General features: G+C 42.4%; 7 protein-coding genes across 8 annotated transcripts; 3 read left to right on the top strand and 4 right to left on the bottom strand.

Annotated features, from left to right (window-relative positions):
* Positions 1-6,097: 6,097 nt before the first annotated feature.
* LOC311056031 (peptidyl-prolyl cis-trans isomerase FKBP10-like) lies at positions 6,098-11,932 on the bottom strand. The gene is made up of 10 exons (XM_084072373.1): positions 11,596-11,932; positions 10,570-10,715; positions 9,875-10,064; positions 8,917-9,062; positions 8,635-8,821; positions 8,377-8,522; positions 8,001-8,190; positions 7,405-7,547; positions 6,945-7,108; positions 6,098-6,797 (listed from the first exon to the last, which is right to left on the bottom strand). The coding sequence occupies exons 1-10, from the start codon at positions 11,796-11,798 to the stop codon at positions 6,618-6,620; spliced, it is 1,695 nt and encodes a 564-aa protein (XP_083928499.1). The 5' UTR covers positions 11,799-11,932; the 3' UTR covers positions 6,098-6,617.
* Positions 11,933-14,049: 2,117 nt separating this feature from the next.
* p3h4 (prolyl 3-hydroxylase family member 4 (inactive)) lies at positions 14,050-19,137 on the top strand. The gene is made up of 7 exons (XM_084072378.1): positions 14,050-14,760; positions 15,740-15,889; positions 16,005-16,176; positions 16,287-16,415; positions 16,505-16,650; positions 17,726-17,809; positions 18,424-19,137. Exons 1-7 carry the CDS (start codon positions 14,272-14,274, stop codon positions 18,571-18,573), a joined length of 1,320 nt encoding a protein of 439 aa, XP_083928504.1. The 5' UTR covers positions 14,050-14,271; the 3' UTR covers positions 18,574-19,137.
* Positions 19,138-21,536: 2,399 nt separating this feature from the next.
* Positions 21,537-46,816, bottom strand: LOC311056028 (disintegrin and metalloproteinase domain-containing protein 11-like). 2 transcript variants are annotated; one of them, XM_084072369.1, is made up of 26 exons: positions 46,635-46,816; positions 46,027-46,226; positions 41,911-41,987; positions 41,290-41,356; positions 36,200-36,282; positions 35,906-35,969; positions 35,440-35,500; positions 35,077-35,261; positions 34,842-34,913; positions 34,490-34,656; positions 32,675-32,759; positions 32,453-32,543; positions 31,089-31,140; positions 30,174-30,273; positions 29,660-29,731; positions 27,977-28,069; positions 27,657-27,737; positions 27,518-27,568; positions 27,362-27,425; positions 27,142-27,247; positions 26,862-26,981; positions 26,075-26,243; positions 25,614-25,725; positions 24,173-24,263; positions 22,421-22,438; positions 21,537-21,678 (listed from the first exon to the last, which is right to left on the bottom strand). In XM_084072369.1, exons 1-26 carry the CDS (start codon positions 46,690-46,692, stop codon positions 21,663-21,665), a joined length of 2,355 nt encoding a protein of 784 aa, XP_083928495.1. In that variant the 5' UTR covers positions 46,693-46,816; the 3' UTR covers positions 21,537-21,662. The 2 variants fall into 2 exon arrangements, with proteins under 2 accessions (XP_083928495.1, XP_083928494.1); XM_084072368.1 differs by having other exon boundaries at positions 21,568-22,438.
* An 800-nt stretch (positions 46,817-47,616) lies between these two features.
* On the top strand, positions 47,617-58,358 carry LOC311054708 (P43 5S RNA-binding protein-like; the record flags this gene model as incomplete). The annotated part of the gene is made up of 8 exons (XM_084070712.1): positions 47,617-47,672; positions 55,710-55,806; positions 55,906-55,994; positions 56,436-56,509; positions 56,890-56,970; positions 57,213-57,442; positions 57,834-57,896; positions 58,039-58,358. The coding sequence occupies 8 exons, from the start codon at positions 47,617-47,619 to the stop codon at positions 58,303-58,305; spliced, it is 957 nt and encodes a 318-aa protein (XP_083926838.1). The 3' UTR covers positions 58,306-58,358.
* A 14,522-nt stretch (positions 58,359-72,880) lies between these two features.
* On the bottom strand, positions 72,881-98,252 carry LOC311056036 (SH3 and cysteine-rich domain-containing protein 2-like; the record flags this gene model as incomplete). The annotated part of the gene is made up of 11 exons (XM_084072380.1): positions 72,881-73,158; positions 73,834-73,971; positions 74,724-74,775; positions 77,921-78,009; positions 78,275-78,369; positions 78,590-78,650; positions 79,715-79,830; positions 82,112-82,196; positions 84,538-84,632; positions 86,065-86,413; positions 98,160-98,252. The coding sequence occupies 11 exons, from the start codon at positions 98,250-98,252 to the stop codon at positions 73,060-73,062; spliced, it is 1,272 nt and encodes a 423-aa protein (XP_083928506.1). The 3' UTR covers positions 72,881-73,059.
* Positions 98,253-103,391: 5,139 nt separating this feature from the next.
* On the bottom strand, positions 103,392-119,942 carry fbxl20 (F-box and leucine-rich repeat protein 20). Its single transcript, XM_084072379.1, has 15 exons — positions 119,572-119,942; positions 116,241-116,302; positions 115,242-115,296; positions 115,046-115,120; positions 114,594-114,688; positions 114,428-114,496; positions 114,234-114,329; positions 113,890-114,016; positions 113,327-113,401; positions 111,282-111,412; positions 110,602-110,662; positions 109,055-109,099; positions 108,915-108,971; positions 107,782-107,994; positions 103,392-107,593 (listed from the first exon to the last, which is right to left on the bottom strand). Exons 1-15 carry the CDS (start codon positions 119,611-119,613, stop codon positions 107,486-107,488), a joined length of 1,311 nt encoding a protein of 436 aa, XP_083928505.1. The 5' UTR covers positions 119,614-119,942; the 3' UTR covers positions 103,392-107,485.
* Positions 119,943-121,430: 1,488 nt separating this feature from the next.
* cdk12 (cyclin dependent kinase 12) lies at positions 121,431-140,516 on the top strand. The gene is made up of 14 exons (XM_084072367.1): positions 121,431-123,422; positions 124,728-125,423; positions 125,580-125,762; positions 125,863-126,002; positions 126,138-126,308; positions 128,696-128,885; positions 129,987-130,043; positions 131,251-131,352; positions 131,528-131,605; positions 134,568-134,684; positions 134,903-135,034; positions 135,597-135,820; positions 136,308-136,730; positions 138,721-140,516. Exons 1-14 carry the CDS (start codon positions 122,185-122,187, stop codon positions 139,137-139,139), a joined length of 4,170 nt encoding a protein of 1,389 aa, XP_083928493.1. The 5' UTR covers positions 121,431-122,184; the 3' UTR covers positions 139,140-140,516.
* The last annotated feature ends 3,663 nt before the right edge of the window (positions 140,517-144,179 follow it).

Genomic DNA, 144,179 nt, shown 5'->3' with positions numbered 1-144,179 from the left:
CTACAATGCTTATCATTTCATCAAGTTCCAGAAACAACTAAAGACGGTGGCTCTCAAAAGTTTCATATCAAATTTTCATACCCCAAATGAATATGCATTTGGCCAAGGTTTGGGCCTCTTCCTTACTTCCATCACATGTGTTACCAATGATACTAATGAAGGCACTGTTCTATTTAGTGTAGCACAGTGGTTCTCAAAGGACACCCATAACTCTGAGTGTACAAATGGAACCAAATGGACCTGTGATTTGTTTCCATCTGTACACTCAAAGAGTTACACACCCGTAAGGGTCCGTTTGGAACAGAGCCTTCATTAGCATCATTGGTAACACCTGTGAAGGGAAGTGAGGAAGAGGCCCAACTTATTTCCAATATGGCCGCTGATTCCAAAACTCCAGTTTGTGCCTCCTACCTTCAGCAAGGTGTTGGTGTTACGGTGAAATTGGTGACCTTCAGAAAACATGCGACCATCTCGTGGACTTCACAAAAACATCACCATGTCCAAATGTAAATAACAACAGTTTGTTTGTTTATGAACAGAGCAACTCCATTCATAAACTAACAGCGATTGACTTTGGATGTTTGACATGTGAAGTCCACAAGATGGACACATCTTTTGTCAGATCACTAATTTCTCCATAAGGGCACCGCACTTTTATTTTACCTCTGGGGCAGAATCTGCCAATGCTTTGTCAATGGAAATGCGTGGATTCCTGGTCTTGCAGATTTTTTCCAAGAATCCACGCATTTGCATTGACAAAGCATTGGCAGATTCTGCCCCAGAGGTAAAATAAAAGTGCAGTGGGAGCGCGCCCTAACACTGGTGGAGGCAGAATGTTTAGGGTTGGGATTCGGCTTGAAAATAAAACCACAGGCGTCTTGGTTCAGCTCTGAGCCGCTAGACCAGTGGCTCTCAAAGTGTGGTCTGATACCAGTCATCAGTTACCATGAGTATAAACCCTAGGGTTTATACTAGACCTGTCACAATTATTACATCATAGCCTAATTGCAATTATTTGAATTTGCAATTATGTTTTGCATAATCGTCATAGTCATGTTAAAAATGTTCAAATATTTTCAAACATTTTGTGGAAATAGCAGAACTACCAGCTCAAAACGTGTTGCGACACGTTTGGAGCTTGTAGATTGGCTATTTCCACTCTGCTAATCCCACTATGAATGTATTTTTTTGTAATTAAATAATGTATATTTTTTGTCATATCTGCCTTGTGCAACTTTTATTTACGAAGCCCTAAAAGCCAAAAATAAATTACATTTGTATTCATAATGTTCCAATGCTCAACGACTAACACAGTTAAATCTTTGATCGCAATCATTTATGTGACAATGAATCGTCAACTTCCATTTTGTAATGGTGACACAGCCCTGGTTTATTATGGCCAGCAGTGGTGGAAAAAATACTGATTTGTTTTTACTTAAGTAAAAGTATCACTACTGCCATGTAGAAATACTCTGTTACAAGTAAAAGTCCGGAATTCAAAATTCACTTGAGTAAAAGTACAAAGGTAGTGGTATCAAAATGTACTTAAAGTACCAAAAATAAAAAGTACTCATTATGTAGAATATCCCCTTTCACAAGTTTTCAAAATATATTGCATTGTGAGCTTGTAGATCGGCTATTTTCAAATGGCCGAAATGTATATAGGGCTGAAGTGGTTAATACATTTTTTTGTAATTATAATCAAAATCTACAAAGTAACTAGTAACTAAAGTTTTCAAATAAATGTAGTGAAGTAAAAAGTACAATATTTGGATCCGAGATGTAGTGGAGTAAAAGTTAAAGTATTGAAATTTGGAAATACTCAAGTAAAGTAGGCTACAAATCCCTTGAAATTGTACTTTATACAGTACTCAAGTAAATGCACCTAGTTACTTTCCACCACTGCTGGCCAGGTGTGATCCAGGTACGTACCGTGTGGGGTCTCCCGCCGCTCGGTTGAAGATAGCTGGTATTAATAGAGCCGCGTAGGTTGTATGGCACCACGTCCCGAGCACCGTACGCCTTGTATCTCCAACGGAGAACGTTCGTTGGCACCGTTATACGTTTCAGCTCTCAGGGCTCGTTGCTGTGTCGAAGTTCCATCTTCCTGCCCCTTGTCGTGAGTTACAGACACTCTATTACCAGCTATCTCCTGATGACTCCATCCATCCAGGACCTTCACTGAAGAACTCATACAGCGAGTCAAACGCTGAGTCATAGCTAGAAGCCATGACTCAGCGTTTTTAACTCACTGTATGAAGTAGATTTAGTCCACTCTGCAGAAGGTCACCACATGATTAACCTGCAAGACACAGATATACACCAACATTATATTTAAAATATTGCATAATAATAACAACAATAGAAAATCTAGTTTTTAAGTAGGCGATAGTGCAGGGGTGATACAACTTTGATGATGTAGAGGGCCACTATATTTCCACACTCACTCCAGAAGGACACATTGCATATTGTTGCTGTCGGGCAGAAACCTCTTATCTCCTTATTTTTACTTTTTTCATAAATTAAATTAAATTCAAGTAATTCTAGTATGTCACAATAGTAGCAAAAATAGCTGTATTTTTTTAAATTGGAATCCTGAAGTCATTGTTTAATTTAATTTCAAATGCATTTAGTTATACTTAAGTTAACTTTATGAACTTAAATACAAATACATTGGACATAGTCATTAAACTGATAATGTAGACTTAAGTAATTAAAGCGGGTCATGATTGCATGTGTGGAATTGTAAACAGCTGAAATCAATAATCTATCACTATTAACCTGCGGGCTGCAGGTCGCTCACAAAGCAACACGTTTTGAGATTGTAGATCTGATACTTTTGCCATTTTTGAATCCTGAAAATTAACAGTTTTTGGACATTCTGAGGTTTCCTCCCGATAGAGACCATATTATAGTTTCATCTTAGCATTAGATCAAGACTCAGATTTCTTCTTATCGATTTTGATATTGATATTTAGATTAGATTACTTATTCTCCTGCCTGAGTGTTATTTATCTTATGTTACAATTTAGCTCAGTTTAATCTCTATCCATAGGCTTTTACATATTTTGTTTTGTTCTAGATATTTTATGAAAAGTATGAAATGTGCAAAGTGCTGTACAAATAAAGTTTCATTATTATGGTCCTATCTACAGTGGTGGAAAAAAGTTAAGTAACTCAAGTAAAAGTATCAATACTGCAATGTATAAGTACCGTTACAAGTGAAAGTCCGGAATTCAAAATTTACTTGAGTAAAAGTAAAACATTATTGGTATCAAAATATACTTAAAGTACCAAAAGTAAAAGCACTAAAATGTTTGAAAATAGCAGATCTACAAGCTTGATGCAACGCGTTGCAGATCCAGCTATTTTCAAATAGCCTAGGTAAAAAATAGGGCTGAAGTGGTTAATGTATGTTTTATAATGTAATAATGTATATCTGAAAAGTAGCTAGTAACTACATTTTCAAATAATTGTAGTGGAGTAAAAGTGCAATATTTGCCTCTGAAATGTAGTGGAGTAGAAGTAAAAGTATTGGAATTTGGAAATACTCAATTAAAGTACAAATACCTCAAAATGTTACTTAAGTGAAATTACTTCGTTACTTTTCAGCACTGCCTATCTAATATGACATTCTTGAACTCCAAAAATTGTGTTTGTAGTTCCGTGTTAAAGTCTCAAACATCTCCATAAATGTATACATTCTAAATATAACTTGTTTATCCCAAAGCTACAGATGTTATCCCACCATACTTTATGTTAAGCAATATTCCGTATTATTCAATTAATAAATGTTTCAATCTGGTCTGTCTGAACATCACTGTATATATCATTCAATGGGTGTAAGTGGCGCTGTTGCAGTTGCAGCAGGTGAACGCCGGTATTACACCTCATGTAATCCAGGAAATACAACGAAGTTCATCCACAGGCGGGATTAAAACACTTCTTTATTAAACTATACTGAACATTAACTGAACACTAACACCCCGTATGTACGGATAACATCTGTAGCTTTAAGATAATCACTTTATATTTACAATGTATACATAAATGTAGACGCACGAGCCTTAAACACAACTACAAACTATTTGGGAAAGTGGCGCTGTGTCAGCAGGTGAACGCAGATTACATCCCATGTAAATAGAACGGTGTTCAGACACACACGGGATTAAAACGCGTCTTTATTCAACTTTACGTGATATTACGAAACACAACCGACCCATATGGACGAGTTACATCCGTGTCTTTGGGTTGAAACGCTTTATGTGTTGGATTCGATTAATGTATGGGGATTTACGAGCCGTTTAAAACTACCAACAAACATCAGACTCGATCATAAATAAAACCCCTGACCGTCTTGATCCAAAACTTAAATAGACTATAAACGGAACGCATATTAATGTATTTATGGCCGGGTTAGATCTACCAAACCCCCTCACGGTGAGTGTGCCAGGTTTAAACTTTAGGTGACAATTTAGTTTAGTGATCATTTGGAACAAATTGTGTTTGATGATAGCCTTGGATCAAGACTATATGAATTTAATCGATTTATACATTTGCATATTATATCCATGAAGCAAAAGTCAAGACTCGATAAAAAATGACTAGTTTGATGCATTTTCTCCCTCGGTTATAAAACACAATATTTCACATATTTGTCCATGTTTGGTGTCATACTAATTCACAGTCCAACAACACCTCGAATGCTTAAATAATAATGGTGTTAAATATTGGTGATATAAATCAAACATCAGTATACCTTTTACAGAGCAGCGTGACGGGTCGCACCCCAAACTTTTCAAATCAAGCAGGCGTGGTGCGCCTGCGTCCAATTTCAACCCGTCCAAAGCCCCGCCTACTGAATCCGGTATGGCAAATATACCTTTTGGCAAAACCACGGTCTGGGCATATGGTTCGGTCAGCAGAAGCATATATATACTCCCCACCATGTTCTGCTCGAAGGTCATGTTGGAGGACTGACACGGCAGACGGTGCAGAGTGACCAATCTCAAAGAGTGCATACAATCTACACTATTACAGCCTAAATAATTATAGTCTAATTTAGCAGGAGGGTGTTAATTTAAAGTTAAGCATCATTAAATGTATATGGTATATCCAGAACTATATCATGTATTATTGGTTAATAATAACAGTACGAGATTTTCAGGTGAAAGCTGTGACCTTTTGGAGATGAGGCTGAGAAAGCAAGGTTTGAGTTTGCATTTTGATTTAAATCAGTCACACCATGAGTATCCTGCCTTTTGTCCTTGAACAGGAGATCCCAGCTTTAGGTGTGAACTAAAAGCAAGTCACAGGGCCAAGTTCTTTGTGACCTAGAGGCTGATTTCAATACTATTGTCTTTATGCAAGGGTGATGGCAGAGGTGAAATGCATCTGTCTCTCTCTTCAAAAAAAACTGTGGTAAAGTCATGCAGACTCAGATTGAATTTATACTGTATTATTCTTATCTCTAGGTAAAAGCTTATTTGTTGTAAGTACACAAGTGTGAACAAATGTGGTGGTGGAAGAAATCAGTTAGTTGCATGTAAACTTTTCTTCTTGACTCTAAGGAAAATGTTGGTTTTAATCATCTCTTTTTGTTTAACTCATTCATACAAGGTTGAATACATACATGTGTGGGCTTATATTGAAGGTAATAAGATGATAAACAATGATTTCATAATATGAGCTTGTGTAAAAGTACAGTTTGATAGATGTGTTATGTGTTAAAACCAAGACAGATTGTAATCCATTATGACTGAGAAGGTCCACTTCAAGAAGTCTTTTGTTCCTGGAAACCAGTTTATGAGTGGTCGAGAAGGAGGACGGGGAGGAGGTCCTATGTGAAATGTCTGTCTGTATAAAGTACAATGTTTTGGTGATTCAGGTACACTCTGTGATTGGCAATGCAGGTGTCAACGTCTGTGGAAATAAAAGCATTTCTGTGGACAAACCCTCTTCTCTGAACTGGATCCTTGTTATATTCCTGCACTTAGGGAATAGTTATGGAATAGTGTTTTTCCTGTCTGATCAATGGACCAATATACGACATGTACTCATTAACTAAATGTCATTGTAACAGTAAATAAAGGATATCTTTTTATTATAAAACAATTGTTTATTATGTTATATGTTCCACAACACTTAACACCTTTTATAATAAAAAAAGTAAATCTGGTACTGCATAAAATAGCCTCTCTAAAATATACAACCAATGGACATCATTTTTTAATTTGGTGTATGGGCCTACGGTACAGTGTGAACTCCAAACACTAGCAGCCTTTTCAAATGAACTAGCAGTTTTCTGGAATGATGGGCCCAGCCCAAGTGCTTGACAAGCTAGTTCAGTGCAAGCAGTTGAGGAAAAGTAATTTCAGTACAGAGGAAAAATACCCTTTCTTTACTGACCATTACTTCTCTATTCACACTTTAAAATATCTGTCACCTAAAGAGAACCACAATCCACCTATACCCGTACCTTGTCCTGTCAGTTTTGGTTAAATTCAATTTCAGAAGAAATATTGCATAACCCTTGAATCAACTGCGAAACAATTACAAATGTGACAGTGATAATACAATCACTGGGGTCCTGTACTTCCATGTATAACATATCCCCTTCACAACTCCTCATGTTTGGGCTCCTCATCTGCTTTCAGTTTTAACTCGCTTAGTACAATCTTCCCATCTCTATTGCGATCCTGGTTATCGAACATATCCTTTATAATACTGTCTGCATCCATGCCTGGCCGCAGACGACCTTTCCCTTCTTCAATCTGGATCATGAGGAAGGCTGAAAACTGGAGAGATAGACATGTAAATGAACACTCTCAGCAACCAGACAAGTCAGGTTGTGGGTGTCAACTGTAGCGCTATAGTAAAGTGATTACCTATAACAAAAAAATGTAGATTTGGCTAGACTTAAGACTGATGGCTTGCTTACTTACCTCCACCAGAGGCACCTCTTTGTCACCATTAAGGTCCATGGCAGGGAACAAGGGATCTGGGCTTTCTCCCAGCCACACAAACATGTATCCCTCAGGCACACCCTTCTGTAAGTCCACCAATTCCAGCTCAAACAACAACACTGCACTGCTAGGCACACCTTTGGCTACAAAAGGGGAAAGAGAGAGAACTCATGAGAAAATAAGAAATGACACAGCTTGTGGCAAGCTAAAACCCCTGAAAAGTACTGTCATGACACTTGCATTTAACTAAACCTTACCAAAAACATATATATATTCAACTCAAGAGTTAAATCAAGGTGGCTTTTACATCTGAAGCTCACTAGTGGATTTTTCCCATGCACTAACAATCAAACATCTAATTGTAAACATAAACAAAAATAGAAAGTGGGGGTCCACCGTCCATATGGTGTACATTATGAGAGCAGACACTCATACTGACCTCCATCTTCACCGTGCCCCAAGTGGGGTGGAACGATCGTCCGCCTCCTCTCACCCACGCACATGCCGCGCAGACCTTCATCCAGACCCTGGATCACTTTGTTTGAGCCAAGTGTTGTGGTGGGAGCTGAATCATAGTGGTCCCTGGGAAGGAACCAGACAATAGTTGTTAAAAGTGACTCAATCTCTTTTACCATTCAGTCTTAATAGCCTACACTGCAATTAACATAATATTAGCACTGATATATAATACACACACACACACACACACACACACACACACACACACACACACACACAGTATCAGAAGCAAGGAAGTGGATACTGTATTGTCTCAAGCTTACAACCAGAACTTCATTAAACAGATGATCTGATCTGATCTGTTAATAAACTCCTGGTTGTAAACTGAAGACCGTGGACCTCATCATCAATTTTCGATTTCGATTTTCGAATTTCAAAATCACAGGTCATGCAGGTGTGTGTGCTACTGTTAGATATGTATTCCTACTGATGCCACTTAGACAAGGAGCTGACAATGACTGCATGTATGGACCAAGAGGATGCAGTGTAACAGTGTGAGGTGCAGAGGGCGCTCACGAGGAGTAGAGGAGGGTGCCATCCATCAAGGAGCAATTGTAACGGTACTGAATCAAATCATCAACATCACTAGTAATGTTGCATTCCTGTGGCTTGTGAAGGGTCTCAATCGTAATAGCATCTTTGGGGTTGTGGAAATCGATAACGTGGATGTCAAACACCAGCACTGCAGAGCCAGGAATGAGCTCTCCTATAACAAGGGATAAAAATAAAAAATAAATCAGTGGAGTCATTCCCATAAATGCTGATTAAGAATGTATTTTTTTTTCTTTCACAAGTCTGCATTGTCAGTCTTGTTTCACATATGTACCGTAACCCATGTACTGTATACGTTCAATTAATAAAGATCCAAAATATCTATGGTTCAGAGACTCACCAACGCCATGTTCTCCATAAGCCATGTGAGGGGGCACGGTGACCTTTCTCTTCTCTCCAATACATAGCCCCTGCAGGGCTTTGTCTATCCCTGAAATCACATATCCCTTGCCAATGTAGGTGTTGTAGGTACTGTTACGCTGGTAGCTGCCAAAGGAGAAGTGAGAAGACATTGTAATACATAGACCTCAAGCTGTGAAAATAATATGGAGCTATGCTTCTATATTACGCTTCAGAAACTGACGGTACTTTTCTCTACCTAGAGTCAAAGGCAGAGCCATCCTGGAAGGTGCCATTGTAGTGGTACCGGATGTAGTCTCCAACCACTGTCCTGCGGGTACAGTTCTTTGGCACCTCCTTCACCACCACTGTAAGCTTGTCTTTAGTATTGAAGAGGTCCACCATCAGCACTTCAAACACCAGCGTGGCTTGCGGAGGGATGTTACCTGTTGAGATAACAATCCTGCTTAGCAACACTTGACCACATCTATTTTATGTGTATAATAACTAGCATTGAATATCGGTTTGTAGCCTAGCCTACCAGATCCCTTCTCCCCATAGGCCAGGAATGGTGGAACAATGATGATCCGTCTCTCTCCCACACACATGCCGAGCAGACCCTCGTCCATGCCTTGGATGAGGTGGCCGTCTCCCACATAGGTATCGTAGGTTGAATTCCTAGAGTGACTAAATGAAGCAAAATAAACACACACAAATAGGTTAACTTTTTTTTTTAAGATGTCAAGATTATAATACTATGCTTCCTTTAAAGCTACAATCCAGGACTAATTTTAATGAATTAAATATGATCTTAACAAATCTGTATATTCTGTATGGAGTATTGTTAATACCATATAACTAGCAAATCTACAGTGGTCAGATAGAGAGGTAGATAGATCGATCAGTGACTTCGCTAGAAAGTGCAACCAGTGCAGTTGCACTAGGGCCCGTGGGGTGTGGGGCCTACCTTGGGGGGGGGGGGGATGTTCCACAGCCTGGGGGCCGCCACCGCAAAGGTATGGTCACCTCTGGTTTTTAAGTTGTTTTTTTGGTAGATCCAGTAGCCACTGGTCAGTTGACCTCAGAGCTCTAAGTGGGTTATGGCGCTGTAGAAGTTCAGCCATATAAAGGGGGATCAGCCCATTGAGAGACTTAAAAGCAAATAGCAGAAGCTTAAAATCAATTCTATATTTAAACGGGAGCCAATGGAGTGATGCCAAAACTGGTAAGATTTGATCATTTTTTTTGGTGTGAGGATTGGACAATGCCAGAGTATAAGGCATTACAATAATCAAGCTTTGATGAAATAAGGCATGGATCACTATTTTGAATTGTATAAATGGTAGATTTACCATGACAAGTAACCTTAGTTGATAGAAATGTAAGAGACGTACAGTGCATGTACAGAGAGAGACAGGACATACGGCGAGAGTAGTGGAGTTACATGTAGATAATGAATCTATGAATCACATGGTGTTGTAACTGAAAAGGTATCTCACCTGGTGTCAAAGACTGTTCCATTCAACAGAGTACCATTATAGTGGTAACGGATAAAGTCTGATGCAACAACAGTGCGTTTGCAGCTCTCTGATTTACTGAGGGTGCGGATCTGGACCTTGTCCTCTGCATTCCAGATGTCCAGCAGGAGAACATCAAACACCAGCACCGCATCAGGAGGGATAACGCCACCTATCAGACACAAATAAACACTCTGCTCACTAATCTGTGTTGTGACGCTTTTATCATATCCTATATTCAAATTGGCTTAAGGGAGGACCAGCCGGCCAGACCTCTGACATCAAGCTCCCCATGACTCAGCCATAATAAGCATATAAGAGTTCCAAAAGCAGCTACGCAAAATATGGAGTGTGTTGTCTAACCTCAATGTGTTGTCATGGCATCAGGTGCAAACAAATCAGTCAGCTCCATACATGGGCACAAAAGGGAGCATGCCCATATATGGGCATATACTGATGACATCAGGGATGTCTTAAAAGAGACAAGGACTGACAGATACAGATATCTCCATGTATGGGCAAATCAGTATGCCCATATATGGACATATACTGATGACATCAGGGATCTCCCTATATGGGCATAAAAGGGACATGGACTGCAGCCAGATCTGCGGTGTGACTTAGTCATATTGTAGATATTATTTCTTCAAGACTTATTATACATGTTGAGTCTCTACCTGTTCCTATGGTTCCATAGGCAAGGTGTGGCGGCACAGTGATCTTCCTGCGCTCATTAACACACATGCCCTGAAGCCCCCGGTCCATCCCTGTGATGAGTCTGCCCAACCCCACCTGGCTGATGAAGGCCGTACCACGGTCATGGCTGCAGGGGAACAGAGAGGTGATATTAGGGAGGTTGTAAAAGTAAACAAAAATGAACAACAACAATAAAAAAAGGTCTATAAAAGTAGTCATGTGTTCGATACTGTGTTCAAACACATGACAAATCATGCATTGGCAACTGTAACGCTTAGTAGTAGCATGGTTTAAGAAAGACGTTAGGGCAGGGGTCGTTTTCAGGCCAAGGACCCCCTAGCTGAGAGACAGATGAAGCAGGGACCCCCTCTATAGTGTATAAAATTGTGTTTCAGATTTAACTTTTTTTGTTTACTTGGTCTGCTCTTTTTCCCCTCTACACCAAACACCTCTTTGCCAAAAAATAGCAGATCTACAAGCTCACTGCGAGGCGTTGTGAGCTTGTAGATCTGCTATTTTTGGTGAAGTTCTCCTTAGGAAGGGATGATGGGGTTCAAGTGGTTAAGGTAAAAAGAAAAATCATATCACACAAAGATTTGGCGGACCCCCTGTAGTAACTCTGAGGACCTCCTAGGGGTCCCGGACCCCCTGTTGAAGACCCCTGTGTTAGGGCCATATCCAGGCCTACTCGCATCAGTGTGGTGATAAGGCCTTCATTGCATGATGTACACTGTACAGTACACCGTTACATGACACGTCTGCAACAGTCTACGGTAGCGTTCTAGCTCTGGTCCATAGCTTTAGAAGGAGAGAACAGAGAACTCCCTCTAACGCTATGGACCACAGCTAACCACAAACAAACTCAGCTGAGTTCATTCAAGGTTATCGCGGTGCTCATTTTGAGCAGGAATGCAAAAACAACCTACATTATTTTTAGCAGCAGTTTTCTCAAGATGGGGGGGGGGGAATCAGCCCAAATGCATTGATTCATCACGACATAAACGTACCTGGAATCAAACTTTTTCCCATCGGTGTGGAAAGTACCGTTAAAGTGATAGCGGACAAAATCCTCGTTTTGCACCTCTCTGGAACAAACTCTGGGGATACTGTAGCGATCGATAACGACATCCACGGACGCCGCGCCGGGGTCGCACTTCACATCAACTACGGCGGTGATGCAGAGCAAAATCAGACTCAATGCGAGCGCCATTGTTGGTGTAATCGTCGTGTTAAAACGGGTGAATGTTAAGCCGATGTAGTTGCAGAAATGACTCCTCCGCCAGTAGTTGTTGTAACTAGAGGAAGAAGTACTGGTCTGCGCCGTGGGACGTGTCTTTTCAAGCAGAGGGGGAGGAGTGCCCCCCCGGAGACCCCTCCTTTTAAACATGGCATTCTGTAAACGTGTAATGCCAGGTCCCATAACTCTAGTGGTGGTTCTCAAACTATGGGTCGGGACCCCACATTATTTCTTTTCATAAAAAAAGACCATTACTGCATCAAATGTAATCAACAAACTATAGCCTATGAGGCTATAAAAACTGGTCAAACATTGGCCAAATTGTCAAATAATATATGAAAGAGGCAAACATTTTGAAAATATTTTTTATATTTTGTGAAAATAGCAGATCTACAAGCTCACAACGCCTCGCAACGCCAGGCGTTTTTATCTGTGGAACCAAGTCAAACTAAATGTGATACCTCAACTACAAGTATACTTGTCAGGGTGGGGGGTCCCCAGTTTAAAAAAAAAGAGATCATTTTGGGGGTATCACGGCCTGAAAAGGTTGAGAACAACTCTATGGCCATGTGCCAGGTCCCAGGAGATTTCATCATGCCTGAATCAATCCTGATTTTGATTTGTTGATTCATTTACTGATTAATTGGAAGGACTTCTTAGGAACAATTGTAGATTTTCCCTGACCCGAGTTGGAGGAAATGATGTGGAATTGTTTCCGTGCACATCTGTCTGCCTCCCCCCCCAAAAAAACTCATATCGTGTAGCTTCAGGGTCCTAAAAAACCCAGCATCTTAAAACAGCGACCCCCTCAACAGTCAACAGTAAAACATGTTGAGGCGCCCTTTTAGTGTGATACGGATACCGGTATCAAAATGTAATGTTGTGACACAACAACATTGTTGTCTTCCTGAATTTCTCAGGGTTTATATCTTATCTTGTTGTATTGCCCCCTTGCAGTGGTGGGAAAAGTACTAAAACATTTTACTTAAGGTATACTTAATGTAGAAATACTCAAGTAAAAGTCCGGAATTCAAAATGTACTTGAGTAAAAGTACAAAAGTAATGGTAACAAAATGTATGTAAAGTACCCAAAAGTAAAAGTACTCATTACATTGCAGAATGTCCCATTTCACAAATGTATACAAATATTTTGAAAATAGCAGATCTACAAGCTCACAATGTGTACATGGCGGCGCAATGTGAGCGTGTGAGCTTGAAGTGGTTAATGTTTGTAATAATACTCAATCTACAAAGTAACTATTACTAAAGTTTTCGAATAGTGGAGTAAAAAGTACAATATGTGCCTCTGAGATGTAGTGGAGTAGAAGTAATTGGAGTAGAAGTAATAGTATAGTAATAGTAAAATACTCCAGTAAAGTAAAAGTACCTCAAAATTGTACTTGTAAGTACAGTACTTGAGTAAATGTACTTTTACTTTCCACCACTGGTATTGGCCCACTGGTGCGCATTGTTGCGCGCTTACACCAAGCGTCCGTCCGTGTCTCAGCATGCCAGTTTTGTTTGGAATGTAGAGCATGTGCTGCATAAGGACTGAAAATACCAAGGTCTGACCTTTATATCTTGTAGTATCTGCTATTTTCAAATAGCTGAAACAGAGCTCAAGAGGGTAATGTGTGTTTAGTAATAAAAATCTAAATGTACAAAGTAGGCTAACTACTAAAGTGTTCAAATAAAGGTAGTGGAGCAAAAGTACAATATTTTCCTCAGAGATGAATAGTGGAGTAGAAGTAATAAATTAGGCCTATTAAAAATTGGAAATACTCCAGTAAAGTAAAAGTACCTCAACATTGTACTTAAAAGTACTTGAGTAAATGTACTTAGTTACTTTCCACCACTGGTAACAAGTTGTATCATTGAGCCCAGCTCAACCAGGAATTCAAGGTGACTTCATGCATTCAATCCACGCCAGTTATAAATAAATCTATATTTCCAATCTAGTCTTAACTATAAAAAGAGCTCACACCATAATATGCACTATATGTTGGTTGTTTGTTTATTTGGATAGCATGTTGTTTAGACAGATGCTATGGTGTTTGCGGTATCCTGTTACTTTGTAGCAGTATTTGCATGACCATTTCCCTGTTGCTTTGTGATGCAAGGCCTACTCCGATCTTGCTCTGTATAAGAGCGTCTGCTAAAACTAATGCTTTAAATAATAAATAACCAGATCGGTTGGGCATTATGACCCAGGGAAAATCTAGGCCTGGTTGGAACTCGTTTCTTCCTGTAGATTCCCTGTTAAAGACAGGAGAATCCCAGGCTGTTCTATGGTCTGTCCCCACCTCCTGCTTCTGTACCGGCCCAGTGCTTTGGTTACTTTAGTAGCTCAGGGCTACGTGCAGTCAGACATGCCCATTCACTTCTAAAAGACGCCCGACGATTGAAATCCAACCTGTGTGGATATATACCTCCTCGCCGAGGAATCATGTTCCCGAGAAGTAGAGAGAGTTGTTGGCCTTTTAATTTTATCTCTGTGGCTTTTGTGATCATCCCAGTTCTGGTCGGAGCTCAGTATGAAAAGTACAGTTTTACAAGTTTCCCACCGAACGACATCATGCCGCTAGACTCTGCCTATGGACATGCTCTGGAGCAGTACGGGCTGCAGAACTGGGGGGAAACCATCAAGTACTTGGAGTTGAGTTTGCGACTCCATCGGCTGCTGAAGGACAGCGAGGCGTTCTGTAGCCACAACTGTAGCTCTGTGAGCAGAAGCAGGGACAATACTGTGGATAACGGCTCGTTCTTCAATGACACTAGCCTCCGCATCATGCGACACTTCTTGCTGCGGGCTTCTTGTCTTAAAAAATGCAAAGCAAACTTCCCCGTGTTTAAAATAACATACCCACGGAGGGATGTACTGGAAGCGTTCGAGAGCAGAACGCCATATCGGTACATACAATATGCACATTATCAGGTGAGGAGGACACTGACAGACACAATCTGGTGTCAGGGGTTGGGGACTGGTACCCACCCCTGTTAAGATATTCTTTACGCATGTCCCATTGGAGCCTGTGAGACTGTGCTGAATTGAAATAATTTACAGCCCAAGACAACCACCCACACAGCAGAGAGTTCTTGTAGGTAGCTAGATATAAATGCTATATTATTGTCTAAACTTTATATTCTAAAGAACGGCGGTTCGATATACTAATTTGTACATCTTAAGTCATTGCTGCACTATAGGCCTAAACTGTATAATAACTAAACAACACTAAGCAGATACAATATATAATACAGTATGTTCGTGGGCCAGATTTACTGGGATTGACTCATCGAGATGAAAGTAGGCTAGGCTATGTTTCACTAGTCTCCCTCCTGTCGATAAACCTGCAACTGTGAGCAGTTGAGAATGTGCCACGTCCCGCCACAGGCACCCCGTTAAACAATCCCCAGCTGGTACAATCACCTTATTCTTCTCAGCCAGACTCAGGAGGCACGCAGTGATGTAGGGCAGGCTACTGCCTGCTTTCTCATGAAAGGAAAAAAGAGCGACCAATAAAGTCAAAGTCCTGTTCTGTTAGATCACTTAACGTAAACATGTATTGTCATTTAGAACTGACTATCTATTGTAATATTAACTGCTATTTATTGGACATTTATGTTCATTCAATTACTATCAAAACACACATGGTCTGGTCGCTCAGCAGTGTTTTGCATTAGTGAATCATTGGTGGAGCTGAGGGGCATAATAAGGTCACATCATCCGGTAGTAGGGGCTAAGGGGTGCACTGTAGATTTGAAAAGCCATTTATTTGTGTCCCTGATTGATTCCCTGCATTTCAGTGACATCAAATAAAGCCAAGTATCTCGCTACAATCTCAGACTAAGACTAGAGGCTGTGTTGTCATTAGTAGTGGCAATGATGTAATCATTTATTTACATTTCTGCTTCAGCTTAACAACCTGGAAAAAGCTATTTCAGCAGCCCACACTTTCCTGCAGAAGAACCCAGATGATCCCTACTTAACCAAGAACATGAACTACTACAAGAGCCTGTTGGACCTGGAAGCATACCTCATTGACATTGAGGAACGCCCATATGAGGTTTGTGCTTTAATATTATTGTCCCCCAGAATACCTTTTGCTAGCTGGACTGCTTTTAAAATGTTCCAATGGTGGCGTTGCACCCAATCCAACACTAACCTGGTCTGTTGTTCAGAGTGTGTTCCTGAAGGCTGTGAAGCTGTACAACAATGGGGACTTCAGCAGCAGTGCTCGAAACATGGAGCAGGCAACCGTAGAGTTCTTAAAAGCATACGATGTCTGCTTAGCAAGCTGTGAGGGCTCATACGAGATAGTAGAGTTCAAAGACTTTTACCCGACCCTGGCAGGTAAGAACATAAGAAGAATATTCTCTATTGTTACAAGAGCAGTTCAAATAAAAATTAAAAATAAAAAAATGTAAATGTCTTTCTTATTGTCTCCTCCTTGCTCCCTTCAGATCTGTACACTGACGTGCTAAAATGTAAGGTAAAATGTGAGGCGGACCTCACTCCCAATGTTGGCGGATTCTTTGTGGAGAAGTTTGTTGCCACCATGTACCACTACCTCCAGTTCGCCTATTACAAATGTAAGGGCCAGTGAAAATGACTATAATCCTATAAATGGGATATTGTTGCATTACCTAACACAACAAGCCTCTTTTCTATTGCTCTGCAGTGAACGACGTAAAGAACGCTGCTCCCTGTGCAGCCAGTTACATGCTGTTTGACCCCAGTGACACTGTGATGCAGCAGAACATAGCGTATTACCACTTCTACAAAGAGCAGTGGGGACTGGAAGACAGCCACTTCCTGCCTCGGCCGGTGAGCAAAAATAATGAACCTTTGTATTTTTTATTTGAAGCAGAAACACTATGAACAATACAATATGAAGGTGTTTTATGGGTTTCCAGTTCCAATCTGCTGCTGAGCCAATCAAACAAAGCTATGGGAAAATGAAACGGAACAGGAAATAGGTATGCCACCTTCTGGAAACCTGGGTTATGCAGTTATGCACAGAGCCTATTGTGCTGACAACTGCTGCTGTCAATCAGTATGTTCAGGTTTTGGTACCCAGCATTGGCTGGGTTAGTGTGTGGTCGAAATAGGCCCTCCTGCCTTCTGTCCCCCTCCCTCCCTCCCTCCCTCCAGCAACCCCGCATCTCCCTTTCTCCCACACCACCTTCCCCCCTCATCATCTCTCCCCTTCTTCCTCTCTCCCTCTTGCTGATCATGCTCTGGTCTGACATCACACACAACAGAAAATGGCAATTTGCGCTGACGTCAGGGATCTCTATATATGAGCATGTGACATCGAGGTCCGGACTGACATCAGGCAACAGAAACAATTGCATATCAATGCCCATTTGCGTGCATAATCCGCCCACCTGCAGCATAATATGGTCGCCTGCCTGCCACAACTTTATATAGTAGCTTCACTACGAATGGGGGTTCCTTCCAGTGGTCTTAGACAATTGCTGTGCAGCAGCAGAAAGCAGCAGGGTGACACACCAAACCAATGCAGGAAAATCTATGGCACAAACTGGTATTGGCGTGAACGTTGACACAATTTAAGGGTGGCAATTAGTGGCCTGTATTATAGTCCTGTAAATACGTTTTCATCCTTTGGTCATGCTTTGCCTTGTGTTGCGTTTGTAGCATGCCAACTTTGCAAGTAATTGAGTAAAGCCACAAAGCTCAGTCCTTTGCCCTCTGAAACGGGGAGTCGGTTTTGCAGAAAATACTTTACAGGCGCCTGACTGAAAGGCAAAAAAAAGGAAAAAGTAAAACAAACACAAACAGTGCACACACACGTTGTTTTGCAGGATGCCGTGAAGCGGTAGCTTTCTTCTGCTGTTTGGGTCAGCTATGAAAAGAGGTTGTCACATTTGTTTTTCAGGAGGCTTTGAGGTACTTTAACCAGACAACCAAACAGAGGGAGATGTTAGACTTTGCACAAAACTACCTACAAACAGATGATGAGGTAAGTTCAGTATGATCTTGTCCTACCCAACACCAGGGTCTAAATTTCTGCAGCTTCTGCAGGAGTGCGGCTTTATGGGAAAGTCTCTTTAAAAAGGATTTGAAGAAAATGTTCAACATGAACAGTTCTGTGGTTACTCATTCCTTTTACTATGGAGGGAACTCCAGAGTAGAGACTAACTGATGAAAGGCCAGCACAAGGAAAACGTTGAGTAGAGAAAAGTATATGAAGTTGGGGGAGGGAAGGTGTTGTGTTTTCCGCCAGTTGAGTGTGGTATGTGGCTGGGAAGTGTTGACCGCTAGGCCCGGGCCACATGCATTTAACTTGGGTTAGCCCCTCCCAGTTCACTGCACTGACTAGACCTGAGAGGGGGAAGGAGGCACATAAAGATGGGGTGAATTACAGGGTGCTGAAGTGAAGAGGGAAGATTTGACAAAGAATCTCCAGATATATCCAAAGGAATGTTTGCCGGACCATACGTCAATTGTGACACTTTGTGTTGTGTTTGTAGCTTGAAAATCAGCAATCTTTTGGCAAGTATAAATTAGTCTTTAGGTATGCACCAGATAGATGTGAGAGGCCAATGACTATGACGTTTTTTTGTTCATCATTAGGATGAAGTAAGACCAGAGGAGGTCAGCACCAATCCTCCAGAACCACCTGATGCTGAGTTTGAGGGGATAGGAGACTACGAGGAGTCCTTCACTGCCGACTGGTGGCAGGAACCCAAAACCAAGTGGGACACTGGAGAGAATGGTGACTGATGTCTGCTGCCCTCATCCAGCTGTCTCCTGACTCATGTGAAAACATAACAAATCATGTGTCCAAGCTACAGAAACAGACTCTGCACATTCACAATAACAGTAGAGCAAAAAACACACACATTTGTGCACTGTTGGCACAAATGATAGATGCACACACATGTATGTGTTGATCAACACAATCTTTTGGGTCTGTCAACCAGTTAAAATCATTATTTAAACCGTAGTTGGATATACCTCTTTGTGCATATTTCAGTGAGGTGCATGTATAAATTATTGCCGTTGTCATATTTTTATTTAATTAAAGATTAATGCCTCGGTGCCTTGATACTAGGAAGGTGATGAATGTTGAATGATATTGTGCAGTTACTAAGTGGTGTGGAGAATCATCTGCCAAAATGTTTCAACCTCAGTTGATTTGTTATGAATTCAATTACCATGTACTTTTAGTACAAGCCTGCCCTTGACCCTTTTAAAACAGTCAACAATGGAGTGAGGAAATTTCCTAAATACTACCCATACAGCTGCACAATTCAAGGACACAATACAGATTTTATATCCTCAACTATCATTACTGTAAAATATGCATTTTATGTCAAGACAAATGCAATAAAAGGTTAAGTTCCTAGACTAGGAGTTTGAATCCTCTGGTGCATCCAGCTAGGCTGGACATTTCCAACAAACACATTTGGCCATGTTTGTGGGAGGGAAGCCGGACCGGCACATATGCTACATCTGATACGGCATGTGTATCAATCAGAGTATGCCTCTAGTTTACCATTACCATCCCTACCCTAGGACCAACCAGAACAAAGACCAGCCACTAGGGGTCATCAGTGACAAGGTTACAAGTGTGTGGGGAAATCAGGGAATTACATTGGGAGAATAAAGGCTACAAACTTGGGTTCTCACATTGCTTAAAAGTAGAATGCTTCCATGACCAACACAATGAGGTATTAACATGTTAATATTATCGTTTCACTTTATTATTATTTCTTCATCTCAGTTCATTCTTCTATAGGGTTCATCTATTTTTTTTCTCAATTCAAAAGTGTCTAAAAATACAGGGTATGATGCAACTTTTTTTCTCTTTCCTTTTCAGATTGTATTTGATACCAACTCTGTACAAATAGTAATAACAGTAGTGCATCTACCATAGTGCAAAACTCAACCAAATCAAACTGACCGCATACACGCATATCAGACAGGCTTTCTCCTCAACCCTAACCTATATCTCTTTAATCCCATTTACATTAGGGAAAACTGGGGTTCATTACAAAGTCTCTGAGCTGAAGTGTCCACCCAGGGCTCGAGGGCTATCAACAAATGTACAAAAAATCCATAACATTTCTGTGATACCTGGAATGATTAAAGAGATGGCTGGCTTTGCCATTATGCCATGTTGATGAATAAATGGATATGGAGAGATTTACAGATGCAGTTCATGGCACAAAGACAGCTATACGTTTAGCTGAAACCAATAAAACAAATTATTTTAACAGTTTTAAAATTAACGTTCATACAGTGTATTTAACATTCAGTATACTTTGCAAATTATTTACAAACAAGTGTGCATACAGTTAGATAGTGCTCATGTTATGTTGATACATGACATAAAAACTGTTAAATTCTTTATTAATGTGCTGCCTTTGTGGTACGGCGACTGCAGAGCACAAAATGTCATAGAAAGAGATGATATTCTAGAGGTAAAAACCTATCTACCTGTGAGGTGTATATAGACACCACTGTCCCTAATGCCCGATTTATACTTGGTGGTGCATTTTGTCGCTCATCGAAAATAGCTGATCTACAAACTCATGTGTGGCATCACGAGGCATCGTGAGTTTGTAGATGTGCTATTTTTGATGCAAGACACTGGCACACAACTAAATATAACTCAGTCTTAAGGGACTCTACAGTGTAAACACTCATTCATTCTCTTCCATTCTTTAAAAAGCTTGTACACTCATACATTCATCCATGTACAGTACAAACATAGAAACTTCCTAACAAACTTTGGGCCTCAAGAAGGTGATAAGCACAGCCACACATAGATATTTGTTTTCATTAAAACTAATGGTGGAATGTATGTTGGTCGGTCTGTGGTTGAGAACACAAAGTTACGGTCTCTGTTGCTTTTAAATTAAGTTTTTCAAAAATGATCCCAAAACCATAACGCCTAAATTCCTTTTTTTGTACCTGAAAACTTGTGGGTGACAGATAGGACACCTTTAGTGAAAATTACAACAAACAATACACGCAAACCCATTAATTTGTCTGCGCTCTAATGCTTTACGGGTTCTTTTTCAAGTCATGTACTGTACGTAAATATTCATTAGTTGTTCCAAAATCTGTCTTTGGAAAATAATTGCCACTGTCCAATCCAGTAGATGATTTCAGTTAAATCTACAAAGTTATAACGAGCTGCTAGGTGTAAACTTATGGACAAGTTGTCCGTTCTGAGATGCAACTGTACAAGGCCTAGCCTTGGAGGGGCAGTAAACAGACAGTACCTCAGGTCCGTCCTCTTTAAGACCAGAACAACTAGTCAGTGCCTATATCATTTCAGCATTTCAATAGTCTGTTATACACAGCCAGTCTGTGCTAGTAGTCCAGCATTAAATAGTGGACTCGTTCGGTGGCCACACACTTTGTATACAAGCAGGCAGGCAGGTATTGGAAAGGCATGCCTCATATTGAATTGGTCCACCGTTGATATGTTCTTCATCAGACTGTCTAAGACGTAAGGAGAGGAGGTACACTGACACCAAAGCACATACTTAATGCCACTGCGAAGGGTGAAGACCGGCCCGAGGTCTCCCCCAGGGACCGCCACCTGACACAATCCTCAGTGGCCTACTGGCAGAAACCACAGGGATGTTTTTGGCAGTTATGGTGTGAGGAATCCCATGAGCCCCTAGGTGGGCGGAGCAAGCAGGAGGACAGACAAGGAGAGGGGAGGAAACGATATCGGAAGAGGTTTGGAGAGATCTAGGACAGGAGTGGAAGACTTTGCTTTCTCCTCTTCACTGATGTGGAAACGACACAGTGCGAGGAAGACAAACATGAAGACAGAAAGACAGACAGGTGTCTTATCCTCCACCAGATCTGAAATAGAAATAAAGGACAGTGCACAGTATAAGAGATCATTTCAGGTGGACCTAAAAACTTCTGGGGAACGCAAACAGAACTGAATGAGTGAATAGAAAAGTGAAGATGCCTGGAAGATGTTAACCACTTAAACCTGGTATACTTTGTTGTATGTTTAAACAGAAAAAACACATTGTGAGCTTGTAGATCTGCTATTTTTGTCGAACATTTGCTTATTTTTGCCAAATGTTCACTTATTATGACATGCCCGGAATAGGGACACAAGGGTTCATGTGTTCAAGTGCAATGCATTAGAGGTGGAAGAGGACCATTACTAGGGATAGGGGTTAAAGTGCTTTTTGGGTGAGGAGGCATTTAACTGGGATTAATGCAACACTGAGCACTGGGGCAAGGGGAGTGGAGAGACTAATGCCATTGTGTGGAAGGGAGGGCTGACACAGATGGTGTTGCATGTAGCTGAGCCACAGGATGGGCTCTGAATAGAGGATGATGGAGTTAGCACCCATGCTGTGAGGAGGGGTGTAGCGATGTCGTGAGCTAAAGGGAGACATGGGAGGTGTTAAGCCAAATTTATGTCGTCGTATGTCACATGGCACTGGCCAAAAATAGATTGAGACGTAACACGATGCGGGTGAGTTTTTCGCTTGGAAAAACGTTTTCTTTAGGTGACCGTTGTGCAACAAAGTATGGGTTAAGGTTTATGGATGTCACTCTGACATGACAGGGCTGGGTTATATACCTTCCTCTTCGGATGTTCCTGTATCCAGGAAGAAACAGGAGCACATTGGGAGAAGAAACACAAGGTCAGGAGAGATATCAATAACAGTACAGGGGGAAAAAAGACAAGCAAGTAATTACTGACATATTATAAAGCCTATCAATGGTAAATGAGAATTAGTGATATTAGTGATATTAGTGTTGTGCAAAAGGATCATCTTATTTTGTGGTCACACTTCTTACTATCACAATTAATATAACAGAATGGGCTTTACACAATACCCTGAAATCAAGTCATTAAATAACTATTTTCCATTTGTCTTGATCACATTGTGCTGAAATGTAACCATGGCAGTGTCAAATTTCAGACAGGAAATGGGAATCAAGCAATGAGCCAGTCAGATTATCCTATTCAAAACCCTTCTTCCCAAGTAACAGTGATGCCACCACATGCAGCAGGGCTACAAACAGTCATGGCACCAACCATCTCAGTCCAATAAGGTTTGATTCTGATGGGACACCACAGCAGGCCCGCCACGCCCATCGTCCAGCCTGGGCTCTGATTACCAAGTGCTGCTACCTGCACACAGCTCATGCACGCATGCACAGGAACAACACAGGAACCTCTGGCCCCAAAAGGATTGTTCATGCTTCATGTTCATGGGTTCATTTAAACAGAAAAGAGTGTTCTGCTTTTCGAGTAAGCACTCCTCAAGTTGCAAGATCAGGTTTAAACCGTATTCCAATCCTTTTAGGCGCAGAGTATAAGCAGTGAACATAAGCAAGCATGCAAAGGTGGAGCAGCGCAGAGGAAGCACGCACTGCCTGTCGGTCTAAAGCAAGCGAATGCAGTGAAATAAGAAAAGTGCTGTAAAGCACTTCGTAATGGGTGCATACGTTAATTCACTGCAACATTACAATATTCCAAGACTATGTGGGGAATGAGGGGGGGAGGAGATGAGTTGGGAACGAGGAGAGCTTCTGGATGTGGCACCAGTGATTAGTTGCATAATGTTAAGCGGCTAGGGTTATGAACTGTGGGCTCCTGATGGGCACTGACAAGAGTGCTGTAAATGTTCCTGGCAGAAGAACACCTTTGATCCTGGCCTATCGCTATCTGACAGAGATGAGAGATAATGGGATTGCAGAGGAGGCAGGACAGGAGAGGTGCGGGATGGAGCTCAGGGTCGATCTTGTTCATTTGATCGCTATCCAAAAGGAACAAAAAAAAAGAGCGATGCTTGCTCGTGCATAATGCCAGAACGATCCAAGCAGGGGCACGCTTAACCCATTAAGACCTGAGGCCGATTCTACGAATGTCTTCTAAATCCCAACAGTATTCTGAAAAAAAACGTATGTTTCTAACTTTTTCATGTCAACGACCCCCTATATGTATTTGGCCGCAGACCCCCATCTCAAAATATTTTGTTCCAGGGAACCCCAGAAGCAAAGATTTGAGTTAAAAATGTTCGCTTTAAAACAATATATATACAAAGATTTCCACACATTTTCACTATTTTTCAAAAATAGCAGATCTACAAGCTTGTATATCTGCTATTTTTGAATAGCCAAAGTGTAAAATAGTGCTTTTTAGCTCGAATCAAAAAGTGACACAGATGCGTTCCAGGTCTTAATGGGTTAAGACTCCACTCCCGTTTCCCCGCCCGACCCCGCAAGTTGAGCCGATACATTGTTTCTGAGTGCTGTGAGTGGGGGTGCGGGGGTGCCTTAGGTAGAAGCAGACAGGTACACAAAGGCATGCCAGAACTCTTACTTAAATCCCCATCCTGTTCCCCCTAGGACTATAGCTGCCAGGAGAATAGCACCTGCGATGGACCCTATTATGATATTGGTGCCACTGGGACCTGCGCAGAGGAAGGAGGGGGGTGCGAGGAGGAGGAGGAGGAATAGAAACAAAACAACACCACTAAAAACACACATCAGAGGACGGCATCGACAGCAACATCCACCAGAGAGATGGAGAAAACAGACAGAGAGAGAGAGTGAGAGAGAGAGAGACAGAGATCGTAAGATACCTGTGGACCAAGGACAAAAGAGATGAGGAGAAAGAGAAGGAGAGAAGGTCCAGCATGTGGGGCGGAGGTGAATAAAACAGACGAGTGAAGCGAAGGGAGTTCAGGGAGACAACGATAAAAAAAAAAAATTAGGGGAGCGTTTTTTCTTTCTTTCAGTTTACTTTCATCTATACTAGACAACTGCATGCGCAGAGGGGGCTTTTTATTTTTTTACCCATTGGTCATTTGCAGCAGAGTTCTCAAATTCTGCCCGAACCTGACCCGGACCCGACCCGACGAGCCTCGGGTTCCATGAAAAAACATTGTGTATTTTTGTAATTTTTTAAAATTATTATTATTTATGTTTTTTTTTGTTTTCCCTAGGTTTTTTAGGGGTTTCAGCCCTAACATTATGGTAATTGTTCGGGCCGCCCCAGTTAGGGCCAGTTAGGGCCGGGCCTTAACTTTCAGGCCCATTGAGAACTCTAATTTGCAGATAGCAAGAAAGTAACAAAGACACTTGCCTGCAAGACACACACACACACACACACACACACACACACACACACACACACACACACCCACACACACACACACACACACACACACACACACACACACACACACACACACACACATATGTACATACTGTAGTGTGTACACACTAGCACTCACACCAACATATGACATGCACATATACTCTACCAAACTATTTTGTTCCAACTTACTCCCACACACACCTACCCACATAAACACAACAAGAAAGACTATAAAATGCTGTGTGGACCAAACAGCCATTTCTGAGAGCTTCTCACTGATTGGTGAGATCAGCTTCTCAACTGATTCACATAGTAATTAGTCGAGCTATCCTCTCATTAGGGCAGGAAGGACACATAATATTTACACACACCACAACATTCAGTACACTGGGAGCCTGATTTAAGTCTGATTTATACTTAGTTGCGTGCTAGTGTCACGCAAGCTCACATAAGCGATCTACAAGCTCATAGGTGATCTACAAACGCATAGCCGATCTACGAGCTCACTACAGTTGTGAGGCTATTTTCGGTGCATGACACGATGCACATCCAAGTATAAATCAGGCATTACAGTGATAACAGCAAGAGAATAAGGAGGGAATGAGCAGGGGGGACAGACAGACAGACCGACAGACAGACGGTGTGAGTGAGTGCTATGGACCTTTCTTTTCTGGGCCAGTGGGAACGGTGGGGTCAGGGATGGGGTCAAAGACGCTGCAGTCCTTCCCTGTGTAGTCCCTGTCACATATACACTTCACCTCATTACTGCAAGTCTAAGAAAGAGAGAAGAATAGACAGAGAGATACAGAGACAAGAGAGAGAGACAGACAGACAGACAGACAGACAGACAGACAGACAGACAGACAGACAGACAGACAGACAGACAGACAGACAGACAGACAGACAGACAAACAGACAGAGAGAGTAAAATAAACTGATGCAGACAGGAAACCAAGAGACGTAAATATGTGGAAAGAGAGAGAGAGAGAGAAAACCAAAAGGCTGAATCACAAGTCAGGGAAGGGCTTGATACACTTTGTTGCTCACATTGTCTCGCAACCAAGTATAGATAAAATCTGTCTTGACTGTTATAAACAACACGTTGAACGGAACAGGACGTACCCCGTGGTCAAAGCAGGTGTGGCCGAAGTTAGACCCGGCACAGATGCTGAGGTTGAAGGCCGCCATAGGGAGGCAGCGTTGGTCCAGACACATCATGTTGGGACCACATGGTGTGCCTTCCTCCACATAGCCCAGGTCTGAGCCATCCTCCAGCAGAGCATGGCCGCCTCTGAGCACGTGGCCCCGCACACACACACACACACACACACACACACACACACACACACACACACACACACACACACACACACACACACACACACACACACACACACACACACACACACACACACAGGGGTCAAAGAGGAAGAGATATAGTGATTGAGAAATATTTCCCAATTTAAAGAGTATCCACATGAGGACTTGTCTTGCATGTTTTTGATTGATTGATTGAATACTTTTTTTAACAAGTTTGTTAACAGCCACGGGGGCTGGTTTCCATTGTGGTCCATTGTACTCAATTCATCAGTAATATATATGATACATGCAATGCAATACAACAACACATATCGTAAAAAGAAGTAATCCCAATTGTATTATAAGGTCAGCCACTCTTTTAGGTGAATTTTGAGTTCATGCTCCATAATTCATATTTATTCATGTTACAAAAGTTCTGTCTGGGTAATGAGGTCACCATGGATGATAAACCAGGGGGAGGGGGGCAGTGCCCCCAGGTTAAACTAGGTGAAGTGGTTACAGACAGACAAATGCCCACACACTCTTTTTATTGTGCATAGTGCCTCCGATTCCCCCTGGGTTGTCACATGTATTAGAATGGTCCACTCACTTGCAGTCCAGGTACCTGCCCTGGTGGTAGATTGTTAGGCTGGTCAGCTCCCCCTGCAGGTCTCCAAACTTTGGCTTCACTGTCATATTGGCACAGAACAGGAAGCCACACAGCACATCCCTGAAATGACACCATAAAGAAGAGCATGGTAGAGACAAGTATCTAGATCACACTTGCACATCTCCAAGGGCTTTAAGTGATGTGAATGAAGCCTAATGTATACGTTGTCAAACAATTCAAACATGACAAATTATAAATTAAGCTAATGTGAACGACTTACGGCTTGTTGCACTGCAGCCAGCCCACGCCCTCCGGACCAGGCCCACAGTTTCCTTTCTCGGTTCCCTCAGCGTTAAGCTTCTCATAACAGAACCGGTCTGCTGAGTCTGAAAGAATCAAGTCACACACTAGGGTAACAACCATTTCATGTCAGGAGTGTAAGACTGCAAACTGAGGTACGTAGCTGTGTAGACATCAGAGTAATTAGCTGATCATCTTACTATAGCCCCAGAGTCCCTTGCATTGCCCATCTCGAGTCCTACATCGCCCTCCATAACAGCGACCCTGTAAACAAAGGGGTAACAGGTACAGCTCAGAGGTGGGCCTGGTGATATCAGCATGAGAAAACATGTTTTAATGTAGGCAGCATCACTTACTTGGCTACTATCACACAGGTATCCATCCAGTTTGTGGACATTATGTGGGCACTAAAAGGGAAATGCATCATTATTATTATGCGTGTGTGTAAAGTATTCTCACCATGTTTTTTTGACATGCTACAGTCTACTACACTACCTGGCTGGAGTCTCCAGTGCAAGTCTCTGAGATGTCACAGTCGTTCACAGCCTCTCGACACACCGCTCCTCTCAGCTCATACTGAAAGGCAGCAAGATGCCTCCGATCATCAATTTAACGTACTTATCATACAGTCAATAAAGAATATTATAACCTGACAATGAGAATGGTAATCACTTCATTCCCATGTTGACACTCATATAATGGAACTTTATTTTAGGCATCCGGTGCTGTGACACCCCAACAAAAAAAATAGATACATACAGACTATGCACACATTAGAGACAGTAATGGATATGTGCTCATGTAGGGGGACTCACTCTGCAGCTGCTGCAGCAAAGGCCATTACTGCACATGGCATCATGGGTCAGCGTGCACTTTTTGCAGCAGGCTCCTCCATTGCGGGCACACTCCTACAACCACACACACACACACACACACACACACACACACACACACACACACACACACACACACACACACACACACACACACACACACACACACACACACACACACACACACACACACACACACACGAGAAAACAACCCTTCCTTTATGTTCATAAACACAGCACACCCACCTCTAACACTGACAGCAAATAGACACACTGCCCAGCAGCAAAAAACTAAAACAAGGAAAGATCTGCTTCTCTCCTTAGCTCATCTCTGTCCTCTGCACTTCTCCTTTAAACCCTGTTCTCACTCGCTTGAAATACATGCAATTTACTGGTGTATTCAAATTTGGCGTCCTGTGGGAACATGCACTGATTATAAATGCCAGTATATCACCCTACTTACCTACTATGTCAGAATGCCTGCATTGATACCACATCACGTGAGTGAGTATGCAATTGTGACAAAAGTGTCACTTTACCGGTACCATCACGACAGTGCGTCATGCTGGTGCTTAAGTAAAAGACGTTAGTTCTATGAACAAACTCTTGTAGAGAGTAGAGAGTTACTGTACCCGTTATTCTCATCTAAGGTGGGAACAGTCACATGATAGTACTTATTCATTAAGGAGGGCATTTAGCGATGACTCTCCCACTGCCTATGCCGGCAATTCATGTTAATATTTGACCCAGCAATCTACTGGTATTCCAGTGGAAACACAGCTTTACATGTTCTTGCCATAGGCAGGGGGGTTTCTGGAGATTTTATGTCCCCCACGATTTCCCTCACCGACCGCTCTGTTGCCGCGCTGAAGCCATGATCAACTGGTGGCCAGACAGGCAAGCCTAAATACACAAATCTTTCATCTGGGCTCGGGCTGCAAGAATTAACATGAAGTACAGGAGCCACTTACAGGATGAATAGATTTTGTGTATTTGTACTGTATGTCTGGCACGCCTTCGGAGCCCTGATGTTGTGTGTCACACACACACACAGCGGTATAAACACATGCACAGAAAGCAGGTCAACAAAACAATACAGTGAGCCATTTTGCCGTATTCCGCAACCTGATCAACTTTGCAAAATGTGGAGAGGAAAACTTAATTAATATTGCAGCATGCATGTTCAATACACTGCCGTCCAATATTGCAGGTGCTACTCATTAAGCCATAATAATGGATGAGACGAGGGACATAAGTGGGTAAAAAGAGTAAGTATAAGCTTGAATTTCCCTTAAACAGAAAGTCAGAAAATTACATTTACAATCTGTTCTTTACAGTCTTTATCCAGAGCTACTTACAATAATTTGATTACATTTGTACACTCTTCGGAGCTAAACTCGAACTGACAGTGAACTTTGTGACATCACCGTACGCCCACTATTAATGCCCCCCCCACGTCATTTTCCATTCCTGCGCCTGTATGTTGATCCACAGCCATATCGATAGGGTCATTATGGGCGGCCTAACACTAGCACACAAAGAAAAGATGAACCAACCGATAGGTTGCCCTACAAAAGTGTATCAACTAAATGCCTAAGTTGTGAAAATGCAGAACGGCAGCAGATGAATGTTAATCCACAGTTCTGCTGGGATGAAGAAACTCACCACCTGTGATCCACAGTCACACTCCTCTCCTGGTTCCACAAAGCCATTACCACACTCTGGGGGATCTAGTAGCTGAGAGAGAAACAGAGAGAGAGAGAGTGACAGAGTGAAAAAAGATAGGGTAAGAGAGTGAGTGTGAGTGAGTGAGTGAGTGAGTGAGTGAGTGAGTGAGTGAGTGAGAGAGAGAGAGAGAGAGAGAGAGAGAGAGAGAGAGAGAGAGAGAGAGATGCAAAATGTCAGGAGTACAGGAGGTGGCAGGGTATAAAAGATGGAAGATACATTGTGATGTCAATGGCTACTGTTCTGTAAGTAAATACTGTGTTCTGAGAGAAATTAGGACATACTAGGGATAATTAATTTATCTATAAATAACACGGCTCGGAGGCAATCAGTTCCACTCCACTCACTCCCGACTAGGGCACGCAGACTGAGCCTCAGTACACCCCCCCCCCCCCACACACACACACGCACACACACACACACACACACACACACTCACAAAAAACGACCTCACCTTGTTGGGCTTGTTGAAGAGGCAGCTACCGCCCCCCTGCAGTACGAACTGGGTGTACTCATCAACACTGCAGCGGGAGAATTTCCTGGGCAGGTAGTATCTACAGGTGTACACACCCACACACACACACGCACACACGCACACACGCACACACGCACATGCGCGCACACACACACACACACACACACACACACACACACACACACACACACACACACACACACACACACACACACACAGAGACTGAGTCTGAGGTCACCAACACTACAAAAGGAGCATTCCCATATCTCTCTTTTCGGTTCATAGGACCTCGAAGGGTAAGTATGCACTTGTAGGTTAGCGATATGTGCTTTGCAGAAATCAATGAATGTGTGTTCAGTGAAAGCTACACTGGAATCCACTGTAGGTTGTTAAATTACAGTGCAATATGACATAAATAAGAGGATCAATACAATACTGTATGTAGTCTTTTATCTAGTGCATACATTTAACCACTTAAGCCCTATTTTATACTATGTCGTATGACGTGTCGTGCAAAAATAGCAGATCTACATGCTCACAAAGTGTTGTGATGCAACGCGGGAGCTTGTAGATCTGCAGTTTTTGGAAATGTTTGGATATTACTAAAATTGTTTGAAAATGTTCACCCATGCCATGCCCAAAATGATTTAACTGTCACCCATTTATACTTTAACTCATGTTAGAGCCAACCACTATAATATAATGTTTCAGACACATCGAATAATAGCTGCAATTATCATTGACTTGTCTCATTAAAACCTGACTAAAAGTCAAATCAGCTCAGACAACAAAGGTCCTGCCAAAGTACAGTTTTTTCACATTATTTGAATAGCCAGCATTTAAATGTATCAGTTATTTTTCACTTCAATATGTAGTGTTGCTGTGGATCTTTACCCGGTGTCTTCCATGATGCAGCCCAACCAAGCATCTGGGCACCTGCAGTCTCCTGGGAATGAGGGGTGAAAGAACAAGAAAAGAGTGAGGGAGGAACAAGCAGGCGAAAGGAAATATAATACCATAATATAGATAAAATAACTGGTGATCGTAATTTAAAACTGGAGCGACAATTCATCATGAAAAGAGATGATACTAAGCACTGTAAGCAGAGGAGAGAGGAGAGGAGAGGAGAGGAGAGGAGAGGAGAGGAGAGGAGACTAAACTACTGTAAGGCCTTTTATGCGGTATGGATTGCTGCCTAAACATGGCAGGGAGAGACATGCAAAGGGTTTGTAACAACCGCGCTCTCTTCCTGACACTGGAAGATGGAGTGAACATCTCTTTACCATTAGTCACCCTGCCCATTTTTCAGTGAGAGTGATACTCCAATCTCTCTCTTGGTCTCTGGTGACTGATCACCAAATGGAGAAACTAATTATAGATGGACCCAGAGTGCTGTTCTGCCAGGCTGAGATACCAGCGCTCAGCACCCGTCCGCAAGTCAACTGACAGTCCCATCACCAGTGCTCTCTTTCTGCATCCCCTTCCTTATATTATCCATGCTTATCTTTCACTCCTTCCATTGGTTGTGTATTAAGCATAGCCCTGGATTTATGGATTTTTATGCCGTGGCACCAAAGGGGTCAGCCATCAAGAAAAGTGTTTGTCTGTATGTATGTATAGTCTCTTTCTCATATGAACACTGGAAAATGTCTGGGAAATCAGGTCAGATATTGTCCATTTCAGATGCGTTCTCACATAACTGTAAATGGTCTTATTTGATTAAGCAAGGGAAGGTGTCTGGGTAGTAACATATGCATAATATGTTAGCTAATACCACTTAACAGCATGAGGGAGATGTGAGGATCAATTGCAATCTTTTTAGTTATTTCCTTCCACAGAACATGACATATAAATTGAACTGCTTGACACATGCAGTCTACCATTGACACATCCATGCAAAACAAACCGTTATATGGACTGTAAAGATCAGTTAAAGAGAAGAGTGTTCATCTGAAACTTGTAACTACTAATAACTACAACCCAACTTCTGTGATCAATAGTGAAATGTTGGTAAAACACAAATGACACCTCTTAACCCATGCCATAGTGATGTAGACAACGAGCTACAACCTAGTTTTCCTCAAAACGAGCCGTTCTCAGAGTTGGGCAAATAACATTGGTCTGTAAAGACGAGTGAGCAGCGTCAGTCTGAATTGAATATTAGATTGTATCTCGTTATGTTCCGACAGTAGGAAAGAGGCATTTGTGTTTTCACAACATACGCTTTCATCCCCCCATCATTACAGTATGTTCATTACCTGCTGAGCTGCGTGCGTTGTTCCATCTCATCCCGATGTTCTGGCCCAAGCTCTGGCACAGGGTGATGGCCATAGAACCCACATTCCCAAACTGGAACAGAGGAGTGTAGAAGCCAAACACACACAGAAACATCCATCATTAAATGGGAAGACTGTAACATGGCATCGCACACAGACAACAGGGACGATCCTACAGTATGGACGGATACAGTGGTCCCTCACCTCGTTGATCCCCCCTCCCCTTGTGAGAGAGCACACCCCTCCTGTGTAGGCGGTCCCACTGCGGCCACTCTGGAATGTACGCCCTCTGGGGGATACAAACAAAAGGACAAATAGAGGGTGAACTAAAATCCATACGCACATCGACAAAAAGACTAATGTTTAGAAAAGTAGAGCTCACACTCAGGGGTGCAATGCTCACTGGACGGCCTTGCACGCCGTGCCGGAACCTATTTGACCAGGAGCACACGCAGGCACACGCATAGATTTAAAACTACCGTACTTTAAATTCGCACCTCAACAAAGTTTCCAAAGGCTCCCGACTCACACCTAGCGAATTAACATAGGAATAAGCCGAGATGCATATCAATTGTCCATTGTGTGACTTGCAGTGTAGGTGTTAAGCGACGTGCGCGTCACGTCATTGAAATAGAGTGCAAGAACATACCAAATGAGCATTGCATGCCTGCTCACACTCCAACTGCATGGTAAATAGAAACTTTATTAAGTTTGACAACATTTCGATATGCAACGGATCTTCTTCAGGTCAATTTCAACCAGAATCCATAACATAAGATCTAAACATGGTCATAATATCCATAACTCAAACTCTTGCGTCTATTGACATTAAGTTATATAGACGATATGGCGAATATATTGGATGAGTCCAATCGTCGGTTGTTTTTATTGGCTGATGTTTTGGACGATATTTGTCATTTTATTTAGCAAAATAAATGTATCCTAATGGTCTGCCTCCTCGAGAATGAAAATCTTGATGATGATGATGATGAAGGAACGCTCTTGTTGCGCTTATTTTCAACGAGTCTCGGCTACAAAACTCAGTCCCCTCCCCGGTAGGTAGGCTACTGAATGTAGCGGAGGAGAGCAGAGGGAAGAGGGAATATCTTCTGCTTTCCTAGTTTTATCTGCTACAGTACGTTTGATGATAGCTGTATATATATCTTTAAATAAAAACAAAATTCAAACTACAGCTCTAGTTTCTGCAAATCCTCGCTGGGCATTTGCAAGCTTGATGACGCAGGAATGCATGTCGCCCGGTCTCACAAGATCCAGCACTTGATTCTTAACTTTTGCTGTCAAGTCTGGATATTAAAACTTGTGTCAGCTTATGTTTAAATCACCAGTCAATCAATGCAATTTGAAATGTGAGTTCCTTTAGTTACAGAAGAGGGCGGACCGGGCGGATGATTTATCCCTCAGCGGCAGGATTTATTACGTCTGAATATAAAAAAAGACTGTCTGTAAAAAAGTAAACTTGGATGGGTGTGTTTCGCCACATCGTTGCTGCAAACTGATGTAGGCTTCTCTGCTTCAACTCAATTCACTTCATAGAATATCCTATGATGGAAGTGATATGCTTTAGAATTCTTTCTTGTCTAAACAAGTTTTGGTCAGTGAGAGAGTGAAATTGGTGCATGGCAGCAGAAATACAGTCATGCCGTCTCATCTCGGTTTGTTCATTGACAGCGTGCAGTCACATTACTATAGTAACCCGACACTGCACCTGTTACAGCCGAATGTATACTTCGTCGTACGACGGGGTCGTGCACCAGAAAAGGCAGATCTATAAGCTCACAACACGTCTTGTCCACGTCGCATATCGCCCAACCTTAATTGACATCAACCCTATTCACACAGCAGCCATTTTGCCCCTAGGTCAATGTAAGAGCATAACGGAGTATGACATAAGCAAAATGGCTACTGTGAGAATAAAGTCAGTGAGAAGCCTTTGAATTTGATCAATATGGTTTGATTTCAATCATTGTGGTTTGATTTAGCAAGTTGCAGGTCTCTTACGAGAATAGGTGGACAGCGTCACTCTGGTCCTTGATGCTGTCCTTTCTGTATTTCATGAAGTTCTGCAGTGTTGTCAAAGGGTCCACCACCACTGGCGTCAGGTTTTCCGACGACCAGGTCTCCATGGCAACCAGCACGATCCTTGTGTTCAGCTGCTCTTTATAGATCTGCGTCCCAAAAATACCCAACAGTTGTTTTTTGCAATGATGGCTTTGAGCTATGAGCTCCTCACTGTATTCAATGCATTCCCTTATGGACATGAGACACACTGATGATGCATGATGTGCTATCTACAGGTATATAAACTCTGTACCAAGTGTGGAAATGTGCACTTGGGATCATGATCTCTTACCGCGTCTGCCATGTTGACCACCGCTTTGGCAAAGTTCTTGGTCTGGCTGCTGGAGCGACGCAGCTGCACAAACTTGAGGAAAGACACAGAGAAGGAACACACTCACATGCCTGGAAGAACACACTGCACTGTAAGTTCATGTGTGTGACACTCACTCTCACACACACAAACAAACAAACAAACACATGCATAAAAGACCAAGCTGTCGAGATGCACAAAAGGAGGTTTAACTCACCATGTCATAGTCATTGACCACCATCAGCTCAATGTATTTGGTCTCGGTCTGGACCGAGGGCCTGCGGGCGTGTCTCTTGGCTCGCCTCAGCGCCCCCGAGGCCTGATGCTCCATCATTTGGTCTGGTCTGTCATCATCGCCATCACCGGCTCTGTAACTATCCCACTCGCCATCCTCCGTACAGTCTGGACACACAAGAACACAGAGATGAAATGCGATCATACTAATGAATTTGCGTGGTGGATTCCCATAGTCTGCTGCAGTCTGATAGCAGGCAAAGACAGCGATTTGAATAAATAAAAGGTCTTAGTACAGATTTACAATTTGAATAACACTGTTAATGTTGTAGTTTCACAAATGTACCAGGGCAGCTGGGGGACAATCTAACGTCAGGCATCCGGCGGATCAAGTGAGCACCATCATCCTAGAGCAGAGCACAAATAACAAGATAAGACATCTTATAAGACATAAGACAGAATCAACATCTATATTGTCGCTATATATAGAAATCTCGTATCTCCATGTTTCAAATATTTAAGTTTAAAAATATTTAAAATGTTTTTTTCGTAAATGAATGCCCTACTTCATCATACAAGAGTGTCACACAAAAGTAGTGAAAATAGCAGATCTACAAGCTCACAATGCCTCGCGATGCAAGACGCTATTTTCACAATTTTAAATCGTTTTTAAAATAATAACTAATTTTGGACATACAAGGTTTCCACCTGACAGCGGCGATATGCATTACCCTAATCATTAGAACCAAATATTTACTCTCCTACGGCCAATAACCTCTGCCCTACAGCACCTTTCAGAGACAACCACTCACCTGATTACTCCTATTGAGTATAGGTTCAATCCCATAGGAGAAGAAGCCGTCAGAGAACATGCCACTGAGGATCAACAACAATAGAAAGACAGTGAGTGGGGGAGGGGGGTTAATAAAATAAATAAAGGCAGGTTAACAATGACAGCAGAGTGGTATGAGCAGCACAGAAAACTGTTGACACAATATACTATTTGTGACGCTGACACTGAAAACCCTAACTAATTTAGGCTTTACAGTAAAACATTTTACAGTACAGTACAGTACAGTGCAGTGTGTAATGATAGAGGGACTCACCATAGGCCATGGCAGGTGGATAGAGCTGCCCAGGAGTCTGGTAAGTCTCTCAACCTCCCCTGGTAGTAGCAGTGTTCCCCTCCCTGCGGATGAAAAGCACAGCGCACAAATGTTACGCTCTGCACACGACACCAATACGCAGGTTTCTACATGACTGGGTTTAAAGGTGGGCTCTTGCAGTTCATTTGGCATCCTGATGTTTCAGCAATGCTGAGAAGAATACTCTCACTGCCTCTGCACACACATCGAATCTTCCTCGTCCCACTATGGTGCTTACGGCGTAGTTTGTGACCTACTTGTGGTGCACGAAGCTACATACTACATCTGCTCCACTGACAATAGAGGTGTATCTTGCAAATGGGAGCTCTTCAATAAGTCAACACTTGAGGTGCCCCTGCAGTACGAGTAATTTGTGATGAGAGTGAAACATGGTGGAGTAACAGCGTGAGTAAGAGGGCTTGAAATAGCCCTTCTCAGGCCAAATACAATGTGGAACAAACATTAGAGCAGAGAAGCAAAGTACATTGAGTAGATAATGTAAGGAACACTGATATGTTCTTTCCCGACCGACCTCTCAAAACCATGACGACCTCAATGGTAGCCTTGTCATCTCTAACAAAAACAATTGTGAAGTGGATGTTTTACCTCAACATCAACTTTATACAGGTATGATTAGAAAGGTAAGCACCATTGGTTCGTTCAACAATGTTGGGGTAAAGCATTACTTGAAAGGGAACTTGGGTATCGACTGGTGGGTGCTGGGCTAAAGAGGCTTCAGTTCAAAAAGGTAGAGCCTGCACACCAAAGCCGGTAAAAGGTACGTCTTTATTAACTGACAACGTTTCGATCCGTTGTGGATCTTCTTCAGGTCATGTGAAAATACACAGAGGTTTACTTCCTGATAATGATGTACCCCATTGTCTGTCACCCCCACTGTGTGCCACCCCCCCACATAATCACAGCAGGTGCGACACATCACCCCTAAAGTGACCTAGATGGGATTTCTTTCTCTTTTTCTTCATATTCACTATCACAGTATCAAAATGTCATGACAATGTGTATGGAACAGAGAACAGAATGCAAATAGACAATAATGAAAATAATTCAATTAATGAAAATAAAGCAGCTTTTGATGACTTTTTGATACCGTGATAGTGAATATAGGCCGAGTTGAAATATGAAAAAAAATAGAAAAAATATGAAATATAACTAAAAATAGAAAACACTTGAATGTCTGACAATCCACAGACCTAGACAGGACATTATGACTTTTTGTCTGGTGAAGAAATAAAGAAAAAAGTAATCATATATTTTAAATGATTGTAAAAGATTTGTACTATGTAGTGAGTATTCAATGTATTTTGCAAACACTGAGTCAATAGTTTCCCATCTAGGTCACTTTAGGGGTGATGTGTCACACCTGCTGTGATTATGTGGGGGGTGGCACACAGTGGGGGTGACAGACAATGGGGTACATCATTATAAGGAAGGAATTTTCACATGACCTGAAGAAGATCCACAACTTTGGTGTGCAGGCTCTACCTTTTTGAAGTAAAGCATTAACACATTACGTACTGTAACAAAGTAATGTAACATTACTTCTACACATTACAGTTACAATGTCAAGTAATGCATTACTTTCATAAACTCTGTCACTTCTTTTTTTAAGCTTCTAGCGGATTTATGAATTTATGTCGGATGTTTCAAAACATATACCCTGCTTGAAGCAGAGTGCTTCTATAGACAGGGGTGCACATAACTTTTTAGGTCTGGTACGCAGAAGAGCACCTGGACATGTGACTTGGTGCGCATGGCGCCCGTCCCGTTTTGTCAACGGGGGGGGCCGATTTTCGCCGTTTTTTTTTCTCACGCTGTTAGATAAAGCCCCCAAGGTTGGTGCCCCGTGCTGCTGCGCTGATTTCATCCGCCAGATTGGGACGTTCACGGCATATTTTGCACCATTACGGTGCGTTCATCATCGGTGACGAGTGCCTCTAACAGCCGCTGCTGGCTGCGTGCACACAGCGAGGCAATGCGAGGCGACGCGAGGCGACGCGAGTCATATCTCTACCCCTGTGCCTAATGGCTGCACATGGGGCCGACGGGTGCTTTAGAGTGATTGTGTGAGTGTGGCTTCAGGAAGTAAATTCCTAGCCTCGATCTCCAGGCTTTTATTTTTTATTTTTGCTAAAAAATAAAAGCTTGGAAATTCCTGTCCCAGCTGTTGGTGCGCAAAAGCGCCTCGCGTCGCCTGATGTGGTGCGCATTTTTTATTTTGGGTGCGCATGCGCACCTGCGCACCAGTTATGTGCACCCCTGTCTATAGAGGATGCTGCAGCTATTGAGTATTCAATCATGACCTTGCAATTTAGGCTGCTAAAACAGCCTTTAAACAACAATAACATTATTGTGGCATTCCTCCATATTCCATTAGCCTGCCCTCTTCCAGTTTGTCGTTTTAGTGCCTGTTTCAACAATGGCCCTAAAACGGATGGAGTAGGATGGCTGCCTGTCGACATGGTTGGGGAGGCCCCGTCCTCCTAGGTTCTGGTGGTCTTCAGTGTGGTTGTGGCCACAGACAGGGGGGGAGATGGAGCCATCACTGTTGACTGGGTGGAGTGTGTGAGGAAGATTTCGGATTTATTACAACTGAGTTTAATAAAGTTCAGTTGCATCCATGATGTTGTATCTGCAAGGCAGATGGTGGGGGTGTAGTGGGTGCCTTAGGTGATGGTCTTGGAGGAGAGGTAAAGTTGGGTGTCATCAGGCTTAGCAGTGGAAACGGAGGCCATGTTGGCAGAGGATCTGTCCAAGAGGTAGGATGTACAGGATGAAGATGAGGGGACCAAGCACTGAACCCTGGGGAACACCGGACTGGGATTTGCAGTTCAAATATTATGACATACATTTTTACTTTTAATTGAAAATAAGTAAAAGGTAATATGAAATCGTACAATAAATGCACAAAATCTCTGTCCATGTGTCCATCCGTCTGTAGTTCACGTATCTCGAGAACCACCCGTCCGTCCGTCCGATCGACCTACAGACTCCAGTTGTCCAGAACTGCCGCTACGCTCATATGTGGGCATGCCCATATATGGAGTACGCTGAGGTCATCAATATAATGTCATAGACTGGCCTACGGGTATAATGGGTTTGCATAACCGAGTGATGTATGCATTTCCAACTTGCATCGTTCGTGACTTGCAGTCTTAGTGTATTCAAATTGTAAAAGTAACTTCCTCAACACTTATTCAATAGAATTTTGTAAGGCACATTTTGAATGAGCACAAAACTCAAGTATCTGTGTTGTCAGACAATTTGATGTTGTCAGTAAAGGTGACATAAGTAGTGAATTGACACAATATCACGTACACTAGTGGCAGAGCTTCAAGGGATGTCAGGTCCCAGCTGAGTGACAATCTGATCTGGGTACAGGCCTCCACTCCTCCATACTGCTTTTTGGAACAAACCATCTGTCTACGCACGGTAGACACAAAAGCACACACACGCATATGCATACACGTAAATGACTCATTCTGATGCCAAAGCCCATCCTGCCATTGTATCAACTGGCATTTAGTCCCGTTTTCTCTCCTCCCTTATTCCATCTCTCCTCCTTTTCCCTCCCTCGCACTCTTTCATTCTCTTCTCTGCCAAGAACTTAATGACACCACTGAGCGGACACGTTGCTATGGAAACAGCCCATGATTGGTCGGGGTGGCTGAGGTAGAGTTGGGAACTAGAGTGGGTGGGGGCACGGCATACCAGGAGTGGGGGGCTGGGAGGGGGAATGGGGGGGGCAGATAATATCACATTTGTACATTTGTACAGTGAAATAAAATATAGAGCACCACTCTTCCCTCCTGGCTAGCAGAATGCAGTGACATTCCTCTGGTCTATCCCCACTTCCACCGGTCTACATCACAACGTCATGGCTTTCATCCATTATTTTCCTCTCTCAGCTCCAGACAGCTCTGTGCTCACACTGCAGACATTCACTGGCTCATTTCATACCCATCTGAGAAAGGCAACCGGAAAGGCAGACAAGAACAAGTCTTTGCTGTACCTACTAGTGCCTAATACTGCTAGCAACTTCACACACAGCACTTTTCACATAAAGAGTACAAAGCACCTTCCACTTGGACCCTAGCATCCCTATTCCGGGGGTAACATTCGCCCCCCAAAATATAAGATTTACAAGCTTGTGAGCTTGTGAATCTGCTATTTTCGGTGAATAGGTTTGGTGTAGAGGGGAAAAAGGCAGGCCAAGCTAGTACAGAGCCAAAGTTTAGTACTGAGGGTTTAAGTGGTTAAATATAAAACTGGAAAATATGATAGACTAATAGCAATGATAAAAGATCAGGATCAATTAAAATGTTGATTTGGAGATTCTGTAAAATGTCTACGTTTGAGGACCTAAGAAGGCTTGACCTAGCATAATAACATTCGATTTCTTTAATTCCACCAAACACAAGATAAGTTTTAGTACTACTGTATACAGTATGATTAGTTGTGAAAGTGATGTGTAACATATACTACCAAACCTTTGGGTTTATTTTACAGCCGAGCATCGTAATTCTACTCAAGCTGAAGCCACGTGTCACAGCTTTGGTAAACATTAGACACTTCTGGTACTGTAAATTGGGAAGAACTGCTTTCATTATCTAATTAACTATTAGATATGGCTCAGCAATCAATTGCCAATTGTTGACACAAAAGGGTCCTTCTATTTATTTAACAGGCCTGGGGTCTTCATAACAATAGAGAAGTCCGAAGTCTCGTCAAATCACACTCATAATTGTACAGATACAGAAATCAGATTACATAAGTTTAACATCGGTTCATATTAACAACTCCAACTTGTGCCAAGCACGTAGGCCTATACATCCAGTTTGGTACATTGGGAACACAACAGAATATTCTTTGTCACAGTAAGGCTATGTTCAGCTCAACCAGTACACCCGAATGATAAGTAACCTGTTACCTGATACCAAACTGATGAAAACTGAAGAAAAAAACACACATCAACCATTTTGAGTCATGCAAAATTTGGTCTGCACACTTCCACACTACACAGATATTCTTACCATAGACTGTGAGGGTTTTCTGTCTTCATTAAAGTGCCGTTCCACATATTCTGAGGACAGGAGATGGCTGAAAAGAGAGGCATTCCATTTTTCCATTAACATGAAATACTCAAGAGATGGGACATAACAGTGAAATAATTTCTTCCCCTTCCCCCTCCATCTCTCCCTCTCTCACTTCAAATATAAAAAAAATAATCAGTGTAAATTAAATAAATGTACAGTATCGTAGCTGATAAGGGTTACATCAATGAATGTGTGGTGTGATCGTGCTTCAGCAATGATACGGTCAACATTTAAGCCATGGAATCTCCTGAATAATAAAGTCACAATAATCCAGGCCACTCTCTCTAGTCATTCTCCTCTGGGTAAGTGTCTACTCTACACTAACAACCTATTTACCAGTCAGTGCTGTGTGTGTGTAAGCGCATGCGTGCATGCGTGCGTGCACTAACATTGGTATTCACCTACACATCCTGTCATGTAACATAACAGAGGTGCTGTAAAATGCATTTACTAATGAAGGCAGTTGACGAAATGCTAATGCTGACATGACATAATGATTATACTGTACTGATGCAAGTTGTGTTGTAACAGTGTCAGATAGTAATATTATATACTCACTGGTTTAGCTCCAGATCCAACATGAAGGTGTGCCCAAACCCTTCTACCTGGAAGGAGGCCTGGGCTAAGTGAACTGGCTGAAAGACACAGACGAGACACAGGTTTCAGTTTAACCACTTCAAGTCTTCAGCCCTATTTTATACTTTCACCAATTTTCAAAAATACCCAAAATTGCAGATATAGAAGCTCACAATGTGTCACACTGTGATGTGTTTTGAGCTGCTATTTTCAAAACAAATTGAGCAGTTAAAACCTTTTCACCTGTAATGAGATGGCCAAAATAGGAATGCCACGTTGAAAGTGGCATTCCTATTTAACAGCCCCACAGCATGTGTGACCATTCTGTCACCGCAAAATAAATAATCCAATTTAGAAAAACTCCCATGAATAATTCAACACAGGATCAATACAGCGCATGTGGTCTAAAAGCATTTCGGCGGCCAATAACATAATGATTGATAAAGTCTCCATTGATCTACATCGGCCACCCACATTGCAGCAGGCAAAGTACCGTGGCCTTTTGAGAGTTTCACAATAAAGATGGATGGAGAAGGGGCAGACAGAAGCCGTGAAGGAGGAACACTAAACTTTACGGATCCATCTACATTAGCTGGTGGTGCGGCAGCACCCCTATGGACACCTGCCAAAAGGGTGAGGAGGCCAGGCAACAGTCTTGCTGGCAGACAGACTGAGAGATTTACTACAGACCAAACAGCATGTCTCTTCAGCAACACTCAGTGCCACGCATTGCTTTGATCGCAGCAAGCAGCCACTGATAATTCAGTGTGCAGGAAATCTGCTGCAGTGAATCACTGGCTTTTTATGGAAAAAACATATCACCATTCAGGAGTTATTCCCTACACACAACTGTACTTTATTCTGGCCTGGGAACAAAGGAGTCCACTTGCTGCTTTCCAGAAATTATCATAACCAAGTATAAAGAAATCAGTAGTTTTCTGTAAGTTGTATAACATTGCTAATAGCAATGAGAATTTGAATCTGGTTCCCCAAATAGCTTAGGTTACCCTTCCCTGCTTGGAGTTCATATACCTTATGTGTTACTTGACATACATTTTGTAACTGCACAACACAATCTCATAACTTAAACAGGGGAAAAGCCCCCGCTATCTACACCCAACCAGACTGCTTTGAACAAACATTTCCATCCTTACAGCCTCACGCTCTCACTAGCGGACAACAAATTAAACATGGGAATATCATTATTTGGGTAGGATATATTATATGAATCTGCCTGTTATAGTGCCACCATAAGGCTGATTTGATAAATGTAGGGTGGTGATTCTTCCTTGGCCTAGTGGGAATGTGCATGCAAAGTTTCACAGCAATTGGACACTGTGTTCATGACTTGAAGCATTTTGTTCAAAACGGGCCATTCGGCCTAGACCGTGGCGTCGCGGTCTAGGCACCCTGGTTGCAAATCCTTAATAGCAGTGTGCCGCGGGTTCGCGTCCCGTTCCCGTCGGCCTTTCCTGCATGTCTTCCCCCCATCTCTCTCCCCATTCTTCCTGTCAGACTACTTTCCCTGTCCCTCTCCAATAAAAAAAAAAAAACAATAAGAAAAAAAAATATATATATATATATACCAAAACGGGCCATTCCTGCAAACTTTGAAAGCCAAACTTAGCCAATCAGGATGGAATATGAAATATCTGACAGATCCGTCTTGATCACATGACTATTGAGATCATGTGTTCCGATTTGCATGGTGTTTGGACAAAATCTGTAGGAGTAATATAAAAATGGTGTTTTGAAAAAAATTGCCTCCCGGTGGCGCTATAACAGGCCGATGTGAAGGAGTTGGGGCAAAGGTTCTGCTCTGGCCTTCAGGGAGTGTGCGGGCACAGTTTCACACCAATCGGGCCAACATGCCGGAGATTAGCTGTCTGCAGACAGAATGACGGACAGACGGACACACACACACACACACACACACACAGACAGGGGCAAAAACATACTCTCAGCCATGGCTTCGGCCTGGTGGAGACAATAAAGAACCATAATAAAAAAAACTCCAAAGTGCTTGTGGCCTAAGGATGACACTGGAGGAAAGGCCATGGTGTCACGAAAATCAGTACTGGCCATTGTCTGGGAAGCAGATTCCAGGGCAATCCAACCAGTAGTTTTCAAGAGATCTTGTTTGGGACCAAAATGTTGAATGAGCTGACAGTCCGACATATTCATCCTAAGACCTGAGGCGACTCTTAAAAATGTTTTCTAAATCCTAAAAGTTTATTGGAAAAAAAAATGTTTTCAAGATTTTTCAAAAATAGCAGATCTACAAGCTCATAGCGCGGCACTCGGTGCCACACTATGAGCTTGTATATCTGCTATTTTTGAATAGCCAAAGAAATCTAAAGTGACACAGATGTGTTCCAGGTCTTAATGGGTTATGGCCCCACTGCTAGTAGAGGTAAACACTCACCCACCACTGCAGAGACCTGGGTTAAATTCCCGGCATAGGTGCCACCGGATTGGCCAGGCGTGCCAATAAACACAATTGGCAGTGTGTGGTAAACTGGCGAAGGATCATGTCTTGTACTAGCAGTCGGGATTGGGTGCCTGTTCAGCGGGAAGGGTATCTGGGAGAGATAGCGTGCACCTCTGCACACATTACGCTCTCCCAGTGAAACTTCTTGCTGTTAGGTGTAAAGAAGTGGCTGGTGGTGAGTGGTATCTCCATGTGTAACGGAGGATGCACACTACCAAGGCCAACAGTGGGAGGGTTGGCACTTGGCAGAAAACATGATACTGCATTATTAAACCTCTGGGGACATTTTTGTAGCATACAATCACTGATGGTTTCATTTGCTGCAGAAACAACATCCACCTACTATATACCAACTCCATCCTGACTATATCTGCATTTGATTCCGTTTTCAGGTTTGTATTATACTCTGTAAAAAGAAGAAAAAATCTATCCGGAGTGTCTCCATCTCCATGATAATGAGAAACTGTGCTATCTATGCGAAGGGACACGCAAGTGTGCGATATTAGCAGCAAAATATGCTGAGAAACAAGTTATTATATCTGTAAAAAGATATGATCAGCTTCCCATTCTATTCTATCTACTAGTCTGGACTCCATGGAGTCCATACACTATAGGCAACTCTTCTGTCCTGTATGGTCATGAGTTGAATTTAATTAAATTGATGTGGATATGCATGTTATTGCATATTTATTGCTAATTATTTGTTAATGTGTATTCTATCTTCTGTACTGCTATGGCATTATAGATTTTTCTCATCTATCATGCCAATAAAGCTTTGAATTTGAGAGAGAGAGAGAGAGAGAGAGAGAGAGAGAGAGAGAGAGAGAGAGAGAGAGAGGAGGGAGAGAGAGAGAGAGGAGAGAGTAAAAGCAAAGCAAGTGCCCCAGAGTCTTCTTGAGCCATGCAGCACTTTTCATAGACCTGTTTAATAATGGATGGGGACATACTGTACTTCAACACACCACTGTATAATGGAGGACTCAGGGGTTCAACACAGCAGCTGGATAATCAGACTATATATCTCAATATTTCAAAAAGGTGATAATGAAGACAACCAAAAACATTGTCTCTTCCTGTAACTGTGTGACGAGAGTTGACTCTGTGTAAACAAAGAACACTGCTCATAGTATCCAATTGATGCATTTCTTGGCTCAGACATCATTGTGTTCATCTGTCGGCCGTGTCGGGATCTTCAAAGAATAAATGGGTCAGAAACATCTATGAGAAAAGATTGCAGCAAGCCACCCCCCTGCACAGCAGTGTGAGGCAGAGATCTGAGCATTGCACTGCTTCACAGAAGGGAAAGGTATAGGTTCCCATCAGAGTCACTTTAAACTAGTCACACACCCACAGCACAGTGGCCTGGACTGACTCAGAGCTAAAAAGTTTGTGTGTACAAGTCTGTTCTAGAGCAAACTGAGCGGTGAGATGGAGGATGGCTGATTTAAGCAGTCACACCAGGTGTGACTGCTTAAATCAGTCATCCTCCATCCCACAGGAGTAAATGACTGTGCGTTTTCATTTCACAACCGTTGGCCAACATAAATAAAAACAAGGTGGGATGGGGGGGTGCATTATGGAATAGGCTACCTTGAATAACAACTTACCTGTGTGTCTGCTGTCCCATTCTTCACCCTGGTATCCAGGTAGTCATGAGCCATTTCTTCCTCTGACCCGATCTGCTGCACCAGCCTCTTAGGATAGGTGACCTCGGCCGCAGGGTCTCTGCTGTCTGTCCTCCCAGTCCCCACCGAAGAGAACCAGTCCCACACACTCGCATCTTCTTGCACCGAGGTCCTATCCTCGCCTGTACACAGGATAGTGGGTACACAATCAATTTAACTTAAAATGTAACTCGTCTTACATGAATTAATCAGTTTGAAGCATACATGAAGCATATATCAGTAAAAAAAAAAAAAAAAAAACAAGGTTTTGTTTTGTCGTTTTCAAAACAAAAGCCTATTTGACTGACATCACATTTAAAGCTTCACGCGAGGCAGGAGGATAGGCTATGGGGGTCTAAGGTGGAAATGTGTTGATGCAGCGAATATTGGAAAGGTTCCGGGCCAGTAGCCACGGAGATTGGCACCGAAATACGAAACAATAATACAAAAAAAAGGTTACGCTACAGAAGAAAAAAGTGATTGCAGGTGCAAAAATGTTGTAAAGGAAAAGGCTGTCCCGTCACTTCATCAATCCATCCGCGCCTCCTTACCTGAAACGGCGAGCCTCTCGCCCACTGCAGCAAAGACCAAGCACAGCACCGCCAGCATGATATTCACATGATAGTCCCCAGGATTAACATCGAGAGCGTCCAAATGTCACAATTTTAACCCACTTGATGAGGGAAAACGACGCGCGGAGAGTTATGGCGAGCATCCAAGTGAAGCCGTTAAATCTCTTGACGAGGAAAGCCTTGTCAGTTCCCTCGCAGTGATCAGCTCCAGTCGTGCGAGATTTGCATATGAGAATGAAGGAAGAAACATACTCCGGAGCAGCAGTGGAGCTGACCGACGTAACGTAGCCTATAGGCCTAGAAATTGATCACGATGGATGGGGAGGGGGGGCTTGGATAAAACGGGAAGTTCAGTGCGCACGGACGCATGATTCCGGAGTGCGGAGGTGTGTTTTTATAGCCTACGGGGTCGTACGGATGGATGGGGTTGTGTATAATGTATGCGAATCTGCGGCATGCGGACACGGAGGATATAAAATGAGGAGAATTGTGTTGGGTCTACTCTGCGGTGATGAGGACACGTGGGACCAGAGTACCCTCCCTCATCTCTGGCCAAGCATCCTCCCGTTGCCATGCAGTTGTACTCTGCGCACCGTAGGAAGGATGCGACAGTCTGGGTGAGGTGGGATAAGAGAACCAGGCAAAAAAAGGATCCAAATTAAGAATTAGACATAATTTTTTACTTATTTTTTTCAAATTTGATGTATGTAGTAAAATCCTCAGTGTTCATTTAACTCTGAGTGTAACAATGTAAAGGGCCCGTTTGGTTACATTTGTACAATCTCTGAGTTACAAATGGATAAGTGCTTAATATTTGATTGTCCATTTAAACACAGGAATTCTCTAATGTGCTGACACAAAGAGTAGACCTGCGGTTTATAAAGGCTTCTCTCATGCCTAATTGCAACTATTAGGCAGATTTCACCTGAAGTGCAACCACTAGATCAGCTAACACATCATCATGAATGTTGTCCGAGCCTTCAGAATGTTGTCCGAGCCCCTCAGAATGGAGTTAAGGTAGCATGTTGTTTATGGAGATTGTTTACCTGGTATCCAAGTTTCTTCAAGGCACCACTTTGTTATCCCTCTGTTAAGTCACTCTGGATAAGTGTCTGCTAAATGCCTAAATTGCCTAAATTGTAAATTGTAGGTAGAACTGGATGCCTTATGTAGACAAGATGTAAGCTACTTAAAGCTATAGTGTAACTGGGTGATAAGAATGAATATAGCCAACTACGCCACCTAAGGAATTGCACCCAATAGGAAATGGTTTCCAATCTAATTCTGGAGGTGCACTGATAACACAGTATGACTCCCCACAAGGTTTGTTGTACATTTAATGATAGACTGAGGCGTGATTAAGTACAAAAGCATCAATTGTATTTTATTTGGTACAAACAATTAAAAACATTGCGTTGGCGTTTCATTATTATGAAAAATAGCTGCACGCACGTTGATATGTACAGTAGCATACACAAAAATAATGACAAACATAATCTAACAGACCAGGGTTTTGGGGCTCACCAGCAAGGACAGGGCCACCCGACCCAGGGCAGGGGGAACCCCCAGGAGCCAGGGCAACCATAGGCACACACACAAAAGCAAAGGGTGGTTTGTCCTGGCACACGCCGATGGGGGTCACCACCACCACCGGAGGGCACGATGCCCAGCCTCAGTCCCCAACTCTGGTCCTAACAAAGGAAGCAAACATAGTGAGACAAGACGAAACAGGTCACTTAATATTGGACTGGCCTGGTCAGTCCGCCCCCTGACCAAGCTGATACTAAATTGAATCCAAAGAAACAAAAGTACTGAAGGCCACAGAGATGGTTGCTGGAGTAGTGAGTCCATCCAGCCAACATCCATTTAACTAACGGCACTCTTAATGTATGACCAGTCGTTTCAACCCAGGCAAAGCAGCAGCGTTGTCACTGGTACACTCCCCAATACGGTAGGTCACTGCCATACATGGCTGGCTAGATAACCCACACATAAACCCCAGATCAGTCCAAGTAGGCCATTGATCAGTGCACCCAGCTTGTAGCACCTGGAGGCTGCACTGGTAACTGGTTAAAGACAAAAGCTCAAGCCCAACAGTCGAGCTGACAGAGGCCATGGAGACAAGTCAGTGGAGATGCTCGGACAGGCTGATTTTCCTGCTGCCTTTATATAGCTGTCTCAATTACTCAGGTGTCAGTTGTCCTCATAATAGAGTGGGTAGAGACTATGAGCTGAGGTGGCATAGGAGAAAGAGAGAGAGAGAGAGAGAGAGAGAGAGAGACCATGTCCACCCTGCTACACTGTAGGATCTTGTAATATGAGGCACATGAGGAGATGGGGGGGGGGGGGGGTGTTGAAGGGGTCATTTAACTGTAACAGATTTTCTATGTATAACCATATGCTCCATAATATACTAAGCAAGCCCACTAGCCCAGCAGAGCAGGGTAATTAAAGTTTCACCCTCTTAAAGGACGACTTCACCACTTTTCAACCTATCTTCATATAATTGGTCCTCACTAATACTCATGATAAAATGGTACCATTTTTTTCTACTTGGTCTGTGTCTCGTAGGAGGGCTGTGGACAGTCCAGAAACCGTCTACCAGTGACATCATCATTAGGCAGGATTTTTTTTTTCCAACAAGATTTCAAGTTTATTATTTAGATTTTTATTATTGCGAGAACAATGGCTTCTATTATTGCATTGCAACTTTCCAGGAATAGAAAGCCTTCAGTTTCTATTAGCTTGGATTCCTCATCGATGATGTCACTGGTAGACGGTTTCTGAACTGTCCACAGCCCTCCTCTGGGACACAGACCGAGTAGAAGAAAATGGTACCATTTTATCATGAGCATTAGTGAGGACCAATTATATGAAGATAGGTTGAAAAGTGGTGAAGTCGTCCTTTAACTGCAGGTTCACTCTATGTTGCATAAGCGCAAATGGCACTCTTGTTTCATGCAGTATATGAAGTAATTAACTTCCAAAAGTCTGCTTTTGCTAATTGACCTGCTGACCATCTTGTGGGAACCATTAGTGGAAATCAATTCAACAGTGAAACGTGAGATGTTTTAGGCTGTTTTTGCCGCTGTGTCGTTTCAGACCATGAACCAACCATACGCAGTACAATGCTCTATGTTAATCTAACTCTGAGTGTAAAATGTACCCAAACTCACATTCTTTACACTCTCAGAGTTAAATGAACACAGAATATGTGGCTGTGTATAGGGTTGGGTTTTTCTTGATGCAGTTAAGTTTTTCAGCTGCAGTGTTTCTCTAATGGATCTCACTAATGGAGGCACATTGTGCATTCTGACAGTCCCCTCTGAATATTTCATTTTGCTCCTCAGTGACTAACAGAGAGACAGTGAGAAAAAGAATTGCACGGGAGAGTGCCGCATCAAGGGGCCAATTTATTCTCCATCAGGCAGCTGGGGCATCAGTGGCTCAGGAGGCCGGGTTTGATCCTGGGTTTCTCCTGACTCTATGAAATTTTACGATTTTTAAGATTAATTGTTACACAAAAAAATGTGATTAACGATTTAATTGTGTTTTTATTGTTGAACACTGCATCATATGAATAACAATTTCTGTTTGCCTTTTGGCTTTAAGGTTACACAGGACAGATAATGACAAATTACTTAAATATACAAAGAAATGACTGACATATCTAATAACTTTATACTTTCAAAAAAACATTAATAGCGTTGTGAACTTGTAGATCTGCCATCATTTTGGATATTTTTTAAAATATATGAACATTTTGCGATTAGGCAATTATGTAATAATTATGACAGGCCTATGAATATGTCAAAGTGTCCTTGAGCAAGACACTGAACCACTTAACTGCTCCCGATTGACCATTTCAATTTAAACAAGGAACACCCTGGCCTGTCATCAACTTTTCTAGTGTTTTAGCCTTAGGCCTAATATGTCACAATCAATCATGACCCTACAGCAACAACCAATCTACTGTAAGTAATCAGACCTCTCTCTCTGCAACTATCTGTCTTCTTAAGAACATGAATAGACTGTTAATAAAAATAAAAAAACTTTCTTGAGGTGTATAAAGACAGAGGAGTGGACATGTTTTGTTTCTCAACATTAGTTATATATTGCAGACAATAAGCAATTCAATTAAAGAGTGGAGTAGGACAGAACTCAGAGTTAAAAACCCTATAAAAAGGCCTATACTACTGAATTGTGGGCCCCTGTTGTACCCATAGACTGTATGAGGTTGTACTCTATTCACCTGTTTCCTAAGCTGAATTCCATTCCCCAAAACTCGGTCACTCGCTCACTCTCCTCGCTTCCTCCACTCGCGCCTAAGCCCCGCCCCTGCGAGGAGCCGAGGATTATTTGAGAGGACGAGTGGTCGAGCGGTTTCCCTCAAAGGATCGGACTGCACTCAGCAGCGTCATTTCAAAGCGACGGCAAATTCCGCGATCACTTATGACATCTCACACAGCCAGAGCCGTGGATGAAAATATACATGCATAGAATAATATGCAGGTATAGAATTATACAGAATATAAGAATAGACAATTCCTCAATGTGGATGGCCACATCGTTATCTTTATAGTTAACATTGTTGTGCAAGGCCATTTATTCCTGAAATAGTGAATGAAGCGCCAGGATGAGCAAACTTACATTTATGAATTTAATCCTGACCTGTCCCTCTTTTTGCTCGTACAGTCCCCAGAACCCCAGTACAAAAATGTACTCCATGAAGTGTAGATGTGTGTCAAAAAGGAAACGTCGCAGCCGAGGGGCGCGCAGAACGGTGGATGCATATTTATAGCAGGAACAGCTTCACATTTAACTATAGCCATACTCATTCAATTCTGAACCGATTCTTAAAATGTAAAATTCTCTATTTAGCTGTGAAGGGTCTTCTTTCATGTGTATCAGTCATGATTGTTTCACCAACAAACAATATTAAATATCGGCGGGTCCTTCTTCTCCATCGCGCTGTTCGCGCACCTCCCGTTTTCTTTTCTTTTTCTTCGTCCCAGAAGTTAAACATGTTAACATAATCTTTGTCTCAGTCATTTATAGTAGTCCGTGTACTGCATTGAGGCATGCACGAATAGAAACAGCTTTTGAGACAGAAAGTGTGCACAATATATTACAATGAATAATTGTATTATGCTTTATATCATTCAACAACGCAATAAAGCCAGTGGCTTGTTGCGGTCTTTTCAGTTACTTTACACTGTGTGTGTGTGTGTGTGTGTGTGTGTGTGTGTGTGTGTGTGTGTGTGTGTGTGTCACTGTGTGTGTGTGTGTGTGTGTGTGTGTGTGTGTGTGTGTGTGTGTGTGTGAGAGATGCGCAACGAGTGAGCGGCGGCGGCGAGGGGGGGGGGGGGTGCGGCCGGTGTTTTCGGCACATGTGGAGGAGGAGGACAATGTAAACGTCACGGGAGAAGGGGAAAAAAACAAAAAAAAAGTGTACACGTGATGCGGAAGTCTGCCGCGGAGGAGCTGTTGAGAGTGGTCGAGCATACACTTGATGTACACTCGCTCAATGCGGAAGTGGAGAGCCTCCTCGCCGACTCCACTCGACTCCACTCGCCTCCTCCAAGAAGCACATGAACAATTGGACCGCGACTACTTCCGGTTCGAAGTCGGAGTGACCGAGTGGGAGTGAGCGAGTGGCCGAGATTTTCGGTATTGGAATTTGGCTTCACTGTGTTCCACTTCCTGTCTTTTGGTCCAATGAAATCCAATGAAACCGGTCAGATGACTAATGATATCCAATGAAATCCGACAGGAAGTGGAAAACACAAGCCTAGAGCCAAATTCCAATACCGAAAATCTCGGCCACTCGCTCACTCCCACTCGGTCACTCCGACTTCGAACCGGAAGTAGTCGCGGTCCAATTGTTCATGTGCTTCTTGGAGGAGGCGAGTGGAGTCGAGTGGAGTCGGCGAGGAGGCTCTCCACTTCCGCATTGAGCGAGTGTACATCAAGTGTATCCTCGGCCACTCTCAACAGCTCCTCCGCGGCAGACTTCCGCATCACGTGTACACTTTTTTTTGTTTTTTTCCCCTTCTCCCGTGACGTTTACATGGTCCTCCTCCTCCACATGTGCCGAAAACACCCCCCCCCCCCCCCCGCCCTCGCCGCCGCCGCTCACTCGTTGCGCATCTCTCACACACACACACACACACACACACACACACACACACACACACACAGTGTAAAGTAACTGAAAAGACCGCAACAAGCCACTGGCTTTATTGCGTTGTTGAATGATATAAAGCATAATACAATTATACATTGTAATATATTGTGCACACTTTCTTCTGTCTCAAAAGCTGTTTCTATTCGTGCATGCCTCAATGCAGTACACGGACTACTATGAATGACTGAGACAAAGATTATGTTAACATTTTTAACTTCTGGGACGAAGAAAAAGAAAAGAAAACGGGAGGTGCGCGAACAGCGCGATGGAGAAGAAGGACCCGCCGATATTTAATATTGTTTGTTGGTGAAACAATCATGACTGATACACATGAAAGAAGACCCTTCACAGCTAAATAGAGAATTTTACATTTTAAGAATCGGTTCAGAATTGAATGAGTATGGCTATAGTTAAATGTGAAGCTGTTTCTGCTATAAATATGCATCCACCGTTCTGCGCGCCCCTCGGCTGCGACGTTTCCTTTTTGACACACATCTACACTTCATGGAGTACATTTTTGTACTGCTGGGGACTGTACGAGCAAAAAGAGGGACAGGTCAGGATTAAATTCATAAATGTAAGTTTGCTCATCCTGGCGCTTCATTCACTATTTCAGGAATAAATGGCCTTGCACAACAATGTTAACTATAAAGATAACGATGTGGCCATCCCCATTGAGAAATTGTCTATTCTTATATTCTGTATAATTCTATACCTGCATATTATTCTATGCATGTATATTTTCATCCACGGCTCTGGTCTAGCTGTGTGAGATGTCATAAGTGATCGCGGAATTTGCCGTCGCTTTGAAATGACGCTGCTGAGTGCAGTCCGATCCTTTGAGGGCAACCGCTCGACCACTCGTCCTCTCAAATAATCCTCGGCTCCTCGCAGGGGCGGGGCTTAGGCGCGAGTGGAGGAAGCGAGGAGAGTGAGCGAGTGACCGAGTTTTGGGGAATGGAATTCAGCTTAGGAAACAGGTGGATACCTCTATGGTTGTACCAGTATGCAGCTTACAGCTTAACTGAGACATACTGCCCTCTGCTGAGCATAAAACTGTATCGCAACAGTCAATACCTTGAAAATGCACGCTTTTTGCATTCGTCAATGCGTGCGTTCAGTTCAGTATCTAGGTACGCCTACGCCCAATGAGGGTCTAATTATATTCGACTTTGCTTCATCATTCTTAACCACTCTCACCCTTGTGTCCCTATTTTTGGGTGAAAAGGGTCAACATTTAAAAATAATAACAGATTTACAAGTTCACATGTTGCATTGTGAGCTTGTACATAGAACATAGTCTATTTTCGCACCATGCACAGCGTCTTACATATGACGAACTCGAAGATATAACTTAGATCATCATCATGTTTAAGATGCCAACGTGCTTGCCACTGCTCTGCCCACTGCTTGTTGCGTCATTGATTGATTGGGAAGGTGGAAATCAGTGATGGAAGAAGTACTCACATGTTTTACTTAAGTAAAAGTATCAATACTGCAATGTAGAAACACCCAGTATAAGTCCGGAATTCAAAATTGACTTGAGTAAAAGTAACAACATATTGGTATCAAAATGTACTTAAAGCACCAAAAATAGAAAGTGCTCATTATGCAGAATGTCCCAATTCACAAGTTTTCAAATAATGCATAGCCTAAACATTTTTTTTAAAATAGCAGATCTAGGTAAGCTCACAATACGTTGCAAAGCATTGTGAGCTTGTAAATCGGCTATTTTCAAATGGCCTAAATGTATATAGGGCTGAAGTGGCTAATGTATGTTTTGTAATAATAATCAAAATCTACACACTAATTACTAAAGTTTTCAAATAATTGTAGACAGTGGAGTAGAAAAGCACAATATTTTCCTATGAGATGTCATGGAGTAGAAGTAAAACAAATACCTCCAAATTGTACTTAAGTAGGCCACACAGTACTTGAGTAAATGTACTTAAGTTACTTTACACCACTGGTGGCAATGAACTAATGAGCAACCTCGCCCCAAACCCTATAAGAAACAGTTCAGCACAGAATCACGGCCTTGTCCTTCTAGTACCAGAGACAATGAACGGTATAATAAGTGAGAAGCCACAGATCCTGGTGCTCCCGTGCAGCCATGCTGGCTGTGATGGAGTGTTTCATAAGCAGTGGAAACTGAAACGACACCTGAGGACGCACTCCGGAGCGGTATGTTATTTCTGCAAAACATTCTGAAACAATTCAATAGGCTCTATGCACAGAAACCATATTGGGAATGAATTGGGCCCCTTCCTTACTTCCTTCACAGGTGTTACCAATGATACCAATTAAGGCTCTATTCCATTTAGTGTGGCATAGTGGTTGTCTTATTTTCAAGGACCCCATAACTCTGAGAGTGTACTACGGGTCCATTTGGTTCCATTTGTACACTGAGTTACAAACCCACCACAAGGGGCCATTTAGGAACCAAAATGGAGTGTTTCTAGTGAGCCAACATGCACGATAACCAGAATGGAACAGAGCCTTCATTGGTAACACCTGTGAAGGAAGTAAGAAGAGGCCCAATTTCTTTCCAATATGGCTGCTGTGCATAGATAGAGCCTATTGTGTTTTTCGGTATAATAATTAAACTTAGTAAGTATACCCAAGTAGCCTACTGTACTTAAGGACACTGATTAAAACTACATTCTTCTATATTCGCAGCGTCCATTTGTTTGCAAGTTTGAAGGCTGCGGGCGTCGCTTTCGGCAACAGTCGCATCTGACCCGCCACGCTCTTCGACACAGCGGCATAAAGCAGTACAGGCCAGTGAAGTTAATGGGTTTCAGACTTGTCCCCCCTCCCCCCTAGTGTTGTATACTTTGAAGTTAACTGACCTCTCCTGTGTACAGGTGTACTGTGGCGAGCTGCACGACCAGCTTCTTTGACCCAAACGCCATGAAGAGACACGTGCGTTATTCCCATGGAGATAAAGAGGTGTACTTCAAGGTTTGGCCACACGAGGGTGCCGTATTACCGTTGTATGATTATTTTCAATCTGTGCACAAACGATTGAGGCTTTTGATTAAAACTTCTGTGTTTTTTCAGTGCACTCAACCAAAATGCTCATTGACCTTCAAGAAACGCAGAGCATTTAAGATGCACTTAAATGAGCATGGGGTGACTGCTCAGTTTAAGTAGGTTTCTAATTGTGTTGTCTACGATTCATAGAAACATGTTGTAAAATTGATAACCTAAATGCCTATGTCATTAAAAAATGGAATCTTGTCAAATAAGTGGCTTCCCTGTGTTTATGTAGTCGGGGCTGAGTGGTCTTAACAGTTAAATGGATTTTCCACTTTCAAATAAGACAAACATTATTAAAAAAAAGTAATGGAAAAATAACAGCCCCGCCCTCACGCATTAGAAGGACTAATGCGTGAGAGGGCCGTGACTTTTCCTTACTTTTTTGAATTTTATTGTGAAAGTGAAATATCCCTTAATTGTATACATTTAAAATGAAATCTTAGACTGGTGTGGTGGCAATTGCTTGGGGGCTAAGAAATGGGTTGGGCTGCAAAACAGAATTGGCAGAGCAGTGATAAACATATTTTTATGTACCTCGTTTTTCCATTCAGGTGCTCAAAGGCTGGCTGTGGTAAAACATTCGACTCCCATACCACCCGCAAATCCCATGAGAAAAGGCACACAGGTTGGTCAATTTCCAGGGGTTCTTTCCTCTACTCTTCCACAATTGCTATAATTAAAGGAGTTATCGTCATAATAATTGCATGTGACATGTTCCGACTCATGAAGAGGAAATGTAATTCCCAGAGAAGATGGGATCCCCCTTACATTTAGCATAACCACTTTAAACTGGGGTCCTAATTTTAGGCATGCTGTCATATTGTTAAATGTTTTCAAGAATTGGCAGATCAACCATTTTCACTATCCATCATATATGGGGCTGAAGTGGTTAATCAGCACTCCCCAGCAGGTATTCCACTTGTAAGATTAGTCTTTTTTCCCTCTAACTTTTTTTTTAGCTTAACACTGACACTTTTCTGCTGTCCTGTCTTTTGGTCTCTGCAGGGTACCGCTGTCCACATGAGGGATGTGAGGTCCTTGAACACACCTGGGGGAAACTACAGAAGCACACAAAGAAACATCCAGGTATAGTCTTTGTGTCTGTCTATTCTGGGGCACCTGTTGCCAAGAACTGTTTTCAGGGATGTTTATCTGCATTGATTTTCAGTGAGGTATACAGGTGACCTCTCTCCTTCAGGTTTCTCTCAAATTCCTATATGTTGGCCACTGCTGCTAGAAATAAGATGTCGAATTGTGTTGTACTGCTGCTAGAAATAAGATGTCGAATTGTGTTGTGACAACAACTAACTTAATGATTTGTGTTCCAGTCACTTTCCCCTGCAAGGTGTGTAAGAAGGTGTTTAAGAGAGGGGACTCTCTACGCAGACACAGACGCAGCCATGCCTCGCATAAGCCTGTTCTGCTTTGCCCCAGGACTGACTGCCAGGCGTACTTTTCTACAACCTTCAATCTGCAGCACCACATCCACAAAGTGCACTTTAAGCTGCTCAAATACAGCTGTTCCTTCCCTGACTGCCCACAAAAGTTTGCCATGCGGGTGAGTAAGCTGGCCTTCTCTTGACTTTGATGTGAAATTGGGGCTCCACATATTTTTTGCATTGGTCCACTTAGGGCAATCACTTTATTTTCTGTGAAATTGAAGTGAAAGGCTCCCAACTGCTTTTTGCGCTCGGTTGGAAGCCCTCCTTGCTGAATAATTTGTACTAATTTTATGTAGTTAAATGGCACATTTTATCTGCTCCAAACACTTCATACTGCAGTGAAGGGTGTGTTTGTTGGATGATTATAGTGCTGCTTCTAGATATAAATATATATAGTCTCCCAATTTCCTGTTTCCATTACTTGTCCTTTAAGCTTGTACTGAAAGTCTTAAGTTTTCACAGTAATACGGATGAATGCAGTAACGCATTACTGGTTCTGTCTAACAGGAGAGCATGACCAGACACCTCCTTCACCATGACCCAGGGACCAATCTTCAGAAGGTGAGCCAGGTATTCAATCTAACTTTAACGGCTTGATACTACTTAACACAGTAACCATTTGACTGCAAGTCTTATTTGCACCTGCGTTTTTGTTCCCTTTTCATAATCGATCATTGACAATGTTGCTCTGTCTGTAAATGCTTGGTGACAGAAACGGCAGCGGGCAAAGAAGTCCTGGCAGAAGCGTCTCCATATTCAGCATCGGCAGCCTCTGGTGGAAGATGACTTGCGTCACCTCTTTGCCCTGCGCTTGCGGATCTCAAGACGTGCCAAGGTGGAGGCAAACCTCTCAGGCCTCTTCAATGAGCGCAAGATCCCTCACTACGTTGACCCAGAGGTTAATCTGCGGAACCTCTTCAGTCTCAAACAGCAGCGCCTTTTGGAGCCCAAACCTGAAGTCTTGCCACTTGCAGTTTAAATTAAGCTACTACTACTACTTTGAGTATGAATTAAGTTTTTGTTTTCCTTAGGTTTTGAGAATCTAAAAATATGTCTAATTTGTAGTAAAAGAAAAATGGATGTTTTGAGAATCTAAAAATGATTTCTGAATTATAAGAAATGTGTAATATATATTGGGTCTTTTGGTTGCATTACTACATTTTGACCTTGGTTGATGGTCATTGATTAGTTGAAAAGAAACTTTTTTTTGTTTTAAGCTTTACATTGTCAAGATTCAAAGTTGGAGCGTTTATTAAGGAAACTTGTATAACTGAGTTTATGACATGACCCAATAAAAAGTTTGAACCTGATTTGATTGAACCTCTTTATTCAACTTCCCTGATTACATGAATTTTCATCTCTGTTGCTGTAATATAAATGTGGTTTGGGTCTTTATTTAGAGTTCCAAACCTGTCAGACTGATGTATTGTAAGCTCTAAAAGGCAGACAAAGCCTGTCATTTCACATAGCAGTTTAGTTTGCTTAGTCTGACATTATGTTGACTTAATCATTGTCTAGAGTAGAAGCGCATATATGCTCATACCCTGTATATGACACTGATGTCAGCTCAAAGAATACGCATACAGTATTTCATCCATTATTGAATTGTGAGTTATGTAAAACTATGGTGTTTACTTTGACCAGTGACTTCTGTAGTTTAAGGCATGTAGTCCTTTAGTATTTTGAAGGGCTGAATTGGGGTAGGTCAGCTTCAGATGTTTTCTGGCACCGAGTATAATTTATGAATGAATAAACAAAATAAAGCAGATTCCAAAACCATATAATAAATGACCTGAAGGCAAAGAATAGTAAATAAAAAAACATTTTGCACCTAGAGTTAAGTTGATCACTAAAGGTGCAATATTGTTATATATAAGTGTTATACAGTAGCTCCATATTCTGAAGGCAATCATTGCTATAAATGGTGCTCGTTTCAGTAACCACGGTCTCCCTCCAGGTCTTTAGTAAAGGGAATGCATTTTCAGGTTGGGATACCTATTTTATCCAATCAGGAGAGAAATTAGCAGACAAAGTTGCAACTGGAACACTACAAAATTGGAGTTGATGAATGGGTGCCCTCTCCTTATCGGATGAAATTGACAACCCACCTGAAAATGTATTTTAAGGTTTATTATAGAGCTAGGGAGACCCGTGCTATTGAACCAACAATATCAATTCAAAGGAGCTTTATAAATGAGCTCAATACTTTAACTTTTTCACAACTTTTTGTTTTAACCAAACACTCATTCAAATGACCTTTGTTTAAGCACATGCAATACAATTGGTCAATATGTGTGCATGTGCTAAACCGTTTTCAACACAAACTGTCCCTTGGCAACACAGCCGTCTATTAGGCTGCATCATGTTTTCTGCTCCTAATGGCACAGGACAGAGTACATTTCAAAGCCTCATTTAAGCTCACTAACAGCCTGTCAGTTGAGTTCTATCAGTGTCATCGCTGCTCTGCCGAAGGTCATTTTTGAGGCCCCGTTTCAGGCCATTACTAGCACCTACACATGTCCCCTGCTTTGACCTGGCCTGTGTAATTTGCCATGTACCCCACATCAGGGAGGTACAGTACATGTCGTACCTATAATGGGTTATCAGGAACAGCCATAATTACCTTACCTGTGGTTCTTTTGAGACTTCTTTTTTTTATTTGATACAGAATGTAATTTGCAAAGAGATTGGTTCAGAGCAGTATTTTGCCCAGCTGCGTCAAAAGCATAATTTAAATGCATTGCATTATTTAGCAGTGTGAGGACTGAGGACAAACTGATGAAAGTGAATCAGTCAGCATGGTTCAGGGTAAACGTTTTTTGAATAATCGCCTGTAATCAACTTGCTGGCGTTAAGTGCATTTCTAGCACTGCTGCTTTGGGGATACATATGCACTACCTTTCAGTGGGTTATGGGAATTTAAGGGATTATTCTTGTTTCCATGGTTATATGGAAATATGGTAAGGAAATAAGCAGAAGAGTACCTTAAATGTTTACCATCTTTGTTCTACATACATTTTATCTATCAATGGGGCATGCAACCTGTTACAAATGGGACTCATACAGTACTTGGTTACTGGTGTTCAAAACCTGTGAAATGTCTTTCCCATTGATTAGGTGTTTTTTCTCAACTGCCGGATTACTAATTGTATTCTAAACCCATTTAGACCATTTCGTTTTCTGGAGAAACTTCAAATATGTATTCAAAAATCACACCCAGTGTTTGAAGTGAGCGGTGTTATTGAAGTTCATCACAGCGATGAAAGCTCACTTAAAAAAAGTGAAGTGCGTGGTGATATTTATAGGTTATTAATTTCATCATGCGTCTCGCTAGCCAATCACAGTACTGAGCAAAGGGTGTGATAGAGTCAGCCAATCACAGTACAGCGAAAGACACATTTTCACGACGGTCTTTTCACGACGGTCCCAAACCCACTTATAGGAGCGGCTACACCGCTCAAATGTTATGTTGCTATATACTGTACTGTACATAGCAACAACAACCCCAAAAGGGGTTCCCGTCTTGAAAGGTTTAGTTACAAATAGGGGTTCCCGCCCTAAATGGTTTAAAGGGGTTGTTCACCCCCAAAATGCCTTTTTTACTATTGATTACGCACCCCATGGAGACTTGAATTCATGGAGATTTTTTTATTTGTCGCATTCCTAAGACAATAATTTGATGACCGGCGGCGGCTCCGGTAGGAGACTCAAAGTGTCAACTACCGGAGACATTAGCATCTTTCCGCCGGGCATCAAATTATTGGCTAAGGAATGCGACCAAAACAAAAACATCTCTATGAATTCAAGGCTTCATGGGGTGTGTAATAGATTTTTTGGGTGAACTATCCCTTAACACACCAGAGAATTTTCACACACACGCACGACGCACACACGTGCATCTACGCACACGCGCACTTTTAGATCCAGTCCTACTGTATTTTAGGGACTCGCATATCCGCGCGCCTGGTGTAGCCGGTATCATTGATAATCTAAACAAACGCGCAAAAGTCTGGTGTAGATCGTCCGTTAGGGACATCTAGCACTAAGCCAAGAAGAGTGGTGCAAAAAAAGAGTGCCCACACAGACTCTGTATCACATGCAGAGCCTGGCTCAGGACTGACGAGAGCAAGAATGTACTGTATTAACCACTTAAACCCATAGTAAACTTGACCTGTGTTGGCGCTGTACTTGGTCGGCTCTTTTTTCCCCTCTACACCAAATCTCTGGGAACCAAATCTCTGAAAATAGCCACGTCATGTTGTGACGCATTGTGAGCTATGTAGATCGTTCCCCCCAGATAAGGGATGCTAGGGTTCAAGTTGACCATATCTCCCAAACACACACACATACGCACATGTACACGTACACGCACACACCCCTCTCTCTCTCTCTCTCTCTCTCTCTCTCTCTCTCTCTCTCTCTCTCTCTCTGGCTATGTCTGAAATGCCACACCAATTATCCATATACAGTACTACAGTGGATGACCTTTGGAATGGTAGGCTGAACTTCATTCAGAGACACATGGAGCAAAAGAGCAATTTATAATATATCCATCACAGCAAGGGTGAATGGGAAGGCAGTTGTTTTTCTATCAATATATTCCTTATAAATGCATGGTATTTCTTTTATAACTTTATTTATAGGATTCTCAAGGATAAAGACATACGTACAACCCCACATATACCCCACCCTCCCTTCCCTCACAAAAAAACAATAATTATAAATGGGGAAAAAAGAAAAAGAAAAGGAGTAGTAAATAATTTAACATAAAGTTGTAGAAAAAGACTGCAGAGAAAGGGTGAATTCAAGAAAAGGGGACCAGGCCTTTATACATTTTTGGCGAGATTTGTATCTGTTGTACCTGAGCTTTTCTAATGGTATATAAAGGATAGCACATCCTTGACCCTATTCGTGAGTGATGGAGGTTTATCGGATTTCCAATTGCAGAGAATAAGCCTCCGGGCTTTAAGTGAAGAGAATGCTTTGAAGTGAGCCTGAGGAGAGGTATTATTGTTTTAATGTATTGACATTGTACAGTTTAGAAGTGTAGAGAAGCACGGAGAATCTTTCATTTCCTCCTGGATATAGGAGCATGTTTATGATGATTGTGGTAGCATCTTTCCAGGGCAAAATACCATCTACCGCTTAAAATCTGTCACTAAATGGCATGAAAAAGCATGAAATGGTGCCATTTAGCCTATTTATTCCTCGTCCATGTCCACCAGATAATGTCCACCAACATAATGTCCAAACGTCATGTGTTATGAAACAATACCGCTGTTGCATTCATATGTTAAGTTTATATAACCACTTAAACTCTAAAAACATCATCATATCACAAATAGCTAAAATAGACGATCTACAAGCTCACGAGTAGCACTGTGACACATTGTGAGCTTGTAGAACTGCTATCTTTGCTATTTTGGAAAATTTTAGATTTGTTTTGAAAATGTGGTTAATGTGGTTAAGATGCTACTGATTTATTTGTTCTATTTATGTTTTATTTTATAGTAGTACCTGTTGCTGTTGATGTAATCGTGTTTAGTGACTGCAATGTCCTACATTCTTTGCCGTGTAAAGCTAAGGCCATGATACATTTGGGCACATGCGTCACATGTGCCCAATCCTCTTCCCACAATGTTAGATCACCTCTGCTGCGCTGCCATTGACCGGAGGGCCAGGCCATGTTTTTCCATGGCAAATAGCCGCGTAACCTTCATCCGTATAATTTGCAGAACAAGGAGCGTAATTAAGCTCAAAGGGGGACAGTCATGCACAGTGAAATTTTTTAATTTACCTCTGAGATATTTTGTACACCCCCCCCACACACACGCGCACACGCGCACGCACGCACGCGCAGGCACACACGCACACGCACACGCACACACACACACACACACACACACACACACACACACACACACACACACACACACACACACACACACACACACACACACACACACACACACAAACAGGGATATAAAGGGAAGTAGGTTAACCACAACACTGTCATACCCCGATTTAGTCTGCTTCTTCAAGAATAGATGACCCAAAACCTCTTCTTCCCCTCCTCTTTCTCACACTTCCCCTGGCCCTGTTTAAGTCAAGTCTTTTTTATCTGACGTCAGTGACGTGACACAACTGCATCCTGTAAATCCAGTACTTCACATTTGTGAAGTAGGCTACTGGTAAGACACAAGAGCAGGAAAATGACATGGTCTCTCTATTGCTTCACATTAGATTCCTAAGGTATATAGATGATAATGATGACCAGACTAATGTATGTGTAGAATGAATTCAGTTGTTTTACATATAACATAATAAAGGGATTTGGAGTACACAACTTCAAGTGCCTTTCAAAAGTCTCTGTGAAAAATGCTGACAAAGGCCACAGGCTGACACTCATTCAGTTGTGCAATAAAAGCCAAGAATATGCCTGAGAGGGCTTGTATCTATTGGTTGGTTTTATAGACCAGGCATTAGCAGCTCTCAATAGAAAAGAGAACGGCAAATCATTTTTGGTTACGCTTGCCGGAAATACTGTCTGTAAATCCGTCTGTTAGAGCTATTCCGTTTCTCCTACAGTATATACTTTGTTGACCAGAAACAGGATTATTTTTATTGCCCAGTGTATGTTTGTATATGAGGAATATTGATATCATCCTTTAAGGGAAAAGAATATGCCAACAAGAAGAACTTTACACACACACACACACACACACACACACACACACACACACACACACACACACACACACACACACACACACACACACACACACACACACACACACACACACACACACACACACACACGAAGGCCTGCTCCCGTCCCATCCACCAAAGTCGATAGCTGAAGTTGTCAGTCCATATCATCAGAACAGTTGGCTACCCACAGAGAACCAAGAAGCCTTGCAGAGAAAAAATGCTGGAAGAATGTTCCTATATATATATCAGTTTTGTTTCCAATACTTTTACACTATTAAGAAGATTGCAGTATATAAAATGGGAACTTGTCTGTTCTCTTATTTTGCTTTTAAGCAATCGTCACAAACACCTCTCTGTCTCCGCTCTCCCCCTCCTGCCATCAATATTGTGCTGCCACCTATTTTTCTTCCATCATATAATGTAATATTATACATCATTCATGACTTTATTTTACATCACTACAATTAAGATTTATGGACTCTCTCTGTCTCTGATACAGTTTATTTCAATATGTTTGTATTTTTTTTTTTTTTAATCCTGCTCTGCTGCAAATACAATTTGTTGTGTGTTCAGACATGTTTATCATTGTACAGTGAATCACTCAGTACCGAGATATGATGCACATTATAGTGTTTCAAAGGAAAGCGTGCAGCACCAGATGAATGTAGAATTGAATTGCAATGAGTCTCCATATGGTGACAGGCACATACTGTAAGTGGCATGTGTGCGTGTGTCTGTGGTGTGCATGTTTGTGCATAGGTGCATAAGTGTGTGTATATTTGTGATGGGTTTGTTTACTGAGGTGCAGAGTGGAGAGACGGGACAGCCGGATGGAGATTGATAGTGGCCTGGCAATCTATAATTCACTGTGGGAGAACGATGTGTTCACATGAACCTCACGACATGGGACTACCTCTGTGTATAGTTCTCTGTGAGGAAGACGTAGTTGAAACATCAGTGTGTGTGTGTGTGTGTGTGTGTGTGTGTGTGTGTGTGTGTGTGTGTGTGTGTGTGTGTGTGTGTGTGTGTGTGTGTGTGTGTGTGTGTGTGTGTGTGTGCGCGCGCGCGCGCATGCGTGCGTGTGTGTGTGTGCGCGTGTTGTCTGTGAGATAGGGAAATAATGGTCTTTAGTGTTTGAGTCAGATGGAGAGAAATCAAGAAAGTCTTTTTAACAGAGTATGTATATGTAATTTCCTGTGTTCTGGTGAATTTGTGTGTGTGCGTGAGAAAAAATGTGTGCGTGAGAAAAAATGTGTGTGTGTGTGTGTGTGTGTGTGTGTGTGTGTGTGTGTGTGTGTGTGTGTGTGTGTGTGTGTGACTGCAAGAAGGCAACAACAGAGACACAGGAGGAACACACCCATGACTGCCATCACCACTACCGCCACTACAACCTACACATGCCCTACCTGCAATAGAACATGTGGTTCCAGGATAGGACTTTTTAGCCACCTGCAAACCCACCGCTAAGGACATAAGTGGACGTCATCATCGGATTCGATGGACAACCATAAGCAAGTAAGTGTGTGTGTGTGTGTGTGTGTGTGTGTGTGTGTGTGTGTGTGTGTGTGTGTGTGTGTGTGTGTGTGTGTGTGTGTGTGTGTGTGTGTGTTTATGTTGTCCATTGCAGCACAGCACAGCACTGCTAGGATCACCCGTGGCTGCCCAGAGGGAGAGGAGAACATGAGAGTGAACACGAGAGAGCGAGAGAAAGTACATACTGTAGACCGTTGTGAAGCTCATGTTTCATTAATAGAATGCACCACACAGTCAGAAGGGGGCAGGGTCACAGTTGAGATTAATTAGAGGGAGAATGTGTTAAATGTAGGTCAATCACAGAACCACAAGACTGTAACATCCACAGAGGACTTCCTCTAATCAACACTGATCACTAATCAGGCCCAGAGCACACCTAGATCCACGCTAATATCACACATCACAAAGACCAGACCTGTTTGATGCATCATCAGTCATCATTGTTAGTGATGAGTCATGGTCACACACTGGTTTTACGTTTCACATAATGCCTGGCAACAGGAGTCTCTGTGGAAGAAAGTAGGTTTGCCAAAAACAAGATGACAAACTGAAAAGTACTGTATGTGGGATATGTTTGGGAGTTTTGTGGGCAGCTATTAAATGGGAAGTTAATGCTAAAAACCGGATTCAATGGCAAGCCACAAGGCATTATGGGAGATGTAGAATCACTGAATTGGCCAAAGTCTTGAGGTACGGGCCAAAGCAGCATAAACCATGCCTCTCTTTATCCCTATCCCAGTCCGTCACATCCAATCAGGATATCGGTGATAACTTTTGACTTGACTTCCTGTCTCTTCTTGCGTAACTTTGCTGTTGTCATCTGTCTGTCTGTTTATTCCTAGTTTATATTTCACACTATGACTGTCTATGACTGTGCTGCTGAAACAAACTGGGAGGAAAAGTGTGATGTGTTTTGTGACAATGTATACATTTGTCATAAGCATCTCCCTGCCTTGCCTGCTTGTCTGCCTGCCTCATTGTGCACATGGCTGCAGCTGCTTAATGGTCTACATGTCACTGTCAACACATTTGCACTTTGACAGGAGGCTGTCTTGTTAGCCTCATGTATACCTTTTTGTTTGTTACACAGCGCACGTTGATGCCCTACGTACAACTCGGGGAAACCAAAATCAAGTATTTTGAAATTGTAAGTGGGATGTGGTCCCTCCCCCTGGGCAGGGTGACCTGACATTTTGTACTCGTCCATTTGTTCTTTTCGTGTGTTGTTCCTGTACCAGGACATGAAATGTGTCCTTGTCTGTGCCCCTCAAGCAACATTTTTGTAAGATGGAGTATAGTGACTGGTGTGGTTTGGGTTTGAAATTATTGTCAGCAGGGGTCTTTTTCAAAAGCTGCTTGTCTGAAAAATATGAATAATACTGGGAGAGAAAATGGGAAGAGAAAGGGAATAAGCTCCCAGAATAACATACCCTATTTGCATCACCCCATGCCTTGTGCAGCATTATAAACTGCTCCCGTTACTGTTTCTCTCAACCACCACTCTGTATTTGGTTGCATGAGTGCACATGAAACATGATATCAAAGACAATGTTGTAATGTATTGCATTTGATGCTGTAAGAGGGGGAAGTATAATAGCATGTTGTAGTCTTTGGTGAAGAAAGAAGTCATTATGTTGCTGTCAGCCAGTCTGGGATGATGATGATGATGATGATGACGATGACGATATGATGACACGCGCGCACGTGTGTGTGTGTGTGTGTGTGTGTGTGTGTGTGTGTGTGTGTGTGTGTGTGTGTGTGTGTGTGTGTGTGTGTGTGTGTGTGTGTGTGTGTGTGTGTGTGTGTGTTTGTGTGTGTGTGTGTGTGTGTGCGTGCGTGCGCGCACGCGTGCGTGCGTATGTGTGTGTGTGTGTGTGTGTGTGTGTGTGTACATGAATGTATATTATGTATATTATGTGTATACATGCATTTGTGTGTGCGTGCGCATATTTGCATGTGTTTTAGCAACCTGTGATTACCTGCTATTCATAGAGTGGATGTTGATTTACCCAGCCCCTTTGTCCAATTGAAATCACTTGACGGTTAGCTTTTGTATTTGTTTGCATTGCTTCCCCAGATACAGTGAGTGGGATAATTGCATGCTTGAGGAGGAAGAGTCTGTGCTGAATGGAACGGCTGTGTTCTCCTGGGGCTACACTTGCAGTAATGGCATGTTTTTGTCAGCTTGGCAGAATTGAAGCCCAAAGCGCCTCTGGACTTTTAGATTTCAGACACTGCCGACCTTGTGACTTGACTTCCCATACACAGAAACCTAATTTATTTTGAGTCTTTTTAGCTTGAGATTCCGAATGGAAGAAATTAATTATTGTGCACAGTGGAAGACAAAGACCGATTTGTGAATTAGTAACCAGATTTAAATGGAACCTTGATTATACCCAGTTCAGCTAACATTACTGGGTGAGTATGAGCAGCCATCTGAAATGAGCCATTTTGTTGTTGAAAGATATGTTTTTGTTGCTTTTTGTTCTCTCCCCAATGTCCCTCCCTGTCACTGCAGCAGACCCTTACTGTGTGGTCCCTGGGGAGGGTGTGCAGACAAACACATGTCTCCTCTGATACACTGGAGACAGGCAGCCACATCTTCTCTTCTCTTTCACTAGGAGGGCATACAGAGGAACAAACTATCCCTCACAGCCAGAGATGAGCAGCATGTATTTGAAATATTTTGCTGGGACGGAAAACATGTATCAAGATACTTACAGATCTTGTGTTTTCTGTATTTTGACATTTTATTCTCAAATTGACACATTTTAAACATTTACACAGGTTTATACATATAAGAAAATACAAAAACACAATGTGAGATGTTTCTTCTACTCTACTCTGATTGGCTTACCCACCCTCAGAACAAATTCAACCACAAATGAGAGGCAGCTAGTAGGGCGGGTCTTGAGACAAACTGCAGATCACCTTATTGCCTCAACTAGTGAATGAAACCTTGGGGAAATGTCCTTATGTATTAAAGATGTGTGCAAAACCTCTTTATTTATTTTTGTGATAACTACATTACTGCATAACCCATACACTATCAGACAAGCCTAATATTGTATTATTCGTGATGCCATGTGTCGGTATCCTGGTGTCAGTCTCCTGCTCAGTATCCTGGTGTCAGTATCCTGGTCCTGGAGTCAGTATCCTGGTCAGTATCCAGGAGTCAGTATCCTGGTCAGTATCCTGGAGTCAGTATCCTGGTCAGTATCCTGGAGTCAGTATCCTGGTCAGTATCCAGGAGTCAGTATCCTGGTCAGTATCCAGGAGTCAGTATCCTGGTCAGTATCCAGGAGTCAGTATCCATGGTCAGTATCCTGGTCAGTATCCTGGTCAGTATCCTGGAGTCAGTATCCTGGTGTCAGTTAACATGACTCTGCCAGATGGAAGAAGCTTGCTTCACACTTGTTTCACAACCTACTTCTGTGTGAACTTTGAGGCTGTATTGTGAACTTAAAGGTAGGGTAAGTGATAATCTTTGGTTAAAATAAGTGTTAAATAACACTATATTCTGATAGTAATCATTATAGAGTGTCTGTTCAGTAATAGGAGTCTCCATGTCTCTCCAGCTCTGTATTAAACAGAAATCGCATTTTCAGGTCAGGATACCAATTTTATCCAATCAGGATAGAGAACTCAGTCAGGATACAGATTAAACAAGTCAAATTGTAACGATGACACAAAGAAAAGAGCAGACAAAATTGGAACTGGAACACTATAAAAATTAAGCTGATAAGTGGGTACTCTCTCCTGATCGGCTGAAGTTTTGTCACCTACCTGTGTGTGTGTGTGTGTGTGTGTGTGTGTGTGTGTGTGTGTGTGTGTGTGTGTGTGTGTGTGTGTGTGTGTGTGTGTGTGTGTGTGTGTGTGTGTGTGTGTGTGTGTGTGTGTGTGTGTGTGTGTGTGCGTGTGCGTGCGTGCGTGAGTGCGTGCGTGCGTGCGTGTTCCTTTGTAAACGTGATAGAGAGAGACACCTGGGTGGGACAGATAGAACAACCAGAAAAATAGAGGATTAGAGGAGTATTTTTTGGACTCACAGCTCTCCCATCTTGGCTAGAGTTCAACATTCAGAAAAGAGCTTATCATAGTCAACCCACATGTGACATGTCAAATGTGAAAAGTGGCTTGTAGACAGCCTGAAGGTGGTCATTTTAAAGGGGCATTCCAGTTCCAGCATAGTTTGAATAACCCACTTGCCCCTATGGACGCGAAATGTCTGGAGGCGACCGGACCAATTCTAATAATTTAGTTTGGGTTCAAAAGGTCTGAAAATAGGCCCCAGGTTTAAAATAAATAGACATTTATTTTAGATGTATATTTTGTTAAGTGTAAAATATATATTTTAAATGTAATAGACATTTATTTTAACCACATCATCCACTGACTCCTATAAATAGCCACAAATAGACACAATAGGCTACTTAACCAAAAACATGTAACTGTTGTTTTGTTGCATCTGCACTGACTAGAAAGACAATTTAATTGAATTACTTATTTTGTGGTCTATTAAAGATATAATTGAATAATGTATAATGTTATATGTTGGTTGTTTGTAGAACTATTTTTGGTGGAAATATTCTATTAAACTCCATCTCTTTTTTCTGGTCTGTCAACTCTGGCAGCTTTAAAGTATGTGTACTCTGTACTGTGATCATTATTTGGGTCTCTGAGGATGAGCAATTTCTATTTTAGCAGGTCTTTGAGTTTTCTGCTCATCCAGACGGGCCGAATTAGGCAGGTGAAACCTACAAATAGACAGAGCAAGACCAAAGGCAAGCTTCTGCAGACTGTAACCCAGATCAGTGTGTTTCCAATGCTGGATGCACAAATGTTTAAGCTGCACCAAAGCCCATGAAAAAGCCACTCTGCCCAACCAATGCATGTAGAGCAGAACAAGCCCTTCTGCTCATGGGAAGATAAATGGCAAGAAATCAATAGAGACTGAGGTCACTCTCTCAGCAGCAATGTGACACAAATTGCCTGTGTGCAAGTGTGTAAAGAAACAAAACAGAGGTTCTGTGTACTCACAGGACTAGATGTACAGTAGATGAGAAACAAGGGCTGTAAATCTCTTTTTATTGAGGCAATGGGTCAAACAATGACTCCAGAACATACACGGTTTACTGTACATCCACACATAATGTACATCCACACATAATTTACATTTCACAGTCAGATGTGTCCACCAAAGTATTTTTTCCCCAGCTGAAAACGCTCTTATCCAAATGCCCAGAACTGACAATATTTGAACTCTGGGCACTGCTGGCGTTTCTTTCCAACATAAGTACACAGAGCTCCCATTGCACTCAGGAAAAAAACACATTGGTGGCCACAGCCCCTTACAGGTGAGAACATGAGATGCTACATATAATAAAGTGGGTGCAATATGGGTGAAATTACATGGGTAAAACTAGTAAGCAATCTGGTTTTATTTTCATTCCATAGTGGCTGTTTTATTCATTGTCGCCATTATTCCCATTTTCTTTAACTACTGCTCCGATTAACAGTTGTACCTGACAGACAAAAACATTCAGATTAAAAGATCTGAATTCTACCCATGTTCTAAAGTTGTAGGTAAAATACTCCAATGACAATACATGTAACAATAAGAGAACTATGTTTGTAACCAGTCGATAAAATACTTCTCAAATATTGAAATGTAGACCATTTGCCCAGAAAGGAACTAAATACAAGCCAAAGAAATTGATTGTAATGTCATTAACATAATGGTGTTTTGTGTGCTTTAGCAATACTTGTTCTCTTTTCTACCTCACACTTAGAGAAAAAACATTCTTTCTATAGCCTGAAAGGATAAGTCAGTTCAATGAATCATATTAATGAATGGGACATTAATCGCCAAAGTCCAAATGATTGGGATGATTTCTACATACCAACAAAGGTGCTGTCCACTCGCCCTTAAAACTGCCCAGGCAAATCAATAGCACGGGGGATAAGAGAAGGCAAACGAGAAAGGAAGCTGGAGATGACAGTCTAGCATTCGATCAATAATGAAGTGAGCACCCGTGGGTAAAACACTACCTGCATGCAGGCATATTGACTCGTGGTTTAGCTCTGACATCAACACCCAGCTCTCTCTCCACCTCAGTGTCTGCTCCTTCCCTCGAGGGGCCGAGAGGAACCCAAACTTCGTCATGTTCAAAAATAATTTTGTTCAACATTGTCAATTTGCTCCTTCTCTGGGCAAAAGGTGGTGAAGTGTTGACGCAGGCTTATTACAGGGGACGTAATAATCTCTGATGCAGTCAGACCCGCCGTTCAAGCATCCATATCTAGCCCCCAGAGCTCCTTCATATCAAAAAATATAAATTACTTCCGTCACCGCCATGTATCGTCTACACTTGTGAAAATGGGGAAAGAAACGTAGGACATGTAATTTGTTGTTCGTTCAGTAGCACTCACGGATATTTGTAATACCGCCACAAAGAATTTTGCACACTGTACTGGAACACTATTTCCTTGTTAAATCGGAAGAGATGATAAAAAAAAAAGTTATCAAGATCTTCTTTTCATTTAAAAACACAGCATGGGAGCCTCCTCCGACATGCAATCATAACCTGCCCTCTCATACAGTATCAACAGTGACCTTTGAAAATCCAACTGAAAACTTTCTGTTGTAAAATATGTCCGCTCTGGACTGATCTACATTGCTCTGATAAACCTGGATAGCTGATTTAAAAGATGGAAGGCAAAGACCTACAATACAAAAGTAATAAAAAGAACCAATGAATAGTCACAAGTGAAGCTCTCCCATCCTGAGAACAGAACTAACATACACCTCGGCACGAACGAACAACCCAGGAAATGAAACAGCCTGATTTTAAAACACATCATTGATGACACACGTGGTTACCTCTGTCTGTGTGTTTATGTGTTCTTTCAAAGGGTTTTCAATAAAATAAAATAAAATGCAGGTATACAAGCTCATAGCGTGGCACCGAGTGCCACGCTATGAGCTTGTAGATCTGCTATTTTTTTGAAAATTTGTGCAAATCTTTGAATATATATATATATCTTTTTAAGCGAACATTTGTAACTCAAATCTTTGCTTCTGGGGATTCTACACATGTCTTCTAAATTCTAACAGTTCCTTTTTTTTTTTTACTTGAGTTTCTATAATATCAGTGGTTCGTTTCTCCAGTTCATGTGTTTTTTTAACATATTAAATCACCGAGGATCGATCGGAGAGACTGCAGGCTGACATTAGGCTATAGGAATTGGGGAGTTGGGTACGAAGTCCATCAGGAGCGCCGATGGAAACAAATGTATGGATGTGCTTGCAAAGCGAGCCTTAAGCCCAATTTATGTTTTGTCACATGACCGTGTTAATAAGAAAAGCAAACTAATAATAATACTAATTACAAACTAAAAAGTGCAACATGTTATTTTGCTTGTCGATCCGTTATTTTCAGTGAGTGACACTGACACTGTCATGTGACAAAGTCTAAATTAGGCATTAATGTTAGATCTCCTCTATGGACTCAGCTGGGACAAGGCCTCTCTTCTTCCCACTGCTCAGCCTCATATAGCCATCGTTGTCGTCTCTCTTCCCCACACAGATCTGACAGAGAGAGAGAGAGAGAGAGAGAGAGAGAGAGAGAGAGAGAGAGAGAGAGAGATGGGGGGGGGATTACAGAAGTGATGGAAACGGTAAAACAAGAGAGATAGATGAGTCAGATAACAGTGGCTGTGATATCAAACGTAACTCAGTATTGATACTGTATAGTTGATCTGTTTTTAATGTTTCCTCTCAATGTTTATTTTCTTTTATTTGTATATATTTTTTCTCACTTTTTCATATACACATAATATAATATAATAGGATTGCTCATTTAATTTCCACTATCTATCTATTTAGATCATTAGATTGGAACTGGAATTGTAAGTATCATTGCTGTCGCGCAGAAACCTCTTATCTCCATATTTTGACTTTTAATGTTTTTTTTCTCCGAAAACTGTATACCATACAGACTATCATACAAGAGTGTCGCACAAAAGTAGTAAAAATAGCAGTTCTACCAGCTCACATCGTAGCGCGTTGTGAGCTTGTGGCTATTTTCACTATTGTAAAATGTTTTTTAAAAAGATAATAAAAAAAGAACGGTTTTGGGACATACAAGGTTTCCACCCGACAGCAACGATATTCTGTATCTTTATAGAGACTTCTCAGGCCAACTTCTCTCTGGTCTGTGATGATGATTACATAAAAAAAAAGAGTGAGATTGTCTTATCTCACCTGAGATTCTTTTACCACCATGTGACCCATCTCTCGGTTGCCATGGACATTCTGGGTGACCCTCCACACACTCTCTCCCGGTCGGACCCTCTGGACAAAGTTAGAAGGGAAGAAGCCCACCTTGTCTCCACTTTTCCCCTTGAATGCACAGAGCACATGCAAGAAACCAGACTTTATTATGTACTGCCTTTAGAAATGTTACATGGCATTGCCTATGTTATTTTCTGCATGGGTTACTTTCATTTGTATGTGAAATGTTTGTTAAAGTAGTCCTAGGGCAACAGTTTAATCACTGTTCTTAGCAGAAGAAGAGTTCCTAATCCTAAGACTCGCCGTTTATTGCAGTCAGTCTCAAGCTTTGATGTGGCTATCATTGATTCATGAACTGGATTACCCATGAATAATAAATGGTTGATTCTCAAACTATAAATACTTTAAAGCTCCCACAGAAAGGCACAATTGTGTCATTATCAGAGGATACATGCACTTGGTCTTTCCTTTAGACAACATTCAAGGGGTTAACCCCGTCATTGTCACCTCTGTTGGAACACACATTTATTTCCATTTGAGGTGCGCGAACCTTATTTCAGACTCAGTAGAGACCCCTTTTAATATGCAATGCCGGATAAGTTCGTCCCTTTAAGTTATTCCGAGAGGAAATTATGTGTTATTCTATCAGCCTGAGCCTCCAAAAACACACACAACCACAAACACACGCGCACGCACGCGCACGCGCACACACACACACACACACACACACACACACACACACACACACACACACACACACACACACACACACACACACACACACACACACACACACACACACACACACACACACACACACACGTGCCAACACAAACAGATGCAAATGATTTATTACCTACCTTCCACCATTCCTCATTAGAGTCGTCTGTGACCTGCACACGATCACCAGGACTAGAGATAAGAGAACAGGGAAAAGATATGGGATGGGGGATGAGAGAAGGAACATGGAGAGGAAGAAGAGGAGGAGGGGAGGAGATGAGATGAAGGAGAGAGTGAGAGTGAGTGAAATTGAGTGAGAGGGAGAGTGAGGGTGAGAGAGAGAGAGAGAGAGAGAGAGAGAGAGAGAGAGAGCAGAAAAGAGATAACATTATCATACGGCTGCAGAAATGTGTTATAGCTTCTGAATCACAGCTCAGACAGGTTGAAATGCAGATAAACCCTACACTTCCCTGGAGTGGCGACTAATCAAATGACACCAAAGTGGAAAGGTCTAATTAAAATAGGGCTTGCATACAGCAGTGGGGACGTGTGGATCTGCTCTGGCCTAGCATACTGTATAGTATACTACCTGCTTTACATTGAGCCTTGACCAAATTTGCACTGATTCACTTAACTCTTCTTAAATTACTACTACTGTATATAATAATATATACTTTAGTGTAGCCCTGCATGCTCCTAAGTACTGTAAAGACCAATGTCAGATTCATGAAATACACAGGTGTATTAAGCATGGATGTCACTTTGTTTGCGCATGCATGTGTTAGTCATAAGTAATTTAAGTCATTTGCATTTATCAATGCCCCATTTAACACCCACCATAAAAGGCATGCACCAAAGGGTCATGTGTAACAAGAGGGAAGCCTAATTATACTTTGAACAACTGAACTTTTGCGAGAGTGAATACCATTTAAGCTTATCAAGTAAAATATCATGATCAATGATGATGTCAAATGCGGCACTGAAATATAACATAACTGCTCCTGCAATTTTTGAGCCATCAATCCCCTCAACCAATCACCAGTCATTTGAGTAAGTGGTTAAACTGAAGTGATGCTTGATTGAATGATTGATTGCCAAATTGACCTTTTGACATTAACCCCCTCCCATAAACTTTTGACCGTCCCCCCTCCCTCTCATGAACATTTGACCATCCCCCTCCATCTCATGAACTTTTAACCTTCGACCTTAAGAGTTCCCCAGCCACCCTATTAACTAAACTACTGCTGTTGATGTCGCGTGATCCTTTCTGTAAGCATGTTGATATTTGGTAGTCAGACTATTATAGTTAGAATGATCCTGTACCTGAACATGAATAATTCTCTCCATGACTTTACTGCAGGACCAATACTTTTACCGGTGGGTCGACAATTTGGAGCACAGAAAGGTAACTTATTGTCCTTGAGAAGTGGAATGATATTTCCCTCTTTCCACTATGTAGGATACAGCACGCATAGCAGACATCTGTTAAATATGTGACATAAGGGACATGAAATGTAATCAACAGCCATGTTTAACACCTTACTGTCTAGATTGTCTGTGCCTGCACACCCATATTCAGGAAGAGATTTCAGCAGTTTCCTAACATCACTCGCATCTACACAATTGAACTGAAACATACAACTTTTACCATCCATTATTTCATTATTTATCAGTTCACAATGATTATGATCAGGTTCTGCCTCAGATTGTTCACCTTATTGATAAAAACGTTATTAAAATAGCAATATCTGGGATTTGTAAAAAAAAAATACCATCAGATTCCAGGAATGAGACACATGCATTTTTCTTTCTTCCCATAATTTCATTTAATGTATTCCAGAGTTTACCATCTTACTATTAATTATCTGCTGAAAATATTCTTTCTTCTTCCTTTTATTCAATTTAGTTACTTGATTTCGTAGCTTACAGTTCATATGGTCAACAAGTTTAATAAATGATGATATTGTAAACACACGCCAAATGGGGTCACACTGACAGAAAGGGCAAACACACTGGGGACATAATGTTCTGCTCTGAATGTGTCAACTTAAAAATAAACACAAATCAGTTTGAATTTGCCTCATGTCTATAAGCCCAGTTATGCATCCTTAATTCAAAAACAAGCAATATATTGTTGAATAGGCTCTTTTTTTCTTTTCTTGCCTTTGTGCATGTTACACGTGTATGCAGGTCTCAGAGCAGGCATGTGTTTTGTGTGCCCCACCAACAAATTCAGCTAAGAAGAAGAATGATGAATCAGACAATGCTTGTGGAATGGTTTGCACAAGCATTTTAAGATCAAATATGATAAGCTTCAGATCAGTCTGCGAGTGATTCCAAGCTGCCAGGGGCAGCGCCTTGCCATGAAGGCTTGTTTGCCAAGTTCAGTTCAAGCTTTAGGGACAAACAGGGAGTCACTTGAACGTAAACTTTAGTTTCTGGTTTTGTGTGTAATATACCCACAAACGTAGGAGGGAAGCAAACCAAGGATGGATTTGTAAAGGTGTGTGTTAAGGACTTGATCACGTAGTAATAGGTCTTTTAAAAGTTTACTGTCCGATCTGATCGGCAGACTCCATGCTTCCCTACACCTAAATGTTTTTTAAATGAATTCCTATAGTGTGCTATTATTTCTCTTGCCTTATGACTCTGTTTGTACTTTTTGACTTATTTTAAGTTGTTTCTGTTTTTATGTGAATGTTTGTTTATGTTGTGTATGTTGAAACTTTGTACTGCTGCTACCCTAAACAGGGCTCTCTTGTAAAATAGATGTTGAATCTCAATGGAATTTCACCTGTATAAATAAAGGCAAACAGTAGCAGCTGGCCCAATTACACTAGTTCTGTGTTACATAGTTGCCCCCAATCTTCCGTGCACACACACACACACGCACACACACGCACACGCACACGCACACGCACACACGCACACGCACACGCACACGCACACGCACATGCATACACACAAAGACACACCACAGGTGGCTAACTGTCTTCTAGACATCCCCTTTTCCTTTCTTTCCCTCCATGTCTGTGCAGGTCTCAAGCTGCTCTCTCTATCCTGTCTTGTGTGCCTGCGCTCCATTTCATCTCTCATTTATTCAGTACCTTTATCTACTCCCCCACTGGGAGCCACGTTAGCTAGCAGCTCAACGCGCTGACGCCGATTTGAGAGGGTTTTATAATTAGCCGTCCTTAAGGGCGCCCCTGCTCTGTCCTCTGCAGATGGCAGGGACATATTCGTCCCCAAGAAAGACATGAGAGCCGCAGTAAAACACGCACAAACACGCACACAAGTACATGAGCATGTGTGCACACTCTTTCAGGTGGTTACTTACTGTAGTTCCAGGTCATTCTGCTCCTGAGGTAGAAACCTGTAGAGTGCTACATAGGTGTGAATAGAATGAACTTCAATACGCCTGGGCACCTGGAGAGTAAAGCAAATGATGGGCGGTTTAAAAAACACAAATTCTGCAGGTTGAATAAAGCCTCATTTTTGTTCGGTCGCATGAAGGCGCCATAGGCCGAAAATAGCAGACCTACAAGGTCACATCACTTCCCGGATGCAATGCCTTATGAGCTTGTAGGTCTGCTGTTCGCGCCACTGTCCTGCGGCGAAGTATAAATCGGGCTTAATGACTAGTACTGTTATTTATATAATCTGGGTGAAATGAGTGACGGGACTGTGACACCTTCACAGCACTGTCCTCTGCAGGAGACTGAGCTTGTCCAGTGTCCCCGTCATCTTCCTCGTCCACCCCCGTTTCGTTCTCCAGGACAGAGGCATCTGGCAGTGGTGACAAAAGTGGTTAGAAATGTGCCAGTCAACACACACGTGCGCACACCCATGCACACAACTGCTCCCAATAAGTCAGTCTCACACACACACACACACACACACACACACACACACACACGCGCCGATGCAGGCAAACACAACGCATGCACTAAAGCACAGTAGCCTACACGTAGCAGAGAGATAAAAAGCTATACACAGCAGTGTTTACCCCCTGTCTCCTGAGATATATCTTCCTCCATACTGCACTCTTTCTCCTCACCTCCCTCCCCCTTGAGAAAGAAATATAAAGAGAGAGGAAAGAATGATAATCAAGGAGACACATCACACAACACATCAAAGGAGGTCTACTTGGAAGTGGGATTTCTGTTGTCAGAATGATATTCACTTGCTGAATTTCCCACACCAACAGTGTTTCCCACTCGCAACCCATTTTTGGCCATGGAGCCAAAGTAAATATCCAGTGTTTTTAACATTTTTTTTCAAAGATAAAAAAATAAATGTCAAACATATTTCAGAAATGTTCAGAAAAAATAGTGAAAATAGCTGATCTACTATCACATGATGCGTTGTGAGATGGTAGCTATTTTTGTTATTTTTGAAATACGCCTTTAGTTCATTCATAATGCTGGGTCACGGGAAGACACCAAATTTCTCTTCTCCAAGTTTGGAAACCACTGATCTAAAAGGTTTGCAAATGTGTGAATTAGCAGCAAATTCCCTTATGCCTAGTTCACACCATCACTGGAATTCCACTTCCAGTTCCATGCATTGTCTATGGCGAGGAGTGAATTCTCTACTGCAGGAGGCTGAGCCTGCAAAAAGCAGTGAAAAAGTTGAGGAAATTCAACTTTCATGCTGAGGTTTGCGACGAGGTAAAGTTTCAACCAATCAGAATATAATTTGAGAACTCACTATACAAATATTTCTTCATATTGCCGTTTTTCACTGTAATGCATCGATATCATTGAGATTCCTCATCATAGATACCTGGTAGTAAAAATAATTCTGATTCTGATTCTCAGAACTCTCACTGTATATCTGTCATTATGTGTGTCACTTTCATTGGACCCATGAATCAGACAGCCAGCCCAGGTGGTCAGGTCACATCGGCAGATACCTGGATATATTAACCACTTTAACCCTTGCATCCCAATTTTGGGCATGTCACAATAGGCGAACATTGTCGAGGGACATGCAAAAGATTGCGGAAAGGTTCCGAGAATAGCCGATCTACAAGCGACGCATTGTGAGCTTGTAGATTGACTATTTTTGCAATTGAATGGTGAAGTGGTTAACAAAACATCCTGTCCCAGTCTTGAGAGTGATGTCGTACCAGGCTGCGGGTGGGTGACTCTGACGTACTGCCAAAACTGGAGCGGCTCATCTGTGCCAGGGACGTCCCGTAGCGCAAGGCGGCATACACAGGGTCTACACGTGCACGTGCAGCCTCTGAAAACACACAGACATGTTTGAAGAACATGTGTGCACATGCACACACATATGCACGCACAGACACACACGCCTGCACAGACGCACGCCTGCATCTGTACGCACACTCACACACTTTTAGAAGTAACACCCGACATTGATCTTATTTTGTACACCCTGCACTATACTAAATATAGCTGTAGTAAGTCAGTCCTGGACCGAATTGACCCACTTAAACACAGAAAGAGGCCAGTGGCGAAAACTGAAAATAACAGCCAGAGGGTTACAGTAAATAAGTCAACAGTTTTTAGCTGCTATATTTCAAGTCTGCCTACAACAATAAAGTAACACTCAAAACATAGATATTCTTAAAAAGCCTTTAGGCCTTCAATTCATTCTCCAGGAAAGAGACATCTGACAGTGGTGACAAGTGTGGTTAGAATGGGCCACACGCACACACACACACACACACACACACACACACACACACACACACACACACACACACACACACACACACACACACACACACACACACACACACACACACACACACACACACACACACACACACACACACACACATGCACACACAAATATATACACTATTTTGTAGCCAACTCAACTGAGTCAATTTCATTTAATTTACATAGCGCCAAACAGAAGTTATGACACTTTATATACAGTATATAGCAGGTCAAGGCCATATTCTTTGTTGTGTATCAGGTATGCAGCTCAGTGCCTCCGCCAACCTGTTTCCAGGGCATTCAGCTCCACCTGCAGGCATGGAAACAGCCCCGAGGTGAAAAAGGTGACAACATGTTGTTTTTTTTCGGGTCAGGTGTCACACAATTGCCCTATTTGGATTCAAAACGGCTATTGTAGCTGAAAAGCTACAAGTTTGAATGTCTGCACCTGAATTGAGGCCAGGTAGTTTTATGTAGGTATATATGCTGCTGTGCTGTGTGTTGCATGCTCATTAACACACTTCATACTGTAGCCATGCTACATGTGTGGTGATCCTTGATAGAGATGTTCGCCTGGTGCCACACCAAGCACCACTCACACTCACACATTACCTCCTAACAGCAAGCCTCTCAATGTCCAAAATGTTGGGACCAAATACCAGCCCATACAATTGAGGGTGCATGGGGGTAAAGGCCACCAAGTTAAGAAATTAAATTGCATCCCAACTGCATGGGACACAGAAGACCATGTTATTTAAGATGATCATTAAGACCAGGAGAGCATCTGTGTCATTTTAGATTTTTGTGTTGGCTATTAAAAAAATTGCAGACATACAAGCTCACAGAACTTCTGAAAGTGTGAGAACTACTGATTTAGAAGGCATTTGTAGGATTATTATTGCCCCACTTGTCAATCTGAGAGTTTCTGGGCCAAAATGTAAAACCATTCATAGACCTGGAGCAAGTCAATCAATCATTATTGTTCACCAGCACCTGTTCTTTTTTCGTCTTTTTTAAGAGCCTTTGTTATTTCATTTTTATAATCATGGTGTGAGTGACTAATAAGAGCTTGGTCTCAATTGGCCAACCCTGAATAAATAAAGTAATGAAATAAAATGTTTCAATCCTGCTCCTGTTTTCTCATCTATTTTTTCCTCTGTGTTTAATGAATGTTATTTTTCCAGATCATCCCACTGTGCTTTTTTTTACCCCTTTCCTTTTTGAACAAATCATAATTACTTGGAGCCAAAACAAACGCAGCTTGTTTTTGTCAGACATGAAAAACAGCAACAAGCAAAAGTAGAGATTCTGCATGAAAGCTGGTTGAACGTGAATATCAATAATTTACTTTAAAAGTGTTTCTGTGATGACACCCAAAGATGGGAACAATTATTTTAATTGGAACAAGGAATATTAAACACTGGTCTCAGATAATTATCAATTGCAATTAAAAAGCTAGTTCTACATTTCCAGTGGCTTTGTATTCAGACTTGTTGTTTAAATGTGATATACAATTAATCTTGCCTCGCTGTGTGTGTATGTGTGCGTGCGCATTGGTGTGACAAGCGACAAGTCTCATCTGATCCCGACAGAGGGCAAAGCACCATGTTGCTGGGTGTGGGAACATACTACTTCTTATTCATTGAGGTGATGGACAATCACAAACCTATTTCAAGGTATATGGCAAAGTGTTTTCCACTCTAACAACAAGCACGTACACACTGCTTTTGTGTTGATTACAACACACACACACACACACACACACACACACACACACACACACACACACACACACACACACACACACACACACACACTAAAGAAGGTGTGCTTACCTTGGCTGGGCTGGACTTCTTTAACGACCGCCAGTTGGTCGTTGACCACATTGGGCGAGCTGAAGTTTCGCTTGAATGCCCCAGACTAATGGAGAAGAGGAGAGACTAGAATGATCTACCGGTTCCATTATTCCCTGTTTGAGCTGGAGGGAGGACAATGCAATGAACTCGTTTTGAAATTAATGAATTGGAAACACAGCAAGACTCAAGCGTGTGCACACACACAAATATACACAACCAGATAATTTATTTCTGTCCCCACCACGTCTACAAATTATGCCTTGTCTTCTTTTGCCGGTAATTTTAAACTATTAATCCATTAAGACCCGGAACGCATCAGTGTAATTTTTTTATTTCTTTGGCTATTCAAAAATAGCAGATATACAAGCTCATAGTGAGGCACCGATTGCCACCGATTTCTTTTGTAACTCAAATCTTTGATTCTGGGGGATTCAACAAATGTCTTCTAAATCCTAACAGTTTTTTTGAAAAAACGTATGTTGCTATAATATCAGTGGTTCTCAAACCTTTTTCATGTCAAGGACCCCCAAAATGATATGTATTTGGCCATGGACCCCGCTCAAAATATTTTCTAGGGACCCCCCAGAAGCAAAGATTTGAGTAAAATATGTTCATTTAAAAAAAAATCAATGATTTGCACAAATTTTCAAAAATAGCAATCTACAAGCTCATAGTGCGGTGCCGCACTATGAGCTTGTATATCTGCTATTTTTTAATAGCCAAAGAAATCTTTAAATGACACGTTCCCGTTCCCGGTCTTAATGGATTAATTGACTCAACGAACCAGCAGTGGTACAACCCTGAATGTCATCACCATAGCTCACCAACTTGTGCGCACATGTATGCTGGTTCATACACAGCATGTACATGAGCATTGGCAGCACATTTGCAATTTCATGCTCAATTAAGCAGAGTAACTGTTTCGGAGGAGATATCAATTTGTCTGCTCCGACTTGCAGATGGAACACTGAGAGCTACACACTGTGGATCAATGTTATACAGTATACGGCTAACTAAAATAATTCTCAGGCACAAAATTATTGAAAGGTCATACAGATTTGTAAAGAAAGGGGGGGCCATTTTCTTGATGACTTAAAGTTCCACTACTGTATACCCTATAGAGCACCGAAGTCTGACATCACTGTCTGCTGCTAGAGGGCCCTATATCCCTGCTCACAAAGTTATTTTTTACATTGGAAATCCGACAGGGGAATCTTAAATCGCGTCATATAAGAACTATGTTCCAAAAATAAACAAGTCAGCCGGGCGATTTTACTCATATGGATATGAAGCATCAACTGACGGTGAAAAAGTACAATTTTTATAAATGTTTTTCTTTGGTTATCAAATTTAACTCAATATCATAAACGACACAGAGTCACATACCTGACAAAATCGCAGGTCTGATTTGTTTATTTTTGGAACACAGTTCTTTCCCTATGGTAATTTCAATACAAAACAATACTTGCATGACCCAGGGGTAGGGGGAGTGACGTGAGTGCTTATACACCCAAAAAATAATAATCATACATCAGTTTCTAACAGGCCCACAGACAGTATTGCATTCTAATGTATTTTGCCCTGCACCAGTGGGTGAACACAAGGATCAGACCAGGGTTTTAGATGGATAACCAGTATTTCAGTCTGGTCCCAGAAGGATCCTGTTGTCCACTGATTAATGGCTCTGTTTCAGTCATATCAGCACTATCTGCTCATGCACAATGGACAATATGGTCCTTACTGTATGTATCTGTGCTCTGTTGGCATTCTGTTAATTGCAAGCCATGGCCACGACCTTTAAGAAGTGCTGACTCAGGGCGTTTGTTTCTGCCCCTAACTGCAAAGACTATAGGGATTCAAATCCTCCACGGTGCCTCTGGCTTGACGGGGCGCTTCAACGAACAGTGAACACAATTGGCCGCCATGTTTGAGGGTGGAAAGCCAGACCGGGAGGGCAATATATGCCGCTGCACTATAGCGACTGCTACGCGCCTGTTCAGCAAGGAGAGAACTGGGTTGGATAACATGTTCCTCTGCATGCGCTACACCCTGCTGGGGAAACTCCTCACTGTCAGGTAAAAAGAAGTGGATGGCGACTGCATGTACTGTATATCGGAGAATCTGTAGTGACAGATTACACACGAGCGTGGGGAAAATTGGGAATTGACTTAATGACTTAATTTCCTTTCCACGATTGTGGAAAAAAAAGAAGTACTGGCTCAGAACTCAAGTCAGGAGTGTAGAATTAGAAAGAAAAGCCAGCACTCACCTTCTTACACACGTGCGTGCGTGTGTGCGTGCACACACACGTGCGTGTGTGCGTAGGTGCGTGCGCACGTGCGTGTATGTGTGAGTGTGTGTGTGTGTGTGTGTGTGTGTGTGAATATGTTGTAATCAACACACACCTTCCCCTGACACGGCTGCTGAGACAATTCTGAAGTGCACCATAGATGAGCAGCCATCTTGCAGGTTTTACAGCGTAGAGCTTGTTTTGAGTTGCCTGCGGAGAGAAGCATGTGAGTAGAGGGACACTACAAGAGTGATCAAATAGGCACAGCAGGCTAGAGATCTGCAGCAGGGAGAGAGTGCTAATAAACAACCATGGCCCCAGATTATATTAGCAGGTCCTTCTTCTGACTCAAGTCTGTTTTTTTCTTCTTCTTCTTTTCCTCAGGTAGTGAATTTAATCAAATGCTGCCCTAGTCTTATTAAGCTGCCAACACCATCGAATTAAAGATCAACATCTGCCTAAACCTGAAGAGAATTAAACCAGTAGGTTTTATACATATTTTAATTGATTTGAATAATCCCATTTTTGTGTTGCTCATCTAGTGTCAGCAAACAAATAAACAAATAAATAAACGAAAAGGAAGCTGGCGTCTATCTGTTTTTCTTTAGGTAATCTAGTTAATTCACTATTTATTGAACAAAAGATACAGTACATTCCATTTTTGTTGTTGTTATTGTTGATTTAAACCAACAGATTCTTGATGGGGATTACATCCAGCAGTGTAAAACCAGACAAGCAACGAACACAAATAATGGTTTGCAGGAAATATCTCTGCTGCCTTTACTGTCTCTCTGCTCTCTGTTTCTATCACAAATAAAGCAGGAATGCAGAAAAAAATGTATTTGAAAAAGGACGAGGGCGTGGGGATACACAACAAAAAGCATGCTGTATGCAAAACAATACATGTGGGAAAAAACAGAGGAGTAGGGCAGAGAATGCAATCGATCACAGTGACAGGAAGTGGATTTCGTAGAGGAAGTGGGTAGCATGGAAGTTCAAGTGTTAGATGACCTCTATATGCTCATATAGAGGTCATCTAACACTCCATGCAAATCAGGAGCAACAGCATTCAACACCTGAGTCTCCAGAGCTGGCATCCTCACACCAGAAAACACCTGTATGAAGGGAAATGCATAAAGCTTCCCGTTGTTTCTGTTGTTCAGTGCTGAACTCTAAACTGTATGGATTTGCACAATTGCAAGCCTATACATAAAAGGCTGAGTGACGTATCTGTCTTTAATCGTTTCCCCATTGTGCATTATAGCAGGGGGTTCCAAAACTTTATCCTGCCTCCAAATAGCTAAAAGGAAAAATCCATAGCCTCTGGCTGCAGCCCCCCTGTGAGCTTGTAGATCGGCTATTTATGCTATAATTGAAAATATGTGGGGGGCCAGCTTGAAAGTGGTTAAACTGTCACAATGAATTGAATTTGAATTGAACAGGTTTTTTTCATTATTATTTTTTTATTATATGATTTATGTAAACAAAAACAAAAAAAAAACATTTTCTCCTTTAATTGGCCCCCGGCGGCCCTCATTTTCAAAACCTGACTATAAAATGATGATGGCGGTGATGAAGGTGGTAGGGCCTGGCACACGGTAAACACAGAGGCTGGTACCAGGGAGTAGATTTGACATCTTACCGACTATCATGTGTTTGCAGTGCTGACAGTTAGTGGGCTTGCGGAACACGTGCTCCTGGAAGCTGTGGTTTATCTGCAGCCGGGGAGGCTTTGCGGACAGCGAGGGGGAGTGGCTGAGGGACGGCGAGCGGGAGCAGACTGAGGGGTTGGGGCTGAGAGACGGCGAAATAGACGGCGAGCGGTCGCAGACAAGAGGCGAGCCAGGCGGCAGCGGTGGAGAAGGTGGCGGAGGGTCAGTGATGAGGTCTGGTGGTGGGCAAGCATCGCTGTAGGACCTCTGGAAGAAATTCTCCACGCTTTTACTGCGCATGATGGACTTGAAAGACATGGACCGTTTCAGCCTCTGGAGCTACACACACACACACACACACACACACACACACACACACACACACACACACACACACACACACACACACACACACACACACACACACACACCCACAGGGACAGAAAGTACAATGAGAAATATTGGGAGAATAAACATTGCATAGCACTAGGGAACAATAAACATTATTCACCTTCAGGAACCCACAGGGCAATATACAAGCATCCATAAACACATCACTTTCTTATTTACCTCTAGACCTTCAGGACAGGATGACTCATGATACAATACAACATAATAGTATTATCCCACAAGAAAACAACACAATAAAGCATAACCACCTGAGCATTGGGGACAAGTCTGTAATTTTGCACAATAATTTTGAACACAATGGTTTTACACTGAGGACCATTGCATGTGTGCGTATTATTTGGAATTGCCTCGGTACCAGTGCTTGCTTGAGGGGTTTTAGTAATGAAAAGAAACACAACCGTTTACACAACCGTATCATATATCAACAGCCTATCCTGAGGCCTCCTGATCTGATGAGAGCTTGTTCCTGAGCTGTTGGTTTGTCTGCAGGACGTCACCACCACACACACACACACACAGATACTATAGATCCCAGTCTCTGACGCGCTGCTCCTATGGCCCTCATGACGTACACACGTGTGCACAGATGAATAGAGAGACGGCGGTGAACATGCACATGATGTCGACGTGCACATCCACACAAATGCAAGCGTGCGTGCGCGCACACACAGAAACAAACACACACACACACACACACACACACACACACACACACACACACACACACACACACACACACACACACACACACACACACACACACACACACACACACACACACACACACACACACGTAATAACATAGCATTACATCTCACAGCAAGTTTGTGGTAAATAGTAACGTGACTACCCTGGCGTGTATCTTGTTATTTGTATTGACCAAGCTGTCCTGCATGACTGATGGCCCTCACACTGTAAACAGCCGACGAGGCATCACATTGGCCCCCGTCGTGGCTTTGTGCTGTATATCCATCTAGCTATTGATTGGCTGGATGAACACATGTCCCCTGACAGCAGCCCGTGGTTGTGGATATACAGTAGAATGTAGATGATAGTATTTTTCCGGGGGTGTGGTGGGCTATTTGTTACCCTGACAATGCAGTGACAGGCGAGGACCAGTGTATTCATGGAGGCGTGGCCCTGCTGCTTGGGAAGAATAAATGGGGATCAGAGGGGACGGACAGCGGGACAGATAATCAGTACGCCACAGACACTCCCCGTGTGCACAATCTGTCTGCCAGCCTGCCGTTCAGTTCAGTTCAGCCCCGGCTTTAATCACTTCATCGGGAGCCGCCGTTTACGGCACTGTGTCCCAGGGAATAAGAGATTAAAACAGTTTCTCTAAGAGTCTAAGTGTTTATGTGTATATCCTACATCCGTAATGTGTGTGCGTGCGTGCGTGCGTGCGTGCGTGCGTGCGTGCGTGCGTGCGTGCGTGCGTGCGTGCGTGCGTGCGTGCGTGCGTGCGTGCGTGCGTGCGTGTGTGTGTGTGTGTGTGCGCGCACGTGCGTGTGCGTGTGCGTGTGTGTGCGTGCGCGTGTGTGTGTGAGAGAGAGTGTGTGAGTTTGGGGGGGTGACAGGCAGACACAGCGACAGTTAATAAGTATGTTATGATGTGAATAACCTCTACATACAATCGGTCCTTAAATTGTTAATATCATACCAGCTAAAAGCATTCCAGACGCTGTTTTTATGTGACTTACTTTTGCATGGGAGCCATGAGCTCGAGGGCACTCTGTCTTTTGGTCACATCTTTTTTTTTGATTGATTGATTGATTGATTGATTGATTGAATACTTCATTAACAGTTTGCAAAAAGTACAGAGGTACAATAATGCTAAAAGGATAACCGGCCTGAAGGCTTGTTTCCGTTGTGGCCCCATGGTGTTGGCTTGTCCACACCACGCTGCTCTGACACTCACGTCACCCACTTCTCTGTGTGAAGCCTCACGAAGCCTTGCTCTGAGCTCTCTCAATCAGAGGAAATGAGTGCTGGCGTAGCATCTTGCACTGTGCAGGAACACATGTCTCAATTAAAGCTAATCTAATCGTCTGTCTCTGTGTGCAAGCTTGAAGGGAATTCTTGGTGACATCCGTTTTTATATCAACTGATTTGAGCATGCTTGTAAGGCTAAGTCAAAAATGAAACCCATTTGATTCCAATAAACCGTGTAATTAATCATACTTATCTCTTTGTAACAATCAACCCCACCCAAGGCTATAAGACAGTATATTTTAAATTACTTGTTACAAGCCCCCTATTACAATCACTTTCTTTTAACACAATTTTTGGCCTACTGTTTTTTTTTTATTGTAACTATTATTATTATGACAATATTATGACAATCTTCCATTTGTTTGCTGTTCATGTTATAACCGAGATGTGTTTTGCAAATGTGCTATAGAAGTGTATTATCCACTGACAGTTGCTGTGTTGTGTCATCTTTGCGACGGGAATGAGAATGAGTTGCTAATGGTGTAACTCGACCGCAATTCAATGATAATACCCGCTGCTACAGACATGCCAGGGAAAAATATTAAGCCTGATGTATGTGCATTAGGTTGTATGTGATCATGAGAATACCATTAATACAATCTGACAATAATATGATAAAACAATGCAAAAGAAGACATACTGTATACTGTAGATTCATGATTTTACCTGATATTCAAGGTACAGACTACTACTGGCCTTCAAGTGACCTTAACCTTAGTGCTGCGGGCATGCCCTTCTCTCAATTTGCAGACATTGCAGAACATTGCACCGACTTACATCACCTCTGTCAATATCTCCCCAACACCAATCACACCACTGCATACCATGGATTCACTGCCTGTCTCTGGGAACCCTTAGAAGACCATTTTTCAAACCTTATCGATCCATATAACAACCACCGCACATTCTACACATAAGTGTCCGAAATCAATACTTTATTGAGACATACGTCAAAGAAGCAGCTTTCCTGTCACTGGAATGTATGGCTCTTCAACAAAGAAATAATTGAAGCAAGAAAGAAAAAAAAAGATCTTGCCCAGTGGGGTTTGAAAGATCAGGATTTATCAACAAAGGGCTATTTCCTATTGATGATGTACTTTTATACAGAGACTTATTGTGAAGGTATAGGAGCACATCAATAAACAACAAAAGAATTTTAAAAGCCCTGCTAGCTACACGCACTCTGATTAAAGTGGTTTGAACTGACCTATATTGCAATCCCCACACCCTCACATGTGGGGCTAAAAATGAAAATAAAAGAAGGCAAATTTAAGATAATTAAATCCCAAAGGATTAGCACGTTGCAAACAACAGCTTGCAACAACATTGCAAGTTTCTGGAGGTATGTATCACGTGTGCTTCAACAATACCCACCATGAGAATTTAATGTTTGGAACTAGACAGTAATGAACTATTGGTCGCCCGATTGGCAAGCGGTACTTCTGCATTCTTCTTGTTCTCGTTGTTTTCTCTTAGCACACATAAACAAATTACAAATCAACTGTGAGTTGGTTTTGGCAATAAATTATTGAATATTGAATTTGATATGGCTATTCTATGTTTAAAAATAAGTCTATAGTGTCGTAACTCTGTATCTCAATAGCTCTGGGTAGTACTGTCTGCTGAAACTTTATATGTGAGATACATGATACACGTCACACACATACAAAAACAAGAACTTTACGGCTTTAAAGTAAAATTTTAATAAATGTAAAAAAAGATTCCAGACTAATATCTAAGCAGTGATATTAGTCTGGTCATGCCAGGCTATAAGACTATTGTGTGTGTGTGTGTCCGTGTCTTTGACCGTGTGTCCGTGTGTCTGTGTGTCCGTGTGTGTCCGTGTGTCTGTGTGTCCGTGTGTGTCCGTGTGTGTCCGTGTGTGTGTGTGTGTTGGCCAAGTCTGCACCTGCCCCATCGGGTCAGGTTTTCACTTGCCCTGTCTGTGGCAGACAGTGTGCATCCCGCATTGGATTATACAGTCATCAAAGGACCCACAAATTGTAGCAGAAGTCTTCATCGGCCACGATGGACTACCATAAGCAAGTAAGTAAGTGTGTGTGTGTGTGTGTGTGTGTGTGTGTGTGTGTGTGTGTGTGTGTGTGTGTGTGTGTGTGTGTGTGTGTGTGTGTGTGTGTGTGTGTGTGTGTGTGTGTGTGTGTGTGTGTGTGTGTGTGTGTGTGTGTGTGTGTGTGTGTGTGTGTGTGCGTGTGTAGTGTGTGCGTTTGTGTGTGTAAACTTTGCATGCCCTGTAGCCAAAGGAAGACACTCCCAAATATTTCTCAAGGTGGCGCTATACCAGGTTGCATTACATTTTGGGCTATAACTCTTGAACTGTTGGTTGTACAAATCAAAATGTATTTTGATTACAATGACTTAAAAACTGTGCACCCACTTCCAAATCTAAGGGCACCCTCAGGTCTCACCACAACAACTATTGTGGTAGTGGCCTGCCCCAGGGGTAATCACTCTGTGAATCACTATGAACTATTAGCCAAATGCATCACATGATATTACATTTTCGAAACAATGTATTTCTTCTCAGCATTCAGCCTCTGGTGATACTTCACTGATGTCAGTTGAAAATAAGCCAGCCTCACACAAGTTCAAGTTCAAGTAGGTTGTTGCTAGGGGCTTCAACACTTGCAGTGCTCGCTTGGACAAGACCAGTGATTGTTGTTTGAATTGGTATGGTTTCAACTATAAGATAGCTCCAGTAGCTTCTTGCTCTTGAAATGAGAGGTTTGGGATTAGAGAGGGGAGACTTCAAGTGGACTGCAAACCATGTTTCAAGTCTTATTGTGTCACGGTCTTATTGTCAGGTCTTTTGTGCAACTACGACGAAAAGTGAAACTGGTTGTCAACAAAATAATTGCTGACTTCACCTCTGAGCTCAAAAAGCCTAGTCAGAAAGTTCCCCTGTTCCTACAGTTTACTCTGGAAGAACTGACAGGCTTGTCATTCAAGAGTCTGTTGTAGTGACATAAATATAAGGGCTTCGTGAGGCATATCTTGATTGTTCACCACAGACCACAATGTTTCTGCATTAACCAATCCATATCAATCTATTATGCTGGATATTGGATATTGTAATCAGTCTGTTTGCTCATTTGTTATCAAGATAACTTGAAGATGGATGATTGTCATGGAACTTGAAGAGAAAGACCAGTAGCCTGCCCTGAAGAGAGGATCACTTTGGGGTCCAAAAGGGTAATGTTCAAGGTCACAATCAAGGTCAAGGTCTGACACTTATCATAATAACTCGGGAACAGACAGGAAACTTGGTGTGAATGAACAGTAGGCGTACTCAAAGAGATGCTTACATTTTCGATCAGAAAGATTTAAGGTCAAGGTCACAATCGAGAGTTGTAGAACAATATATGTTGCAGTGGGCAGGATTTACAACCTCAGGTGCATTTCTTTCACAAATGGAATGCTGACGAGGATTTCTCCCTTGTGCTAATCCTTTTACTCAGCAGGTGTTCATTGCCCCCTCCATTGATTCACTATCCTCCATTTGATAGTTTCTGTCCACATTTTTGGCTCCCTCCTCGTTGCTAACATAATGTCAGACTGACTCTTCAACCAAGGGTACATTTTACATTGACTCAAAATTAAGCTGTCAATTGTAAGGAACAGTAAGGATAATCACAATGAAATGAATGTTAGTTCACTGAGGACCCTCTCTGTCCTCACCCACAGTGACCTTCACGTCAGCCTCTGCAAGACAATTCGTCATTCACTAATCAACCCCTCCCCCCCAACCACCATTCACACACGACACGCAAAAACAAGTCTGCCATCCATACAACTACATCATAAATACACTTCTCCTTTTTGAGGATTATACAAACATCATTAATATTTAAATTAACACTTATAAGTGTAAATATTATTTTGCTATCTGTTCTTGCCACCCATGTCATGTCCAGTTTTTCCAGCTCACACCCCTGTGGGTATGCGGTGAAAGTGTCACATTAATAAGCACCACAGCAGTAAAGGTGTTAAATCAATTAATTAAGACCTTGGTCATCTTCAGCCTGTCCGTCTGTTAACCCTCCTTTATTTATGATTAAAAATATACCTTCTATATAGGAGGAAATATATTTTGAATGGCTTGAAATATATCTATGAAGAACATACATCCACAGTTCAAAATATACTTTTGAACAAATGCTATGTTTTTCCCATGTCCCTGTTGTCTAACGCGATAACACAGATAAGTGAGAGATAATAGAATGTTTGTGTGTGTGTGGGGGGGTGTTAAGCTAGGCTAATAATTTGATGACCGGCGGAGTCTACGGTAGGAGACTAAAAGAGTCTCCTGTAATGAGACCGATGACCCGGTCATCAAATGGCTCAGGAATGCGACAAAAACTAAAAAATCTCCATGAATTCAAGGCTTCATGGGGTGTGATTGATAGAAAATAAGTAATTATTTGGGTGAACTACTTCTTTAAGCTTCCATTAGAGCCTCCACTGAAGCCTCCTACAGTACAGTATATAAGTCATGAGCTTATTTTTTTCAGATATACACCTGTGTACTTTCCTCAGGGAATAAGAAGCTTGAGTGATAGAGCAGCAATGAGCACAGTGAGTGCATACTGTTGGCTTGTGCTCGCTCTGCAAGAATTTCATCTGCTCCTCCAGACAAGCCACAGTCAGCCTTGGTGCCGTCGCTGAGTGCCAGCGGCAACAATCAAGATGCCTGCCCACCTCCCCACTTCACTCTCTGGCAGCATTTCCCACTGTTTTTTGTTTTTGATATCCATCTATATTAGAGAGTCATTGCTGGCAGATTTCAAGACACATCTATCTTTTATCAGAGTGAGTTGTTCCCTCTTCCTCCCTGCCATCTTTATCCAAGTAAAAATAAAAACGAGCATCTTATGGACACATGGTGGGGCTCTAGTACCTGCAGCTCCTTAATTATCTTTAGCAGGGTTAATTAAAATATGTTTTGAAATAAATGTGCACAGATTGGTTAGGACGTGGATAGATATAGAATGATTTGTTGGTATATGAGGAAGAGGACAATAGACTAAACCTCATCATCTCCATAGTCTAGACTTCAATGTTTTGTTGAGTTCACATTAATTGCAGTGCGCTTCTGATAGATTTTTTAAAAATACTTTTTTAATTGGAATTTTTAGTAACATGATAAACACATCAGAGTATAAGCAACTATAAGATACAAAACAAGAAAAGACAATTTCTGATAGATTTTTGAATAGACTCCTATGGGCAGGGATTCTCACTGTTAAATTCCAGGTATCCAATAGAGCTCGAATTATGCAGCAATTAACCACCTCAAGCATTTAATGGAACGGAAGCCAATCAATGTGGGTGGGGGCTGAACGGTTAGAGTGTCAATATGACACAGAGCCTCGCAGTGCAACACCACCTCAGTCTATTGGGAGAGCAGAGACAAAGATAACAACTAGAAACTGAGTTGGTGACTAACCACTTAAGCCCTACAGTATGCACTTTGTTGACCGGAGTTGCCCCAAGGGTCTGTCCTTGGCCCCGTCCTTTTGTCCCTCTGCACCTCTGTGTGTGTGTGTGTGTGTGTGTGTGTGTGTGTGTGTGTGTGTGTGTGTGTGTGTGTGTGTGTGTGTGTGTGTGTGTGTGTGTGTGTGTGTGTGTGTGTGTGTGTGTGTGTGTGTGTGTGTGTTTGTGTGTAGGGGGAATTAGTCACTTTGACTTTTATCCTAATGAATGGCATTTTCTTCAAAGCATCCCGTTCGAGGCATTGCGAAAATATTTTCATTTTCGCCTCCAATGTCTAATGTCCTTAAAAACTGATATCCTTAATGGTTTTTCATATGAACACCTGAGGCTGATAAAGAACAAAACAACATATTAACCGGCCTTGGGTATTGTTGAGCTCACCAAGTACAGCTCTTTTCAGTGGAATTGCGTTGCCAGGGAACTGCTATGGTCCAACTTTGTTTACTGTCAGCTACTGATATTTCCAAACATTGCACAAGGAAGTAAAATTGGCCCCATTTCTAGAATGCTTATGTTGTCAAGTGTGAAAAGGCCTATGACAACACAACAGATATTTTTGCCAAAACTCTCTCATGGATGTTTGGCTGCGTGCGTGCGTGCGTGCGTGCGTGCGTGCGTGCGTGCGTGCGTGCGTGCTCTCAGACCTTCAGTCCAGGCATGGGCTGTCACTTAGGGTCCACAGAAAGTGTTTTTGAGCGGAAGAACACTTTGTATTTCATGTCCAGAGTGCTTCTAATAAACACACAGAGCTTGATCGTTGTGTCATCTGCGTTATTAGCACAAATAGTGTAGTTGAAATAATGGTAAACATGGACTTCTTAGGTTATGATAACCGGTCATAAATGACCGGGTTGTCAGCCAGCCTCAGCCAGGAGGATCAAACTCATGTTTGTTGATCTTCCGCACAGGGAAAGGAAAGGGAGAGGGGTTGGATGCTAGATTTGTCCGGTCTAAAAAAGTGACATTGATGAGTGGCGCTCTTCTCCAAAAGTGTAACTATTTTCGACTTGAAGTCTCTTCACTAAACAATGCAAATGTGGTCAATTTTGGATTCTGTCCTCTTCACCATTTAACAATACTGTGATTACTGCCTCTTCATTGAGTTATTGTTCATATTTATGCTGATGACACTATATGTATTGTATTGCTGATTCTGTACAAATAGCCACTGAGAACCTGCAACTTTACTTTTAATGCTCTGAAGGAAGCTCTTGTTAATCATAAACTGGAACTTAATGTAAATATAGAATTCATGCCATTTGAGACATAAATATTGATTATAATAGCATGCATTTATCCACTGCATCGTGGATCTAACTAACACTGTTACTGCTGGCATCAGGTCATTGTTTATTTTTGTGTATTTGTCCTTCTAGTGACATGTCTCTTGGGGGCGCTCTAAGTGTGTTCTATGTGTTGGAGGTTTTCAATTAGGTGTCACTTGTTACAGCTGCGTTTTGTAATCAAGTTTTGGTTTGGCGACACCTGTTGTGGTTGAGAGGGCAGCAGCAGCACTCATTCCACTGTGAGAGAGCAGGAGGAGAGGAGAGTTTAACAGAAAGAAAGAAATTAAAGTAAAATAGAAGAAAGTGAAATAAAAGAATGTAAAGAAGAGAAAAGCAAAGGTTTTGCAGAAAGACTGAAGTGTCCAAGTCGACCCCACCCCCATTCGTGTGCAAGCAGGCAAAGTGGTCAGTAACTGTTGTTAATCTTATTATTGAAAGTCACACATTTTATGTAAAATGTCTGAATGCCCAAGTTGATGTTTTGTTTTTTGTCTTTTCTGTATGTAGCCTACTGTCAGTTCTACGATGTTTTCAAATGAATAAACACCAGTACAAGGAACCTGAGTCTATATGCGTCGGATGGGAGTTACAAACACTGACAGTGTCACTGAATATGAATATCTTGGCATCTGGCTTGATGATAATTTTACATTTTAATACCACAGATAGACAATGTGTCAGCAAATTATTATTGTTATTTATTTTTTTCAGAACTCGAACCAGCTTCCCTATGATTTCCTATCAGTGTTGGATAATGGGGATGCAATGTATAGAAATGCTGCTCCTTAAACCCCTAGATACTCTCAGAAAGCTGGTGTAGCTGAAACCTGTATGATAAGGTGGGATGGTCTTCTCTGGCAGAGAGGAGGCATAATAAACAGGTACCTGTTTATAAGGCCATTATCGGAAGGCTGCCACCTTATATGGCAATGATGCTGGATTTGAACTTTGGAACCTATCTACTGTAACTGGTGCTATGATGCTTAAAGGGTTAGTTAAGATTTTTTGAGTATTTTCTGTAGGAAATACTTACCATTAATGTAGTGGTTGCAAAGGTATTAATTGATTGCCCGAGTCCCGTGGTCAGAGTTATGGTCCGTTTCTGATAAATATGAATGTAGTTCCGGTAGATTAGTAGATTTGGTGGGGGCCGCTCATTAAAAATAAAAAAATTAAAAAAACTAGCGTCATTTGTATTGTTGACCTATTTCTACCATATAGAGCAGGTTTCGTTCAATTTCGACCCCTCTGTCACATGGTACTATTTTTTGTGTCATATATTTTGTGCGTGAGTAGGCTGCCACGGCGCAGTGATTCTGGACACAAACATTAGTACCATGTGACAGAGGGGTCGATATTGAACGAAACCTGCTCTATATGGTAGGAATAGGTCAACAATACAAATGACGTTAGTTTTTTAAATTTATTTATTTTTAATGAGCGGCCCCCACCAAATCTACTAATCTACCGGAACTACTTCATATTTATCAGAAACGGACCATAACTCTGACCACGGGACTCTGGAAATCAATTAATACCTTTGCAACCACTACATTAATGGTAAGTATTTCCTACAGAAAAGACTCAAAAAATCTGAACTAACCCTTTAAAGGGCAAGACCACTTTTGTAGAGGTTTGGGTTGTGTAGTTACCTTGACATGATGTGACTCTAAAGGTGGACAAGAAATAAAACATAATTGCTCTATTGATTAGAAATTGATAATTCTAATTGATTTTACTATTTGAAGATGCGGATCCGCGGACCCAGTCCGGGTTTTCTTCCTAATATAAATAGCGATATCAACAGGAAGTTAATATTTTTATTAAAAAAACAAACAGTACTGCTTTTGGTGATGTTCTATACTGTCAGAACTCAGAATCAACTTTGTTTACATTCGTTTATGGGCTAATAGAGTGACTTTGAGAGCTGTTTCACCATACAATGTAAGTCAATGAGGAGCATATTTAGAATCATCAATTTCTAATCAATGGAGAAATTATTTTTGATTTATTGTCCACCTTTGGAGTTACATCATGGCAAGGTAACCCATACCTCTACCAAATTGGTCTTGCCCTTTAAGGTCCCCAAAGCATGGTCTGAATTTGGAAAGTCAGCTTTTTATTAATATTGAACACATGCTAAACATCTAGGCTATTCTCCACTAACATATAGACAATTTAAAACCATGATCACAAACCTCCCTGTCTCAATAGCCAATGTCTACTCCCGATAATTAATAGGCTAGTGATTAAATTAATATTTTTCACAATTTCAGTAAGCTTCACTGCAATCACCCTTAATTGAAAATGACATTGTGGGGGGAAAAATAGAGTAAAGAATAAAGCTAGAATAAATCATTAGGCCTTTATGAAATAGCCTAATAAGGAGAAATAATTATAGGCAACATATTAAAAAAGATTGATGACCAGCAATGAGTATAGGCTCATCTGCCTCGAAAAATTGTTGCCCCGTGGCAGAATGTTGTGTAAATCTAAATGACAGTGGTTCTCAGCCTGTGGGTCAGGACCTCCAGGGGGTCCCCACGTGATTTTTTTTCATTTTTTTTTTCAAAAGTAATCAACAAACTATACTATAAAAACTGGTCAAACCTTGACAAACTTGTGAAATTATATAAGAAAGAGGCAATTTTTGGGGTAAATAGCCAATCTACAAGCTCACAATGCCTGGCGTTGCGAGCTGTGAGCTTGTAGATCTGCTATTTTCACAATATCTATCTGTTGAGGCATCTAAATCGAATGCCTCAACTCCTACATTCCAAGTGCTTATCATCAGGGTGGAGGGTCCCCAGTTCAAATATGATTCTTTTTGGGAGGTCACGGGGCTGAAAAGGTTGAGAACCACTGATATAGCCTCTACTTGCCTTGGACGCATGTGTGGGCTGGATGCTCAGGGCGCATGGAGGAGGGCGCTGGAGCTGCGGCTCGCTCTCCATGTCATTGTTCTCTGTCATCATCACCGGCTCCCTCCGAAGTAGAAAGTCGATTGAAAGAAACACGAAGCAACTTCTTAATCCCTTAATTGCTGGCTTGTGGTTTGGGAAAATCCGGCTTTGTCGGTTTGTCTGTATAATTTTGAAAGAGTGTGACAATTAACTACATTACAGGGATTTACGCGCTCAGTAAACGGTGGATGGCCATTTGTTCTCTCCGCGCCAGCTGTAGTAGTGGTCTATTATCCGATTTATACACACCGTTGGTTTCAATGCTTCAGGGGTAATGTCAGGACAAGCATTCAGGGAAGCTTTAATCTGAGCGGGTATACTTTCTCCAATTAAGTGCCAGTCCCATTGTTGCGCATCACAAAGTTCCAGTAAATCCCAATCCCACCATCCTGCGGTCAGAGGGTTGAATCAGCAACGGAACCACCAACATAAAAACACACCATAACATGAATATAACCAAATCCAGAAAACGGGAGGAACTCGCCAGAGATACCTGGGTTGACGCTCCACCACACTCCAGTCCAGTTGGACGACAGCATGCACCGCTGATGTGAGATTCAATTTAACCGCAAACGGAGGCACGCCTTCCCGTGCGTCTGAGACGCATGATTGGAGCACTTTTACAACCACGCTCAAATTGATTATTTTCGACATAATGCAGGATTCGTGGCCATGGGTGCGGCTTGCGATAAGTCTAAATATAGGATAACTCCCCGATGGTTACTATAAATTACACACGCGGAGCTGATGCAGCATAAGGTCAGCGTTATTAAGTATGACGTCCCAGTTCCCTCATCGCTGCTCGGTCTTGCTGCCATGAGCTCCTGTTTAATGGATTTTATTTCCACTGTAGCCTATATATCGGTACAAAAAGTTCACAGACTTGTCATATGAGGTCTGAGACTTTTTGATCAGAAACAGCACTGGTTTCCTTTCCAGTGAGTAGAGCCAGCGTTGATTGTCCTGAATAGAAATATGACCCACATATGGGATGACGAGTTGGACTAGTTTAGAAGTGATAGAGAAACCACATTTCTAAGTATTCTACACATTTACCCAACTGTTATCTTCGTGTGTAGGCTATGTGTATTCATGTTATCTCTGGCTAGTAAAAGGTTCCCCACCTAAATCAAACGCAGAATATTCCTACAGCTCCCAGAGCCTTAGGCCTAATTGGTGGCCATGGTGACAGCCCTGAATCAAGCTCAGCAACACTTCTGTCAATTGTCATGGACAATCTTCACACTGCAATTATAATTGCCATGTGCCTAAGGACTAAAGGTACCCAATAGAGGCACTGCTTACTGTGTAACACTTATTCCCCGCCCGGCTTTATATGTGGTGTGTGGATTTGTATTGATTGTCCCTTGCTTTTCACATTCCTGTACTGCACTACAGACAGAATAGAAAATAATAATACATACTGCAGGCCTATGTGGTCACAGAGTGAAGGTGAATGTGAAGTGACAGCTCTGTATGTGTTAATACTCAGGCCTCAGGAATAGCCATACTTTCTCCCCACTGAAAGCCAGAATGCAGATGTATTTCACAAAAGCCCAATATCAAAGTTGGTTCCACGCACTCAGAAGCCTTTTATGGTGGAATAAAGTTGGGGCATAGAGATACTGCAATGTGTGAGGGGGTCTCTATCACACAGTAAAGAGTTCATTTTTCTCAGAGAGTGTAGAAATGGACCAACAAGGGTTTGGAAAAGATGAGCGGAACATTCATGAATATCATATTCATAATTATTCCTCTCTGCTTTTCCATTGTCTTAGCAGTGCCAAGGCATAGCAGATTATAACGGATGAATTTCTGGAACATTCTCCAGAATCTTGAATTTAAGTAGCTGCATTCTTGTGTGGATATGCAGTAAAAGAAAAAAAATGTATCCATTCGTAACTCTAAGAGTGTACAAACGTAACCAAATTGGTTACATTTGTACACTCTAATCATAGCGCATGTACACTCTGATGAGCGGGCCTTACTGCATACTACACAAAACAAAACATAGTTTACAGAACTACACAAGGAGAACTACACAGTTGCCCTTTCAACCTTTGGCAGATTTTAAAACCCCTGTTGCCACTCACTCTCTAGACTATAGTGATGCTCAGGTGACTGCAAGCCTGTTAAAAACAAACAGCAAAACAACCTTGAGGAACAACATCTTCAAGTACCAAACAAAATCTGTAGCTGCAGGGGGATGAGGGAAAAACGATTCCCATGCGTGTCCAGAAAGACCAAGACGGCTAGACGCCTAGGCGGCTAAGATGTGTTTGGGCTGGGGTGTGTTTGGGCTCTCTCCAAATAGCACCGAGATTTATTGTTCCAGCTTGTTTTGGTGTTTATTTTTAACCGACTTGAACCCTATAGCATCCTTAGTCTGAGGCAAAACTTTTGGCGAAAATAACCGATCTACAAGCTCACAACACATTGCAACGTGACAGGTTGTGAGCTTGTAGATTCGTTATTTTCTAATTTAGTTCAGAGCGAAAACAGGAGCGTCCCTATTATAGAGCCCTGGGGGACTCCGGTCAACTAAGTACAGGATTTAAAGTGGGTAATCAGCTTGCAGTCAGCATCAGCTGGAGGGTTTTCTGGAGAGTGAGTGGCATTTTGGAGGAGTTTAAAGATCTATCAAAGGTTGAAAAACAAGTGTGCTTCTCTCCTTGTGTATTTCTGTAAACTGTGCGTTGTTTCCAGGTCAATATATTCATGCATCACATCAAGGTGCTGTAACAGAACGAGCCCTGCTGCAATTACAGTATTCACACAGTGGACATATAGTCATTCGTGTGTGCTTCCAGCCTTTCATTATACTCACACAAAATATAGCACAGCACTACAAAATCACATACAGTACTGAGTACTTAGATGCAGACAATAGATACTCGGCCCAGTAGCTAAGCCAGAGAGTCTGCTTGAAGTTGCTGTTTTTTAACTTTGCATTTCTTGTTGCATAGTCAAAGGGCTTAGTCATTCATATCAATAACAGAACCCCAAACATCCTAGGGAAAAACTGAGGGAATACAGTATAGCCTAAATATTCGCTTTGAAGATGTCAAAGAAACCATCATGATATAGCCTATTTTTGAAGTGAGTTTATCCCTTCCGTTTATCTAGAGACTGTTGAGGGGCCCTTCAACTGTGTGAGGAGAAATCCCCCCAAAAGTTCAAAATAACAGCTTTAGAAGATGTCTATGCCCCCCCCTCCCCTTCCTTTCATCTTATCCACCCCGATCTGTCTGAATGGGGCTCCTCGTCCTCAATAATATTACATAATATATAACACTTGACTGTATGCGCTTTTAAATGTTTTAGTGTCAGGGACAAGTGAGATTCCTTTCAAGAACATAGCAAACTACAGTTTGCCCACCTCTTGCAAAAATCAGGGGATGTTCTTTTTATTACAGATAATATATCATTAAGCCTATTATCGTCATTTTTCAATAAATTCCCATTTGATTATCATGAGTAAAGAAACTGGTCGATTGAGGGCACTTTTAAAGTTAACATCACTCATGGTCACAATAAGGTCAATCTGTGCGTGATCTTGACAACTACGCACATGTAAAATAGAGCACCGTCAGACGCTAAGTAGCATGTTCACCATCACATTACTCCTATCACACCTACCACAGAGAGGTGTCATATGCTGTAAGCGCACCCCATTTGGACAAAATATTTTTTTCCAGTAACGGGAAGTAAACCCCTTGCAATAAGGTACATATCTACGCACGTAGCACCCCTTACACACCTAACTCAATATTTACAAACTGGCACATGACACTTTGAATAAGTGGCACTATGTAACTTTCTTTAATGAATACAATTTCATTTTATCCAATCTGTAGAGTATGTTATTATAATATAACTTATACAACTTGGGTGGTTGTATTTTGTCTCCCTGCTCTTTTATTGAGACATTTAGATCGTGTTAAAGGTCATTTCTCACCTGGACACAGGATCTGACACAATTTTTGACCTGATGGTCAAGATTCAATTTATCCTCTGAGCAAGCAGGCAGGCTCTATTAGCTCAATGGTGAAAATGTCAGCACTTGCGCAGGAAAATAAATATATGTGTGTGTATCGGTCTATGGTTTGTATACATACACACAGTAGTAGATCTGCTATTTTTGCTACTTTTGTGTGACACTGCAGTAAAAGTAAGTGGCATAGGACATTACTTTACGGAAAACCATAACAAATATGGAGATAAGAGGTTTATGTCCTACAGCAACGATAAAAATAGGCCTATATAGGCTATAAATTATAATAATAAAAATAGATAGAGTATAAGGCTTGGGACAGAGGGAGGATTTTCTATTGAAGGGGGTGGGCTGGCATGGGGTATCAACTGAGAGCCACAATATACTGTCGATATCAATTGTGTGTATGTGTGCTATAAGTCCTGTTGAGGTATAGGTGCATTTAGCAATGTACCTGCCCAGCTGTGGGGTCTTTTATATGTCTCATAATCCATCTATGCCCTGTTTTGTGTTAATGAATCAATTAGGTACTGTATGTAGTTTGTTCTTCATGAATCCTAGATCCTGTGAGGCTGTGACCACCTGAGGACCACACGTTCAAGAATGAACAGGCCACCTCAAGTGGCCAGTTGCTGCCCTCTAGTGTTTACAGTTAGGTAAGTAAAACATCACGCACAATTACACTAGACTACTAGAGCAGGGGCCTTCAACGTTTTCAGGCCAAGGACCCCCTAGCTGAGAGAGAGATGAAGCAGGGACCCCCTCTATATTGTATAAAATTGTGTTTCAGATTCGACTTTTTTTGTTTACTTGGTCTGCTCTTTTTTCCCTCTACACCAAACACCTCTTTGCCAAAAATAGCAGATCTACAAGCTCACAACGCCTTGCAGCGCGAGGCGTTGTGAGCTTGTAGATCTGCTATTTTTGGCTAAAGTTCTCCTCAGAAAAGGAATGCTAGGGTTCAAGTGGTTAAGGTAAAAACAATAATCATATCACACAAAGATTTGGTGGACCCCCTGTAGTAACTCTGAGGCCCCCCTAGGGGTCCCAGACCCCCTGTTGAAGACCCCTGTACTAGAGGGACAGCGAGTACATTTTGGCCTCTTCAGGCAACGACCACGCTCAGTATCACAGATGAGTAACAGACCGATCTTAATAATATAGGTATATATTTATTCATACGTACATATTCATTTATATCGGTTAATTGTAAAAAAGAAAAAAAAAGAAAAAAAAGAAAAAAAAAGGAAAAGATTTACAGTCATTGTCAAAGTTGTATTTGTAATTCCTCAGGCATCAAACTACCAAGAACACATTGTAGATTCACCTCTTGCCCTCTGCCCCCAATTCTAAACCTTACTCCAGTGTTTGGGACCACAAGTGTGCATGAAATGAACTGACCAGAGTATGTTGAGTAATCCTCCATGCAAACTGGTGGAAGGTCACAGAGGACGCAAAGGAGTTATTGTTTTATACCATATACTATGTACTGAGATCAAAAAGACAACCCAGTGTATAACTGTGTAGTGTATATATTATGTCACTGAAGACACTGCTCAGAGGTGTCTCTTGTTTTTTTTGCAAAGCCAATAGAATCTTTAGGAGCTATGTGTGTGATGCTGTAGGTCTGACAGATGTTTTGAGATCCTCTCAGTGCCAAGAGCCAAAAAGCAGTTAAATTTGTGTATACCATCTGTGTGTGTTATAAACATTGTGTGCGTTAGTGGCACCAATGGCTTAAACCAAAAATAGCGGATTTGCGGCCAGAGATGCGGTTGTATGACAAAGTTTAAACAGGCTCTTTCACCAAGTCCAGTCTTTTCCCTTTCCCTTAACCACATTAATGTTGGCGTCGCTATTTTGGGCATGTGGTCATAGGTGAAAATCTTCCAAAACCTTTGCCATTTGTCGTATGACGCAGTAGGGCTTAAGTGGTCAAATTCACCTTCTAACCCCAGAGCAGTTTCTAAAGCATTATAGCAGTTATGTCTGCTCTTCTCGGCAGGCAAAACCATCATACAACCAAGTTTATAAATCAGGCTTTATACAGAAGAAGACACATCTTCACCACTTGGCTCCTGGATGTTCGCTAATCTGCCATATACTCCTGTTCAAACAAAACATGATCAGACTGGATTACACTGGATTCATCTACACTTGCCCTCCTGTCAAGATGATAAACTGAATAGAATCATGATTCAACGTTTTACCTGTTGGCTTGCTTCCTGAAATAGGAAGGAGAGGGAAAGAGGCATATTAGAGAAGGGTAAACTCCAAATTTGACATATTCTTTTTTTTGTTTTGTTTTATTTTATGAAATGTGCAGGGCACCTTAAAATACACAGAAAAATCTGGAGTGTTAATTTAACTATGTACCTAAGAGTGTAAAAATGTACCATTTACTGGTACATATTGACACTCAGAGTTAAATTAACACTTTTGGGATTTTTGCTATGTGCAGTTTAGGGTATCTGAAAAGTGTAGTAAGTTAACCACATGAACCCTAGCATCCCCATTCTGCGCATGTCTTAATAGGCGAACATTCGGCAGAAAAAGCAGATCTACAAGCTCACAATGCCTTGCTTTGAGCTTGTAGATAGGCTATTTTCAGCTAAGAGATTTGGTGTAGAGGGGAAAAAGGAGGGGACCAAGTATAGAGCCCTGGGGGACACTGGTCAACGAAGTATAAAGAGTTGAAGTGGTTAAAGGACAGCACACAAGGGGAGGAATCTGGTTCTGCGATAGCGGCACACCAAAAAGCCCATCTGAGGACAAGTCCTTGATGGAAACACATTCAACAAGTATAACCTCCATTATACATACAAGCCATCACCACTCATCCTCAACTCACAGTCAATGTCAACCTATCATTTAACACTTATTACAATTGCACTGGCTCAAACCCTTCCCCTGCACAAAGGCTACACTCAAACATTTAGTAACAATAACTCATAATAAACAAACTGCATAAGACTGGAACAGGGCTTAAAATCAACCGGGAGACACTGAACTCATGACTTCAAACACAAAAAACAGGCCCACCCCAAACCACACCAAAAACACAAATGCAAAAGAGGGAGAGTGGAGCTCTAGATGACACCGTGATGAAGAGAAAAGCAAAAGGAGACAGAATCATAAAAATGACAGACAAAACAGGAGACACGGAAGTAGCAGGTGCATGTGCAGGAGAAGATCATCCATAATAAAGGCTTCAATACTTCATCGTGAGGGGGGCTTAAGTCCATAGCCCTCCATTGCAACATATCATTCCAACACATCCGTCAGCAGGCCAGAATTGTGCGCTTGCTTCAGCTCAAGATTCAGTAGACTTCCTCTCGTAGCGACTCCTCTTGTCTGAATCTACTCCCAAGTCACTGGTCCGAGACGGACAGAGGAGGTCACAGGTGGCAGGGTCCAACCCGCCATCACTCTGTCCAGTGCTAGGCCTCATGGGAACCGATGGGATGTCGATGCTACAGAGTGTGTTCCACTTAGACGTTGCACGTCACCTCTCAACTCTGCGCGTTCGCCATGATCAAAACTGTCACTGACGCAAAGAAAAACAAGAGCAACTAAATGAAACTGAACTCAAAATAGAGATGCTTTTGATTGTTTTCAGTTGGCTTTTTCTTTCCAATGTCCTGGTCTGACAGCACAAACTCTTAATGTTATGTCCAACATTTTTGTTTTCTATTTTACCAAATAGAGTGTCTACTCTACTATATTTTTTATGTTGACATTTATGATCAGATGCCAGCTTCAGTTTTCCAATGAAAATCCAGATGTTGTACTGGCACAATGTTCAAACTTGAGTCTAACTTAACTGCACATCAGTGTTGCGAACCGAAAATAGCAGATCTACTGTACAAGCTCACAGCTTGTAGAGCTTGTAGATCATGTATTTTAGGTGTTTGACACCCACGCACAGGCAAGTATAACTCATTGCTTTATTCTCCAACAGTGGTTCACCGTCGTCCCCAGTGTGAGGCTCGCTGACAACAGTCCCTCCTTCACACCATCATTTGCGGTGTATTTTAGCTGGCTTCGGTGCTTGGATTCCCACGGTCCTTACATATGTACAATTAGATTTTAAAAAACTAGAGTTGTTACATGCAACATTTGGCATCTTCTCGAATCCCCACTTGTAAGTCTCAATTGGTGTCCATTTAGAAAAATATTAAAGTTTGTCTCTTTTTTCTTAAGTACAATGAAGCTTCTGATTGTAACAGAGAGAGAGAGAGGCAGGGGGTGTAGTGATGAGTGTGATGTGCAGTTATACGTAGGTTTGCGTGTGTCTTTGTGTGTGTGTATGTATGCGTGTTTGTGTGTGGTGTCAGTAAAATACCATTCAAATGTCATTCTGAGGCAGTCGTTAAAATTGTCCTCATAAAAATCATCATTTCTTACTGTCAGTGCAAAGGACTGTGGGTTAACAATTTGTGATTGCACAGTAGTTCTTATTATCGACACTTATATGCACAAGTCTTTGTGTGTGTGTGTGTGTGTGTGTGTGTGTGTTCGCACGCGCTAAGGGGCAGTTAGGCAGTTCATGGCTGTGAAAGACATTATGACTTTTCATAATGACATAAATCTACTTGGAGAGGGCAGTCAGCACAGAGCTAACAAAGCACTGCTCCAGATCATGTGCAGTTCTGTCTGGAGGTGGCTTGTAACCGACCTCTTGTTCACAAACACCCTCGGATAGTCTTTGATGTGGATATACTATATATATATTCATAAGAAAAATGAAATTCTACTGCAACTGCAAATTTAGCTTTAATCTGTTTGATTAAAACAGATTCTTGATCCTGTTCTGCATTTAATTAAGAGTAATGCCTTAGGAATGGTGATAACATTTGTTTGTTATGAAACCCTACGTGATACTGGTGTGTCTAGTATAGAACGTATGCCTAGGGACAGCAAGGAATGTACAGACATTCTTCTGTGGTGGTCTATGTATATATACTATATGTATTGTGTGTGTGTGTATGTGTGTGCGTGTGTGTGTCTGCCTGCATGTCAGCTTGTGTAAAAGGCTGTTTTTGGGAACTTGGGAATGTTGTTGGGAAGGTTGTGTGAGACCCTATGGCGTCGTTTGGCTCTCTCCCTCTCTCTGCAGCTCCGAAGGGGGAACCACACACCAGCATGTACTCGGTAAATGGGGACGAGGGGGCTGAAGGGGGGCAGCAGGTCAGGGTTGGCAGGGATCAGACGACGGGGCCGTGGGGAGGGGAGGGGTGTTGTCTTTACATCATAGCAGGACGCAGCAGCGACAGAACCTCTGGCGACTTCCCCCGACAGAGGGAGGCGGAGTGACAGGGGCGAAGTACGCGTGCACTTTGATGTTAGGCAGATGGGTCTGAAGTAGGGAAATAAGAGAAACAAAACAAAGCTGTAAGAATATCCATATGTTTCGGTCAATTCTTCCTCCGTTCTAGAAAGAAAGTGTAGTAAGTTGACCCGCTGGATCAAAGCACACATTTATAGTATGCAGTACACGCTGTGTTTAAATCAGTGCTTAGCCACTGCATCTCCTGCGTAACTCACCCTTAGTCTCTTGATGCCGGCACGGGTGATCTGCTGGCAGTCGTAGAGCTCGATGCGGTCCAGGCTGTGGCAGTTCTTCAGGTGCTCCAGGGAGGCATCAGTGATCAGGGGGCAGTTGTCTAGCTCGATCACCTCCAGACGGTCGTGAGCACAGGGACCACTGCCCAGGTGCCTGATGCCATCATCAGTGATCAGCTCACAGTGAGACAGACTCTAATGGGACAGAAAGGCAGCGAGACAGGAGCTCCATCACTCAGCTGTGACAACAGAGCCAGCCACTGAACTGCAGATACAATAAAGTAAGTGCCAAAGGGGAGTACTTGGCTTACTCAGGGACCGCGAGGCGCGAGCGATGCAAGTCGGGAATGCATGCCCCACCGAGTTATGTACCCGGTGTACCCATTGTATCCATTGTCAGGGTACCTGTTGTATCCGTGAGTCTGTCTGTGTCCACGCCAGAATAGTCTCCAAATACACCGGCTTCGAATGCTATCAATGCATTGAATGGGAGATTATCACGTTTTATCAGACCATTGAATGGGCGAAGTAGGCGAGCTACCGTCTACCCCGCGATTTGTCAGACCATTCATTGGGCGTAATCAGGAGCTACTGACCTACCGACGGAGGCGGAGCAGTCCCCACAACAATATTTACGATTCTGTCCATATCGGTACATAACTCGAACGGCGCTGAGTAGGCACAGGCGAGGGTCGCACCGCTCCGGACGGCAACTCAGTCGCCTTAGCTCCTTCGGTGGCCCGTCGCGGGGCTCCACCTCGCCTGGGCTCCACCTCGCCTGAGACTGCGCGCCTCCGTCATGGTCCGAAACCGAAACAACCAAAACCAAAACCGAAACTAAAGTATTTAAGTCATCTCCGTCGGTAGGTCAGTAGCTCCTGATTACGCCCACTGAATGGTCTGATAAATCGCGGGGTAGACGGTAGGTCGCCTACTTCGCCCATTCAATGGTCTGATAGAACGTGATAATCTCCCATTCTATGCATTGATAGCATCCGAATCAGGTGCCAAATATGGGCATGTTACGTTTGTGACACCCACAATTTTTATAATCGATGTTATGGGGGGAATAAAAACACCAAATGGGAGAACATGTGGTCGCCGCTAGCACTCACCAGGACTTGCAGACGAGGGCAGTGGATAGACAACTGGATAAGCGTGCCATCTGTGATCTATAAGACAGAAAGGTCATAACAATAAACTGCCTCGATACAATAGGCAACAGTATGTTGTATGAATATGCAACTTAACCTACCTGCACACATTCCTCTAAGTCCATCTTCTCAAGTTCATGACAATTCTGTAGGAGAGCAAGAGTGACATTATTAGTTGAACTGCTTGGAGTGAGTAATGAGGCTGTTTGTGTATGTTACGTTATGTAGGAAAGCCAAGCACATTTACCAGCAGACTAATCTCTCAAGAACAGATTCTGCTCTCTGCTTGAATCTGTCGGGGGGGTTCGTCATAACGTGTACGCACTGGCCTATAAGTGGGCGTGCCTTCAGATCAGGAAGCAGGTCGCGCTTTACCCAATCAAATGTAGTGGGCGGGATTTACTGTCTGTGCTCTCGCTTCCCACTACAACTCATTTACAATAGCGTCCTCGGAGCAGACAAAACCACGGAAAGATATTCACATTTTAACTTGCTCTTTCATCATAGAAACAAGTGGGCTTATAACCAAAACGATCCATGTTCTCTGGGAGAAGTGGTGTTAGTGTTCCGTGTAGAAATATTGTTAGTGGGAATGAAAACATAGTCGTACCACCGGAAGTGAAAGGCTGAAGGCAGACCAAATACCCGGTTTCCTTGCACACGGGTGCTACATTGAGCCCCCCCCAGAGCCAAGTGAAAGAGTAAAAAACAGCAGAAAGCGCTGTTTTTCTTTTTTAATCTGGTTCCCAGATTGCCAGCAGACACACGCTGACACGAATGGCGATTAGTGCTCGATTGGATGTGTCGGAGGCAGGTGGAGCGCTCTATTCTATTTCACTCTCAATTAAATTAAGAATGGTTTTAAGGAGCTTGCACACTGCTCCCTATTTTTCGCCCAAAAAAAAAAACAGGTAAAAATGTCTAGCCTACAGCCTGTGGATTGAGGAAAGGCTCATAGCATGCACTTTTCCTATGGGACGATAGCCTACTCTTCAAGTGTGTGTGTGTGGGTGTGTGTGTTTATACTGTCAGCCGCTATTTAGGATTGCAGGGTCTTCTTTTTAATGTGACTGCAGTATAGCAAAGCATCAAACTGGGCCAATGAAATAAACATGATCAGTGGGTAAAACTCTCCTTGCTCATATCGATCTCAGAATGGACCCGATATTTCAAGTGAGAGGACCACACAATCACCCTCGCTGCTTGATGACTATTTTGTTAAGTTCTAAATGTATAGAATATACGCATCAAAGTAAGTGTAAAAGGTGGGTGTGCATAAAGATTTACTGATTAAATAAACGCATAGTGGGCAAGATCCTTTACATCACTTTTGTTTTTAAAGGCAGGCGCGCCAGCAGCAAGGCCGTGACGCCTGTGAAGCACACCGGATGAGCTGCCAGGCGTCCAAGTGCCCAACCAGCCGACGTCCTCGCATGTAAGTGTGCCATCCAAGTTGGCAAGCCATGGTGGACGCAATACTGTAGGTTGTCACGTGTTTTGAAATTGTGCGTTGCGTTAAGTGAAATAAAACAAGTCCCCCCCCCTCATCCCCGACGACCATTAAATATTTCAATCTTCTTGCCTGGGTCAGTTATGTGTGAAATGGTTCTACTATTGCATACAAGGACATATAAGCTGCAACACTCACCCTGGCTAATGTAGTGAAGCCTACGTCGGTGAGCTGAGAGCAGCGAGCCACTTCTAATATTCTGAAAGGACAGAAAGAGGAACAGAGAGTTGCGCTGTGACAGGATCACTTACAATCATTCACCCACTGGCCCCACTGGTTCTTTACATGGAGATGCTGGTACGGTATTTTAATACAACTGAAAGCAATGCAAATTTAAAAACATGTTAAGTACCAGATAACTGATTATTGCTTTTGCATATCCCCTTTTCTCTGCCGGTATTTACACCATTCTGCTTGTACAAGGTTTTAATCATCCGTTTACTGCAAGTAGTTTTAGCACAGTGTTGGCCCCTCTCTCTTGGTCATCCTCGAACGAGCCCTCCAATTGCATCTCCAGTCATTTCGATCATCCGTAGATCTGGCTTGCTCTCCAGTACTTTCTGCCCCTGCATCTTTCTTTTCTATGTCCACGTAGGTACAGTAGTTGTTGGATGCCATTCCTCGTGATTAATGCCCATATGCTGGTTCCCACAGCACAGTTTTGCTGGCTGGGAACTCCTGGTGTCTGTGGCAGTGACAAGCCAGTTTCATTCTCCTCCTAGCTGCTATCTTCTGACTCACACTTGATAAACAGGAAGCTGATGATGGCTGAAAACTGAGAATGGCACAGCTGAGGTGTGGGTGTGGTGGGGACGTACCTGAGGCGGGGACAGTTCTGCCCCAGGGCGTGGAGGATGGCGTCTGTGATGTTGGCACAGCCAGACACACATAGGGACTGGAGACGGTGGCAACCCCGGCAGATTGTGATGAGACCCTCATCTGTGATCTGCTGCTCAAAGAGAAGAGACCAGGAAGATTACTCACATTGAATCCCAACACAAAAAAACGTACGCAACAAAAAACAAGAACAACAAATATTTCTTCTTTTTTTTACGTTTCGGAAATTTGTGTGACCAGTTGTGACCAGACAGTAAAGGAGCCTTTAGTTGCGGCATGCTTAATTACTTAGGGGGTTTGCTACTATGACCACCACAGGGTTCTGGTCAGAGAGCAAACAGGACTCAGAGATGGGGTTTATATTTTCTATATAGAATCAGGATGGTTGCACAACATACTTTGTATGTACATGTGGTTTTGTCAAGAGCACATTTATGTATGTATACGTGTCCATAGTAGCGCATTAAACATACACACATAGACAAGGGGTCCTTAGAAACTAGAGAGTGGCCAAATATAAGCCTATACTAAAGAGGGTCCTCAGGAAACTAGCCTGTACTAAATAAAGTAGAATAAACATGGGGAATTTAGTCCACTGACAGCGTGGCCAGAACAAGTAGGAGAGGAGAGAGTGGAAAGAAAAGGCAGTTGAAAGGTAATAAGTGGAGTGACTGGCACAAGATGATGAAAAAACAAATAAACAAAGCAAATTGAGAAAGGAGAGGGTGAAGGTATGAGAGAAGTGGTTTGGGCGATGATGAAGGAGGGAATTTTTTTTTAGACAGATGCAGCCAGAGAAATAAATATGTTGTCTGGGAGCAACTTTCACCCGATATTAGCTATGTGGGCTAGATCAGTGGTTCTCAACCTTTTCAAGCCGCGACCCCCCAACATAATCATATTTGAAATGGGGACCCCCCAAAATAATCATATTTGAACCCCCCACCCTGACAAGCACATGGAATTGTAGGAGTTGAGGCATTTCATTTAGTTTGACTCGGTTCCACAGATAAATATTGTGAAAATAGCAGATCTACAAGCTCAGAACACCTCGAAACGCCTCGTAACCTCTTTCTTATATTATTTGACAATTTGGCCAATATTTGACCAGTATTTATAGTATAGTTTGTCGATTACTTTTGATGCAGTAATGGTATTTAAAAAAAAAGGTCTTAATAGTCCTTAAATTCTAACTTTACTGTCATCTGGGGACACCCCCCAAAAAAATCATGTGGGGACTGGGGACCCCCCTGGCAGTCCCGACCCACAGGTTGAGAACCAATGGGCTAGATTGCTACACCCCAGCCCACAACAGGTTCCCTCCTCAGGAGCAGGATGCACAACGAGCAGACTTCATGCCCACTGGCCTTTTTCCTAGCATTCCCCACACCAGCAGAGAACAGCAATGACAGAGGAGCATGACCCACTTTACGTTAACCCGTTCAATTCGGGAACGCATCTGTGTAACCACTTGAACCATTATGTTATACTTTGGGCTATTCAAAAATAGCAGATCTGTTACTACTACTATTAGATTATGTTGCTACTGTATAATATCAGAGGTTCTCAAACTTTTTCATGTCAAGGACCACCCATAATGATATGTATTTGGCCCCCCAACCACTCGGTGCCACGCTATGAGCTTGTATATCTGCTATTTTTTAATAGCCAAAGAAATCTAAAATGGCACAGATGCGTTCCTGGATTGAATGGGTTAAACATACACTCAACCAATATTTATCTCCTGTGTTCCAAAGGTACTTGACCATACAGCCACCATATGGAAGTTGTGCAACATAATTGACATTTTTGTGACTTAACATACAGTATATTAAATAACTACATAGCAACCACCAAACCTAACCTAATCTATTCTCGTATGACAGTGTGCTGTGGAGAAAATAGCTGCTCTACAAGCTCACGTTGTGGTTGTGAGTTTGTAGATCGGCTATTTTGGCACATGACCTTGCTGTTGTACGAGTATAGTATATAAATCAGGCTTTACAATCATGGGTATTGTACTTACCGAGCATGTCTGCAAGTTGAGCGTCACCAGTTCCGGACAGTGCGCCCCGATGTGCTTCAGAGCTTCATCTTCTAGCTATAAGAGAGGTAAGCCACACACAGGGAAAAAGGCGTTTAGAGTGTCGTTTGGAAATCCAATTATGCCAGGACACCTGCGGATCTGTGAATTCTTTATTCCTCACTCCAGCTCATCGGGTATGGACTGCCTCGCAGCAAACCTTTACGCTCTTTCCACCCAAAACATCATCCACAGTCTACATATTATGTATAGTAGCTCAGCCACGCAGCCCTCATTACAGAGTGCTATTCAAATTCCAATTACTCCAGTATGCCTGGGGGTCTGCGACCCCCCCCCCCCCCCTCCGCCCAATACTCCCTCTCATAGGGTACACACTGCTTAGCAGCAGACCATAAAAAGCAGCATCAGCCCTGATCTGCATATCGTAATCCTAACAGCAATGACAGAATAATATATGGTTTGTCACACAGTGTTAGCTTTGCTTATTTCGGAGAGTGAAGCCGTCGTGTGACAAAGACTCATTTGGCTAGAGCCCTTCCCCATACCTGTGTGCAGCCCTTGAGGAAAAGGCCTTTAAGTCCCGGACAACATCGGACCAGGGCCTGGACACCATCCTTGGTGACCTGATCACACCAGGAGATGTTGAGCTGTTCTAGCAGAGGGCATCCCTCACTGAGACGGGAGGAGAGCAGAGGGAAAAGGTGAGGAAAAAAGAGCAATATCTACCACTACCGTTCATCTGCAGTGAGATTATATCCTTAACCCTCATTTGACCTGCCCACTATACATTTGCACAAGCAGTCAGATAATGATCAGTCAAATAAGACTGATAGGGAAAGAACAAAAGGACAGAGAGAAGAAGTATGTATCATGTCTAAACATTACACACCTGAGAGCTTTGAGTGACAAGTTGGTGATCGAGGTACAGGAGGCAAGGTCCAGGTGTTTCAGCTTTGGGCAGAACTTACTGAGACTATTACACGTGCTGCAGGTAACAACAATAGGATAGGACACTATATTAATTCCAAAATAGATTTTAGGACACATGCCCGCCCCACATGTCTCTCTCAGTAACGTACTAACCTGTCAGAGATCTTGGTGCAGCCATTCAGACTAAGCAGTTCAATGTTCCTGCAGTTCTGGGAGAAAGTCCTATACATAGGAAAGAAAAAGCACAGTTTGTGTTCGCTCACAGTGCATCTTGTGCTTTTAAGGATAGAAGAGTGAAAGAAAGTCCCAAGAGACTTACCTTAGGGCACTGTCTCCAACCCCCAGGCACCCCCGCAGACTCAGCTTCCTCAAGAACCCCCCACATCGCTTTGAGATGTTCTCCACAACCCGGCCCTGCAACAAACACAAGACAATCATGCTTGCTGCCTGCATTTCCATTTACGACTAGGGACAATGTAGTGACAGGGTCAAATAGGGCTGGGTGATATGAGGGAAGAAAACCAAATATCACAATGTATTTGACCAAATACCTCTATATCGATATGGTGATGATAATATTGTATTGTGACGATGAGATACATTTTTATTATACAGTATCTAGTCTCATATCATGATAGATATAATATTGATATATTGCCCAACCCAATGGTAAAAAGAGGAGATGTGGTGAGTATAGGGGGGGGGGGGGGGGGGGGGCAGAAGTAACTGGTAGGAGGAAGGAAGATAAGGTTGAGCCAGACTTCCCCTCACCTCAATGTCCGTCTGAAAGTCGAACAAGTCAATTCGTTGCCAGTTGCTGCCATCCAAGGCCAAAACGTTCCAGGACTGGGAAGGGAGGGAGAAACGTAGTTGAAGACCAAGATATCACTCAGAAATGTCCATGCACTTGAAGTGAGCGTGTGCACTGCACACACAGTATTAAATACATCATGAAGAACAGACTCACCCGTGACACCTGGGCACAGCGACAAAGTGTCACCACATCCAAAAAGGAGAAGATTCTAGAAGACAGACGGGTACCATTAAGAATACTCAACACAAGGACGCGAGTGACTCTGCTGCTTTCATGTTTGACTGCTAGCAGGACAGATATGTTTACCCTGTTAGCTAGATGGATGTGTTTACTCAAATCAGTGTCATGATGGGGATATGCTCCAGTTGTAAAGAATCAATATCTGGTAAACCTAGCCTGTGTGAGAAACTGTCACATACTACAATGCAGTAAAACCTGCATCACACAGTTGATACAGAGATGCCTTGAGTAAACCCTTGTCTCTCTAAATCAGTTCTCTGCACCTGGACAGACACTGCACAGTCAGCAGCAACAGCCCAGGCAGCATGGTTGGCAAGGCCCAGGCTTGAGTTATGGCCTCCATTTTCTGTTTGTTCAGGGGGCTCTACACTTTTTATTTTTTTCTTCTTAAATCGATTTGAATGTTTTATAACTGCGAGCATCTGTTTTTAATTACAGTTTTAGCATGGGGGAGGGGAGAGCGGGTGTGGGGCAAGAGGGGAAAGCTGCAGATGGTGGTTGATTGGCTGGCTAGTTGGTTTGGTTGACTAAACTTGCTCAACAGAAGTGACTGCCTTCAAGTCGTTGAGTGTTTTGTTCACCTCTTAACACCGATCACAGCAATTAAGTATAAGTGATCAAGAAAAGCTTGTGGTTGGCTGCCTGGCTGGATGGAAGAGGGGGCAGGTGCAAGGACTTTTGTGCTTTTGTGAATGCTTGTGTGTGTTTCTATTGGATGTGTGTGTGGTGATCAGGAGGGGACATAGGTTTGTTGTGACTGGTGAGTATGAAACTTGCCTCTTTCATGAGCAACACTCAAAGACTTTGGCTTAAGACTAATTTATACTTCCTCGTACAATGGTGTCGCTCGCCAAAAATAATATTTTTCAAGTGAAAAGATATATGCATCATGTGTTTAGATATTTCACTCACCTTAGCAACAGCTCCTTAGGCAGCTTCTTATTGATAACTGCCTCGTCGCTGTTTGAGAACATCTGGAAGAAGCAGAGAACAACGTTAGGCCTGCCTAACAGGCTCAGCATGGCTGGAGATGCCTCCATCCATGTCCTCCCTCCCCCCAGGACAGTTCCAATACATAATGTAGGATAAATGTTCACAATCTGATTAGCTGGGGCTCAATGTCGCACTTTGAAAAACACAGCAGAGTTTGGTGGTGGATGATACAGAAGAGGAAGTATTGTATGTATTCTAAAAAAGTGGTATAATGGTCTTGCTGCCTGACCCAAGTAGTTGTGATATATTCAGTTTGTCAGTATATGTGCCTGTTTCTTCCTTGTTCAGTGCTGTATTTACACTGTTGTAAATGAATTGTCTAGTGTTCACATTAATGTATGCCAACTTATATAGTAGTTAAAAGAAAATGTTGTATTTTATGATCCTTGAGACTATGTTTGCTTATGTGAAAGCTAATGGCATTACAAACAAATAATTGTATGGTTTTTGAACAGGAAAAAAGAGCCTACGTTACACAGATAAGCTCCAGTCCATTCACAGACAAATTATGTCTGTGAATGGTAATAATATACATATTATTTATCAAACCCCAACCACTTTGCATAATAGTAGGTATATGTGACATGCATACACGATCATGGCCATGCCTGTGCACATTATAAAGATCATTCAGTCATGTAATACTGTGTTCCCTCTTTCAGGGTTTCCACAGTTTGCATGCCATCTTATATTAGCAGATCCAAGAGGGTGGGATGATGACATTCTCCATGTTAATCTATGAGTATCACATTAGTCACAATATGGCAAATGAATGATGCAACATCTGGTTCAATCCATTTTAGTCTATAGACATTATAATAGAAAATAACATCAGCAAATTGAGGGGAGATCATCTTTGTTGTGTGAATACAAAGTGCAGGATGGAACATGACATGCACTGGCCTGACAAGAAGCATTGGTGACAAGTTCAACAAAGAAATAACTATTGCTTCTTTGACCAATATTCAATATATAATAATAATAAATATATAGATTTATTTGGCTTAAACTATTATATGCCCAGTTAGGTGTTGAGTGTATGATTTGAACACTGTTTACGTTAAGATATTAACACATATTTGGAGAAACATTTACACTTTACTAAACCCACCCATAAGGCAAGCCTACCATTTGAAATTAATTTCTGGACTTTTAAAATCCAGTGTGCCCTAGTCTAGGTAAAAGGCTCTCCTGCCACGCACGCACGCGCACACGCACACACACACACACACACACACACACACACACACACACACACACACTTTCCTTTTTTTTTGGGGGGTGGATTTAGTCATTATACTCTTGACAGATTGACTTTCAGAACACTACTGAACTGGTCAAATAAACCCACTAACATTTCTAAAAGAAACAGATGAGCAAGGTCAACAACAACCCCCTGTAGAACCCAGGGGCGGATATTTGCACTAGGCATACCAAGCACTTGCTTGGAGCCCCAAGGCATGGGAGGCCCCACCTCCCCCCCCCTTTTTTTTTTTCTTAATTAAAAAAAAATGTCTTCGCATTTTCGCGCGCGCAAAATAGGCCCCGAACCAGAGCTTTGCTTGGAGCCCCTAACTTCTTAAATCCGCCCCTGGTAGAACCTTAAATATAGGCTACTAAACAGATATTAAGTAGGCCCACATAATATTTCCTCCACTGGGTAAGGGTTGCAACATGGTATGATATTAAATGATCACAGGACAATCTGTCAGCAATACATTTAGATTGTTTTGTCGCCTGTAGCTTAGTCTTAAGTTACAGGCTCAGATAAAAAGCTACAGTAGCCTCCTGATCATAATAGACTAGGGTGGTGACGTGACTGACGTCAATCAGAAAATAGCAACAATCATTATTATTGACGACTTTCATTAAATGAACCAAGAACATGCTGTGACGTAACTGCGTTCCACTTCCCAGACTGTGTTGTAGCCCATTGTTATTGGCTAATAAACTACAGATCACGTATCATTCTACCGCAGCTGTCAGGCCAGAAGGTACGACGGCCTGGATCTCCTGAGTCTTCAGCTGTTGCACCGTTAAAAATAAATGAAACCACACAAATCCCACGCTAGCTAGGGATTAAACAACACCAAGAGCTCATGCTATATGGACCTAATGTCATGGAGCGAATATATAGCATTTGCTTTCAATGTTTTCTTTTGTCGTTTGTTTTTCACAATACTTGGCTGCATGTTTGTTTACTGCTGCGACGTAAAGTTTATTTGTGAATGCCGTCAGCAACACTATCCAATTCAGGCATCTGTGTCATTTTAGATTTATTTGGCTATTCAAAAATAGCAGATATACAAGCTACGAGCTTGTAGATCTTCTATTTTTGAAAAATCGTGAAAATGTGTGCAAATCTTTGACTATATACATTTCTTTAAAGCGAACAATTTTAACTAAAATATTTGCTTCTGGGGGGGGGGGGCCCTGGAACAAAATATTTTGAGATGGGGGGTCCGCAGCCAATTGCATATCATTTTGGGGGTCCTTGACATGAAAATGTTTTGGGAACCACTGATATAGCAACACAAGTTTTTTCAAAAAACTGTTTGAAACGGATTTAGAAGACATTTTTTAGAATCGCCTCAGGTCTTAATGGGTTGATTCATTCATATAAGTTTACTTTATATGAAACGTTATGGCTGGTTATTTGTAAATAAGCTAGTCGAGCCATGGCGGTCCATGTAGAAGTCTCAGCCCAAGGCCCCCACAGCCGCAGCAGCCACACAGACAGACTATCTATCCGCTAAAGCCAAGGGGAAGCTCGAAAAATGATGAAAGAACCCAGATCCATTGATATACTCGGTTATCAAACGCCAACTGAACATCACTCAAGGAAAGCCAAGAAATATATCAGCGATTTAAATGACACGGAGTATCAAAACTGTCTTTATGTGCTATGGTGCCTCATTGTCTTTGTTTTGACGGCACAAAGAGAAGCGAGGACACATTTTAGGCCCTTTAAAATCCCCAAATAGAACAATCAACAGCATGACAGGTGTCAATGGACATATCGGCCCGTGTCCTCCGTGGAAAAAATGCGTTAAATGCCGTTGTTAGGACAAAACAACAGTATTTTACCTAATCCAAACATTGACTGCGGAAGCTGCCTGCCTGCCTCCCCATAAGCGCCGTTTTACAATAAATACAGCGACAGTCGTAGGCCTATATCCTAACGTTAACAACAGGATCACTGAATGGACGTCAACAACTAACAGTTATTACAGATAGATATAAAACTCACCTCAAACCGGCTCCGCGAAACACCATTTACTTCCTTCCCCATGTCGGACGGTGGTTTACCGACTCAATCGGGGGGATAATGCCGTCAGTGGAAGCGCAGTATAGCGTGGAGATGTCGGCCCTGTTCTTGTTTATTACTCTCCTCCTCTGTAACTCTCATGCTACCGTCCTTTCGGGTGCTCGAACAGCTAATTTCATTGTTTTTCAGCCCTGTTAACACGAACGCAAGAGAGCTGTCTTTTGATCAAACGCACTGACCAGCAGCGAGCCCGTGTTGCTGTGTCTATCTGCTCACTTCATCACTCACCTCCCCCCACTAACCCAACACAATAGTCCAATAGAATCTATAGCAGCCTAAAATGAAGTTGACACAAGGCCTGCTGCATCACTTTAACATTATTATCAATGGTTCTGTGGCCCGTTACCTAACCACAACTCGTTGTTAGTAAGCCTTAATGTTTGCCTACATAGACTATATTGGTCAGTATATTCACAAAAGCTCACACTGCAGGCCTTAGTGGTGGATTAAAAGCAAAGATGATTATCAAGTCATGCCAAAAAGAGCTGCCTGTACTGTATGTACAAAAGGGAGAAGGGTAAATAAGTTTAATATTTCATGAAGTCTTGCAATAGACAATGATAAATCTCTGAGCACACCTTGGTTTGTAAGCCAAAATCTTCATAATTTAGCTCCAACAGACAGTGGGTGCTGCTGTTCATTATTTAACCATTTAATTCACTCTATGTAACATACTAGAAGTAGACTTCTCTGATGTTGTCGTAAACATGGCATGTTACATTGTTACTGATCAGTCGAAATGGTGTGTTTATCCCGTAACATTGTTTCCTTAAACATACATTGTAACTTTGTAGGGACTGAACTGCCACTTTGTAAAACAGTAAGAAACGCCACTTCCTGTTTGTCAATGACCCCGCCTCCAGCATGGGAAAGTAACCAATCAACGTACACGTACATTTTTCATCAGAATGCGTCACCATAGCGGGAAACCATGGGAAACACAATCGTGCATGCTTGACGACAAGGTGACAATGAACAAATCTTTGTGTCTTAGTGCTTTTTATTTATTTGTGTCGCACAAATAAAGGCATCTTTGATAAACTTTATAAACATAAGCCCCTAACTATCTCAATGTATCTATTATATTGTATATATTCTAGGCTAGCTGAAAGGATGTGTGTGTGTGTGTGTGTGTGTGTGTGTGTGTGTGTGTGTGTGTGTGTGTGTGTGTGTGTGTGTGTGTGTCCTTCATTTTTCGTAATGTTAATTAGATTCAGCACTGGCAGCCTTCTTTTTTTAACTTAAAAGTAATCATATTATAGCCTGGCCGCGTTGCAGATGCGTAAATGTAAACTTTACACATTGGGCTATTGATTGATTGAATACTTTATTAACAGTTTGCAAAAAAAGCACGGTGGCACAGATTTTTTTTTTTTTTTTTTTTTTTACAAAAGACTGCTAAAAGGATAACCCAATAAGCCCAGGGGTTGTTTCCATTGAAGTCCTGTGTATTCAATTCATTGAGACATTTAAAGACAAACAATAACAATATACAATATGCAAAAACATCATATATACGTGTGTGTGTGGGGGGGGGCGTCATTTCCGATATGGATCAATGTAATTAATTCCAAACATGTTACAAACACAGACAATCTGTTTAAATTACTTGAATAAATGGCACACATTACTAGATTTGTCAGCTGGTACGAGCATAGTGCGTGGACAGCGAATCGTTGATTAGAACAGAAGGCGGGTTAAAGCTCTTGATAGGATGTTGCTGGGATACACAGAGGATTGACAGCCCACTGAGTTTCCGGTCCTTGCTGCTGTACGGAAAACCTGCTAGTCACACAGGGAGCCACAATGGCGTTTGTAGTCTCCTTCAGACAGGGCCGTGGATGTTCTTAAATCCACTAGCATCGCCCTAAATACAGGCCTGGTTGATTCCCAGAGCCATTGATAATAAACTGGAACATTTATTGCACACGAGTATTCTATAATTTCTGATCAATATTGAGTTTATAGTAGATAAAATTGACATTAAAGGGAACATGTAAACTGTACCAACCGGGTCAAGTTTTCATTTTGTTCGAGAAACAAGAGCTGCTTTTAATGACGGCCTTTGCTTGTTTCTGAACTCTAAAAACCGTATTTCTATGGAATAAATACACCTTTACAAAACTTGACTCCGGACAACGACAGCTTTTACTAAGGGACCTTTTTCTTTTCACGAGTCAGCACGCTAGCTACTCTGCATTAGCTAGCAGGCTAGCTAGATAGAAACGGAGACGACACCACAATGCTCCGGTGTTCTGTGTGGATCTATACCATTTACTAACTCAAAGCAGAGTTTTTAGTACGGGCCAGGGCAACAACCGTGGCGTGTTTTGTTTCTACGTTGGCAAACTATGTTGGCGACGTCAATGGAATGAATTGACAAGGACTGAACGTGAGCGGCCTGGTCTGTTTGTTTCCCCCTCCCTTGTATGCTTGTTTGTACACTTGCATTTTGGAAATACTGTTCTCTCGTGAATGAATTGCCTGGGTTATCGAGCCCCGTTTGCAGGAGAGGTACCGTCGCCGACGTGAGGAATGCCTGGGTCGGACCGACATCATGGGACCAAGAGGAAGCTGGAATCTAGCATTAGCCCTGCTGCACAGGCGAGTGGCAACAGTGGTGGGCAACAACAACAGACCCAGGTCCCGCCTCATTCCTCTGCAGGGAACTTGACGAGTAAAGACGGCAAGATTCAACCCAAACCGTCTACGTCTTCATCCTCTACTGCAAGACGCAAACGGCATAAATCAAGCAAACATGGTCGCGGTGAGCCTTCGGCCGCACAGGGCCCTGGAGTTTCTACCCTCGTCGAGACGGCGCCTCCTGCCGGCAACACGGTGAAGCCTCTCGTGGAGTATGATGATATAAGCTCAGACTCGGACACTTTTTCGGACCCACCTTCTTCAAAACCATCGGAGAGTGGGGCCAAAGAACGATTAGAACCCCCCGCGGAGTTTGACAGGGCTGATGGTGGCGGCACTGCAGGAGACGGTGAGAGCAAAGTGCATAGACACTCTCGCAAAAAGCCCAAGGACCCCAGCAAAGTTAGAGACCCTGGGGATGTGGATCAGGGGAACAAGAAAAAAAGTACTAGGGACCGTGAGAAAGGGGACTCTGGAAAGATCAAGAACAGAGTTGCCCCTGTGGCACCGTCAGCCAGCTCCACATCTCGGCGCCAGGATCATCAGTCAGAGGACTCTGTGTCAAAGCGTGGGGAGGTAATGCCCACTCCCCAACAACAACCTGCTGCTAGTGTTGGTAGCGCCACTTCTTCCACCTCGTCTTCTCGCAGCAAGGAGAGCAGTCGCTCAGGGAAGTCTCGCAAGGAGAGACAACAGCGGAGAGAGGGCCATGGGGAAGGCACCAGCCGCACATCTTCCCAGAGGGCACGTACAGACAGGACTCATCGAAAGTCTTCAAAGAGCCACAAGGCGAGCCCCAAGGGCAAGCCATCAAGCAGGGGCAGCCCACGTCGTAAAGGTACAAGTTCTGCTCTGTCCCCCAGCCCGAGAAGGGGGGCTGGCAGTGACAGCCCGCTGAGCGGTGGGTATGCTCAACAGGGGGATGACAGCTACCACAGGCGCAGACAGGCTCCGCAGAGCCCCAGCCCTTACCGGGAGATGTCTCGCCGCAGCAGACAGAGGTCAGAAAGCCCCTATGGCAGCAGACACAGGTCATCCAGCTATGAGAGGGACAGTAGTCCTTACTCAAGGAGACGCTCCATTAGCCCCTACGGTAACCGCAGGTCCTCCAGCACAAGCCCCATGTCGCGGTGAGTATCACAGTTCACTTGACACCATATTTGTATCCCACTGCACTCACAAGTATTCTGTATCAAAGTGAGTTATGCGGCATGGAGACACAAACATGAGGAGGTTGATGATAATAAAGGGTTAATTTACATTAGAAAGGGGAATCCTATCCTATTATGAACCCATATTCATAGATTCGTGGAATATGTTTTTGATCCAAGACCTGAGTCATGTCACTTACCATCCTAGATCAGAGATCACTCTTAAAGGTAGGGTAAGTGATTTGCTTTGGTTAAAATAAGTGTTAAATAGCTCTATATTCTGATAGTACTCATTGCTATAGAGTGTTTGTTCAGTAAAAGGAGTCTCCTTGTCTCTCCACCTCTTTATTAAACAGAAAATGCATTTTCGTTTCAGTTTCATTTCCAATTTTATCCTACCAGGACTGAGAACTCAATCAGGATACAGATTAAACAATTGAAATTGGAAGTGATGACACTAAGAAATGAGCAGACAAAATTGGAACTGGAACACTATACAAATTGAGCTTAAAAATGGGTACTTTCTCCCGATTGGCTGCGATTTTGACACCTACCGGAAAATGTATTTTCTGTTTATTAAAGAGCTGGAGAGACAGGGAGACTCATGTTACTGAACAAACACTCTATAGCAAGTATTACTATCACAATATAGTGCTTTAACCTTTTAACAAAATACTTTTTGTTTTAACCAAAAAATATCACTTACCCTACCTTTAACATTATTTTATTTGACTATAAAACAGTGTAAATAAATAACATTCAGTGTAAACTAATGTCAGACCGATATATCTTACTGCAGCTCTTCTCTCCAAAAAATCATTGGCTGTAGCTGTGTGCCATGATTGTAGGAAGATTATTAAATCAGAAAAGCAGATAGTTGTCCAAAATGACTGCACTGTTTGCATTCAGCCATTTTATTTTTCCTTTGATAGTGTAAACTTAGTCAAACTGAGCCACTCCAGTTTCAATAGTATCCCACCAAGGCAAATCTCACGTCTACTCAAATCTGAGGGTTTTTTTATTTTAAGAAGTTGAAAAAGCTAGTAAAGGCCATATTAGGGTGACATCCCAAGTTTTTACCTGGGCCTGCTAAAATCTTTGTCAGCGAATTTGTCTAATGCTAGAAGAGGTGACAACCACCAACCTCTAAATATTTATTATATTTGATTTTAAACTTAATGTAAAACTTCTATTCTATTGACTGTATTTTCAAGAAGTTGTATCAGGAAATTGAAAGTTTTTCTCTAAATGTTCTATTTATATATTTATTTTTTGTTCTACTAGACGTTCTGGGCGCTCCAGGAGTCGCACCCCTCTGCTGTATTCCTCTTCCCGTCGGTCCTCATCGCGCTCTCGCAACAAGAAGCACTCATCATCTGGAGGAACTGGAGGTGGGAACCACAGCACCCGGCCAGCCAGCCGCTCCCCTACCACGTCACGTCTGCCACTGAATTCCAGCTTGGGAGCGGAGCTTAGCCGGCGGAAGAAGGAGCGTCAGGCTGCTGTGGCAGCTGCCCGTGGCAATGCCACTTCTACCCCTCTTCCTTCGGCACGGGGTAAGACCACAGGCCCCTCGCCGCGGGCCTCTAAAGCTGAGGCGATACACCCAGAGAAAGACTCTGCAGCAGTGGTTGAAGCGCAGCCTGTGGCCTCTGCGCCTCTGCCCCCGGACAATCCCCCTGATGAAGAGCAGGGCACTGCACCTCCAACATCATCCGCATCTCCTGCACCTCTTCTGCACCAGCCCTCTCCCCCCATGCCGCCTGGCCCAGTCACTCAGGCCCCGCCACCACCACCGCCACCCCCGCCGCCACCACCTCTGTCAGAAACCACTCTCCAACCCCCCACAGCCGTCTCCCAGCCCAAATCCCCGCCTCCAGTTCCCGCACGCAGCCCTGTCCGCCAGACCCCTCTCCTCAAGACCTCCACGCTGCCCCCACTCCCTTTGCCACCCATGCTGCTGGGAGACTCACAGGACAGGTGAGAGACCAGATAACATGTATAACCACACACACACACACACACACACACACACACACACACACACACACACACACACACACACACACACACACACACACACACACACACTTGCCAGTCCTGGTCTTATTTCTTAAGATATTGTCTCTGTCTCAGTCCAAAGAGGTCCACCCCTCCCCAAAGGCCGCCCAGGAAGGAGAAGGAAGCGCGCAGTCGGCCGTCACTGATCGACCTGCCCCTACCCCCCACCCTGCCTGGAGGTGACCACTCACCTCCACAGTCCCCCCCTCTCCGCCAGGCTCCCCCGCTACCCCAGACTGCCCTTAAAAAGAGACCAAAGTAAGTTTCTAGGGCTTTTCTCGGCTCATTAAAAGATCTGCCCTTCCCCCAGTTCCTTGTTAAGATTTTCTTATTGGTTACCTTTCTGTGTTTTCCCCAGGTTTTGCTGCCCACGCTATGGCGAGCGCAAACAGACCCAGAGCGACTGGGGAAAACGCTGTGTAGATAAATTTGATATTATTGGTATCATAGGGGAAGGAACCTATGGGCAGGTGTACAAAGCAAAGGACAAAGACACTGGTAAGAATATGGGATGAACTCAGTCACTTTACTGCCAATTGGTGTTTTGCATACTCTTGAGCAGATTGACAAATTAAATTTGTACTGGTCTGGATTGCTCTGAGCTTTTCTGAATGCTCTGTTCACCCTTCCCAGGTGAGTTGGTGGCTCTGAAGAAGGTGCGCTTGGACAATGAGAAGGAGGGCTTCCCCATCACGGCGATCAGAGAGATTAAAATCCTGCGACAGCTCAACCACCGCAGTGTGGTCAACATGAAGGAGATTGTCACTGACAAACAGGATGCACTTGACTTCAAAAAAGACAAAGGTAATCAGTGTTTTCCCTAGGTTGAAGTTGTAACAGCGGCGCTGAATAATAGTCTTTGATGGACAGGTCATGTGTCTTTGACATTGACAGCTGTCGCCGAGTCTCGGTGGCCAGGCAAAACACTAACTATGGGCAATGCCGAGGCTTCTTTTTGTATGCAAGATCATTATTAAGATGGATTTTCAAATGTTTATTTATATCTTCAATATGTTTACTTTCACTGATGTTCCGCACATTACAACCAAATAGTTGTAATGTTAAAGGAGAGTGCTGGTCATTTTAGGTTGTATGTTTGATGTGTCGCTAATCACTCACCAACATACAAAGGAACGTTGAATATTTCCAGATCTGCCCCTGTTGTCCATTCTGCAGACCCCTTACAGCGGCATAATGGGAGACGTGTGTAAGAGTGAAAATCGTCTATTATAACTGATGCAAAGTTGTTGTTTTTTCTACTACTGCTCATCGTGGAGTCTCATGATACTCAAACATGCGCTGAATGTCGCTCATGAGCTACCGTTCGTGCAGAACGACATGACGCTGGTTGCTTGTTTCTCTCACAGAACCTGCCGTCTGTGAGAGAAACAAGCAACCAGCGTGTTTGAGTTCACTCTTACACACGTCTCCCATTATGCCGCTGTAAGGGGTCTGCAGAGTGGACAACAGGGGCAGAATGTTGGTGAGTGATTAGCGACACACACAACCTAAAATGACCGGCACTCTCCTTTAAGCTTAAGTTATACCCCATGCGCAACAGTGTTGCTTCTTGACAAAACAAACAAATACAAGACTTTTTTTATTGTCTAAAGCAAATGATAATCCTACTGATCAACATTGGTTTGCTTCAATGTTGACAACTTGTTGTAACTTGATTTAATATGGCGAGATGATCCGGCGCAAAGTTAATTGACCTGAATATGAAGCAGTACAATTTTTCTGGAAATGGACAGACCCCAAGCCGTCCCATAGACTTCTGTTGTAAACAGAGAATATTCACTTAATATTCAAACATTTATTGCCAAAACCAACTTGCAGTTGATTTGGAATTCATTTGTGTGTGCTCAGAGGTAGCAACAGGAACAAGAAAAATGCTGAAGTAACGATAAAGCGTGTTGGAAGCTGTAGCAAGATTGTCTTGTAACTTTCATGGGTCTAGGCTTTTCTCCTCCCCTTAAGTGATTTTCTTTGGTTAAAATAAGTGTTAAATAGCTCTATATTCTGATAGTACTCATTGCTATAGAGTGTTTGTTCAGTAAAAGGAGTCTCCTTGTCTCTCCAGCTCTTTATAAAACAGAAAATGCATTTTCGTTTCAGTTTCATTTCCAATTGTTTCCAATCAGGATAGAGAACTCAATCAGGATATAGATTAAACAAGTGAAATTGGAAGTGATGACACTAAGAAATGAGCAGGCAAAATTGGAACTGGAACACTATAAAAATGAAGCTTAAAAATGGGTACTTTCTCCTGATTGGCTGAGATTTTGACACCTACCGGAAAATGTATTTTCTGTTTATGAAAGAGCTGGAGAGACGGGGAGACTCCTGTTACTGAACAAACACTCTGTAGCAATGATTACTATCAGAATATAATGCTTTAACCTTTTAACAACATACTTTTTGTTTTAACCCAAAAATATCACTTACCCTACCTTTAAGTGTGTAGCAAGACATGAATCGTCTGTAGGCCTACTGATAGCGCAAAATAATAAAACTTTAGTCTTTAAAGGTTTAAGACGGAGCCGTCTTCCATCGTTAAAAATATAATAATAATTTACAGAAAAATTAAGGAGCAGCGGCATCAAATCAAGCATATATATGCACGCTGTTACGTGCATATAGGGGAAGCACTGGGTAATATTGGTCATACAGTATATGTGCATCGGCAGACATGTGGTAAATTGTATAGCACCTTGGTATACACTGTAGCACCTTTATCTAGTACTATACAATCAGCACCAACCTGACACCAACCTGCTCATCGGGAGCAGTTACTGTAGGAGTTCACATTGATTGATTGAAAGTTTTATTAGGCAAAAAGAATGTAAAACATCACAATTACTTTAATAATACTTTTGACTAAAAGGTCCGTCCAAAAAAGTCCTTGCGGACTTGTTTCCGTTGGGGTCTTTGGTACATCAGCGTTTTTTCTCAAAGACACTAACCCAGGGGGAGTCGGGAGCTAACCAGGAACCTTCTGTTTCCCAAGCGGCCGCTCTCGCTCCCGATCCACTGCCGCCCTGTGCTCTTAAATCATTGTAATATGGCAAAAATACTAGGAATGTGTTGGAAATGTTTATCTGTCCACTGGGTGTAATTAAGTATACTTTGTGTGTGGGAATAATGTTGTACTTTAGCTTCCAAAACCTAACACCTTCCTCTCATTTCAGGTGCATTCTATCTTGTGTTTGAGTATATGGACCATGATCTGATGGGCCTACTTGAGTCTGGTCTGGTCCAGTTCTCTCAAGAACACATCCGTAGCTTCATGCGCCAGCTGATGGAAGGCCTCGACTACTGCCACAAGAAAAACTTCTTGCACAGAGACATCAAATGTTCCAACATACTACTCAACAACAGGTAACGGCTTAAACATAATGTCGGCGAACACAGCACACACATCCGCAATGAATGAATGGACTGTGTATTTCCAAGAATCTGGCGGTACGATACATCACGATTCAGTATATTGCAATATTGTATGCAAGGCAAATTGCACTTTAAAAAAAAAAGTGTTATAGCCATATGCATACAATCTGCTCCGTAGTAGGCTATTCAGGCAACTGAGTAAAGCCTTCATTATCCTTAATTAGCTTAATGAACTAAAGTGTCATTTATTTATAAATTTTTATTTATTTATTGCCAAAAAGAACAGATCTACAAGCTAAAGCCTGATTTATGCATATGACAGTGTCACAAACTGACTGAAAGTAGAAGTAACCAATCTACAAGCTCACAACGCATCGTGGATACAGCGAGTCGTGAGCTTATAGATCGACTATCTTCGGTCAATGTGTAACCGTCGTATTACAGAGCAAGAATTGCACATAAGAACGGTAAGAACCCATTGCATCGTGACATGTTATTTTATAGATCTGTCAGCTGTTGTTAGCTTGTTGGCTGTTAACTGTTAACGAAAGAATGCACTGGAGCAACTCAGACTATTCAAATGCATTTTTATTAACAAGGTGGGAAGTACTCAGCACCTACATATCTGTTCTTTTCAGAAAGCAACACTGTCGTGTGACGGAGCTGAGTGCCGTCTTTATTGTAGAAGTCACAAACCCACACTTAAGCCCTGAACGCTGCTAGCTTAAGTGCTTGTGCGCAACCTGCACAAATGTCTTGATTTGATGCAGTAAATAGTCACTGTAAGTCTGCAATTGATTGAGCATTGTTCTGCCTTAAGAGGTCATTGGACACTGACAAGTATGAATAAAATGGAGTATATTTGTGTTATGCAAGAAGAGGATTTCTACTCTGGTTATAGTGGAAATACCAAGAGTCTAATTGTTAATGCCTTGAATTACATTTAGTTTGTAGGATAGATGAGATGTCTGCATAGTTTATTTTATTACTATTATCTTATTAGTGTTGACTCAGCATGGCTTCCCATGCTCCATACATAAGACTGACTCCTTATCTCTCAGGTGTTCTCACTACTTTGTTTTCTTCTTGCAGTGGTCAGATCAAACTGGCTGACTTCGGTTTGGCCCGGCTCTACAATTCAGAAGAGAGGTAAGATAGATGTTTGTTTGCTGTAAACATATTTAAATTACTTCTGCGTTTATCCTGTATGGGGAGGGGCAATACCACTGAATACCATAAATGGAATATCAGATCCAGTGGAGCTAAATATGGTATTTAGGCTACAACTTCTTACCAGGCGTCCGAGAAAAAGACACACCCCGTCAATTAGCCTGGCCAGTGGCCATGAACGTTGGCCCTGCAGTTCGTCCTCTTACGTTGAATAAACTCCACTGATTTATCAGTGTGATTTGGATGTTTGGTGAGTGGAAATACATCTTTATTTTCACTGGTTTTAAGCTTTTGTGTGTGGGAACCTCCGAGCACAGTCCATAATTGGCTCTGATCATTTTCATAACATAGCAGGTGATATAGAAACTCCTGCTGGTTTACGTCGCTTTGTAAGCGGCTGTGCTTTACCGATTTTCTCACTTGCGTGAATGCGTGGTTGTGTAGTAGCTACCGTTCCGCAGCCCATACGTTTCCTAACGAGGACAGGCTCTCCATCCACTGTCCCAAGTGCTGACAGCCACAGGTCCACGTTGTAGCGACAGTGTAAACAATGTTATATAAAAAACTTTGCTGTTGTCATAATTAAACATACGTTTCTTAAATGTAACTTTCAAGTGCATTTTATGGGGAGAAAGGGAAGAGTCTTGCCTGCTGCGCTGAACCAACGTGGTCTGTCACAGTCTCAGCGTGACCTGACACACACACACAGGCGCACGGCCGAGCGTGCACAACACAGACTCATTGGGTGGCAGTGACAGCGTTCATATAAACATGCTGTGCAGTGCATGCACTCAAACTTTATTGTTGATCATGTGTGACATGATGAAAGCATTTGTTTTCACATCGGTAGGTCAGGAAATGAGTCTTCATTAGATTCGTTTCTCAGTACATTCATGGAGGAAAAAAACATTCAAAGATCTTTTCATATTGTAATTCTATTCGGCTCCCGCCCACATTTTGTTCTGACAGGACTACGGTAATTCAATCATATCATTCATTACTGCAAGTGTTCTTATCTTCCCCTTTTCAAAGTCTGGCCACTAGATGGTGCTGAACAGTGTTTAACCCTCCGATCTCAAATGCACAGAATGATAACTGAAGTGTTTGTTTAGGCACTGGGTGGCATTAATGTTCCACCATTAGAACCTGCAGAATCTCATTTTATTCCATCTCTTCTTGCCTCTAGTCGGCCGTACACTAATAAAGTAATCACGCTATGGTATCGTCCCCCTGAGCTCCTCCTGGGAGAGGAGAGGTACTCTCCAGCCATTGATGTATGGAGCTGTGGGTAAGCGTGATCTGTGGATTGACTCAATTTGATCTTATTTGTTTTATAATCACTAGCTGTATTTATTCTTTCATAATTCATTTTTACATCTTTAATACATAATTGATTGGTTTGCAACTGTGAAGCTGTGTGGTTGCTAATATATCTAAATGTGTCCATTGTTGCCTGTGCCCAGCTGTATTCTGGGAGAGCTTTTTACCAAGAAGCCCATCTTCCAGGCCAACCAGGAACTACTGCAGCTTGAACTCATCAGGTATGCTTCCATTTGCGGCCAGGACAAAAGAAAAACATTGTTTGTCCATCAGCCACACTGGCTGATACATTCCCAAGATTCACCACCAGCCACTTTGGCCAAATAGCAGGGATGTGTTGATACAATACTCAGTATCAGTATATAACATTCAATTGCAAGGAATACATTCTCAGTCACCACCACAACTGATTTCAGTCATTTGGATTCCATTGAGGCTAGCATCTCTTGGCCTGTAACTTTAACACTGCTGCTCTGCACCATGTGACTGGTAAAGTCAAGCCCTGGCCTTAACTAATAATATATATTTTTTTTTTAAGATTAAAAGAGTAATTGAATTGAGCAAACTAGCTATAGAATACCTGCTTCTGTACTTATTCAGAAGCATCTTCCATAAAACCCTAATGGTCTCATATTTCATAGAATCTTAAAGCTTTAAGGTTAAAGCCCCAGTCGGTGATTTCTTCAACTGGTTGGCTGTATTTAGGACAGCAAGAACATACATTTAGAACAATAATGCAGAAACATAATTGTACAAATGATGCTAATTGTTTAACCAATTTTGGGCGGGAACCCCTATTTGTAACTATACCTTTCAAGACGGGAACCCCTTTTGGGGTTCTTGTTGCTATGTACAGTATATATAGCAACATACATTTTTGGTATTTTTTAAATATATATATATTTTTTCCCAGAAAACTTAGGTCAGGATTTAGGGTTTTTTAGAATCGGCCTCAGGTCTAAATGGATTAAGAAACGAAATGCAAGTGTGGGGGTGCAATCGCTGATTGAGACGTCACTTGACCTGACAAATTGTTTAATTTGTGAGATTTTCCTTAGCTTTAATCCCTTCAATTTCGTAATGTCGGTCCATTGTGCCATTATCAATAAGTCCCATATGCATATACATGCATATTGCATGTATATGCATATGGGACTTGGACGGGTGGATATCTTATTGTACCATGCAGAGGTGTAGCACACATCTCTTGAAAATATTCGAAAAAAATTAAGTAAACTATACATGACAAGAACGGAGGTAATAGCATACACTCTGTCACATTTCGCTAAAACAAGCAATTGCCAGACAACCAATTATTATCTAATCACAGCGCGGCCGACTATCCCTCCAGGCTCTAGATTTGGGGCCACTGGCACTGTTTCTTTTACCTTTGGAACTATTGTGCAAACATGCAAAAAATGTCTTTCAAGCTGCAATGTACCCGAGTATGCATGAATCATACTCCAGACAACCTGTTCCATGCGTACCAGGGTACGGATCACCTTTCCGTACCCCGGTACGGTACGCAGCGTTCACAGTAATTACAACACCTGGCAAGTGTACCCGGGTGCATACTCGGGTCCCTATTCTGAATCCGTCCTAAGCCATTACATCTTAACAAACAGGACTTGAGGGATGGAGGGCCTCCAACATTTTTTTGTGGATGCATTTTTAGACCAAAGTAACCATTTAAGTCCAGGCCTTTTGAGGGGCCCCCTACCTTGAGGCACTGGGTAGTCTGTTCCACTATTCCCCCAACTACGATTTCTCAGGCACAATGGACCTAAATTACGAAATGTAAGGGAGAACACTAACATCAGAATAGCATTTTAATGAAGTGTGGAAAGTTTCATGTTATTTCCAGGGGGAATGAATAGGCCAATATATAGTGTGTATATTTCAATGTACAGATAATTGATTGAGTACAGATAATATTTTTTTGTATATATAAATCACTCTGGATTAAGAGAATTTAGGCTAAATGCCTAAATTGTAACGTGTATATATATCTCAAGACAAACTAATAAATATATATCAAATACAATTAAACCTTATAAGAGTTACAAAGAACCCACATGTCAAAAACGCTGGTGTGGTCCTTTGAGAGGAGAAAGATGGCAAAAGAGTAGAATGCAATATATACATAGCCTATTAACAGTTTAATAGTTTTTTAAGAACACAATTATCTGATCGTTATCAGCATGGCTGGTTAACTGCATGAGAGGTTGGTTCATGAGACCAACCACAGTCAGTCAACCAGCATTTGGCAGCTGACTAGCATTACTTTACCACCCATAGACCCTCAAATAATAACAATGAATAGGTTAATTCCTTGAGCCAGTTCTAGGCCTGGCTCAGGGAAGAGGACACCCCTGCCATTTATAGTCCACCATGGGCACCGTTGGAGGTGCGAAAGGCCCAAGGCCTAACAGGAAGACCATCTGTATGAAATACTGCTATTCTTCTAGTAAAAGTAACCATCCCATTAATAAATGTCCACAAGTTTGATTTGATTTCTGCTGGAGTCAGCCAACGTGTTGATCCTTGAGTTCCAAGTCACTGTGTGCCATACCTACTAACTCATAACTCACTCTGGACAGGAGCGTCCACTAAATACCCAAAATGTAAATTTGGCTGCACTCAGGTCAGGTCAGCTTTTACAACCGTATTAGCAAGACTTTTATGGAAATCTCCCAAGGCTCCATCTATCTCTGTGTGGCCCAGGATGTTTTGTATTTCCTTAAGTAAGGAAAAAATAAGTGCAACTCTGCAAATTGTTTCCATAAATGGAACCCTCTCATAAACTGCTTTTACTCCTTATAAACCCTGCCCCCTGACTGAGCCCCTCACCTCACCCCCTTTATATCTGTCCTCTTTTCTATTTGTTTGTTGTTTTTTGTTTGACTCATTTACTTTTTTATTTCTAATGATAATGGTGTCAACTTCATTTGTCATTTTATACACACTATTTAACTGCAATTACCTTTGTTTTGCTTGTTTGAAATTCTGTATGCATTCACATGACTATTATCAGCTGCTCAGAGTTTTCTGAGCAGGGGTACAAATGTAAATGTGCTTAAGTACCTCTACTTTTGTATTTATTACCTAAGAATCTTCAATGAAAATTGTATAGGTCTTTCGTCTCACTCTTCCTTGTTCTGCTCTTATGTCCCTCCTTCCCAGCCGCCTGTGTGGAAGCCCCTGTCCTGCAGCCTGGCCTGATGTCATTAAACTACCCTACTTCAACACCATGAAACCCAAGAAGCAGTACAGGCGACGACTACGGGAGGAGTTTGCCTTGTATGTGGCTTAACATCTAAACCCCATACGTTGTTGAGCGGAGTCCCTCAGGGGCTCCATATTAGCGGCCTTTCTGTTTTCGCTCCACATAAATAATCTTAAGGTTTTCCCCAGAATACGGATGCTGAGGTTTAAGTCAGTCCTACACTGTAGCTGTTATCAAACTTCTGTCTGGCTCTGTTGTTGAAACCCCCTCTCTCTCTCCCCCTCAATCACAGTCTGCCTAGTCACGCTTTGGACTTGCTGGACCGTATGCTAACCCTTGACCCGGCACGGCGCTGCACATCAGAACAGGCTCTGAACAGTGACTTCCTGTTTGACATTGAGCCCAGTCAGATGCCCCCACCAGAGTGAGTTTCCTGACAAACCTGGAAAATTCTCTCTCCTTATCACAATGTTATCTACTAGAACCAGTGGTTTACAACCTTTTTCATGCCAAGGACCCCTAAATTTATATACATTTGGCCGCGGACCCCCAAATGTTTTGTGCCAGGGACCCCCAGAAGCAAAAATTTGAGTAAAAAAAAAAACATACAGTATATTCAAAGATATGCACACATTTTCAAGATTTAAGAAAAAAATAGCAGATCTACAAGCTCATAGCGCGGTATGAGCTTGTAGATCTGCTACTTTTGAATAGCGAAAGCTAAGCGGTTAAAACGATTGTGACTCTATGTTAACTAATTTAGCTGGGGACCCCCTGGTACCTCCCCAAGGACCACTGGTGGTCCCCGGACCACCGGTCGAGAACCACTGTACTAGAACACTGCAATAGATAACTATTCCATCCTGACTTACGATTGGTTTATTTCCATCTCCTCTCCCTCTGTTCATCATTTCTGTTTCCATCAATCGTGCCCTTCATGCCTTCATGCATTGTGTTTCTGTCTCTGTGCCATTTGTTGCTCTCAGTCTCCCGCACCACCAGGACTGTCACGAGCTGTGGAGTAAGAAGAGAAGGCGCGCGCGTCAGAGCGGTCTGCCTGAGGATGTGCCTGTGCCCAAAGTGCCCCGTAAGACCCCAACAGGGCCCTCTAGTGGAGAGAACAGTCGGCCCCAGGCCAGCCCTGCTGGTGCCCCACCCCCACCACCTGGAAGACCACCCACCGCCGCAATCTCAGCCAATGAGCTGTCAGGTAACTGCTGCAACACACCATTTAACCACCGGCAACCTGGGAGATTAGATCTCCTTTGTCTGTGAGACGCTAAGGCAGTGTTTCAGGAAAAACATACAAACGTGCAAATGCAGTCAGGAGTCGCTCCTCTGACAGAGTAGCACTCCCAAGTGTTTTAGTGTGTCAACGTTCCATCCTATGGTCATTGAAAAACTGGACAAGATATTGAATATACATGTATAGGTTGATCTGACGCCTTTTGTAAGAATGATTACAAATCCTGTTTCCGTTCTGTGAAATGATTTCCTGAGTGAGATCCATTAATGTAGCCAAAATAAAACCAAAGCATTTCAAAATGGATGCCAGCAAAGATTGATTATGGAAATTGCAATAGATGTCATGGAATGTGATCAGCAAAAAGGATTCTTTTTTTTCTCCTCTCCTATTAGTCAAATACGTGTCAAAACGCTGTTCATGACTCTGGTTCCATGTGTGTTAATGTGTTCAGGCCTGGGAGCTGTAGCAGAGCAGTTGAATCGGACGGAGATGGCTGTGCTTCTGAACCTGCTCCAGGGGCATTCAGACCTCAGCCAAGTGGCTCAGCTCCTTAACATCTCCAACCCAGAGAGCCTCAGCCAGACCCTGTCCGCGCTCAATGAGGCTTCCCACCACCAGGGGGCTCCAGACGACCAGCAGGCCCAGCCTACCAGGTCTCAGCCCCCTGAACCACCGCCTGAACCACAGGAGCCATCCCCAGTGCCTGCAGAACCGGTCCTCACCCAGGAAGAGCAGGCCAACCTGCTGGCCATCATTTTGAGCAATATGATCCAGCCACAGGCCGAGGGTGCAGAGCAAACCGATGAGAGCAATGGTGTCCAGTCAGAGGAGGCGGTAACGCGCGGCTCATCCGCCTCCGCTGCCGACCGCAAGGGCAAGTCTGGGTTTAAGCTCTAGGGGTAAAATAAAAGGCACCAGGGTCAGGTGGAAATCACTGGGGACTGTATCCATGTGCAGATCAGGGCAGAGGACAAGTCAAATTCTCTCAAATCAAGTTTTGTAAACGAAGGTTCCTTTAGGCCATACAGATTTAATAAAATGTTTGACAGGTATTGGAATATATCTGCTATAAACAAATACAGGCTTAACTATAAATGTCCAGAGATGCTGATAATTCTTAAGGCCTTTTAAAAGAAAGAAAGGAAAAGCAATTCTTCCGTTAATAATGTGACAAAAAGATGTCGTAAACTACCTTGTGAATTTAAAGGATCAACCGACCACATGAAATGTTTAAGATTGCTAGGTTCCTTTTGGTGGATAATCTGTCCACTCATCACACACTACTCCCTCTCGTTACCCCCCCCCCCCCACCCACACACGCAATGGACGGCAGTGGCTCATGAGGTAGAGCGTCCGTCTTGGAATCGGTAGGTTCCCGGTTTGATACGGCTCCCCCTGGCGGCGTGTCAGAGTGTCCTTGAGCAAGGCACTGAACCTCTAACTGCTTTCGATGAGCAGGTGCACCATTTACACACACACACAACGGTCTTCTCTTTTTTTTTTTTACCCTTGCATATACTACAAACGTAAATCTGGTAAGTCGAGATGTCTGACTAGTGTTTACGTGACCCTGGTCACCTAGAAAGGGCTCTGTGCACATGGACATGTCCCACTAGTGTGACGAATAAACCGAGGGTGTAGTTATTCGTTTTAGGACGATCATGGTTCACACTGTACTCTTCCCTCCACCTCTGCCTTCTTCCTGTTTCTTTCTCACAGTCTTTGTTGCTTGTATCTTTCCCATTCCCACACGTGTGTTTTATTCCTCACTTCATTTCATTAAAACCGGTGTCATGGATTCTTTTGCAGGAAACGATGTTGCTTTAAAACAGTCTGTAATGTCAGCAATTTTTTTGAAGAAAGTCTAATAAATTATAAAGTGCAAAATAAATGTTTTGAATCTTTAGACTTTACCTGCATGTGTTTCTTTTAGCTTTGGTTTGTCACACCTTTTCTTTTCTTTTATTTTGACTGTTCACATTGAATTAGATATTGTATGAAAACACACCAGTGTTATCAGTAGGCAGAATGAAACTATTTTACACTAACAATCCTGTTTCCTTGGAAACGGTCTCCAGGGGTTTATAGCTGAGTAGTCAAGATAAATGGCTGAAAGTGTCTCATAGCTTTGTTGCATTACCGTAAAACGGGGAGATGTCATATAAACCTATAAAATCTACAAAATGTCCCATACACAAGTCACCCTTTCTGTCAATCTCGTTAACTTGCCCCTCCTAAGAGTTCCTCACCCAGTGTGGACGTGATGTTCCTCTAAACTACGTCTGCATTTATTTTTGGCACTCTTGAATGGCAGTCATTGACTTCTTACATTGCGTACAAGATTACAAAATCCTATTGCACCCATGAAGTAAGTCGCTGTTAATGTGTGTTAATGGTACTTAGTTTAAACAAAAAAAAGTAGAAACAGATTGTATACATACCTTGTTACTGTACTTCTCTAGGTCCATGAATGGGGGTGATTTTGTTGCACAACAAAGCAAAGATCTAATTGTAAACGTTTACAGCATTGACTTCAATGTGACATGAACAAAGCAAAATAATGATTTGTAGTTAACATTAAACCATAAACTAATGGCATATCCAATGATTTGCATCTAGAATTAATTCGGTCGAATATGTTACCTTGTAGAATGTTAGTTAACTGTGCCATATTGAGTTTTATGTCCATTATTTCAATATTTTAAATGGCATTTCATGTGAGATGAGCCATAAAAGACAAGGCAGGCAATATAAAGGGATTTGTTTTTGAGGATGTCTACAATATATGTCCTGTGTGTAGGTGCCATAATGAATTTCTCATCCCAGCTCAATCACAGTTTTGTTCCCCCTCTGTCCCCATTCAGGTGGCGTAATATTAAAAAGGAAACCAGTTGGGACCGATCGGGCCCCTTCAGCTACAGATCATCGTCCCCCGTCTCCGCCCGGACCTCCGCCATCAGCTCTCTTACGTGGACAGAAACAGCAAGTCAACTCAGAGACCCAGCCTGGCCAGGACATCAGCCCCACTGTGGCAGCCGCCTTGCTTCAGCTCATCTCCCAAAAGGACTCTGAAGCTGGGGCGCCCCAACGCGGCAAGAACCCCTCTCCAGCTGTGGACACTCCTGCTCGGGCTCAGCCCCCACGACCGTGGGTGGCAGACTCTCCCCCTAAACCCTCCACTGCAGCTGAGGCCCCAGCAGGACTGGTGACTTCTACCGCTGCTACTACAGTACAATTCCCCAAGGACCAGGACCTCCGCTTCTCCCATGGAGCTGCCCGCTGATTCTTGGTTCCTTGAGAAAGAGATCTGGGCAGCACAAGGCACAACACTAACACCACTCGCCTAAAGAAAAGGTTGAAGAAGTGGGGAAAAAAGAGGGACACCTGTGACCTGACCAATTATGACTCAAAGGGCCATCTCCAGGTGAAAACCCTTATGTAGGTTTTGAATGTTGAATAAAAGTATTTTGCAATGGACAATGAGGATCAGTGACTGAAGAACATGGGTCTTCAGAAGAGTGTTGATTAGCTCCCTGTCCCTCTTAACGACCTGGCTGGATGATTTTCTCTCCAAATGAGTGGCGCACATGAATTGGGATCAGCTCTGATTTAGTTTAATTCATTTCCATTCCAAATCAAATGATTGTGTCCTGCAGGTCCCACTGATGATTAGGCAATCATGTGTTACTGATAATTGGTTCGGTTAGAGCAGTGTATGTAAAACAGTGCAATTGAAATGTGAAAGCACTGGCAGGGTATGTGCAGATAAGAGGTTTTGAACGCCCTGATATAAAACACTGGATCACAGAAATAGTTTTCTGTTGAACTTTAGATATGCTGGCTAGATCCCTGATATTCAACCTTGTGCCTCCTTTTGTGGCTTTAGCGACCCCTGAATGATCTTGGCCTTGGTGGAAAATATTGAACAACTTCGCTCCTGTGGGTGGCACAAACGTAAGTGAAATGTGTACATGGGGCTTGTTATTTTCCTCGTCTTGACCTAGTGGCTCTTATACATTTTAAGTTGTCCTCGTCGCAACCATTTTTGTTTAGCTAAAAATGTGTTGTATGTCTTGAGAGCGACATACAACTAAGGCCTCAGTGTCTTGCTCACGGACATTTGACGTATATCTGTTGTGGGAATTGAACTGGGGAGCCTTTATGCTACATTTACTCTAGCCACTCTGTCTCTTGAAACACAATATGCTGGGACCAACAGTACATGTTCTTCCTTTCACTACTAGCTAACCCTCTGTGTTGTGCTAAATCTGAACTTGTTCCCAGCAGTCTCAAACAAGGATATACAGTAAACCACTCTTGCTCACACTACTCTGCTAGCCACAGCTTGAAGCTACATACACACAACCTCTAAAGTTTTTCCTGGTGGACTCTGATGGTCTCTTCTGATACATCTGCCTTTTGCCTCCCTGCCAGTCTGTGCTTCAAAAGCTTTTTGTGTTATTTTCTACTTAAACGACAAAGAAAGACACATGCCTAAAATGAATATGTCCCACGGTTACCTTTTCATTTAGTTTTTGGGTTGTTTTGCTTGGAAAGGGATAAGGAAGCGAAACGTGCTAAAGTTTCGTTTGTCAACAAAAGATATTTTGTAATATGTGTTTTCTTGTTTCCGTTTATTAAAGGAAGTCATGCGACCAGTTATCTGTGGTGCAGGTTCATTAGTTAAAACATCTCTAAATAGCCACCAGGTGGTGGACATGCCCTCAGATACCATGGCATGGGCCATAGGTCCCTCATTAATAAAAGCACACATTCATCCCTCAACATGCCAGGCAAAAATGTGGTAATGTAATGTCACTTTTAATTTGACCTGGGCCAAAACCATGTACCGTAGGAGTTTTTCAGCCCTGACCTAGCAGGCCAGCGTCATTGCGCATGAGTTGTACAGAAAATTCCAGGCCTAATCTTCCAATAAGGAAAAGCCCAATAGGCCTATAACTATACCTCTTAGCAATCATGTTAGTGATATATGTGTGTTTATTTTATAAACTGTTTAGTCCTTTGACCAATCCCTTATGAACGTTGATGAGAACCATACTGTAGATTGGACCGTTTCGGTTCCATTTGCTTACATTTGAACACTCAGAGTTAAATTAACACAGGATCTTACTGTGTGAGGTTCATATTCGTGAGCTTGTGCGTGCGTGTGCCCACGCTGGGTTTGGCCCCATGCACCCCAGACCCATCCCTCCCTTGGCAGGCTTACAGAGCCGCTTACCCCCCTGGCCCACCAGGCAGACTGTAGCCCAGCTGAGCCCACTGTGAGAGATCCCTTTTGAGTGGAGGCAGTGTGAGGCTCACCTGCCCTCTAGCACAGACCCAGTGTGAGTCGGGACGAGAATGTGCAAATGTGTGTGTGATGTCTGTAGATGTGGCCAATGAGAGCGCGTGTACGTGTATGTATGTCTCTGTCTGATGTGGTTGCCCATCGGGACTCCAAATAATGGTAAATGTGCCCGCAGGGAGTTACCATAGGAGAAGTAGTGGGCAATGCCAGTGCCAAGTCACAGAGACCAGACGAATAAATCAGGATTGAGCAGAGAAGAGAAGGAGGCACAGGAGGCTTTGCCATCAATCAGAAAGGCACCTCATGGGCAGTGCCCATAAAAGTGCTGTCCTGCCAGTCTGAAGCTCATCCTCGCCATGACAGAGACTGGCACGACTGCGGTAGGCAGTATCCATTTTGAATGCTGTTCTGTCACTTTCAACAATCTCCGGTCGTTTTGAAAAATTATGGCAAATAGCTTGACAAAAACAGTCACTGGCACATAACAGTACATGAGATTGTGTTATTTTTATTCCCTCTTCTTTATTGTGAATAGAGAATTTGAGTGGTTTGCCATGTTTTCACTGTCCCATTTGCTTTTGTTTTTGTTACTGATTTTAAGTGTTGGGGTTCAAAATCATCACTGATTTTGTGTCCAACAATTATACTGTAGAGAGCTAGAGTGGACAAGTGTAATGTTTTACATCTGTTAAAAATGGTATTCTAGGCCTGGTAGCCTATAGCAAAAAAGTAGATGTACACTAAATAGAGATGTGAGCCACACATCGTCAAAAGACAATTCCCTGCTGTATGCAGATTCAGCATGTTCATAGAGTTTGTACTTGTGTCTGCCAACTAGATCTATCAGCCACTATAGCCATTGAAATGATGGTACATTTTGATGTAGCTTTTAAATGTTTCTATTTTACCAGACACACAAATCTGAAGTCCTGTAAAGCAGCTAAACGTTGCTGATCAGTTTTGAAATATACAAGCCACCATGGTCAGAGGTCATAATTCGTTAAAAAAGTTTACATTTTTATACAGTCAAGACCTAATCCTAAACTGAAATTGAATTGAGCCGAACAATCCACTCCACTGCAAGAATACAATACACAGTGTTGATTTATCCATTTGTAACTTATGGGACCCTTATGGGTCAATTTAGTTCCATTTGAAGTCTCTGAGTTAAATTAACACGAACGCTGAGGATTTATTGTGTATCTGTGCCATGTTTAACCTGGTTTTGACCTGTGAAACAACCTAGGAATTAATGTCCAACGTCTGCTAACCTGCCAATCTGCGCTGGTTTGTGTGGTGTGGTTTTGTCGCTGAAGCAGGAGGCATGGAAAGGGAAGCAGATGCAAGAATGTGGTGAGGAGGACATTGATGGACAAGAGAAGGAAGACATACTGAACATGGAGAGGCAAAATAAAAGTAAGCAAGCCTATGTTATACAACACATTGAACTCCAGAATCCATATTCTGGGGGGAACATTAGCCTGATATAGCAGAATAGTTGTGAGCTTGTAGATTGGCTATTTTTGGCGAAGAGATTTGTTATAGACAGAAAAGGTGTCCCGAGTACAGCTGCAACATAGGTCTGCTATATTATAAAGGTGTTGATTTTAAGGTGGAATGTGATAACCTAATTGATGTCAATTACAGTAGGAGTTTTTGGGTCACACTCTTGGCTGTCACCTAATTTGTGGGTCGGCTATTATAAGTGTTCGTATGTGCCGTGATAATGTGAAGAATGCTGATGAGATCCTAATGATGCATGATTTCTCAAACTAAAACTGAAATGTTAACCAAAATAAAATAGAATCCAAATTAGCACAATTTTAGTATTCCTATAAGTAAGTGTGTGTGCGTGTGTGTACTGCTGTCTATGGACAACTATAGACAGTCGACAGTCGCCTGTATGCATGGAAAGTGTGCATAGTGTTTATTGGACCCCCTATGTGCACTTGTGCAGTGACAGTCTCTCCCTAAGCCATGCTACCGTTTGATGAGACGTTGAGACTCTGATCAGTGGCTATGTAATGTATGTAATCTCTGGGTGGGGAGACGGGGTCTCCCAGAACCCCACTGGCACTGCTAAGACACGCACACACACACACACACACACACACACACACACACACACACACACACACACACACACACACACACTGCTCTATAGACCAATTATTTGTTTACCAACATTGAGACTGGACGCAAAGGTGATTGTTTCATGCAATCAATTCCCAACATATAGTTTCGGGGCGTGCTGGTTTCAGTTCATTCAACCTCCTCTTGTGTGTTGGCTAGTGAGGCGCGTCTTAGCGAGACATCCATGACAGAATGGGTTTCATTTGGTGCCGGCCTGCGCACGCATACTGGTTCTTATCAGTATGACGTCGTCTGTTAAGGGGTCTATTAATAGTTAACACAGCACTATAATATAGTTTTTTTTCCCCCCAACTTGGATCCTTTAATTCTTGGATTTTGGCACCCAACGACACAGCAAGTTGTTCGGGGTCGATGTACTGTAAAATTCTCGCTACTAATCTCTAGTGATTTGTATTGCCTCCAACACTCTTTTCCTTTGTTTTGCCTCCAGTTAGCGCGATTATGTAATCCATGACATTGACGCAAAATGGGCATATAGTCGCCTGTAAGAGGCCTACTTTGTACAGGCTTGATATGAATGTGAGGAGAGAAGATGACCATTGCAATGAGTCGCCCCCTGTAGAATCTACAGGGTGAAAGTGATATATTGTATTTATAGCAGTGACTGAGACAACAGGCTGAAAAACAAAGCATGTTTCAATGGAATGGTGAAAGGCAGGCTAATGGTTAACCACTTAAATCCTATATATACTTAATGACTGGGGTCCCCCAGGGGTCTATACTTGTTCCCCTCCTTCTTCACCTAATATGACATGCCAGAATAGGGACGATATGTGGTTAACTTCTCTGATTTTATTTAGAGAAGAGATGCATGCGCGCTCGCACGCACACACACACACACACACACACACACGCATCCAA

This window comes from Gymnoscopelus microlampas (assembly GCF_963454915.1).
Source record: "Gymnoscopelus microlampas genome assembly, chromosome: 11".
Lineage (NCBI taxonomy): Eukaryota > Metazoa > Chordata > Actinopteri > Myctophiformes > Myctophidae > Gymnoscopelus > Gymnoscopelus microlampas.
This window is presented reverse-complemented; position numbering and strand designations above follow the sequence as displayed.

Coding starts and splice junctions, on each gene's coding strand:
- p3h4 (XM_084072378.1), top strand. CDS start 14,272: ATGTTCCCGAGAAGTAGAGAGAGTTGTTGGCCTTTTAATTTTATCTCT. Junction 16,416..16,504: donor CCAGTTCGCCTATTACAAAT/GTAAGGGCCAGT, acceptor ATTGCTCTGCAG/TGAACGACGTAAAGAACGCT. Junction 17,810..18,423: donor ACCTACAAACAGATGATGAG/GTAAGTTCAGTA, acceptor GTTCATCATTAG/GATGAAGTAAGACCAGAGGA.
- fbxl20 (XM_084072379.1), bottom strand. CDS start 119,613: ATGGGGAAGGAAGTAAATGGTGTTTCGCGGAGCCGGTTTGAG. Junction 114,689..115,045: donor ACTTTCAGACGGACATTGAG/GTGAGGGGAAGT, acceptor TGTTTGTTGCAG/GGCCGGGTTGTGGAGAACAT. Junction 113,402..113,889: donor TCCTCAAGGGCTGCACACAG/GTATGGGGAAGG, acceptor CCTCTCTTATAG/CTAGAAGATGAAGCTCTGAA.
- LOC311056028 (XM_084072368.1), bottom strand. CDS start 46,692: ATGCTGGCGGTGCTGTGCTTGGTCTTTGCTGCAGTGGGCGAGAGGCTC. Junction 46,227..46,634: donor CGAGAGGCTCGCCGTTTCAG/GTAAGGAGGCGC, acceptor TCCTGTGTACAG/GCGAGGATAGGACCTCGGTG. Junction 27,248..27,361: donor CAAGGGACTCTGGGGCTATA/GTAAGATGATCA, acceptor TGATTCTTTCAG/ACTCAGCAGACCGGTTCTGT.
- cdk12 (XM_084072367.1), top strand. CDS start 122,185: ATGCCTGGGTCGGACCGACATCATGGGACCAAGAGGAAGCTGGAATCT. Junction 130,044..131,250: donor CTCTACAATTCAGAAGAGAG/GTAAGATAGATG, acceptor TCTTGCCTCTAG/TCGGCCGTACACTAATAAAG. Junction 131,353..131,527: donor ATTGATGTATGGAGCTGTGG/GTAAGCGTGATC, acceptor GCCTGTGCCCAG/CTGTATTCTGGGAGAGCTTT.
- LOC311056031 (XM_084072373.1), bottom strand. CDS start 11,798: ATGGCGCTCGCATTGAGTCTGATTTTGCTCTGCATCACCGCCGTAGTT. Junction 8,822..8,916: donor CTATGGGGAGAAGGGATCTG/GTAGGCTAGGCT, acceptor TTATCTCAACAG/GTAACATCCCTCCGCAAGCC. Junction 7,109..7,404: donor GGGGCACGGTGAAGATGGAG/GTCAGTATGAGT, acceptor CCCCTTTTGTAG/CCAAAGGTGTGCCTAGCAGT.